At 43.3% G+C, this 121,896-nt stretch overlaps 5 protein-coding genes and 3 pseudogenes across 11 annotated transcripts; 2 read left to right on the forward strand and 6 right to left on the reverse strand.

Moving 5' to 3' along the window:
* Positions 1–11,128: 11,128 nt before the first annotated feature.
* Positions 11,129–16,631, reverse strand: LOC115175031 (potassium voltage-gated channel subfamily S member 3). Its single transcript, XM_029734159.1, has 2 exons — positions 16,416–16,631; positions 11,129–13,420 (listed from the first exon to the last, which is right to left on the reverse strand). Exon 2 carries the CDS (start codon positions 13,300–13,302, stop codon positions 11,785–11,787), a length of 1,518 nt encoding a protein of 505 aa, XP_029590019.1. The 5' UTR covers positions 13,303–13,420; positions 16,416–16,631; the 3' UTR covers positions 11,129–11,784.
* Positions 16,632–22,040: 5,409 nt separating this feature from the next.
* On the forward strand, positions 22,041–23,149 carry LOC115174419 (zona pellucida sperm-binding protein 2-like; annotated as a pseudogene).
* A 10,987-nt stretch (positions 23,150–34,136) lies between these two features.
* Positions 34,137–40,175, reverse strand: zpax1 (zona pellucida protein AX 1). Its single transcript, XM_029734160.1, has 21 exons — positions 40,053–40,175; positions 39,910–39,980; positions 39,736–39,831; positions 39,531–39,655; positions 39,147–39,287; positions 38,948–39,037; positions 38,698–38,862; positions 38,500–38,590; positions 38,202–38,419; positions 37,904–38,060; positions 37,473–37,681; positions 37,137–37,254; positions 36,657–36,868; positions 36,259–36,373; positions 35,947–36,116; positions 35,425–35,519; positions 35,217–35,347; positions 34,891–35,080; positions 34,567–34,708; positions 34,362–34,482; positions 34,137–34,264 (listed from the first exon to the last, which is right to left on the reverse strand). Exons 1-21 carry the CDS (start codon positions 40,070–40,072, stop codon positions 34,182–34,184), a joined length of 2,760 nt encoding a protein of 919 aa, XP_029590020.1. The 5' UTR covers positions 40,073–40,175; the 3' UTR covers positions 34,137–34,181.
* Positions 40,176–46,374: 6,199 nt separating this feature from the next.
* On the forward strand, positions 46,375–52,805 carry LOC115174420 (zona pellucida sperm-binding protein 2-like; annotated as a pseudogene).
* A 16,147-nt stretch (positions 52,806–68,952) lies between these two features.
* Positions 68,953–74,993, reverse strand: LOC115175034 (uncharacterized; annotated as a pseudogene).
* A 5,987-nt stretch (positions 74,994–80,980) lies between these two features.
* ttc32 (tetratricopeptide repeat domain 32) lies at positions 80,981–82,243 on the reverse strand. The gene is made up of 3 exons (XM_029734161.1): positions 82,060–82,243; positions 81,773–81,939; positions 80,981–81,407 (listed from the first exon to the last, which is right to left on the reverse strand). Exons 1-3 carry the CDS (start codon positions 82,173–82,175, stop codon positions 81,280–81,282), a joined length of 411 nt encoding a protein of 136 aa, XP_029590021.1. The 5' UTR covers positions 82,176–82,243; the 3' UTR covers positions 80,981–81,279.
* Positions 82,244–89,607: 7,364 nt separating this feature from the next.
* matn3a (matrilin 3a) lies at positions 89,608–98,858 on the reverse strand. Of its 7 annotated transcripts, none has more exons than XM_029734164.1 (8): positions 98,509–98,858; positions 96,995–97,495; positions 95,251–95,826; positions 93,888–94,019; positions 93,231–93,356; positions 90,794–90,895; positions 90,360–90,430; positions 89,608–90,279 (listed from the first exon to the last, which is right to left on the reverse strand). In XM_029734164.1, the coding sequence occupies exons 1-7, from the start codon at positions 98,672–98,674 to the stop codon at positions 90,375–90,377; spliced, it is 1,659 nt and encodes a 552-aa protein (XP_029590024.1). In that variant the 5' UTR covers positions 98,675–98,858; the 3' UTR covers positions 89,608–90,279; positions 90,360–90,374. The 7 variants fall into 7 exon arrangements, with proteins under 7 accessions (XP_029590024.1, XP_029590022.1, XP_029590027.1 ...); XM_029734162.1 differs by having other exon boundaries at positions 89,608–90,282; positions 98,509–98,857; XM_029734167.1 differs by lacking the exon at positions 95,251–95,826 and having other exon boundaries at positions 89,608–90,282; positions 98,509–98,856.
* An 8,461-nt stretch (positions 98,859–107,319) lies between these two features.
* On the reverse strand, positions 107,320–120,565 carry LOC115175037 (lysosomal-associated transmembrane protein 4A). Its single transcript, XM_029734170.1, has 7 exons — positions 120,259–120,565; positions 115,383–115,521; positions 112,922–112,998; positions 111,823–111,945; positions 110,184–110,279; positions 109,397–109,495; positions 107,320–108,297 (listed from the first exon to the last, which is right to left on the reverse strand). The coding sequence occupies exons 1-7, from the start codon at positions 120,385–120,387 to the stop codon at positions 108,223–108,225; spliced, it is 738 nt and encodes a 245-aa protein (XP_029590030.1). The 5' UTR covers positions 120,388–120,565; the 3' UTR covers positions 107,320–108,222.
* Positions 120,566–121,896: the final 1,331 nt, after the last annotated feature.

The following is a 121,896-nucleotide window of genomic DNA, read 5'->3' on the forward strand; positions in this document are numbered from 1 at the left end:
CAAAAGTATGTAGACACCCTTTCAAATTAGTGGATTTGGCTATTTCAGCCACACCCGTTGCTGACAGGTGTATAACATTGAGCACACAGCCATGCAATCTCCAAAGACAAACATTGGCAGTAGAATGGCCTTACAATAGAGCTCAGTGACTTTCAACATGGCACTGTCAAAGGGTGCCACCTTTCCAACAAGTCAGTTCGTCAAATTTCTGCTCTGCTAGAGCTGCCCCGGTCAACTGTAAGTGCTGTTATTGTGAAGTGGAAACGTCTAGGAGCAACAATGGCTCAGCCGCCCAGTACAACACTGGGGCCAAACTTCCTGCTATCCAGGACCTACAGTTGAAGTCGGAAGTTTACATACACCTTGTCAAATACATTTAAAACGCAGTTTTTCACAATTCCTGACATTTAATCCTAGTAAAAATTCCCTGTTTTAGGTCAGTTAGGATCACCACTTTGTTTTATGAATGTGAAATGTCAGAATAATAGTAGAGATAATTATTTCAGCTTTTAATTCTTTCATCACATTCTCATTGGGTCAGAAGTTTACATACACTCAATTAGTATTTGGTAGCATTGCCTTTAAATTGTTTAACTTGGGTCAAACGTTTCGGCTAGCCTTCCACAAGCTTCCCACAATAAGTTGGGTGAATTTTGGCCCATTCCTCCTGACAGAGCTGGTGTAACTGAGTCAGGTTTGTAGGTCTCCTTGCTCGCACATGCTTTTTCAGTTCTGCCAACAATTTGTCTATGGGATTGAGGTCAGGGCTTTGTGATGGCCACTCCAATACCTTGACTTTGTTGTCCTTAAGCCATTTTGTCACAACTTTGAAAGTATGCTTGGGGTCATTGTCCATTTGAAAGACCCATTTGCGACCAAGCTTTAACTTCCTGACTGATGTCTTGAGATGGTGCTTCAATATATCCACATCATTTTCTTTCCTCATGATGCCATCTATTTTGTGAAGTGCACCAGTCCCTCCTGCAGCAAAGCACCCCCTCAACATGATGCTGCCACCCCTGTGCTTCACGGTTGGGATGGTGTTCTTCGGCTTGCAAGCCTCCCCCTTTTTCCTCCAAACATAATGATGGTCATTATGGCCAAACAGTTCTATTTTTGTTTCATCAGACCAGAGGACATTTCTCCAAAAAGTACGATCTTTGTCCCCATGTGCAGTTGCACAGTCTGGCTTTATTTTTTATTTTTTTGAGCAGCGGCTTCTTCCTTGCTGAGCGGCCTTTCAGGTTATGTCGATATAGGACTTGTTTTACTGTGGATATAGATACTTTGTACCTGTTTCCTCTAGCTTCTTCACAAGGTCCTTTGCTGTTGTTCTGGGATTGATTTGCACTTTTCGCACCAAAGTACGTTCATCTCTAGGAGACAGAACGCATCTCCTTCCTGAGCGGTATGTTGGCTGAGTGGTCCCATGGTGTTTATACTTGCGTACTTTTTTTTGTACAGATGAACGTGGTACCATCAGGCGTTTGGAAATTGCTCCCAAGAATGAACCAGACTTGTGGAGGTCTACCATTTTCTTTCTGAAGTCTTGGCTGATTTCTTTTGATTTTCCCATGATGTCAAGCAAAGAGGCACTGAGTTTGAAGGTAGGCCTTGAAATACATACACAGGTACATCTCCAATTGACTCAAATTATGTCAATTAGCCTATCAGAAGATTCTAAAGCCATGACATCTTTTTCTGGAATTTTCCACGCTGTTTAAAGGCACAGTCAACTTAGTGTATGTACACTTCTGACCCACTGGAATTCTGATACAGTGAATTATAAGTGAAATAATCTGTCTGTAAACAATTGTTGGAAAAATTACTTATGTCATGCACATACTAGATGTCCTAACCGACTTGCCAAAACTATAGTTTGTTAACAAGAAATTTGTGGAGTGGTTGAAAAACGAGTTTTAATGACTCCAACCTAAGTGTATGTGAAGTTCCAACTTCAACTGTATATACACTAGGCCACCGGACTATTTACATTGACACCCCCCTTCCATCTGTTTTATACACTGCTGCTACTCGCTGTTTATTATCTATGCATAGTCACTTCACCCCTACATACATGTACAAATTACCTCTAACCTGTACCCCCGCACACTGAATCGATACCGGTACTCCCTGTATATAGTCTCCTTATTGTTATTTTATTGTGTTACTTTTTATAATTTTTTACTTCAGTTTATTTGGTAAATATTTTCTTAACTCTTCATGAACTGCACTGTTGGTTAAAGGCTTGTAAGTAAGCATTTCACGGTAAGGTCTACACTTGTTGTATTCAGCACATGTGACAAATAAAGTTTGATTTGATTAGAATCGGCCAACATCATTGCCCGACCTCACTCATGCTCTTGTGGCTTAATGGAATCAAGTCCCCGCAGCAATGTTCCAACATCTGGAAAGGCTTTCCACTAGAAGAGTGGTGTCCACTCTCTGTTATAGCAGCAAAGGGGAACAACTCCATATTAATGGCCATGATTTTGGAATGAGATGTTCGAGCAGGTGTCCACATACACTACATGACCAAAGGTATGTTGGATGTCTGACCATATTCACTGTCAGTAGCTAGATGGAATCTGATGATTGGACTTATCCCCCCCCTCCCATCCTTATAACCTTTCTCTTTATTAAAGAGCTACAGATGAGAATGTATAGGCTCTGTTTGAAACGGCACCCTAATCCTTCTTTAGTGCACACTACTTAGGGTGCAAAGGCATAATATAATATGCCTTTCTATGTGAGTTGTGACCCCCACTTCACTTTGCCACCCGCCCTCCTTCCTCCCTCCCTCACAATCATTAGCAAGACTCAGAGAGCTCTCCTTCCCTCTTTTTAGTACCTCCATAAAAGCCTTGATCTCTCCATCTCAGACCACCGTGGAGAGGGAGAGAAAGTGTGTGTGAGACAGAGAGAGAGAGTCACTCTATCATCTGAACACATGGCAGCCTGGCCACTCTCATACACATTTTTCATCCTATTCATTTTAGCCCAGCCCGTCTCGGCTCATTCAGATTGGCTCATCAGGATTGTTGGGACCAGATTAATGAGGTGTACATTTATACCACGCCTGGGCTGCTGATGCATGCCGTGTAAAGGATATGACCCAATCTGTCCCTGACTGACATCTGACAGCGGAGGTAAAGTGTAGATAAATGTGATGTGGATCGGTGAAATATCTCCCGAAGTTCCCCTTCAAAAGTTGCTTTAAACTTTGACTGTTGCATTTATAATTTATTTCAAACCTCTTCATATTCAATATATGCCATTTAGCAGACGCTTTTATCCGAAGCTACTTACAGTAATGCGTGCATACATTTTAAGTATGTGTAGTCCCGGGAATCGAGCCAACTATCCTGGCATTGCAAGATCCATGCTCTACCAACTAAGCTACAGAGGACCACTCTTCAGTTTCACTCTTCTTATTTGACTTAGAAAATAAATACAGTTACATAACAACCCCTGCTGCAACCTCACACAACCTTTACTTATCTGCCAGTACAGTTGAATCAGCAGGCGGTAAGTACCAAAAGTCCCAAGAGATGGGGGGTGTAACTGTAACGGGGCTTGTGGACTCCCCCATGGGAGTGTATAGTAGGGTCCACCTGGGACAAGGCATTCTCCCTCTAATCCCCAGCCTCTTAATTGGTGAGGCTTCCTGGACACGCCTCTGATTGGAGGACAATAGAAATGTCTGTGTACAAAATGGCACCCTTTTCCCTATATACAGTAGTGCACTACTTTTGACCAGAGCCCTATGGATCCTGGTCAAAAGTAGTGCACTAAACAGGGAATAGGGTTTCATTTGGGATGTACCCATGGTCAAAGAGGTTAATTGAAAATTGGCATTACTTGTTTTCTTGTCTGTGATGAAGTGAAATGAGATAAGTCACACTCACGGCTCAAGGAGACGAGGTAGGGAGAAGGTCTAAAAGGACTCGAGGGGGGACCTGAAGTTCAGTTAAAATATTAAGCTAATGCTTTTGGGATATAAACATCAAGGAATACTTCTGTATGAAGGGAAAATATAGTTTATGGTGTTGCACCAATAACAACCGCAACACAAGCTGTGGTCACTGTAGTAAATAATGATTAAGTGGCACAATAAAAAATGTTTCCAAACCCAGTGTGACAAAATGCAGCTGGGAGCTTTCCATCTGCACTGAGAAAGTAGAACTGAGAAAGGGCAAGACAAAAACAATGTAAACAGTTTCTTTCTTGCAACACAAGCCCATAGCTAATAGACAACCATCAGTAATAGCCTTTGATGTTGGACTGAATATAAAGTACACAGATCAATATTCTGTTTATTAGGCTGGAGTCCAGAAATGTAATAATCAAAACCTTACAAAGAGTCATCGGACCAAATCGGAAAATGAATGCACAAATCAAACAGCTTCCTGGCACCAAACCTTGTTGTTTTCTTTCCTCTTAACCCCCAAAAGGAAAAGTAGTACTGTATTTTCTTCCCACTACTCCAGACCTGGGTTCAAATACTATTTGAAATCTTTAAAATACTTCTAGCGTTTGCTTTAGTTTGAGTCAGCCCGAAGTGCCAGATGGGTGGGGATTGCACTTTTATGACTAATCTATTGGTTCCATTGCACTAGGCAAGCTCAATCAAGCCCAGATAAAGTATTTGAAATGATATCAAATAGTATTTGAACCCAGGTCTGCTCTACATCTGAGTTCAGCCAAGCACCACCGAACACTTTCCAGCTCATTACGACTTCAAAAAGACATAAACATATGAGGTTGGCTGAGTGCTTTTTCTCGGCTATAGGGCCATTATCTCGCTGTGGGCTAATACTGTATGCTGCTGAACTACAGGCAGTGTGTTCTTGGAAAAGCCTTTTATATATACACCATGATATAATACATTAATGTTTATATATCCATCTGGGTCGTTGTGTGCTCAAGTGAAGTGAAATCCAATGTTTTTTATGATGATGATTGGCACAGGTCTGTTTGAGTTACCTCAGGGGATGTGCCACCTCTATCCATCACATCTGACGGTTAAATGGTCCTGCTAGCTCTGAGGAATGTGGCCTGGTATTTCTGGTATATTCTGTGGGTGAAATACAAACCCACAAACAGTAGACACATAACATAAGGACAAACACACACACATGTGCATTCCCCTCTGCTCAGGGGTCAGTGACCTTTCCCCATTCCAATCTTAGAGAGCTAAAAAGGTAACAATAGTTTTTGCAAACCCCGGGGCACTTTTTATACATTAAATTACTGTATGAATTCTGGTTCTTACCGCCCTGAAAGGAAATAGCTCTTTAGGAAATGGAGAATAGATTTTTCTGATATACAGTTGCACTCATCGATATAACTTCCATTGAAACTGAGCCAAATACTGAAATATTAATATTCTTGATGGATGACATGAACTCCCATTTTCTTACTCTGTAAATCAACTAGTAAACAAGACAGTGGTTGAAATAAATGTAATTCATGTCATTCCTGCTTTATGATATTGTCACTGTGAAAGGACAGTGTTTTATCCTCCTTCGTAACTATGTCTGAGAAACCAGATTGATTCAAAAGCTTACCCATGCACTATATCCAAGCATAAAAAGGAATGGAACTGAATGGTTATTTGCCACTATAGTGTATGCATTTGGGGGGCCGCCATCACAGAGTCAATGGGTTTGCAATGTTCACATTCATCAATATAAAATAGCCCCATGTGTCAGAAGGTTTCCCCGGTCTCCCAGGCACTTCATTCTCCCATTCATCAACAATACCAGCAGAGGCCAACTTTTTGTTTAACATGTCAAGCCATGAAGCCAATATAGCTCCACGGCCTTTATAAAACAAGGCCGACTACCCTGAACCACACTGACATCTGAGAAACAACAGCCATCTTTCTGTTAGATCCACTAGGACCACTTGGTTAGAAATTGAAGAGTCGCACTGTTGGGCATTGATTAGAAATAAAAATCATAATGGAAATAGCTGTCACAAATTCCTCCTCCATCTTTTTATTCCCTGAAGAACCTTTGGTTTTAATGGCCATCTTGACTGCAGTGTCTTTGACTGAACTTTTTCAAAACTTAATGACACTACACACACTATTAATTGAATGCCATTAAACCACTACCACATCCAAACAGTAATGGCTGTAAAAATCCGACTTCCTGTGAAAGAGAACTGGGTATGAACAGTATAAACAAAAACCAAGACTCTATCTATATATAAATATAAGAGAGAGATGACTCTGCATAAACCCATGTACTGAAGATTTACCTGAAACCAAGAAAACACACAACCACCACACAATATTGTCTCAAAGTTAGGGTTGCAAAATTCCAGGAACTTTCAATAAATTACCTGGTTTTTCCTAAATCCCGGTTAGAGGATTCCCAGAAGTAATAAGCCTGAAATCCGGAATCCTTCAACCAGGATTTCTGAAAAAAAACTGTGAATTAATTGAAAGTTCCCAGAATTTTGCAACCCTACTCAAAGTTGACTTAAAGTTATTGACCTCAACGTGAAGGTGCATACAATCATTTAAAGACCCTTCCAGTCTATGCCTACTAGCCGTGGGTCGTGTTCATTAGGGCGTGCAATGGAAAACGCATTGAATTGTTTTTAAAATGGTAGTTTCTCCATGTCAGTTTTCCTACATTTGGCACCTAATGAACACAACCAATCTCTCCCATAACCATTAGACCGAAGAGTAATTTCTTTGATTCATCGTGACAGTATGTTGATCCGTCCTTGGTGCTGAAACCCATCAGAAATCCATACAGACCCACGTCTCCACTGACCCATATCCCATAACAGAGGAGGGGTCTGTCTGCATGGTTGAGTAGCCTGGGAGAGACAACAAAGACAGGGGCCACCTCTGATCTGATCACTGCCCCCTGGCATAAAGCTTAGCCTACTCCTCCCTTGCCACACTCCCTGGCAAAAATCTAATAGCCAAATATATTGCATTGGCAATAAATACATAACTGAATATTGAATATTTCCAGGGAGGTTACTGGCTGCACTTCCATCAAAGTATCTCTTGCTCAAAGATACAGTATTGGGGAGTAATGATGTATAACGCATAAATGTATGCACTATGTTGCAGTGGTTTGGATTCATTGCCATCTGAAACTCCAGGGATGGTTTCTATCAGAACCAGACTGATCTCACTGTCAACTAAAACACAGACTCAAGGAGTTTACTTGATAACGTACTGTGATTCAAACTCATTGAAGCCGAGGGAAAAACTATGAATGGTTGTACCAACTGTTAAGTCATGTGTTGGGAGTTTGGCATTTGACATCAGCAGAAAATAAGTAGATTAAGTGATTAATATATCTTAAAAGGGATAGTTTGCCCAAATTACAAAATGACATATTGGTTACCCTGTTAGCAGTCCTTGGACAAGGACAGACAGCAATCAATGCTTTGGTTTTGTTTATCTGGCTGCTGTCACCAAAAGAATGCTAGTTTTAGCATTTTTTGTCCAAAAACCAATGCAAGTCAATATCCCCGAAGTTAGCATACACTATATATACAAAAGTATGTCAACACCCCTTCAAATTAATGGATTTGGCTATTTCAGCCACACCCGTTGCTGACAGGTGTATAAAATCGAGCACACAGCCATGCAATCTCCATCAACAAACATTAGCGGTAGAATGGCCTTACTGAAGAGCTCAGTGACTTTCAACATGGCACTGTCATAGGATGCCATCTTTCCAGCAAGTCAGTTCGTCAAATTTCTGCCCTGCTACAGCTGCCCCGGTCAACTGTAAGTGCAGTTATTGAAGTGGAAACATCTATGAGTAACAACGGCTCAGCCGCGAAGTGGCTCACAGAACAGGACCGTCGAGTGCTGAAGTGCGTAGCACGTAAAAATCATCTGTCCTCGGTTGCAACACTCACTACCAAGTTCCAAACTGCTTCTGGAAGCAATGTCAGCACAAGAACAGTTTGTCGGGAGCTTCATGAAATGGGTTTCCATGGGAGAGCCTAAGTTCACCATACACAAAGCCAAGCGTCGGCTAGAGTGGTGTAAAGCTTGCTGCCATTGGACTCTGGTGCAGTGGAAACGCATTCTGATGAACCACGCTTCACTAACTGGCAGTCCGACGGACACATCTGGGTTTGGCGGATGCCAGGAGAATGCTACCTGCACGAATGCATAGTGCCAACTGTAAAGTTTGGTGGAGGAGGAATAATTATCTGGGGCTGTTTTTCATTGTTCGGGCTAGGCCCTTCCTATCGCTTCAGCATACAATGACATCCTAGACGATTCTGTGCTTCCAACTTTGTGGCAACAGTTTGGGGAAGGCCCTTTCCTGTTTCAGCATGACAATGCCCCTGTGCACAAAGCGAGGTCCATACAGAAATGGTTTATCGAGATTGGCATGGAAGAACTTGGCTGGCTTGCACAGAGCACTGCCCTCAACCCCATCGAACCCAACCCCCCACAGCAACTGGCCCATGCCCCCCCCCCCGCTTCTCCTTCACCCAAATCCAGATAGCTGATGTTCTGAAAGCTACAAAATCTGGATCCCTACAAATCAGCTGGGCTAGACAATCTGGACCCTCTCTTCCTAAAATTATCTACCGCCATTGTTGCAACCTCTATTACTAGTCTGTTCAACCTCTCTCTCATATCGTCTGAGATTCCTAAAGATTGGAAAGCGGCCGCGGTCATCCCCGTCTTCAAAGGGGGAGACACTCTAGACCCAAATTGTTACAGACCTATATGCATCCTGCCCTGCCTTTCTAAAGTCTTCGTAAGCCAACTGAACAAACAGATCACGGCCTTTTCAAATCCCACCGTACCTTCTCCGCTATACAATCTGGTTTCCGAGCTGGTCACAGGTGTGCCTCAGCCACGCTCAAGGTCCTAAACGATATCATGACCGCCATCGATAAGACACAGTACTGTGCAGCCGTCTTCATCGACCTATACAAAGCCTTCGACTCTGTCAATCACTGTATTCTTATCGGCAGACTCAACATCCTCGGTTTCTCAAATGACTGCCTCGCCTGGTTCACTAACTACTTCTCAGATAGAGTTCAGTGTGTCAAATTGGAGGGCCTGTTGTCCGGACCTCTGTCAGTCTATGGGTGTGCCACAGGGTTCAATTCTCGGGCCGACTCTTTTCTCTGTATATATCAATGATGTCGCTCTTGCTGCGGGTGATTCTTTGATCCAGCTCTACGCAGACCACACCATTCTGTATACATCTGGCCCTTCTTTGGACACTGTGTTAACAAACCTCCAAACGAGCTTCAACGCCATGGCCTCCAACTGCTCTTAAATGCTAGTAAAACGAAATGCATGCTCTTCAACCAATCGCTGCCCGCACCCGACAGCCCGACTAGCATCACTACTTTGGACGCTTCTGACTTAGAATGTGGACAACTATAAATACCTAGGTGTCTGGCTAGACTGAAAACTCTCCTTCCAGACTCACATTAAGCATCTCCAATCCAAAGTTAAATCTAGAATTGGCTTCCTATTTCACAACAAAGCCTCCTTCACTCATACTGACAAACTTACCCTCGTAAAACTGACTATCCTACCGATCCTCGACTTCAGCGATGTCATTTACAAATTAGCCTCTAACACTCTACTCAGCAAATTGGATGCAGTCTGTCACAGTGCCATCCATTTTGTGACCTGTATGCTCTCGTTGGCTGGTCCTCGCTACATATTCGTTGCCAAACCCACTGGCTCCAGGTCATCTATAAGTCTTTGCTAGGTAAAGCTCTGCCTTATCTCAGCTCACTGGTCACCAGTCACCAGCAGGTATATTTCACATCCCCAAAGCCAAAACTTGCTTTGGCCGCCTTTCCTTCCAGTTCCCTGCTGCCAATGACTTGAACGAATTGCAAAAATCACTGAAGTTGGAGACTATCTCCCTCACTAACTTTAAGCGTAAGCTGCCAGAGCAACTTACCGATCGCTGCAGCTGTACACAGCCCATCTGTAAATAGCCCATCCATCCAACCAACTACCTACCTCATCCCCATATTTGTTTTTCTGCTCTTCTGCACACCAGTATTTCTACTTGAACATCCTCATCTGCACATATATCACTCCAGTGTAAATTGCTAAATTGTAATTACTTCGCCACTATTGGCCTATTTATTGCCTTACCTCCTTACTTAATTTGTACACACTGTATACAGATTTTTCTATTGTGTTATTGACTGTACGTTTGTTTATCCCATGTGTAACTCTATGTTGTTGTTTTTGTCGCACTGCTTTGCTTTATCTTGGCCAGGTCGCAGTTGTAAATGGTTAAATAAAGGTGAAATAAAAAAATTTATAATAACAATCGAACACCTTTAGGATTAATTGGAACACCGACTGCAAGCCAGGCCTAATCGCCCAACATCTGCTCCCGCAGCAATGTTCCAACACCTAGCGGAATGCCTTCCCAGAAGAGTGAAGGCTGTTATAGCAGCAAAGGGGGACCAACTCCATATTAATGCCCATGATTTTGGAATGAGATGTTCGACAAGCAGGTGTCCACATACTTTAACATCACCCCAAAAAGTCTGAAATTGATTATGTCGCTAAAACATGCTAATCACATAAATACATGTAGCCTAATTATTATTTTCAGCAAAGCTATGTCTACTGAGGGAGAGGAGCTTCTTAACATCTTGACAGAATCCTTTGTTTCTGGAATCCAGTTACCTTGCTCATTGCACCATACCATTGTTCCTATGGACGGGAGAACACCACAATGGTTACTACGTAAATGTGCCCAAACCTACAGTGGTTTGGGCTCATTTCCCACATTTCTGTTCTGCTGGGACAGCAGCTCATCCATCCAGAGAAGATGAGGCATGACAGGAAACCAGTGAGAAGAAGCCAGATAAACATATAAGGAGTCAAGAACACCAATGTACTGCCTAGGAGTTGAACGGGTATTGTTTTTTTTACGACTTTTATTCTGATGTAACCCCAAACTTGATTTGTTTGAGATTGTTTGATTTACTGTACTGCTAAGTGTAACCACTAATTTAAAGGGAATAAGTATTTCGCAACTAATTCATGTACATTCCTAGTCCATCAATGAATTAAAACGCATGAAGCAAAGGCTCAAATCGATGTCAAAATAAAGAGACATAATTCATCAGCTTTCGCAGGACTGACTTTATTTGATTAGCACGTCCATACGGCCTAACCCAGGGAGCTAGCATGCCAACATATATTTCTAAGACAATGTCTCAATGACTTTCTAATCAAATGACCTGTACATCAGTGCTTATAGCATGAGAGGTTTTGGAGAGAGGTCATTTCTGTCTCTTTATCTACAGTAACTGTGGTCTCAAAGTAATGATCCACTACCCATGATTGATGACTTGTCTTATGTGTTTTTGTTCATGCAGAGGTTGAAACATCAATCGAACCCGGAATCTGAAGTCACTCTTTTCTTTTTTATCAAATCAATTACATTTTTCTTTGCATATGCAAACCTTTACTGAACTTCTGAGCGGATAAATCTGTACGATATAATGCAAATTCCTTCACATACGCATGCAACGTTGCAATATCTGGCCTAATAGATGAATTACATTCAAACCTTTATAAGGGGGATCCAAGTCAGTCATCTGTGCCCTCTCATTTCAGTGATATATTTATCAGAATATAAAAAATCCCATGGCCACGGTGTTGTGAAAGTCCAGAGTCAGCCATGAAAGGAAGACATATTAAGAGTTAACGATGGAGAGCTTGACCCTGAGAACCATATAGGGCTCCTTTGAGGTGTATTGAGCTTTCTAAAGCCTCAAGCTTTATTTTGCTGCTCCATTGTCCAGAGTGTCTGTGTCACACACCTCCTCTATGTCCTGTAGGCTGGAGGCGTCCGTATCATCACCGCCGCTACTCTCACTGTTCTTGAAGGCGAGGCCGCCCATGAAGGGGTACACGCCCAGACTCTGGGCGTAGAGGTCTCTGATGTTATGGTAAGGGAGCTCCAGGTCGTGTCTCTCGGACGCCTTTTGACTCAGACACAGGCCCTCCTCAATGGCTTTGTTCCTCTGGTAGTACTTGGAAAACTTGTTAAAGATTATGGTGATAGGCAAGGCAACCACCAGCAAGCCGCAGAGGATGCACAGGGTGGCCACCAACTTCCCCAGCAACGTCACCGGGCAGGTGTCACCATAGCCCACGGTGGTCATGGTGATGGTGGCCCACCACCAGCCCATGGGTATGGTGCCCAGCTCAGTGTCCTCCTCCTCTTTCTCTGCTGAGTAGATGAGCACGGAGAAGATGGAGATGCCCACAGATAGGAAGAGGAGCAGCAGGCCCACCTCGTGGTAGCTATGGCGGACAGTAGCACCGAGCGCACGCAGACCCACCGAATGGCGGGCCAATTTTAGGATCCTGAAGACGCGCATCAGCCGGAGGACCTGCACCACCTTGCCCACGTTCTCCAGGTTCTCGTTCTCCTCGCTGTTCTCATCATCCACCGTCTCAAAGGCCAGCGTGATGTAGAAGGGCAGGATGGAGGCCACGTCGATGATGTTCAGGGTGTTGCTGAGGAACTTCCTTGGGGAGGGGGCTACGATCAATCGGATGATGAACTCGGCCGAGAAGCAGACGATGCAGACCACCTCCAGGATGGCCAGTACGGGGTCCTCGATGTGCCTCTCGTTCTCGTCCAAGATCTGAAACTCAGGCATGCTATGGACGCACATGGCCACGATGGAGGTGAGCACCACGCTCAGCGAGGCCACAGCGATGATCTTGGACGAGAGCGAATGACCGGGGTCCTCTAGCCTAATCCACACGTAGCTCCGCACCTCTGCGCACCACGCCCCCTTGAACTTCTCCAGGTCCTTGTCCATGGCTGAGAGCTCTTCGAAGGACGAGTCCAAGCTGGGCGGCTGCACGTCGTCGCTTTGGACGTCCCAGTCGCGGTCCTCGATGTACTCCTTGCGCTCCTGGAACCAGTTGCTGCAGCAATCCCCTAAGTGGAGCTCCTGGATGCCCCAGTACTCAATCTCCTGGCTGAAGGAGAAGACGCATACCTCTTCCATGATGTGGATGCGGCCTGTGCGGTAGAAGTTGATCACACTGATGAAGATGTGGGGATTGCGGTCAAAGTAGTACTCGCGCTCGGTGGCACTGTAGTCGTCGCATAGCTCCAGGATGGCGTCCTCGCTCCGGCAGTGCAGCAGGCGGCCCAGGCGTGTGTGGGGGAAGCGGAGCAGCGTCTCCTCTGCCACCTCGTGCCGGACACCTCCCACGTTGAGGTATACCTGGTCTTCCTCATTTCCGCATCGGTGGAGGACTTGCCCATATCCCATGTTGTTGATGATGAGCCATAGGCCACATGGGCAAGGAGGGGGAAGTGCTGGTGGGAAATGTAGTTTGGGATGATCAGCCTCCGGTGGCTAGCAATGAGGTTAAGGCTCAAGGGTCCATCTATGAGGAGGAGAAACATTCCAATTATCAATAGTCATTCTACCACCCATTTTAAGTTTAAGGAATAGGGTTGTTCCATGTGATATCAATGACTTTCTGACTGCACCCCTTTTGATTTGAACAAAACCTTCCATACATGTTTTCCCATGGTAGAAGTGGTCAGAAAGTGACTTTTAGGGCCTGAATGCCATAACCTTTAGGAGATAAAGGTGCTCATATTTCACTCATTTTTCACACTGCACCCTACCATTAGACATCCATGTCTTCATCACTGAAAATGATAAACGGATGAGTTTGATATAATTTGAAAGCTTACAAACAGGGTTGCCAAACAATTAGATTATTTCTTGAATTAAAAAAAAATCATTTTTATAATAATGTCTTTAACCTTTAACATGAATTATCAAAAAGTGTCATCAGAGGTGTTTGTACCCACCATCGGTTGAGACACAGCTTGTTCTTGAATAGGTGTCATGTTTTGGCTGTACTACAGTGCCAATAAAATGTAAATTTCTACTTTAAAATGGTACCACAAAGATGGTTGGAGGTCCACACATCAGATAATGTTGACTTGAGTGGGAATATCCATGGTCTTCAATGAAACTGTCACTTTTGAAACATTCCCATTCAAGATGACATTCGACAGTGGGTGGATATCTTTCTGGTAGTAATTGGAAGTTCAAATTTCAATTCAATTTCAATGGTGTACCATCTAAATTGCATTGGTCTGAAGGGATAAGTCCATTCTATGAATTCTGTTTCTATGATTGAAATGACACCCACCATGTATTCAAGAGTATGCTGTCTCAGCCATGAAATGCACAACACAAACACCTCAGATGATGTAAAATAGGGTCTAAGATACAGTACATGACCAAAAGTATGTTGACACCTGCTCATCGAACATCTCACTCCAAAATCATGGGAATTAATATGGAGTTGGTTCCCCCTTTGCTGCTACAACAGCCTCCACTCTTCTGGGAAGGCTTTTCACTAGATGTTGGAACATTGCTGTGGGGACTTGCTTCCATTCAGCCACAAGAGCATTAGTGAGGTTGGGCACTGATCTTGGGCGATTAGGCCTTGTTCGGAGTCGACGTTCAAATTCATCCCAAAGGTGTTCCATGGAGTTGAGGTCTGGGCTTTGTGCAGGCCAGTCAAGATCTTCCACAACCGATCTCGACAAACCATTTCTGTATGGACCTTGCTTTGTGCACGGGGGCATTATCATGCTGAAACAGGAAAGGGCCTTCCCCAAACTGTTGCCACAATGTTGGAAGCACAGAATCGTCTAGAATGTCATGTATGCTGTAGCGATAGGAAGGGGTATGTGAAAATGTGAAAACTCCGATTTTCCACCTTTTTTTGCATAATTCTTTATTACAAAACTTTTTCAGAAAAATATAAAATAGTTTGATAACCCCGTTGGTAAGCTTTCAAATTATATCAAACTAAACCGTTTATAATTTTCAGTAATGAAAACATGGATGTCTCATGGCAACTTTGAGCACCTCATCTTGTTTTGGTATTCAAGTCCAAAAAGTAACTTTATGACCACTTCTCCCATGGGCAAACATGTTTGGAAGGATTTGTTCAAATCAAAAAGGGTACAGTCAGAAAGTGACTGAATTCATATAGAATGAGTCAATTGGTGTATAAACTTATCTGTCCTCTTGAATCAGCCTGGTGTCATAGACTAGACATAGCAAATGTATATCCAGGACACTGAAATAGTATGATATGTTACGTTTGGTATGGTTACATAAGACAGAAGGTTACTTAAGATAAAAATGAAAGTAAAGTGGTTGGTCAGGGTGGATGGGTAGACGGATAACAGGAACATCTAGTAACCCAAAGGTTGCAAGTTTGAATCTCATCACAGACAACTTTAGCTGTTAAATAGATAATTAGCAACTTTTAAACTATTTACTACATTTTAACTACTTAACATGTTAGCTAACCCATTTCCCTAACCTTAACTCTTTTAGCTAACCCATCCCCTAACCTTAATCCCTTTAACCTAACTCCTAAACTTAACCCTAACCACTAACCCTTACCCCTGCCTAGCTAACGTTAGCCACCTAGCTAGAATTCGTAACATATTATACGTTTTTGAAACTTCGTCACATATTGTATGTTTTGCTAATTCATAACATATAATATTAATTGTAATTTTTAACATATACGAAATGAGTGATGGACAGCTACAAATGAATACATACCATACCATTCGTGACGTAACATATCATACTAAATTGTATGTTTCGGATTGACGTACTGAATAATACGCAATGCTGAGACCAGGTTGCTTGAATAGCATTCCTAGGACACATTTGACTGCTTTTAAAACCAATAATATATTACACCATGAAAAGTTTCTTCCCTGTGCCCACCAATGTTTATATCAACATGCAATGGCTAGCTTAAATGGGAAGAATATAAGAATAGGGTGGGTGTGTGGTGTGTTGATAGTACTGAATCACCGTTCAATGCCTATCACTTCCTCAAGCAGGCAAAAGTACTAGATTATCACCAAGGGAATCGAATTACAGGCCCTCAGCACCAGAGAAATAGGATTTGACAACAGGATGAAATGAGACTTTACATCGAGCAATTATTTAAAAAATATATCTTAATTTTTGCGGACAGCAAACTATTTCGACAAGTGTTATTATGGACCCCTTCATCCGACACCGGACAGCTAAAGAACGAGACTACCTTTAAAATGTTATTTTGGTTAGTCTTGAATGGCGACTGTAACTTTTATGTCAAATTAAACGTGATAGGCTACAATTGTTTTAGTTAGGCAAAATGTAAAAGAGAAAAACAAGTATAGCCTATATACAGTCTCAAATACCAATTAGACTGAAGTCAATTTCCGTTTCTCACAACAATGTAGGCAATATTATATTCTATATTAGGCAAGCATGTTTAAACAAATCGACATGATGGGCTCCTCGATAAGTTCAACATGATAATAATACATAAAGCATACCTGTTCCTGTGCCCTTTCTTTCCATTAAAATAACTTTCCGGGTACTGATTATCCGATTATTCTCATCCCCAAATAAATAGTAGTCCCATGCTTCATAAGGAATTATCCCTAAACCGAAACGTTGTTGGTGCTCGGAGCCTGCCCGCACTAATGATCGGACGAGGACTGTAGCAGGTTGAATCACGCAGTCCACTACTCCGACAAAAACGCACCAATAAAAACGGCGCGAGGATTTTGTGGTCCAAAGCCAAGCAATGGTTTCCTTCAATCTCCGAGAGGGGAGGTGCATCGGATTTGGTGAAGATTTTAGTCTTATGATTAAATGTGGCAAATTGGATCTGGGTTAGTAGCGGGCCTAGAAGAGTCCTATGCGACCTAAACATTTGACTTGTCTTCATTCTCGTTTTAACCATTTTTCAAATGCCTTACCGGTGGTTTTGCCTATTGATGGTAGCATACAAGCACAGACACCTACAAGTAAGATTACTGTATTCAGGCACTAAATGTTTGACAACATTTTGACTCCCCTTTCCCATTTCCATTTGACCTCAACTCTGAATGCCTGGGGAACATTATTCGTTTGATTGTGGATCCCCTTTACAGGAGGTTTGAAGTTGACGTCATTGTCGGTGAGTTTGACTCTTGAATCTCTTCTTTCATAATTCATGCATTGTAATTGTACATGTATTTGCCAACTTATGCTTACACCCTCTCCAACCCTTCCAGATGACCTGAAAGTCATAAACTTGACACCCAGCCTGGCTACTCGGTGTGGAATGAGCGTGAAAATGGACCCGATGGGCAATGTCATGTTTGCTTCTGTTCTAAGCTGCTTTGCCCAGAACGTGGTAAAACTAAACGGCTGTTTTTGCTTCAGCTTCAAATGGGCAATTTGCCATTTAGTGTCTGCAATTGCTATCTGTATTGTGTCATGGGGGTCATGTTTTAAATTGCATAATCAGTCAACTTTTTGGGGGATTTTTTTTTTTTTTAGGATAAGACCTTCAGCTTGGTCAGACAGCTAAGGCTGCAAGGAAACCACATGAGTGCCAATTTAGAGTATTCAGACCCCTCTAGCAACACATTTTTTTAAAAATCGCCAAGCGACAATTTTTTTTGGGAGACTGACGTGAAAGCACATAGTTCTTACTCTTCTCAACGTGCTGCCGTGGGCCCCACCCCGTCCCAAAGCACCCCAGTCCTCATGCAGCAGTCCCTCCCAGCTGCAGTCAGAGCAAGAGATGTTCACCCCTCTGTGTCCAGACTGCAAATGAATCGCACATAAGGGGAGCCGCCGCTGGCTGATCCCGCCCTGGCTTACATTCAGGGCGGGATGTAAAATGTTCTTTGTCTAAAATAAATCACTACAGAAAAATACATCTCTGCATTTGATTCACACAGCCTCAGTCACTTACTCACCTTGTCCACTGTGTGCCTCTCTGTGACATAAGCTAAAAACATCTAGCTGGCTAGCTCATGTCTCAGTCTAAACTGTACACTCCAAAAATACAGAAAGGAGAGGGAATCAAACCCTGAATTCAAAGGCAGGTTGAAGCCGTTTATTGGAGATGATACACGGACATACTGCCTCTATTGTATGGCTGATTTCTACGCCAAACTTAATGATGTAAAACAAAACACATGACAACTCAAAAACATATCCAAAAGGCAAAGCCTTACAACCGTTCCACCGAAAATAAGCTGCCATTTATGGTTAAAAAAATTGACTCTGCAAAGAAGGCTGAGGCCACCATGGCATTAGCTATCGCTAAACACTGTTCCATGCTGGCATGTGATCACATTGGAGAAGCATGTAGATCTGCTTTCTCAGACTCCACTACTAATACCCACTTAAAAATGCACAGGACAAAGTGCACAGAAATGATTAATGGTGTTCTAGCACCATACTTTCTGAAAAAGTTGGTCGCAGATGTGGGTGACCAGCGTTTCAGCCTCCTCCTCGATGAGTCCACAGATGTAGGTGTTTCTAAGTACCTGGGGCTTGTGATAAGGTACTTTAGTGACACCAAGCAGACAATTGTATCAACATTTCTGGGGCTTGTTGAGTTGGAGGGAGGAGATGCCAAATCTATAGCCCGTGCTGTTGTGGCTTTCCTCGAGAAGTGTTGTCTTAAAAAAGAGAAACTCCTGGGGATAGGGACTGGTAATGCCTCTGTTATGACGGGGATTAACATAGGGGGACCAATAAAGTACTGAAGGAGGAGTATGGCTTCAAATATCTGGTTCTTTTTCGCTGTGTGTGCCACTCTGCAGCTTGCTGTAAGTCATGCTTCCAATGACACCATCCCCCGTAGTGTGGAGTACTTGGTACGAGAGACTTATAACTGGTTTTCAGTGTCTCCAAAGCGTAGGGAGGCCTACAAGGCCATATATGAGTCCATCAACTGTGGGGAGTAACCTTTACAGATAACCAAGGTGTGTGCCACACATTGGCTCTCCATTGAACCTGCGGTTTCATGCATTTTGGACCAGTGGGAGGGGCTTAGTCTGCCATTCGCAGTCACCAAGTCCAGTGAACACTGCTATATGGCTGAGGTTTTATACTCCAAGTACAGTGATCCTCAAAACATGTTGTATCTGAATTTTTTGAAGTCAGTGCTGGGTGAGGTACAGTTGGCCATCAAGGCTTTTGAGGGAGAGCAAGTACTCCCAAGCTACTTGACAGCTTGGCTAGCCTGATCAAGTATGTGAGCAGCAGGGTGCTGAATCCACTGGCAAATGTTGATGTACTCAAAGGGCCAATAGATGGATACATCAGTCCCAAACCGTACCTTGGTTACCTTTTTGAGTCAAATGCAGCTGAGCTCCACCTTGCGCCTGAGGATGAAAACAATGTCCGAAAGCGGTGTGTAGCCTTCACCATCTCCCTCACTAATGAGTTGAGGGTGAGACTGCCGGACAACATCGAAGCATTGCAGTACATGCCAGTTTTCAATGTGGAGGAAACTAAAGCACAATGAGAGCCCTGGAGAAATAGAAAAAATAGCCAAGCTCCTTGGCTACTCCCCTGTAGAGATAAACAAGATTGTCCAGCAATGGCGTGCCATCCATCTTAGTAAATGGAATGAGACAAAAAACACACTGGGCTTCTGGAGTGAGATTTGGAAGTTCAGGGATGCAGCTGATATCAACCCGTTTCAAGAACTTGCCATGGCTGCTGTGTCTGTGTTGTCCTTGCCACACTCGAATGCTGAAGTCAAGAGAGTATTCAGCCAAATGAGTGTGGTAAAAAGCAAACTTAGAAATCGGATGTCCTTGCAGACCTTAACTGCATCCTGTACATTGGATATGGACTGAAGCTGTCTGGTGAGGCTTGCTATGAGCACCAGCTGCCTGATAATGTTTTGCAGATTTTGGGCACATCAGCTGCTTACTCATTTAAGTCAGCTCCCTCAGTTGCTGAACCTGCCATAGAGAGCCCTGACCAAAATGACGATGACCCACTCTTTCTGTGAGCCAGCCCAGCCTGTGTGTGGAGGGGGGTCTGGGAAAAAAAACAATTAACCTGAATTATGGCCAGACTAGTTACCATCATTTTCTCACATTGCCATTGACAGTTTTGTCTATTGTTTCTTTTTGGTCCATTTAGATTGTTAATGTAGATTGTATACAAAAACATTTTATGGTTAAAAATTTTCATGTTTTACTGTGACTTGTTGTTGGCTCCTAAGTGGACCATAAGGTTAAAAACCAAACCAAATTAAGAAAACTAAACTAAAAAACAAAAATAAAATAAAAAACTAAGTAACTCCGCCAGAGTGTCTCTTTTGGGTCACTTCTGCCGTTCCCAAGCCCGGATAAAGGAGGAGGGTTGGAATTGTGACATAAAAAAAAAAAGAATCGACAGAAGAAAGTTCATTTGTAGTTCTAAACATATTTTGGGTGTTTTTTACTCACTTTTTGTCTCTCCCACGATGTTATTCCTCTCTCCTACAGCGTCCATCACAATTACATGCACATGGCCAATTATGCAAATTAGGTGATGACGTCGTTTAGCGACTTTTAGGACAGCCAATAGCTACTTTCCTTACTGAGGAGTTGGCAACACTGCTCCGTGTACAGAGTAGGCAAAACCTGTAGCTACACCCTATGGGCCTCCCGAGAGATTCTGTGTGACCGTACCTACATGGAGGTAAGTGAGCAGAGCATGCCCCAATGGACTAATGGAGGCCAACGTTACGCCAAAGGCCTTACATGTTCTGTTTTAAAGGCAAATATGCGCTGGAAGCCAAATCCTCCATCTACATGTGACTCGGTTTTTACTGCAGTCCAGTTCTAGAGACATACATCCCTCTACTTTCATATCACATCAATAAATTCCCATGCGAAATACACACTTGCTGTACACTTAACAGTTGCAGCGGACAGTATTTTTCAGTAACATGCTTGTGGCGTCAGTGTTGTGTACACAGATGTTAGGAGACGCAGATGGCTAATTAGCACAGATTGTCTGTTTTCTGTAACAAGGCAGTGTGTGAACCTTAACCCTACAATGGTATGTAGTAATCAAACCATGTTTTTTGATATGAGATATTCCTTATGTTTCTGAAACTGTACTGCAGCGACTAGTGTTAACCTTTTTTAGAGCAATGTTAAAACACTAGTCGCTAAACAAAACTCACCTGGCTAGAAGATGTTATCGTCAATAGGTAGTTAAGATACAGTGGGGGAAAAAGGTATTTGATCCCCTGCTGATTTTGTATGTTTGCCCACTGACAAAGAAATGATCAGTCTATAATTTTAATGTTAGGTTTATTTGAACAGTGAGAGACAGAATAACAACAAAAATATAGAGAAAAACGCATGTCAAAAATGTTATAAATTGATTTGCATTTTAATGAGGGAAATAAGTATTTGACCCCCTCTCAATCAGAAAGATTTCTGGCTCCCAGGTGTCTTTTATACAGGTAACGAGCTGAGATTAGGAGCACACTCTTAAAACCTGTTAGGGACAGACGTTCCGCTAGCGGAACGCCTCACCAATATCCAATGGTAGAGCGTGGCGCGAAATACAAATACCTTAAAAATGCTATAACTTCAATTTCTCAAACATATGACTATTTTACACCATTTTAAAGACAAGACTCTCTTTAATCTAACCACATTGTCCGATTTCAAAAAGGCTTTACAGCGAAAGCAAAACATTAGATTATGTCAGGAGAGTACCCTGCCAAAAATAATCACACAGCCATTTTCAAAGCAAGCATATATGTCACAAAAACCAAAACCACAGCTAAATGCATCATCAGATGACACTCCTAGGACATTATGTGATAATACTCCAACCGGGCGACGTTATATTCATTCATAGACTGAAAGAAAAACATGGAGTCGTCTCGTGCACGCGCACTTCAGTGTCATTGTTCCCTGCCTGACCACTCACAAAAACTCCTGCTGTTTTTCGCCCAGAGACTGCAGAGACGTCATTCCACTTTCTGGCACTTTCTGACAATGCTACCAGTGTAGGCATGTTTCCCTTAACCTAATGAGGGATGGTAGAATACTTGACTGTCCTGCTGCTACGTGGTCAATGTCACCGACACGCTTTCCTTCCTCACCTGGCCGCGCAACAATGAGACTGGGAACGGTCAGCTTATATTCAGAATGAGACTCACTCATGGTAAGAGTGCACTAATTTCAATTTGACGCCTGGCCTCTACATTTTAGTCAGTCCTGATCTGAGGATTGAATATTCCATCATTGGCATAAACCTAGCAGGTCTCCTTCACTGCATTTATAATCTTGATAAATTGCCTGATTGCCTGATTGCCTGGGTGGAAATATTTCCACCCTGTAATACTTCCACTTATCCAACCAGCTCCGGTCTGCAGGAGTAGTTATGGAGTAGGTGGTTGGTGAATTCAGCAGAGGCCTCTAGTTGATGTAGCATTTGCTATAGATCTGTCATGTTTATTGGGGCACAGCAGGATATGAAAATGAGCATTTCTTATTGGATAAGTTCAGGTACCTCCCTGTTTCATGGCCGCTGAACACTTCCCCCGGTTTTCTCTTTCTATGTTCCAGATGCCTCATATAACTCGTTCCACCAGGAGGAGGACAACCCCGTGGTGACATACCTAAGACAGCCTCTGTACTTTGAGGTGGAGCTTACCAGGTCCACTGACCCCAAGGTGGCGCTATTGCTTGACCACTGCTGGGCCACACTCAACAAGGACTGTCTCCCAACCCAGATGGAATCTCATTAATGGGTAACTTGCTCTACTTTTGACCCAGACAAGTGTTTTGGGTAGTGGGTTACTTTGGATTTAATGCTGACTTAGCGTTCCAACCCTGATAACTTTTTTGAGTGCATTATTTCAATCTAAATGAACATGGTTGTATTCAGTAGATCTTTCTAAAAAGTGATCAGAATATGTAGGTATGTTAACTCCTTGAACCTGCTTTGTAGTATACCCCCTCAGGTAGGGACAGCCTAATCAGGCTATTTCTAAAGAATTCAGACCAAACCACCGTAGGACTTCATTCACAAGGTGGTTGCGGTTACAGATTTTTTTATTTGTCTGCTTAACTTGGTTCCTGTCTCCACTGGCAGCTGTGAGAAACCGGAGGCTCTGTACCATGTGGTCTTCCACCCAGTGGTGGATGACTCCAGGGTCCACTTCCCCTCTCACATCATACACTTTGAGGTCCAGATGTTCTCCTTCGCCAAGGATGTGAATTACCTTAGTGGCCAGGTAAAGTTCACAAAATAGTTTCTGTTTAGGTACATTTTGTTTGAGTGGTAATCATCCCTTTGTCTATTTGGTTCGTAGCTCTTTGTCCATTGCGTTGAGCTCATCTGTGACGCCAGTAGTCCCTCTGGCCTCTGTAGTGGACGGTGTGTGAACCAGGACAACAATGAGAAAGGTATGGAATGATTTTCAGACTCTGTCAAACACACCTGAACTAACAGGTTTTTCTCTCAACAGGGCAAAGACATCTGAGGAGCATCGCATATGTTTCATCTGGACAGGTTCTTCGTGTGTAAATGTCCGATGTGAGGAAAGTTCAAATAAAGTGTTCTACATTATTTGGTTTGATTCACTTGCACCTCAATCTATCAATTTCTCTAATTTGGCTTTTCATCAGGCATGGCAGTGTGAGTGGGTCAGAAAAAGTAACTTAAAATTAAGGTATCTTTAATGCTCATCTGGTTATTTGCATTCAACATCAAGGCATATACTTTAGTCATCTGACATGTATAAATCAACCACCTTTTGTAATTCTGCAACTCGGCACCAGTTTTAAGCTGCAAACCAATTTTCCATCTGAGGGAAAAGTAACTTTTAAAATAAACAATTGGTATAAAAGCAGAACAGACTTCCAGTGTAGTAGGAAGAACTGACTCAGTGTTCCAGCATATTCCCCCAAAGTGATGCCAGTAGGGCTCCAAGGCTGTGGATGGATGCGAGCTCTGACTGCAGCGGTGTTGGTCTTTCAATTTTGGTAGTAAACAGATTCCAATTTCTCTCTTCTGAGGCATGTAGAATTGGCATTTTGGTTTACTTCCTGAATTAACTTTACCTAATTCAACGGTCCATGCATTGAGTTTACTGATGTTTAGGCTGTTAGTGCCGCTGAGTCCCAGGGTGAGATGGCGTGGAGTACTGGTATCTAGCCTGAGGCAGCATGTGATGAGTCGGGTCAGTCATTACACCAGTCAGTGCTGCAGCAAGACTGGACTCTGTTGGGATCCTCCCTGTGAGGTGTACTGTGTGTAACTGTGGTACTGAGAGATAAGGTGATCCTCTGTGCACATGCTGTGACACTATCCACTAACAGTGTTGCTTTTTCACTCCCGACAGTTGTGCAAACTCCTGTTGAGTCTTTCAAGGTGAATACTACTCATCAGAGGACAGGACCTGGAAATGTAAACGAGTGGCTACTTTTCCCAATCTAGACGCACACGCTACAGCTTCTCACTAGTGTAACACATGATCATTGTTCCTGGCAGATGCCCTCATCCCATGCTATTGTGCGTAAGACTAGTTCATCAACGACTCAAAGTTGGCCTTTGTGGGAGTGACTATAGGTGTGACCTTACTGAGTAAAGTGTTTCATTTCATTTTTAATCACAACTGTGGCTCTGTGCTTGTGGGGTTGTCCACAAGTCATATTGTATTTTTTTTTTAAGTGTGGTTAGATTAAATCACATTTTAAGAGTAGAAATGGGCAGTGTATGACTTTGGCTGTGTTAACAGAGTACCACAGGTTTACGGGGAAGGTGTGAGGTTGGTAGATTAAACCTATGCGCTGGTAGTTTCTGTTGGCTAATACAAATACAAAGTTTGAAGGTCCACCAGACTACTCTTCACATCTGGGCGGAGCATCAACTGAAAATTCATGAATATAAACTTCACTGATTGGTAGCTGTTCAATAGACAACTTTCCAAGTCAAATTTGCACTCAATACTGTATGGTACTGCCTGACAAATGCACAATTACACTTTTTTGTGACTATTGTAATAGCCTCAAAGGAAAACAAGTGCGTGCCGTCAATTACACTTAGCGTCGACGGTTCCAGGATCGTACCCTTTCAATTTTCACCTAAAATAACATACCCAACTCTAACTGCCTGTAGTTCAGGACCTGAAGCAAGGATCTGCATATTCTTGATAACTTTTGAAAGTACACTTTGCGGTTTGTGGAAATAGGAAATTAGTAGGGTGACCAGACGTCCCCGTTTTTGGTGGCCTATCTCCAGCTGTAGCTGTCCCCGGAAATGTCCTCGTTTTTAACTGTGCGTTAAAAACAGACCGCAAAGGGAAATAATATTTTACATGGCAAGAAAGACCAGGCAGAAGAGTCTACCAGTTGACATCTCAGTGGCGTTGTGCTTGTTTTTGCCAACATAGCGGGCTGCTCGCTATAGCAACTTCATTCACTCTTCTTCTACTAACTACTTGCTCACGATAGTTTTAGAGAAAACTGATGTGGGAAAACTCGGCCAGAAGCTAGCAAGTGTCAAAGTGAATACACATCACCACCACAAGCGTCTTTTCAAGCCAGCTAAGTTACAATCGTTTCTGATAGTAGCTAGTGATGTTATGTCATAATTTATTATATAGATAGATTATCTGCTCTATAAGGTTTTACATATGTTATGCTATCTAACATTAGCTATGTAGACTAAGTTAGTTATCTAGTTAGCTAGCTACTGTCATGGTAGCTAGGTTAAAAAACAAACATTCACATGCGTTGGACTGGCTCTTTTGAAAATATATTACATGAATGCACAATTAATTGAGAATATTTATTTGTAGATTACAATTTTAATGGTTTGGCATTATAATAAGTGTAGTGTGAAAATATAATTAGACATTTTCATGGATAACATTAGCATAATGTTTTCTGTTAGAGTGGAGAGGAAGGAGAGGAGGAAGACTGGATGAATGCATGAGAGAGGAAAGGTAAAGATATGATTACAGAGCCCGTCAATTTATTATTCCAAACAATGTTTTTGAGATAAATTACAAAAATGAGGCAAGCAATGGGAATCTGTTAACCAAAGTATTTTATCTAATAGTGTATTATTTATTATTAAAGATTGGATAGGAAGGAAAAGAGAGTGAGGAGGAAAAATGAAGGGAGTAAAAAAAGTGAAGTGAGGAGAGTGTAGAAGAGTGAGGTGGAAAGGTGAAGAGAAGGAAAGGAAGAGAAGGAAGATGAGTGAAGAAAAGAGGAGAGAGAGATTGGAGAGAATAAAAAGTTAAGAGTAAGAAGAGTGACACAAGGAGAGTGAAGAAGAGCAGACAGAGGATGGTTCTTTCCAAGAAACGGAAAATGCCATTTTAATGGCAACATGATGAGAGATTTTCCGTTTATACGCTCAGGTCAAGACGATAGAATGGTTCACAGCAACCTTTGTAATTCCTCTTTTTCCAATTGGCAGTGGGGGAAGAACGGCAGTGGTAGAACATCAGCAGACGAAAAAGCATAAAGCCTCTGATTGCCCGTGTTGGTGTGCACTCAGTCACCACATTCTTCAAGAAGGTAGAGCCATCCCAAGAAGAATATGGTTTAGCTGTGCAGGAGGGTGTCTTTGCATACCACACTATGCGACACAATCATAGTTACAGATCTATGGACTGCACAGCACAACTAACACAGAAGCTTAATGAGCCAAAGTTTACATGTGCTAGGACAAAATGTGAAGCCATAGTGAGTAAGATATGATGGCAGCACAGCTGTGGAAACAAAACTGCTTGATTTTGTTGAATTGAACGGAGACACAGCAGAGGAAATTGCAGCTGAGGTCCTGGTGGTCATCCAAAAATGTAACCTGGATAACATTCTCTGCCGACAACACAAATACCAACGTCGGAGGACTGAATAGGCCAAGGAGGGTCAATGTCCATATCAAAGTTAAAAAGGCTCTGCAGCGGGAGGTGATTGGCTTAGGTTGTCCTGCCCACATCATTCATAACACGGCCAGAACAGCTTTGGATATGATTCCCCTTGATGTTGAGTACCTGCTCACAAAGATATTTTCATATTTTCACCGTCAGAGTAGAAAGATTGAAGAGCTTTTGTGAGTTTGTTGGCCAGGAGTGCCATAACATTTTAGGACACCGCAAGTCCATGCTCCCTGCTCTAGAAAGGGTGCTGAAAATGTATGTGCCATTTGAAATCCTTTTTTCTTTCTGAAAACAAATGTCCTGTTGTCCTGCGAACAATGTTCGATGATCCACTGGCTGGCCTTTGTCCATGGAAACCTGACCGTATTCAGTGACGTGAACATGATGCTTGAAGGCCAGGACCACTGTGCTGTGGAGTCAGCTGCAATTCTGAGAAACGTTGAGGCAAAATTGACTGCAAGGTGTGATGACAACTTCATTCCAGTTTTGGTCAGAGGACTTCTGAGAGAGCTAGAGGAAAATGGAGCAATGTCTAAAGAGAGCTTTCTCAAAACATCCCAATCCTTCTTCACTACGGCTGTGAATTATTTGCAAGCATGGGGAAAGCACACAAATAATGTAAAAGATTTACATTGTCTCCTTTTAAAAGGCAACCTCAGCGTGAAGAGATCCAGAAGGCAGCAGGTACGCTGCAGGAAAAATGCCCCAATGTGACCATCATTGAGGATGCATTGTGTGACGAGGTTACTGGCCTGCAAGAGTTCCTAAAGGGGGGAATCACTTGAAGAATGGAAAACATCTGAGACAACACTTAGTCAGAGATGGAGCACGGTGGCTACACACTTCAAAGAGAACGACATCCCACACACTAACCTGGCTAAATTAGCGTCTGTTGTCATGTGCTTACCTGGAAGTAATGCACCAGTCGAGAGAGTGTTCTCCCAAATGAATGATATATGGACAGCAAGAAATAGGTTCACTGTTCTGACCATCAAGGCCATGCTTATTGTGAAGACAAACTTCATCCTCCCCTGCCAGGAGTTCATGGAGAAGCTGGCCAAAGACAGAGCAATCCTGAAGAAGATACATTCTTCTGAAAAATATACAGATTAGGTTGGTATAAGTATTTTATGTAGTTACCAATCTCATCTTATTTCTTTATTATGTTAAGTATTTCACATATACTATTGTCTCTTTTTTCTTCAATTTTGCTCATGTTCTCTTCTGCTCTTATTCTACCCAGACTACCAGGACCACTGAATGGCTGTTCAGATCAGACAGATCTGTCTTGTCTGTAGTGTTTCTATAATATAGTTGTTTTCTCTTTCTATCACAGTGTGCCTGTTAGATTAAATATATGAAAGCGGAATTGTCCCCCGCCCCCTTTTTTTTTTTTCATCAATAACAACATTGGATATTTTAATGGAATATTGACTGCCAAACTGGAAATGTCCTGGTTTCTTTTCAGAAATCTGGTCACTTTACTCTAGCAATGCTAACATTTCCCCACTAAAACGACATGTGCAAGGTTGATTCAGTCTGAGGTGACAGGTCATGACTGTGTCCTATCAAGGTGAGAAGACAAAGTAGCCAGTAGCGGCTGTAGTTCTGGAGCCTGACCAGGTTGCACAGCTAACAGTAGCGGCTGTAGTTCTGGAGCCTGACCAGGTTGCACAGCTAACAGTAGCGGCTGTAGTTCTGGAGCCTGACCAGGTTGCACAGCTAACAGTAGCGGCTGTAGTTCTGGAGCCTGACCAGGTTACACAGCTAACAGTAGCGGTTGTAGTTCTGGAGCCTGACCAGGTTGCACAGCGAACTGGTCATTCTGGGCAAGCTGCAGCAACAAGGGCAGTATCATTCCTGTATGTTTGGGAGGGTATTCAGGGCTGTGGGGTGATCAGTTTCAATTTCTACAACAGTTGGGTGCAGGCACTCAACAGATGCAGCTTGCATGCCAACGAGACCCATTGACTAACCAGAATGTTATCTCAGCCTGAATGATGCTGAGGATACTCCAGTAGTGGAATGGCTGGTTGTCTGGTTGTGAAGGAGTCTGTGAAAGGGCTGTCACAAACATACTTGCCTTTCGATGCCTATGTTTTTTTAATGTTGAATATGGCCAAGTCCTGCTGGTCATGCCCTACATATTTCTTTATATTCCTTTGGATGTCGAGATGAAAATGTAGCCGATATTAACTGTGGGTGGTTGGCATTGATTACTTACTGGGGCACGGCCAGCAGGAAATGTGGAGAGTGACAACCTGTGAGAGTGACCTCCAGTTACTTGGAGGTTAGTGTAGCTTGGTTGTGAGGGACATAGCACAGCTCCATATACATTTGAAGATGATCCCTGGGCTTTGATGGACAGTTAAAGGGTTGCAGAGGAGGTGGAGCTGATCAGGCATGGTGTACAAAGACCACTATATCCCAGTCAATCCCCAGCCTCCATAAATAATCACATACAGGAAGTTTTACCATCCTAAGGTGCCTCGTTTGTCATAAAATGGCATGTCCTTATAGGGACGTTGGAAATACTGCCGATTCCCAGACCAATGCATGAGTCACCACAGCATGAGCTCATTCTTCACATGCTCGTCCAGTTCAGGTGTCACATGGGCTGGTCAGCAATGGTTGGTAGCAAAAGAGTATGAGGGCCATGCACACAAGCAATTTGCGTCTGTTGAATGGCCTGACATGGCAGTCCAGTCTCTCTAGTAACTGCCTGATGGGAGGAGTGGGCCTATGGAGGATAGATCTAGGAGATTCACAATAGTATTGACATTGGAGTGGTGCAATTCCAATGACATTAAGTTGATGGCATTTCTTGTCAATGAGTGTCATTCTGGTTGCATTCTCCTAATACACATTAATGTCAACATCTACAGCAACTCCAGGTCCAGACAGCCAGGATGATGGACATGACTGTCTGGAAGAAGCAATGTACCAGCACAACCGGAACAGGATAAGAGTGCACCAGAACATCCCAATGCAGTGAGCCAGCGGAAGGATTCAGGCAGACGTTTTAGGCTAGCAATGAATCAAAGCTCACTTCTAAATGAGGTGACTTAAGAGCCCAATCTTGGAGGAACAAGTTATACCACAGTGGGGGCAAGTTGTAGAGCTAGAGAGAGGGTGTGTCTGAGTCCAGGGTTGGATTCTCTTTCCTTGGAGCCTCCCAGTTACCTCATTGATCCTCAGAGACTCCTGACTTGGAATGCCTGGTGTTGCCATGCCAAGCAGTCTGCTACCTTTTACAAATCCAGACAAAGGTGTTTGAGTGTAAGTGTTGGATTACTAACAGTTGAATTACACAGAAATAGTCTTAAGTAGTGGTCATAAGTGTGCATATACAGGTGATTAAACCACCATTTAATGTTATTGTGGAAGCCATTTTGGGCACCATAATGGATTTGGAGTAAAGTCTAGGGGGGGGGGCTAACGTAATTGGAAGAAGCTGAACATATAAAATCCACAGAGGAAACCTTTGACTTAAAATACGTTTTCGGTGTCTGAGCTTGCCTTAGTGCCGATTACAATAGCCGCAACATCCAAACACTAAAGTATATGCATTTGTCAGGCAGGACCATACAGCACTGAATGAGAGCAAATTTGACTTGACAGATCTATATTTACAGGTCTATATTTCCAAGATACATTAAGATATGTTTGTATGTAGGGAAGACAACTGACTACTTGTATTGCAAATTGCAGCAATATCAGAGCTTGTCATTTTGAGTTACATCAGCTTGTGGCTCACCCCACTTCCAGCCATGCGTCATTCTGCAAAGTTTGACTTTAGGTGGTGTGTGACTATTTGTCAATTTAACCCCTTTCAGTAAAACATTTTTACACAACCATCCATTTCATATATGGGAGACTTGAGATATGAAAAAACATGGTTGTGCTTTGTTGTACCTGGGGTAGGGATACCGCAAACGAAAGCCTTTGAGTATTGGGCACTAGCGTACTAATGATAACTATGAAACTGAAAGACTCAATACTGAAAATTAAGACAGTAGTTGATGGGAAAAGGTTAGTACAATGTATATAAAACATTCAACCGTCACAGAATAAGGCAGCAAGAAGCAGACTAGCCTCTGCTTGCGCTAGTCTGTTGTACAGTGCCTTCAGAAAGTATTCACATCACTACTTTTCCCACATTGTTGTTACAGCCTGAAACTTCAATTAGAGATTTGTCACTGATCTACACAACACCCATTAATGTCAAAATTGAATTTTGTTTGTAGAAATGTTTCAAATAAATGAAAAGCTGAAACGTCTTGAGTCAAGTATTCAACCCCTTTGTTATGGCAAGCCTAAGTTCAGGTATATAAAATGCGCTTAACAAATCAGAGTTGCACGGAATCAGTGTTCAAGTGGTTAACCTGATTTGAATGACTAATCTGTACACCACAAAATTCTGTAAGGTCCATCAATCGAGTAGTGAACTTCAAGCAGAGTCAACCATAAAGACCAGGGAGGTTTTCCAATGCCTCATAAAGAAGGGCACTGATAGGTAGATATGTAAAATTAAGATGAATATATCCCTTTAAGCATAGTGAAATTCTTCAGTTATGGGTGGTGTATCAATACACCCAGTTACTACAAAGAGACAGGTGCCCTTAAGGCATTTGCCAGAGGGAAAGGAAACTGCTCAGATTGAGGCCAGAGGTGATTTTAAAACAGTAATAGTTGTGATTAGAGAAATGATGGATCAACGTTGTTACTCCACAATACTAACCGAAATGTCGCAGCCAATGTGAATGAGTTTCCCCACAAAAGGGCTTTATTACACACATACTCAGCACCCTCAGACAATCCTGCAAGTGAAGAAGCCCGATGTAGGTCCTGGGCTGGCGTGGTTACACATGGTCTGCGGTTGAAGCTGGTTGTATGTACTGCTAAATTCTCTAAACCGATGTTGGAGGCAGCTTATGGCAGAGAAATTCATGTTAAGTTTGGCGGACATTACTGCAATCAACATGACATGTGAAGGAAGCGTGCAATTGAGGCATCTGTTCATTTTAGGGGTTCTTTTGTCCCCAGCACAAGGTGCACCTGTGTAATGATCATGCTCTTTAATCAGCTTCTTGATATGCCACACCTGTCAGGTTAATCTTGGCAAAGGAGAAATGCTCACTAACAGGGATTAAGTGCAAAAAAAAAAATGAGAAAAGCTTTTTGTGCATATGGAACATGTGCTCTTTTATTTCAGCTCATGAAACTTTGTTGCATTTGTCCAGTATTTTTAATTCGGGCAGTAAAGAGTATTAAAATCAAGGGGTATGACTACTTTGAAGGCACTGCCTATGAGAGGTAGCTGGATACTTTACATGGACCTATTTTCAAGAATAGCAGGCTAAGGCCTAGTTCTGTGACTGACATGGCCTCACTTCACACTTGATGTTCACTCACATGGGGTACAGAGAATGAACACTGAAAATGTACATTGATTAGAGAAATAAAGTGGGACTGGAATTTGAGGTTTAATATAAATGTTAAAGGTTGAATAGATTGGGGACTATACATTAGGAAATAAATGCATTCAACTGATTAAGAACGTTATCGTTAAGGTATGAAGCATAGACTTACGCTTCAAGGACAGGGCCTTATAACCCACATGGCTCAACTGCTGTTTTTTTCTGGCCATACATCAGGTCTGGGGTCAATGGAACAATAACTAATTGGTGATGCAAAATGTTGAGGCAAGGTGGGAGTGCTTGACTTGGGTGGGAGCTCAGAACCTTTACTTCCTAATGTCTGAGCGCCTGTTCCTCAGAACGCATAAGGTGTAACGCCGGCGCCTAAATCAGTACTGCCATTTAGGCCAAGTCAAGCACTGGTGACTGGGAATGTCCATTGACAAGTGATGGAACAGTAATAGGGTCCTTCTAGCTAATGAGTTATCCCTAGGGTCTGAGTTGCTACAGCCGATGTCAAACGATAGCCAGGGTTCAGAGGAACCGGTAATACGCCGCAAATGTTTATTCAAGTAGCCTGACATCCAAAATGAAAGAGCGGGTTAGATTTAGTAACAAGGCAGTAGACAAAACGGCTTGGCCTATTGAAGTGCTTCTCTGCCACAATACAACTTCCCTTCCATTGAGGGGAACCAAAAATTGGCAATTGAGCAGGCATCCCATTACTCAGCACAATAACGCCGGTACACACGGAACTTTAATGTCAAGGAAAACTGGCCATGTCAGACATATTGGAAGTAACGCAAATCCTACCTATAGGGCAACAGAAGCAAACATTGGTCCTGCCAGTCAAATACATTGGCACCCTTGCCTCCCTCATTTTAGTTGAGAATTATTCATACATTGGGTTGTCACAATTACAAAACCCCTTTTCCATGTTTAGGAAACTAATTGCATGGGCGAAGTTGGCACCCAGGAGATTGTAACTTTTAACCATCATGAGCTTGCGTCCAATTTGACCCACTTCAGCAGCAACTTCAAAATTGAGTGGTGACTTGCAACTGTTTGATGGGATTCAGATGACTTATCACAGGAAGTCAAGTGTGTAGCAACCATTGCTAGGAGCTTGTGTTTAGGTTAGCCTGCTGGAAGACCAACCATCAGACCCTGTTTAGACAGTTGGAGGAATATTATCAAGTGGTTTGTGTACAATCTGCCAGTTTCATGTCTTGCACTTTTAAGGCCCCTAGTACCAGAGGCAAAGTAACCCAGCAGTGTCAAACTGCCATGCGATTGGAGAGAGTGTTTTGACTGCTTCATTGTGGTGAACAGGAAGACCAGAATTATGTCTTGAACTTCCAAAACTACCCAACACCTTAATTCTGGGGGAATTAAGGTTGCAATACAGTCACCAATACCAAATGAATTAAAGCTTGTCCCTACAAACGGTGCAATAATGCTGTGGGGTTGGTAGTCAGCTGCTATGGTCAATGTCCAAAAACTGGGTCTCCATTGGTCATGAGCAGTCCAGTAGGATGACCCAAACCACCCATTATAAACCTACAGTAACATCTGTACAGCAGGCACCCCTCAACTTGAGCAGTTTGAAGCAAGCCAAATTGCAAGTAGAAAGGTACAGCAAGCTCAGAACTACATGCATTTTGTGCCGTAATTGTCAAAGGTTATTTAACCAAGTATTGCACCTGGGTGTCAATAACTGTCCATGCCTTGGTGATTTTCTTAACATTGAAAAATGTATTTAGTCTGCAATGTTAACAAACCAAGCTGCAAATTTAGAGTTCTTAACTACAGTGCCAATATTGTCTGGCACTACATGCTGTAGAAGAGGCTTAGTAAATAGCTATTGAGTAATTACATGGAACAACTTCTGCAAAAGGACTTCATGGAACACAAGTCCAATGTGTGGAGACTTAAAATCAGTTAACCAAAACTGAAGCTTTATTATATTAGAACAAGTGTGAGTCAGAGAGAAGAACAGGTCCAGAAGAGATCTGCTTCTTATACTGGCTGGCATCTGTAGCTCTAGGACCTAGAACAAGAGCAGACACCAACTTCAGGGTCTGGAGGACATACTGATACCACAGAGCCATCAGCGGCCAGAAATCACTAGATAAACGGAGCCATACCTCTTTTTGAGCCAGTTGGTCTGAGAGAGTTTGCATACCTCAGGGCATTTGCACACTGGCCTGAACAGATGCCATCAGGTTTGGTGGTGTCACAGAGGACTGCATCACAATGCACAAAGATCTATGGAGAGAACAGAGTATTTAAAATACAACTCAGGCTAGCATCTAAGAGATTAGACTTTCTAGAGGAAACAGTCTACATCACCTGTTCTTTCAGAACTGCATCATCCTTGGTGAAGGTGAACATGTTGATGGAGAAGCGTTTGATGTGAGCTGGGACCTGAACCCTTGTGTCCGCAACGACGGGATGGAAGACCGTGAGGTACAGGTCATCAAGATTCTCACAGCTGAGAGTAGGAGTGGGCAAGAGATTAGATACAAATCATGAAGAATCCTGGCTGTATTCATTAATGCATACCAAACGGTTTGGGGCAGGAAGTCCATTTGTTTCAGCCAGTTCACTAGTGAATGAGACCCTGGCCACTGTTATTCTGCCTAAAATGACCCCAGAAAAAAACATGCTAGCTACCTGTCAACAATGAGGTCCCAGCTAGGAAGAGAAGTTCTGTCCTTGTGCAGCGTGGCCCAGCAGTTCTCCAACACCACCTCTATTTGAGGGTCAGTGGACTGCATCAGCTCCACCTCAAAATACAGAGGCTGTCTCAAGTACTTTTCCACTGGGTAGTCCTCATTTTGGTAGAATAAGGCATAAGAGCTATCTGAAAGACAGAGCCAGTGAGCAGAGTTCACCTGAAGGTTTACATTAACATGATTGCTTAATTTTAGAACTAGTAACCCAAGCAGTCTGACTAGAACAAGGCTGATTTGTGACACTGTCACTTAAACTCATCTTACCCTGGGACAGTCTGATTTGGACCACCAGATGTCCCACCCCAGGATCTGCCACAGGGTCAGTTCTCCTTGGGCTAGCACGGAATGCCATGGTCTTTGTGTGGTTGAGCAGGTAGTAGCAAGAGACGGTGTGCCTGAAACACGAGGGCCAACCAGTGACAATATGCACAGGACGGAAAATCATTCACAACATAGTGGCATGCATTCTTACCGATACTCTGGAGCGGATGGACCTTTCCTACTTTGTTTGCCTGTGTTGTATGGCAGGGCAATTTCATTCTTATACACCATGACATCGTCAAAGAACTAGAAAGGTAAGAACAATTAGAAATGCAATATGTCATTCACGATACCGAGGTAGAATCTTAACACATGGGTCCATATGCATAAAGTGTCAGTAGGGGTGCCGATCGAATCCTAGACCGCACATCTGCATTGTGTCCCACCCACCCCTCTTTTACACTGCTCTGTTCATCATATATGCATAGTCACTTTAACCATATCTACCTCAATCAGCCTGACCAACCAGTGTCTGCATGTAGCATCGCTACTTCTATAAGTGTTCTTTACCTACTGTTCACGTAAAACCTTTTTTGCACTATTGGTTACAGCCTGCAAGTAAGCATTTCATTGTAAGGGCACACGTGACAAATTTTGAAATCCCTTGTAATCTGATTTTAAAAGTTAGAGATCCACATTACTGATGAGTTATCAGGCCTAGAAGCAGCCTTACCGTTCTTGTGGTGCCACAGGAGTTGAGTTTGAAGGAGAAGAAAGCAAAGCGGTCATTGCTGAAGGCTGGTTTACATGACTGGTCCCTCAAGGTCAGGTATTCAGGGTTCAAGTTGCTAACAGATTCCACCTTAACCGCCAGTGCAGTCGCTGTGCCGTTGGAGTAGCACTCTGAAATGTGTTCAAAGCAAGTGCAGATAAGTCAGTCTCTTGCCCTAATGCGAGACTGCATTCCAGTAATATTTTAAGCAATTGCGTTAGCTATTTTTACAGTAACATTAAAATACAAAGCCATTTTAAACAGAACACAAACCAGTTGTAGTCAGGGGGAAATAGCAGGCAAGTGAAAGGTCATCGAGTTGCCACATGTTAGGCATCTCCAACAGCAGCAAGTCCACTCTGGCTCTGATAGATTTGAAGTGAACCAACTGGAAAGCAACAGTTACTTTTAGTTCAGGGGGGGGTAATTACATTTAAACAGTTTGAGCTAATGGTCAGAACGTAATTTAACACCACAAATAAATCCCAAGAGCGAAGTTGACCATCACAACCATTTGAAATTCCCTAAAAGAACAAACTTTGTGGGGCAAATAAAAGCACCATGTTGCCAACCCCTGATGTATTAGGCAGTTCAATAGTCGTCCGAGGCATTTTGCGCAGCGAGAGAGTCATGCGGCATTAGCGTTAGTAATCATGGATCAGAACTCATACCTCAAATGCTGCAGCAGGTGCAGTGAAGGGCACCACGATACTGAAGTGTGTGCCGTTGCCAGTGAGACTGTACAGCTTTGCCAGCTCAGTATCCAGCTCCCTCCATGAACCAGCATGAAGCATCATGGTCTGGAAGTTATCCTGTTTGCTCCCGTATTTTACAGAGAAGTAGAAGTTCTCCTGGTCGCAGCTGCCGGTGATTGTGGGAAGAACTGAGACAGAAAATGTAGCTAAGGAAAAAGTTGATCTGAAGCACTGGATGGGTGCTCACCCAGGGCCCAGTTTGCCTATTGGATAGGATTAAGTGCATTGAAGTAGAAACTAAATTGTTTCCTATGCATTTCACTTGATTAAATGCATAGGAATAGAATCTGCATCTCCATGGAAGTCAACAATTGAGTGTTGCTTTCAATCAGATGCCTTACTGGGTCCTGCAGTCAATCTACTGAAGCGATTGATATTTAACCTAGGTGGCCTTACCAACATCTTCCCGGGAGGCCTCCAGCTCAGCAGGGTGGGGGAAGGGTGTTTGTTCAGGCAGGACGAGCAGACCGAAGACCAGAGGGAGGAAGTACACAGTTGTAAGGGGATCAGGGTTCTGCATATATTAAATAGAAAAAAAGCATTACATGTTGGTCATGTTCAGCATGAGGCACGTTTCAAATGGATGCAGCATCTACTCAGATTTACTATGTGAGCCAAAACACCAAGTTGCCCTTTATGAAATCCTGTTCGTATATACACACACACATTAGCAATGTTCTTTTACAGACCGAGTCTGTCATTGCAGCAGTACATTTAACTGAAGGAACACACTTGTTTCAGGACTAATTCATCTGAGAAGGGCACTCTTAGTGAGAAGGTCTTGGAGCCGTTAGCAAAGTGGTGCTCCTGGACATCAAAGCCTCTGGCATTGCACTCTGCAACAGTTAGCACCCTGGTGGTAAAGGTGATGTTCATCAGCTCCACATCATGGAGGAAGGTACCCAGGAGGATGTCAAACACTCTCTGCTCAGGAACAGTGCCTGGAAGAGAGGCCATAACATGGGTTAAAGGTAAAGAGAACTTAACAGGTGTTCCAGAAATAGTTTAAAGTATGCAACTTTTATACCAGGGAGTTATGTTTCCTCCTTGGAGACTGGGACAGCATCTGCTAGAGTCAAGGTTACCGCCACACTAAATGTTTGTGAACTGTACACCATCCTGAACAGACCCGCCTGCATTCAGTACAAGTGAAGCAGACTTACTGTCAATAACATGTGGAGGCCTGGGCATCAGAGGAGTTGTGATGGGGAAGAGGACTTTGTATCTTGTGTCAGCCTGTGTGTTTTCTGCCCTCCACAGCAACTCAAGCATCGGTTCAACAGTGTAGGTTATGTGGTAAGCATAATCTTGGGCATGACTCTGCAATCAATACAAATAGAAGTTGTATAAATCAAGCAACTGTCAAGACATGTTCTGCTCATTAGGCAGATGAAGACACTGAAAGAATTACATTAAGAAACGCATCTTGTGGCCTAATGAACAATATGAAAGTAGTCTGACCTTGTAGTAGCCATCAGGTGACCCCACTGGAATCTCAATGATGATGTGAGACTCCATGACAGACATCTTGTAGTGTCTGGTGGCCATCTTGGTTTTGTCCAGCCTCTGGCCATAGATACCCATGTGTGTCTCCAGAATCTTAACAGCACTAGAAATCAGCGGGGTGATGCGGCGAGGCACATGCCAGGTGATGACCTTGTCAGTGAAGACTACACCACCTGACCAATTGGGCAAGACACAATCAGAAATGTGCTGCTTTTGTAAAAAGCCAGAGATGCCCTTTAGAAAGCATATGTACCAGTAGGACAGGCAGCAGCTGAATCCACAATCAAATTGCCAGTCTTGTAGTAAGTGGACACACTGAAGACCTCCATAGGAACTCCAGCCACCTGGTGAGAAAGTAATGTATTAGTCACATGGCATGTTCTAACCAATATGTCATTATGATGACAGGGAAGTGACAACCAAGAAAATTGCTTAGGCCAGTGATGATCACCTCTACAGAATAAGTCTCTGCCATGTTGTAGGGGCTTCGGATCACCAGTCTTGTTTGGGTCATCATGGCACCATAACCAGCCCGCTGAGCATCAGTCAGTAACATGACCTTGGGGTCAGGGGTGTGGAATGTCATCTTCCAGATGCCATTTGGAGCAACGGCAGCCTGTGGTGGAAAGGAAAATAGTAACTACAGAGAATGTAGCCAGTCTACGTGTATATAAAAAAGTGAATCATCTTAAATGACATACATCAGGGATGGCATCTTCCCAGGAATCATGAACCTGCTGGCCAGCGACCATTTTGACAGGGGTCTCTGGAGTGACCATGAGGCTTGACACCTGAACAGAGCAAATCACCAAGGCTAGATCAATAAATTCTACACCAAAGTATTGCACCCACCTTAAAAAGCAGTAAAACTAAATCTAGGGATACTCAGAATGGCCTCACCTCCATGTAGTTCCTGTCACAAAGAATTTCCCGGGAGGCCCAGGGGGAGTAGCTGCACGTCTCGGTCACATGCTTGACCTGCTCTGAATGGCCATCTCTATACATTCGCAGTCGCAGGCCAAGGGTGAACACCACATCCACCTATGGAACAAATCACTTAGTTCTGGGTCATGTTCATTAGGCACAAAGCATAAGACTAGCCAAAACAGGAAGGGACTACCTGGAATGCCAAGTTTTCCATTTAAGGGTAACTTTTGGCATTGTTTGCACTAAATGCATACTGTTCAAGTTGAAATGTATACGTCAGCTGATAAGACTAACAGCAAGATTGATTAAGGACAAGGTAGTTGTCATTTAACTGCATTGTCCCTTTTGGAAATGTACCTGGTTGTCAACATAACAGCCCAACAAGGACGCAAAGACTTTGGTGTTGCCCCAAGGGTCAGACTCAACGCTGTATCCACACTGGGCAGCCAAGGTGTGCGACAACGGTATAATGTCAGTGCCATCTGAAAGAACCGTTGCGGATTAGACTTTGAAATAGAATGTTCACACCAACTTGTCATGACGCTTCAGTACTTAGACTCACCGATGGCATCAATTTCTAGCTGGCTACCGACAGCCAAAGTTTTGTCCAATGTTAGCCTCAAGACGTTGCCAAGACACGCAGACCGCAAGCCATTATCTGGAGAGAAGATACCAGTAAGTCCTACTGAGCAGTATTAGTCAGGTACACAACGTCATACAATTAGGGAGCCCTTACTTGAACTAGGCTTGGAACTTGGCCTCTGGAACTGACCAGAGACAGCAACACTCAGCAAAACCCATGTCACACTAAAATGAGAGTACAACATATAAATCACACATTTATCAAACATTAAAAATAAAAATTTAAAAAATACTTACAGACATCTAAAAACACACATCACACCAAATGGGCACTTTGGCTTGTACACAGCCACAAAAACCCCACTGTCATAAGAGGAAGCGCAGCACAGAAGGAGACTGTACCACTGGAATACTGTGCTTGAGCCCTTTCCCAGGTGTTTTATCTGGTAGCCAATCACACTGGCCACAGGTCATTATCAATCAACGGTCCACATTCACAGCTCGTTAGCTGTAATCAGAGGACAGAACAGTCAGATTGAAATGCATTTTATATGCTTCTCTTTCATGTAGAGAAAATAAGTTGTATTTATATCTGAAATGTTATCAGGGAGGTGATCAGCGAACAATGAAAAGTAGGGCAAAGGGGGTGCTGCTGGATTAGGTCTAGATGGGATACAGGTTTTTTCAAATTGACTTCAAAAGTATTTTTTTTTACATTTTAGCTAACCCTTTTCCTAACCTTAACCTACTTCTCCTAACCTGCTACATTAATTATTCTAACCTGCTGCATAAGTTCTCCTTAAGCTGCTACAAAAAGTCAATTTTGACAAAAGCTGTATCCCTTCGAGACAAAATCGGTTTTACTGGCCTATTTCAATAATAGCATTAATAGTTTACACAGGCAGACTAATTCCGATCTTTGTCCAATAATAAGTATTTTGACCAATCAGATCAGCTCTTTTGCCAATCATTGGGCAAAAGATCAGAATTGGGCTGCCTGTGTAGACACAGCTAAGACACACTATTCAGTGATGTTGTCAAGTCACTAAACCTCAAGTCTGAGTCTGGCCCTAAGTCCCTATTGTTTGAGTCTGAGTCCTTTATACTTGAGTCAAGAGTCCCTTGGTAGTGCTAAATTCTGCGGTCCAACCAGTGCTTGACTTGGGCAGGAGCTCACCGAAGCTGAGTATCGGCACCTCAAATATTCTACTGATTGAGGTCCTGTTCCTCTTATAGAATATTAGCTAACAAGTATTGTGGAGCGCCTGCACCGAAATATGAACAGTACCTGCACCCAAAATGAGTTACGGAACCTATTTCAGTCCAAGTCAAGCACTGGATCCAACCATTTTTTAAATCTAAATTCTGTCCATTGTAAGGATGGTAGCGTACGAGTCGAGTCACGAGTCATGAAAAATGTGATTTGAGTCTGAGTCAAGTCCGAGACGTGGACTTGAGTACAACACTGATACTATTACTCATTAATTCAGAAAAATCACATTTCGTCATGTTGTATATTGCACACCAAAAGTGCATTGATACTAGGTTACCGATTAACAATTGAAATAACGGAACTGGAGCTTGTTATTGAATACTGTACACACTGTTCACCTAGCATGTGGGAGCCAGAAGCGGTATGGATTAATACTTATATTCACAAGTTTAGGTTCATGATTGTACTTGTAAGACTAGCATCAAACTATCACAAAGAAACCTATTGTGGTTTGCATCAAATTATATCACATAATTATTTATTTGTATTTAACCCTTGTGTGGTGTTCGGGTCTGTGGGACTCATTTTGAATGTTAACTAAAAGATAAATGATACAATTAATTCTTTTTTCAACCTGAGACTCATTGGCCTTGGCTCATTTTCTGTGAAGAACATGTAGTAAAATAACACATTTTCATTGAGTGCACACTGTGCACCCCCCTACACATTTATATTACATATGTGGTGTTCGGGTCCACTGGACCCGAGGGTAATAAAAATGTGGAAAAGTATGTGTGTAGGTGAAAACAAGTAAAAATGAAACAAAAAGGTTTGCTGTGTGCCTTCACTCTGTCCTCCTCCTCCTACCTGGGCCTGCTGTTTCAACATAGCACCAAGAGCCTGTCTGTCTCCCCGCCTGTCTGCCTGTCTGCCACTTTTCTCACACTCTTTACCCTTTGTAGTGTGTGAAACTACACAGTGTCTTGCGGGAACCTGCACAATGTTATTACAATACATTATTTTGATACATTATTTCCGATACATTGTAAAAAATACTGTTTTTTTCCCACACTCTACCCCAGCCAGGTGCAAATTGGGGGGAGGGACACAACAAATAAATAGCTTTGCATGTGTGGCTCCTTACCACAATCGATCAGTGGCAAAACTCATCTCTGCTCAGAGGGCCTTAGAAATCATTTTTGCAGAGAGAGAAGCTAGTGTGGAAGGAACATCTTCCACTTTGGAAGATGAAAAACTTTCCGAATATGATGATCATGTCTCTGTCAATTCGGAGTCTGACAGTAAGTTGGAAGAAGGGGATGAGATTGACCCTCAGCCAGCCCCAGGACCAACCCGTCAGCAACCAGCTCATCAGCAGCCTGCAGGAGGATGTCAAAAAAGGGTGAAATTGAATGGTCTTCTTGCCCAAAGAATGAGCCACCCCGCATGGCTGCCAATGTGATAAGGATGCAACCAGGGCCGACGCGGACGGCGCTTACTCATGAGCAGGACATAAAGTCTTCTTTTGAACTGTTCATCCAAGGCACAATACAGAAAATTGTTCTGGACTGCACTAATTTGGAGGGATGGCATGTGGACCAAAGTTATTTACATACATACTTTGGGGTTGTTATCCTTGCTGGTATTTTCAGATCCAATGGGGAATCCACAGAATCCCCGTAGGATGCAGAAACTGGCAACATCTGTGCAACATCTCTGGAAAACTTTCACATTATTTCCAGATTATCCGCTTCGATAACCGAGACACCAGACCAGCTCGGTGGCAAAGACAACCTAGCTGCAATCAGATCAGTGTGGGACAAGTGGGTGGACACCTTCCCCTGTTTTACAACCCTGGGCCCAACGTTACTGTTGATGAGCAGCTTATGTCATTTAGGGGCCGCTGCCCCTTCAGGCAGTACATACCGTCTAAACCCGCAAAATATGGAATCAAGATGTGGGCTGCCTGTGATGCTGCTTCATCATATGCGTGGATCTGTATTCGGGGAAAGCAGATGGAGGAGCCTCTGAGAAGAACCAAGGGATGTGGGTTGTGCTGACCAACTGGCAGGTGTCTTCACCGACATTTTCAACATGTCCCTGATTGAGTCTGTAATACCAACATGTTTCAAGCAGACCACCATAGTCCCTGTGCCCAAGAACATGAAGGCAACCTGCCTAAATGACTACAGACCCATAGCACTCACGTCCATAGCCATGAAGTGTTTTGAAAGGCTGGTAAGGGCTCACATCAACACCATTATCCCAGAAATCCTAGACCCACTCCAATTTGCATACTGCCCAAACAGATCCACAGATGATGCAATCTCTATTGCACTCCACACTGCCCTTTCCCACCTGGACAAAAGGAACACCTATGTGAGAATGATATTCATTGACTACAGCTCAGTGTTCAACACCATAGTACCCTCAAAGCTCATCACTAAGCTAAGGATCCTGGGACTAAACACCTCCCTCTGCAACTGGATCCTGGACTTCCTGACGGGCCGCCTCCAGGTGGTTAGGGTAGGCAACAACATGTCTGCCAGGCTGATCCTCAACACTGGAGCTCCCACTGGTGCGTGCTCAGTCCCCTCCTGTACTCCCTGTTCACCCACGACTGCATGGCCAGGCACGACTCCAACACCATCATTAAGTTCGCAGACGACACAACAGTTGTAGGCCTGATCACCGACAATGACAAGACAGCCTACAGGGAGGAGATCAGAGACCTGGCCGGGTGGTGCCAGAATAACAACCTATCGCTCAACGTAACCAAGACTAAGGAGATGATTGTGGACTACAGGAAAAGGAGGACCGAGCACGCCCCCATTCTCATAGACGGGGCTGTCGTGGAGCAGGTTGAGAGCTTCAAGTTCCTTAGTGTCCACATCACCAACAAATTAGAATGGTCCAAACACACCAAGACAATCGTGAAGAGGGCACAACAAAGCCTATTCCCCCTCAAAAAACTAAAAAGATTTGGCATGGGTCCTGAGATGCTCAAAAGGTTCTACAGCTGCAACATCGAGAGCATCCTGACTGGTTGCATCACTGCCTGGTACGGCAATTGCTCGGCCTCCGACCGCAAGGCACTACAGAGGGTAGCGCGTTGTCACAAGCGTCGAAGAGATGAGACCAAGGCGCAGCGGGTACCAGAATACTAGAAACACCTGCCTCCAATTGAGAGTCCAACACCCAATCCTAAACATAGAAAAGTAAACTAGACAGAACATAGAAATGCATACACAACACAATCCCTCTGCCACACCCTGACCAAAACTAATACAATTACTCCCTCTGCTGGTCAGGACGTGACAGTACCCCCCCTAAAGGTGCAGACTCTGAATGCACCTGAAAAGAAAAACACAGAAAACCCCAAAACAAACAGAAAAATCCCCCTAAACTACAGGAAGGGAAGGGAGGGTGGCTGCCGTCAACGACGGCACTGTGCTACACCCCCCCTCCCCAACCCACCTATATTGGAGGCGGCTCAGGTGCGGGACGTGGACTCCGCTCCACCCTTGACGTCGCCCACTTCGGTGGTGCCCCTGGCCGCGCCGGAGGACTGGTGGGCGACCCTGACTTCGCCCGGCTGGCGGACGACCCTGGCTGCACCCGGCTGGCGGGCGGCGATGGCTGCGCCCAGCTGGCGGGCGGCGATGGCTGATCCGGGCAGGCGGGCCACTCTGGCTGATCCGGGCAGGCGGGCCACTCTGGTTGATCCGGGCAGACGGGCCACTCTGGCAGCTCCGGGCAGACGGGCCACTCTGGCAGCTCCGGGCAGACGGGCCACTCTGGCAGCTCCGGGCAGACGGGCCACTCTGGCAGCTCCGGGCAGACGGGCCACTCTGGCAGCTCCGGGCAGACGGGCCCCTCTGGCAGCTCCGGGCAGACGGGCCGCTCTGGCGACTCCTGACTGGCGGGCGGCTCTGTCGACTCCTGACTGGCGGGCGGCTCTGGCGACTCCTGACTGGCGGGCGGCTCTGGCAACTCCTGACTGGCGGGCGGCTCTGGCGGCACCAGACTGGCGAGGCTGGGCTGACGCACTAGATGCCTGATGCGTGGGGCTGGTACAGGATGTGCCAGTCTGGGCACACGCACCTTAGGGCTAGTGCGGGGAGCGGGAACAGGCCGAGTCAGACTGGGCTGACGCACCTCAGGGCTAGTGCGGGGAGCTGGCCTGGGGCTCCATCCTCGCCCCGCAAAACTGCCCTTGTGCCCCCCCCCAAAAAAAATTATTGGGGCTGCCTCTCGGGTTTACTTAACTCCTCCATAGCCCTGGAAATGCTCATCCTCATCTCCTCCCACGTCCATCCTTCTTCCTCGTTCCTCCGCTGCTTGGTCCGAGTTTGGTGGGTAGTTCTGTCACAAGCGTCGAAGAGATGAGACCAAGGCGCAGCGGGTACCAGAATACTCATACTTTAATTTATTATTTAAAGTGAGTAACGGGAAAAACAAGAAACAAAACGACAGCTAACAGATTTGCAGGCTTGACAACAGCAGTGCAAATACAACTACCCACAACCCAACCAAACCAAACACACACCTCTATATAGGACTCTCAATCAGAGGCAACTAGAAACACATGCCTCCAATTGAGAGTCCAACACCCAATCCTAAACATAGAAAACTAAACTAGACAGAACGTAGAAATGCATACACAACAGAAACCCTCTGCCACGCCCTGACCAAAACTAATACAATTACTCCCTCTGCTGGTCAGGACGTGACACGCGTACGGCCCAGTACATCACTGGGGCTAAGTTGCCTGCCATCCAGGACCTCTACACCAGGCGGTGTCAGAGGAAGGCCCTAAACATTGTCAAAGACCCCAGCCACAGACTGTTCTCTCTACTACCGCATGGCAAGCGGTACCGGAGTGCCAAGTCTAGGACAAAAAGGCGTCTCAACAGTTTTTACCCCCAAGCCATGAGACTCCTGAACAGGTAATCAAATGGCTACCCGGACTATTTGCATTGTGTGCCTCCCCCAACCCCTCTTTTACGCTGCTGCTACTCTCTGTTTATCAAATATGCATATGAGGGAATCAAACCCTGAATTCAAAGGCAGGTTGAAGCCGTTTATTGGAGATGATACATGGACATACTGCCTCTATTGTCTGGCTGATTTCTACGCCAAACTTAATGATGTAAAAAAAAACACATGACAACTCAAAAACATACCCAAAAGGCAAAGCCTTACAACCGTTCCACCGAAAATAAGCTGCCATTTATGGTTAAAAAAATTGACTCTGCAAAGAAGGCTGAGGCCACCATGGCATTAGCTATCGCTAAACACTGTTCCATGCTGGCATGTGATCACATTGGAGAAGTATGTAAAGCTGCTTTCTCAGACTCCACTGCTGCTACCCACTTCAAAATGCACAGGATAAAGTGCACAGAAATGATTAATGGTGTTCTAGCACCATACTTTCTGAAAAAGTTTGTTGCAGATGTGGGTGACCAGCGTTTCAGCCTCCTCCTCAATGAGTCCACAGATGTAAGTGTTTCTAAGTACCTGGAGGTTGTGATAAGGTACTTTAGTGACACCAAGCAGACAATTGTATCAACATTTCTGGGGCTTGTTGAGTTGGAGGGAGGAGATGCCAAATCTATAGCCCGTGCTGTTGTGGCCTTCCTCGAGAAGTGTTGTCTTAAAAAAGAGAAACTCCTGGGGATAGGGACTGGTAATGCCTCTGTAATGACGGGGATTAACAATGGGGTCCATAAAGTGCTGAAGGAGGAGTATGGCCTCAAATATCTGGTTCTCATTCGCTGTGTGCCACTCTGCAGCTTGCTGTAAGTCATGCTTCCAATGACACCATCCCCCGTAGTGTGGAGTACTTGGTACGAGAGACTTATAACTGGTTTTCAGTGTCTCCAAAGCGTAGGGAGGCCTACAAGGCCATATATGAGACCATCAACTGTGGGGAGAAACCTTTACAGATAACCAAGGTGTGTGCCACACGTTGGCTCTCCATTGAACCTGCGGTTTCATGCATTTTGGACCAGTGGGAGGGGCTTAGGTTGCATTTCGCAGTCACCAAGTCCAGTGAACACTGCTACATGGCTGAGGTTTTATACTCCATGTACAGTGATCCTCAAAACATATTGTATCAGAATTTTTTGAAGTCAGTGCTGGGTGAGGTACAGTTGGCCATCAAGGCTTTTGAGGGAGAGCAAGTACTCCCAAGCTACTTGACAGCTTGGCTAGCCTGATCAAGTCTGTGAGCAGCAGGGTGCTGAATCCACTGGCAAATGTTGATGTACTCAAAGGGCCAATAGATGGATACATCAGTCCCAAACCGTACCTTGGTTACCTTTTTGAGTCAAATGCAGCTGAGCTCCACCTTGCGCCTGAGGATGAAAACAATGTCCGAAAGCGGTGTGTAGCCTTCACCATCTCCCTCACTAATGAGTTGAGGGTGAGACTGCCGGACAACATCGAAGCATTGCAGTACATGCCAGTTTTCAATGTGGAGGAAACTCTAAAGCACAATGAGAGCCCTGGAGAAATAGAAAAAATAGCCAAGCTCCTTGGCTACTCCCCTTTAGAGATAAACAAGATTGTCCAGCAATGGCGTGCCATCCATCTTAGTAAATGGAATGAGACAAAAAAACACACTGGGCTTCTGGAGTGAGATTTGGAAGTTCAGGGATGCAGCTGATATCAACCCGTTTCAAGAACATGCCATGGCTGCTGTGTCTGTGTTGTCCTTGCCACACTCGAATGCTGAAGTCAAGAGAGTATTCAGCCAAATGAGTGTGGTAAAAAGCTAATTTAGAAATCGGATGTCCTTGCAGACCCTTAACTTTTTTGGGCACATCAGCTGCTTACTCATTTAAGTCAGCTCCCTCAGTTGCTGAACCTGCCATAGAGAGCCTTGACCAAAATGACGATGACCCACTCTTTCTGTGAGCCAGCCCAGCCTGTGTGTGGAGGGGGGTCTGGGAAAAAAAACAATTAACCTGAATTATGGCCAGACTAGTTACCATCATTTTCTCACATTGCCATTGACAGTTTTTTCTATTGTTTCTTTTTGGTCCATTTAGATTGTTAATGTAGATTGTATACAAAAAATGTAAAAAATGTTATGGTTAAAAATGTTAATGTTTTACTGTGACTTGTTGTTGGCTCCTAAGTGGACCTTAAGGTTAAAAACCAAACCAAATTAAGAAAACTAAACTAAAAAAACAAAATAAAATAATAAACTAAGTAACTCCGCCAGAGTGTCTCTTTTGGGTCACTTCTGCCGGCCCCAAGCCCAGATAAAGGAGGAGGGTTGGAAATGTGACATTAAAAAAATAAGAATCGACAGAAGAAAGTTCATTTGTAGTTCTAAACATATTTTGGGTGTTTTTTACTCACTTTTTGTCTCTCCCACGATGTTATTCCTCTCTCCTACAGCGTCCATCACAATTACATGCACATGGCCAATTATGCAAATTAGGCGATGATGTCATTTAGCGACTTTTAGGACAGCCAATAGCTACTTTCCTTACTGAGGAGTTGGCAACACTGCTCCGTGTACAGAGTAGGCTAAACCTGTAGCTACACCCTATGGGCCTCCCGAGAGATTCTGTTTGACCGCACCTACATGGAGGTAAGTGAGCAGAGCATGCCCCAATGGACTAATGGAGGCCAACGTTACGCCAAAGGCCTTACATGTTCTGTTTTAAAGGCAAATATGCGCTGGAAGCCAAATACTCCATCTACATGTGACTCGGTTTTTATTGCAGTACAGTTCTAGAGACATACATCCCTCTACTTTCATATCACATCAATAAATTCCCATGCGAAATACACACTTGCTGTACACTTAACAGTTGCAGCGGACAGTATTTTTCAGTAACATGTTTGTGGCGTCAGTGTTGTGTACACAGATGTTCGGAGACGCAGATGGCTAATTAGCACAGATTGTCTGTTTTCTGTAACAAGGCAGTGTGTGAACCTTAACCCTACAATAGTATGTAGTAATCAAACCATGTTTTTTGATATGAGATATTCCTTATGTTTCTGAAACTGTACTGCAGCGACTAGTGTTAACCTTTTTTAGAGCAATGTTAACACTAGTCGCTAAACAAAACTCACCTGGCTAGAAGATGTTATCGTCAATAGGTAGTTAAGATACAGTGGGGGAAAAAAGTATTTGATCCCCTGCTGATTTTGTATGTTTGCCCACTGACAAAGAAATGATCAGTCTATAATTTTAATGTTAGGTTTATTTGAACAGTGAGAGACAGAATAACAACAAAAATATAGAGAAAAACGCATGTCAAAAATGTTATAAATTGATTTGCATTTTAATGAGGGAAATAAGTATTTGACCCCCTCTCAATCAGAAAGATTTCTGGCTCCCAGGTGTCTTTTATACAGGTAACGAGCTGAGATTAGGAGCACACTCTTAAAGGGAGTGCTCCTCACCGCAGCTTGTTACCTGTATAAAAGACACCTGTCCACAGAAGTAATCAATCAATCAGATTCCAAACTCTCCACCATGGCCAAGACCAAAGAGCTCTCCAAGGATGTCAGGGACAACATTGTAGACCTACACAAGGCTGGAATGGGCTACAAGACCATCGCCAAGCAGCTTGGTGAGAAGGTGACAACAGTCGGTGCGATTATTCGCAAATGGCAAGGTCTCCCTGCTGAAGAATACATATACATGCCCGTCTGAAGTTTGCCAATGAACATCTGAATGTTTCGGAGGACAACTGGTGAAAGTGTTGTGGTCAGATGAGACCAAAATGGAGCTCTTTGGCATCAATTCAACTCGCCGTGTTTGGAGGAGGAGGAATGCTTCCTATGACCCCAAGAACACCATCTCCACCGTCAAACATGGAGGTGTAAATATTATGCTTTGGGGGTGTTTTTCTGCTAAGGGGACAGGACAACTTCACCGCATCAAAGGGACGATGGACGGGGCCATGTACCGTCAAATCTTGGGTGAGAACCTCCTTCCCTCAGCCAGGGCATTGAAAATGGGTCGTGGATGGGTATTCCAGCATGACAATGACCCAAAACACACAGCCAAGGCAACAAAGGAGTGGCTCAAAAAGAAGTACGTTAAGGTCCTGGAGTGGCCTAGCCAGTCTCCAGACCTTAATCCCATAGAAAATCTGTGGAGGGAGCTGAAGGTTCGAGTTGCCAAACGTCAGCCTCAAAACCTTAATGACTTGGAGAAGATCTGCAAAGAGGAGTGGGACAAAATCATCCCTGAGATGTGTGCAAACCTGGTGGCCAACTACAAGAAACGTCTGACCTCTGTGATTGCCAACAAGGGTTTTGCCACCAAGTACTAAGTCATGTTTTGCAGAGGGGTCAAATACTTATTTCCCTCATTAAAACGCAAATCAATTTATAACATTTTTGACATGCGTTTTTTTCTGGATTTTTTGTTGTTGTTATTCTGTCTCTCACTGTTCAAATAAACCTACCATTAAAATTATAGACTGATCATTTCTTTGTCAGTGGGAAAACGTACAAAATCAGCAGGGGATCAAATACTTTTTTCCCTCACTGTATCAGGAGCAGACTGGATGTGATTGAATCCCTACAACATTACCATCAAATACTTCACCCTGGCATGCAGCTTCAAAACTCTAACTGGTTGGTTCTAAAACTAATACTGCAGAAAAATGGCCATGACATGACTACCAAACCTGGGTTCAGATAGTAATTGTTTTCTTTAAAATGAGCCTAATTGTAGTGCCAGATGGGCATAGACTTCACTTCTGGACTGTTGCCCTGTGGTAGGCAAGCTCAAATGAAGCAAGTATTGGAACATACTATTTGTTTGATACCTGATGGCTACCTGTCCTTTGCCCCAGAGTGTTTCTCTAACGGGACGATGGCTGCACTGGCGGTGAAGGTGGAGACAGCTGAGCCTGAGTGACCCTGCCTGTGGCCCCACCTACCACGATGCCTACTTTCACTTCACTGTCAACTCGTGTGGCACCACCCGGAAGGTACAATTACCCTGAGGTGATGGGGATTGTTCCCTTCTACAGGCCCTAAAGTAAATGTTCCTCTTATAGTTCATCAACAATGTCACGCTGTATGAGAATGAAATCTCATTGCCAGACGAACTTGAGGGGAAGACTAACGCAGAAACAACTTAAGACTCGGAAGAAAATCACTTAGTGATTACACAAATCATAACATTTATAATGAATATTTCTATGATTTTATCGCCAGTTGTTCAATACTCTAACCTCCATCTGCTACCAGTCATAGGCTCTGGAAGTAGGGGTGCTGCAGCACCCCCACCCCAAACATCTTCCTGTGGCAATGCTACCAGTGTAGGCATGTTTCCCTTAACCTAATGAGGGATGGTAGAATACTTGACTGTCCTGCTGCTACGTGGTCAATGTCACCGACACGCTTTCCTTCCTCATCTGGCCGCGCAACAATGAGACTGGGAACGGTCAGCTTATATTCAGAATGAGACTCACTCATGGTAAGAGTGCACTAATTTCAATTTGACCCCTGGCCTCTACATTTTAGTCAGTCCTGATCTGAGGATTGAATATTCCATCATTGGCATAAACTTAGCAGGTCTCCTTCACTGCATTTATAATCTTGATAAATTGCCTGATTGCCTGATTGCCTGGGTGGAAATATTTCCACCCTGTAATACTTCCACTTATCCAACCAGCTCCGGTCTGCAGGAGTAGTTATGGAGTAGGTGGTTGGTGAATTCAGCAGAGGCCTCTAGTTGATGTAGCATTTGCTATAGATCTGTCATGTTTATTGGGGCACAACAGGATATGAAAATGAGCATTTCTTATTGGATAAGTTCAGGTACCTCCCTGTTTCATGGCCGCTGAACACTTCCCCCGGTTTTCTCTTTCTATGTTCCAGATGCCTCATATAACTCGTTCCACCAGGAGGAGGACAACCCCGTGGTGACATACCTAAGACAGCCTCTGTACTTTGAGGTGGAGCTTACCAGGTCCACTGACCCCAAGGTGGCGCTATTGCTTGACCACTGCTGGGCTACACTCAACAAGGACTGTCTCCCAACCCAGATGGAATCTCATTAATGGGTAACTTGCTCTACTTTTGACCCAGACAAGTGTTTTGGGTAGTGGGTTACTTTGGATTTAATGCTGACTTAGCGTTCCAACCCTGATAACTTTTTTGAGTGCATTATTTCAATCTAAATGAACATGGTTGTATTCAGTAGATCTTTCTAAAAAGTGATCAGAATATGTAGGTATGTTAACTCCTTGAACCTGCTTTGTAGTATACCCCCTCAGGTAGGGCCAGCCTAATCAGGCTATTTCTAAAGAATTCAGACCAAACCACCGTAGGACTTCATTCACAAGGTGGTTGCGGTTACAGCTTTTTTTATTTGTCTGCTTAACTTGGTTCCTGTCTCCACTGGCAGCTGTGAGAAACCGGAGGCTCTGTACCATGTGGTCTTCCACCCAGTGGTGGATGACTCCAGGGTCCACTTCCCCTCTCACATCATACACTTTGAGGTCCAGATGTTCTCCTTCGCCAAGGATGTGAATTACCTTAGTGGCCAGGTAAAGTTCACAAAATAGTTTCTGTTTAGGTACATTTTGTTTGAGTGGTAATCATCCCTTTGTCTATTTGGTTCGTAGCTCTTTGTCCATTGCGTTGAGCTCATCTGTGACGCCAGTAGTCCCTCTGGCCTCTGTAGTGGACGGTGTGTGAACCAGGACAACAATGAGAAAGGTATGGAATGATTTTCAGACTCTGTCAAACACACCTGAACTAACAGGTTTTTCTCTCAACAGGGCAAAGACATCTGAGGAGCATCGCATATGTTTCATCTGGACAGGTTCTTCGTGTGTAAATGTCCGATGTGAGGAAAGTTCAAATAAAGTGTTCTACATTATTTGGTTTGATTCACTTGCACCTCAATCTATCAATTTCTCTAATTTGGCTTTTCATCAGGCATGGCAGTGTGAGTGGGTCAGAAAAAGTAACTTAAAATTAAGGTATCTTTAATGCTCATCTGGTTATTTGCATTCAACATCAAGGCATATACTTTAGTCATCTGACATGTATAAATCAACCCCCTTTTGTAATTCTGCAACTCGGCACCAGTTTTCCATCTGAGGGAAAAGTAACTTTTAAAATAAACAATTGGTATAAAAGCAGAACAGACTTCCAGTGTAGTAGGAAGAACTGACTCAGTGTTCCAGCATATTCCCCCAAAGTGATGCCAGTAGGGCTCCAAGGCTGTGGATGGATGCGAGCTCTGACTGCAGCGGTGTTGGTCTTTCAATTTTGGTAGTAAACAGATTCCAATTTCTCTCTTCTGAGGCATGTAGAATTGGCATTTTGGTTTACTTCCTGAATGAACTTTACCTAATTCAACGGTCCATGCATTGAGTTTACTGATGTTTAGGCTGTTAGTGCCGCTGAGTCCCAGGGTGAGATGGCGTGGAGTACTGGTATCTAGCCTGAGGCAGCATGTGATGAGTCGGGTCAGTCATTACACCAGTCAGTGCTGCAGCAAGACTGGACTCTGTTGGGATCCTCCCTGTGAGGTGTACTGTGTGTAACTGTGGTACTGAGAGATAAGGTGATCCTCTGTGCACATGCTGTGACACTATCCACTAACAGTGTTGCTTTTTCACTCCCGACAGTTGTGCAAACTCCTGTTGAGTCTTTCAAGGTGAATACTACTCATCAGAGGACAGGACCTGGAAATGTAAACGAGTGGCTACTTTTCCCAATCTAGACGCACACGCTACAGCTTCTCACTAGTGTAACACATGATCATTGTTCCTGGCAGATGCCCTCATCCCATGCTATTGTGCGTAAGACTAGTTCATCAACGACTCAAAGTTGGCCTTTGTGGGAGTGACTATAGGTGTGACCTTACTGAGTAAAGTGTTTCATTTCATTTTTAATCACAACTGTGGCTCTGTGCTTGTGGGGTTGTCCACAAGTCATATTGTATTTTTTTTTAAGTGTGGTTAGATTAAATCACATTTTAAGAGTAGAAATGGGCAGTGTATGACTTTGGCTGTGTTAACAGAGTACCACAGGTTTACGGGGAAGGTGTGAGGTTGGTAGATTAAACCTATGCGCTGGTAGTTTCTGTTGGCTAATACAAATACAAAGTTTGAAGGTCCACCAGACTACTCTTCACATCTGGGCGGAGCATCAACTGAAAATTCATGAATATAAACTTCACTGATTGGTAGCTGTTCAATAGACAACTTTCCAAGTCAAATTTGCACTCAATACTGTATGGTACTGCCTGACAAATGCACAATTACACTTTTTTGTGACTATTGTAATAGCCTCAAAGGAAAACAAGTGCGTGCCGTCAATTACACTTAGCGTCGACGGTTCCAGGATCGTACCCTTTCAATTTTCACCTAAAATAACATACCCAACTCTAACTGCCTGTAGTTCAGGACCTGAAGCAAGGATCTGCATATTCTTGATACCTTTTGAAAGTACACTTTGCGGTTTGTGGAAATAGGAAATTAGTAGGGTGACCAGACGTCCCCGTTTTTGGTGGCCTATCTCCAGCTGTAGCTGTCCCCGGAAATGTCCTCGTTTTTAACTGTGCGTTAAAAACAGACCGCAAAGGGAAATAATATTTTACATGGCAAGAAAGACCAGGCAGAAGAGTCTACCAGTTGACATCTCAGTCGCGTTGTGCTTGTTTTTGCCAACAGAGCGGGCTGCTCGCTATAGCAGCTTCATTCACTCTTCTTCTACTAACTACTTGCTCACGATAGTTTTAGAGAAAACTGATGTGGGAAAACTCAGCCAGAAGCTAGCAAGTGTCAAAGTGAATACACAACATCACCACAAGCGTCTTTTCAAGCCAGCTAAGTTACAATCGTTTCTGATAGTAGCTAGTGATGTTATGTCATAATTTATTATATAGATAGATTATCTGCTCTATAAGGTTTTACATATGTTATGCTATCTAACATTAGCTATGTAGACTAAGTTAGTTATCTAGTTAGCTAGCTACTGTCATGGTAGCTAGGTTAAAAAACAAACATTCACATGCGTTGGACTGGCTCTTTTGAAAATATATTACATGAATGCACAATTAATTGAGAATATTTATTTGTAGATTACAATTTTAATGGTTTGGCATTATAATAAGTGTAGTGTGAAAATATAATTAGACATTTTCATGGATAACATTAGCATAATGTTTTCTGTTAGAGTGGAGAGGAAGGAGAGGAGGAAGACTGGATGAATGCATGAGAGAGGAAAAGTAAAGATATGATTACAGAGCCCGTCAATTTATTATTCCAAACAATGTTTTTGGGATAAAATACAAAAATGAGGCAAGCAATGGGAATCTGTTAACCAAAGTATTTTATCTAATAGTGTATTATTTATTATTAAAGATTGGATAGGAAGGAAAAGAGAGTGAGGAGGAAAACTGAAGGGAGTAAAAAAAGTGAAGTGAGGAGAGTGTAGAAGAGTGAGGTGGAAAGGTGAAGAGAAGGAAAGGAAGAGAAGGAAGATGAGTGAAGAAAAGAGGAGAGAGATTGGAGAGAATAAAAAGTTAAGAGTAAGAAGAGTGACACAAGGAGAGTGAAGAAGAGCAGACAGAGGATGGTTCTTTCCAAGAAACGGAAAATGCCATTTTAATGGCAACATGATGAGAGATTTTCCGTTTATACGCTCAGGTCAAGACGATAGAATGGTTCACAGCAACCTTTGTAATTCCTCTTTTTCCAATTGGCAGTGGGGGAAGAACGGCAGTGGTAGAACATCAGCAGACGAAAAAGCATAAAGCCTCTCTGATTGCCCGTGTTGGTGTGCACTCAGTCACCACATTCTTCAAGAAGGTAGAGCCTTCCCAAGAAGAATATGGTTTAGCTGTGCAGGAGGGTGTCTTTGCATACCACACTATGCGACACAATCATAGTTACAGATCTATGGACTGCACAGCACAACTAACATGGAAGCTTAATGAGCCAAAGTTTACATGTGCTAGGACAAAATGTGAAGCCATAGTGAGTAAGATATGATGGCAGCACAGCTGTGGAAACAAAACTGCTTGATTTTGTTGAATTGAACGGAGACACAGCAGAGGAAATTGCAGCTGAGGTCCTGGTGGTCATCCAAAAATGTAACCTGGAAAACATTCTCTGCCGACAACACAAATACCAACGTCGGAGGACTGAATAGGCCAAGGAGGGTCAATGTCCATATCAAAGTTAAAAAGGCTCTGCAGCGGGAGGTGATTGGCTTAGGTTGTCCTGCCCACATCATTCATAACACGGCCAGAACAGCTTTGGATATAATTCTCCTTGATGTTGAGTACCTGCTCACAAAGATATTTTCATATTTTCATCGTCAGAGTAGAAAGATTGAAGAGCTTTTGTGAGTTTGTTGGCCAGGAGTGCCATAACATTTTAGGACACCGCAAGTCCATGCTCCCTGCTCTAGAAAGGGTGCTGAAAATGTATGTGCCATTTGAAATCCTTTTTTCTTTCTGAAGACAAATGCCTTGTTGTCCTGCGAACAATGTTCGATGATCCACTGGCTGGCCTTTGTCCATGGAAACCTGACCGTATTCAGTGACGTGAACATGATGCTTGAAGGCCAGGACCACTGTGCTGTGGAGTCAGCTGCAATTCTGAGAAACGTTGAGGCAAAATTGACTGCAAGGTGTGATGACAACTTCATTCCAGTTTTGGTCAGAGGACTTCTGAGAGAGCTAGAGGAAAATGGAGCAATGTCTAAAGAGAGCTTTCTCAAAACATCCCAATCCTTCTTCACTACGGCTGTGAATTATTTGCAAGCATGGGGAAAGCACACAAATAATGTAAAAGATTTACATTGTCTCCTTTTAAAAGGCAACCTCAGCGTGAAGAGATCCAGAAGGCAGCAGGTACACTGCAGGAAAAATGCCCCAATGTGACCATCATTGAGGATGCATTGTGTGACGAGGTTACTGGCCTGCAAGAGTTCCTAAAGGGGGGGGATCACTTGAAGAATGGAAAACATCTGAGACAACACTTAGTCAGAGATGGAGCACGGTGGCTACACACTTCAAAGAGAACGACATCCCACACACTAACCTGGCTAAATTAGCGTCTGTTGTCATGTGCTTACCTGGAAGTAATGCACCAGTCGAGAGAGTGTTCTCCCAAATGAATGATATATGGACAGCAGCAAGAAATAGGTTCACTGTTCTGACCATCAAGGCCATGCTTATTGTGAAGACAAACTTCATCCTCCCCTGCCAGGAGTTCATGGAGAAGCTGGCCAAAGACAGAGCAATCCTGAAGAAGATACATTCTTCTGAAAAATATACAGATTAGGTTGGTATAAGTATTTTATGTAGTTACCAATCTCATCTTATTTCTTTATTATGTTAAGTATTTCACATATACTATTGTCTCTTTTTTCTTCAATTTTGCTCATGTTCTCTTCTGCTCTTATTCTACCCAGACTACCAGGACCACTGAATGGCTGTTCAGATCAGACAGATCTGTCTTGTCTGTAGTGTTTCTATAATATAGTTGTTTTCTCTTTCTATCACAGTGTGCCTGTTAGATTAAATATATGAAAGCGGAATTGTCCCCCCCCCCTTTTTTTTTCATCAATAATAACATTGGATATTTTAATGGAATATTGACTGCCAAACTGGAAATGTCCTGGTTTCTTTTCAGAAATCTGGTCACTTTACTCTAGCAATGCTAACATTTCCCCACTAAAACGACATGTGCAAGGTTGATTCAGTCTGAGGTGACAGGTCATGACTGTGTCCTATCAAGGTGAGAAGACAAAGTAGCCAGTAGTGGTTGTAGTTCTGGAGCCTGACGAGGTTGCACAGCTAACAGTAGTGGTTGTAGTTCTGGAGCCTGACCAGGTTACACAGCTAACAGTAGTGGTTGTAGTTCTGGAGCCTGACCAGGTTGTACAGCTAACAGTAGTGGTTGTAGTTCTGGAGCCTGTCCAGGTTGCACAGCTAACAGTAGTGGTTGTAGTTCTGGAGCCTGACCAGGTTGCACAGCTAACAGTAGTGGTTGTAGTTCTGGAGCCTGACCAGGTTGCACAGCTAACAGTAGTGGTTGTAGTTCTGGAGCCTGACCAGGTTGTACAGCTAACAGTAGTGGTTGTAGTTCTGGAGCCTGACCAGGTTGTACAGCTAACAGTAGTGGTTGTAGTTCTGGAGCCTGACCAGGTTGTACAGCTAACAGTAGTGGTTGTAGTTCTGGAGCCTGACCAGGTTACACAGCTAACAGTAGTGGTTGTAGTTCTGGAGCCTGACCAGGTTGCACAGCTAACAGTAGTGGTTGTAGTTCTGGAGCCTGACCAGGTTACACAGCTAACAGTAGTGGTTGTAGTTCTGGAGCCTGACCAGGTTACACAGCTAACAGTAGTGGTTGTAGTTCTGGAGCCTGACCAGGTTGTACAGCTAACAGTAGCGGTTGTAGTTCAAATCAAATCAAATCAAATTTATTTATATAGCCCTTCGTATATCAGCTGAAATCTCAAAGTGCTGTACAGAAACCCAGCCTAAAACCCCAAACAGCAAGCAATGCATGTGAAAGAGGCACGGTGGCTAGGAAAAACTCCCTAGGAAAAACTCCCTAGAAAGGCCAAAAACCTAGGAAGAAACCTAGAGAGGAACCAGGCTATGAGGGGTGGCCAGTCCTCTTCTGGCTGTGCCGGGTGGATATTATAACAGAACATGGTCAAGATGTTAAAATGTTCATAAATGACCAGCATGGTCAAATAATAATAATCATTGTAGTTGTCGAGGGTGCAACAAGCACGTCCGGTGAACAGGTCAGGGTTCCGTAGCCGCAGGCAGAACAGTTGAAACTGGAGCAGCAGCATGGCCAGGTGGACTGGGGACAGCAAGGAGTCATCATGCCAGGTAGTCCCGAGGCATGGTCCTAGGGCTCAGGTCCTCCGAGAGAAAGAAAGAAAGAGAGAAAGAGAGAATTAGAGAGAGCATATTTAAATTCACACAGGACACCGGATAAGACAAGAGAATACTCCAGATGAAACAGACTGACCCTAGCCCCCCAGCACATAAACTACTGCAGCATAAATACTGGAGGCTGAGACAGGAGGGATCAGAAGACACTGTGGCCCCATCCACTGATACCCCCGGACAGGGCCAAACAGGCAGGATATAACCCCACCCACTTTGCCAAAGCACAGCCCCCACACCACTAGAGGGATGTCTACAACCACCAACTTACCGTCCGAAGACAAGGCCGAGTATAGCCCACAAAATCTCCGCCATGGCACAACCCAAGGGGGGGGCGCCAACCCAGACAGGAAGACCACGTCAGTGACTCAACACACTCAAGTGACGCACCCCTCCCATGGACGGCATGGAAGAACACCAGTAAGTCAGTGACTCAGCCCCTGTAATAGGGTTAGAGGCAGAGAATCCCAGTGGAAAGAGGGGAACCGGCAAGGCAGAGACAGCAAGGGCGGTTCGTTGCTCCAGCCTTTCCGTTCACCTTCAAACTCCTGGGCCAGACTACACTTAATCATAGGACCTACTGAAGAGATAAGTCTTCAGTAAAGACTTAAAGGTTGAGACTGAGTCTGCGTCTCTCACATGGGTAGGCAGACTATTCCATAAAAATGGAGCTCTATAGGAGAAAGCCCTACCTCCAGCCGTTTGCTTTGAAATTCTATGGACAATTAGGAGGCCTGCGTCTTGTGACCGTAGCGTACGTGTAGGTATGTACGGCAGGACCAAATCGGAAAGATAGGTAGGAGCAAGCCCATGTAATGCTTTGTAGGTTAGCAGTAAAACCTTGAAATCAGCCCTTGCCTTAACAGGAAGCCAGTGTAGGGAGGCTAGCACTGGAGTAATATGATCAAATTTTTTGGTTCTAGTCAGGATTCTAGCAGCCGTATTTAGCACTAACTGAAGTTTGTTTAGTGCTTTATCCGGGTAGCCGGAGAGTAGAGCATTGCAGTAGTCCAGCCTAGAAGTAACAAAAGCATAGATTAATTTTTCTGCGTCATTTTTGGACAGAAAGTTTCTGATTTTTGCAATGTTACGTAGATGGAAAAAAGCTGTCCTTGAAACAGTCTTGATATGTTCTTCAAAAGAGAGATCAGGGTCCAGAGTAACACCGAGGTCCTTCATAGTTTTATTTGAGACGACTGTACAACCATCCAGATTAATTGTCAGATTGAACAGAAGATCTCTTTGTTTCTTGGGACCTAGAACAAGCATCTCTGTTTTGTCCGAGTTTAAAAGTAGAAAGTTTGCAGCCATCCACTTCCTTATGTCTGAAACACAGGCTTCTAGCGAGGGCAATTTTGGAGCTTCACCATGTTTCATTGAAATGTACAGCTGTGTGTCATCCGCATAGCAGTGAAATTCAACATTACGTTTTCGAATGACATCCCCAAGAGGTAAAATATATAGTGAAAACAAGTGGTCCTAAAACGGAACCTTGAGGAACACCGAAATTTACAATTGATTTGTCAGAGGACAAACCATTCACAGAGACAAACTGATATCTTTCCGACAGATAAGATCTAAACCAGGCCAGAACTTGTCCATGTAGACCAATTTGGGTTTCCAATCTCTCCAAAAGAATGTGGTGATCAATGGTATCAAAAGCGGCACTAAGATCTAGGAGCACGAGGACAGATGCAGAGCCTCGGTCTGACGTCATTAAAAGGTCATTTACCACCTTCACAAGTGCAGTCTCAGTGCTATGATGGGGTCTAAAACCAGACTGAAGCGTTTTGTATACATTGTTTGTCTTCAGGAAGGCAGTGAGTTGCCGTGCAACAACTTTTTCTAAAATTTTTGAGAGGAATGGAAGATTCGATATAGGCCGATAGTTTTTTATAATTTCTGGGTCAAGATTCGGCTTTTTCAAGAGAGGCTTTATTACTGCCACTTTTAGTGAGCTTGGTACACATCCGGTGGATAGAGAGCCGTTTATTATGTTCAACATAGGAGGGCCAAGCACAGGAAGCAGCTCTTTCAGTAGTTTAGTTGGAATAGGGTCCAGTATGCAGCTTGAGGGTTTGGAGGCCATGATTATTTTCATCATTGTGTCAAGAGATATAGTACTAAAACACTTTAGTATCTCCCTTGAGCCAAGGTCCTGGCAGAGTTGTGCAGACTCAGGACAATGGAGCTTTGGAGGAATACCCAGATTTAAAGAGGAGTCCGTAATTTGCTTTCTAATGATCATTATCTTTTCCTCAAAGAAGTTCATAAATGTTTTACTGCTGAAGTGAAAGCCATCCTCCATTTGCGAATGCTGCTTTTTAGTTAGCTTTGCGACAGTATCAAAAAGAAATTTCGGATTATTCTTATTTTCCTCAATTAAGTTGGAAAAATAGGATGATCGAGCAGCAGTGAGGGCTCTTCGATACTGCACGGTACTGTCTTTCCAAGCTAGTCGGAAGACTTCCAGTTTGGTGTGGCGCCATTTCCGTTCCAATTTTCTGGAAGCTTGCTTCAGAGCTCGTGTATTTTCTGTATACCAGGGAGCTAGTTTCTTATGACAGATGTTTTTAATTTTTAGGGGTGCAACTGCATCTAGGGTATTGCGCAAGGTTAAATTGAGTTCCTCGGTTAGGTGGTTAACTGATTTTTGTCCTCCGACGTCCTTGGGTAGGCAGAGGGAGTCTGGAAGGGCATCAAGGAATCTTTGGGTTGTCTGAGAATTTATAGCACGACTTTTAATGCTCCTTGGTTGGGGTCTGAGCAGATTAGTTGTTGCAATTGTAAACGCAATAAAATGGTGGTCCGATAATCCAGGATTATGAGGAAAAACATTAAGATCCACAACATTTATTCCATGGGACAAAACTAGGTCCAGAGTATGACTGTGGCAGTGAGTAGGTCCAGAGACATGTTGGACAAAACCCACTGAGTCGATGATGGCTCCGAAAGCCTTTTGGAGTGGGTCTGTGGACTTTTCCATGTGAATGTTAAAGTCACCAAAAATTAGAATATTATCTGCTATGACTACAAGATCCGATAGGAATTCAGGGAACTCAGTAAGGAACACTGCATATGGCCCAGGAGGCCTGTAAACAGTAGCTATAAAAAGTGAGTGAGTAGGCTGCATAGATTTCACGACTATAAGCTCAAAAGACGAAAACGTCGGGTTTTTTTTGTAAATTGAAATTTGCTATCGTAGATGTTAGCAACACCTCCGCCTTTGCCGGATGCACGGGGGGTATGGTCACTAGTGTAACCAGTAGGTGAGGCCTCATTTAACACAGTAAATTCATCAGGCTTAAGCCATGTTTCAGTCAGGCCAATCACATCACGATTATGATCAGTGATTAGTTCATTGACTATAACTGCCTTGGAAGTGAGGGATCTAACATTAAGTAACCCAATTTTGAGATGTGAAGTATCACAATCTCTTTCAATAATGGCAGGAATGGAGGAGGTCTTTATACTAGTGAGATTACTAAAGCGAACACCGCCATTTTTTATTTTGCCCAACCTAGATCGAGGCACAGACACGGTCTCAATGGGGAAAGCTGAGCTGACTACGCTAACTGTGCTAATGGCAGACTCCACTAAACTGGCAGGCTGGCTAACAGCCTGCTGCCTGGCCTGCACCCTATTTCATTCTGGAGTTAGAGGAGTTAGAGCCCTGTCTATGTTCGTAGATAAGATGAGAGCACCCCTCCAGCTAGGATGGAGTCCGTCACTCCTCAACAGGCCAGGCTCGGTCCTGTTTGTGGGTGAGTCCCAGAAAGAGGGCCAATTATCTACAAATTCTATCTTTTGGGAGGGGCAGAACACAGTTTTCATCCAGCGATTGAGTTGTGAGACTCTGCTGTAGAGCTCATCACTCCCCCTAACTGGGAGGGGGCCAGAGACAATTACTCGATGCCGACACATCTTTCTAGCTGATTTACACGCTGAAGCTATGTTGCGCTTGGTGACCTCTGTTTCATCCTAACATCGTTGGTGCCGACGTGGATAACAATATCTCTATACTCGCCAGTTTTAGCTTTAGCCAGCACCGTCTTTAGATTAGCCTTAACGTCGGTAGCCCTGCCCCCTGGTAAACAGTGTATGATCGCTGGCTGTAGTTCTGGAGCCTGACCAGGTTGTACAGCTAACAGTAGCGGTTGTAGTTCTGGAGCCTGACCAGGTTGTACAGCTAACAGTAGCGGTTGTAGTTCTGGAGCCTGACCAGGTTGTACAGCTAACAGTAGCGGTTGTAGTTCTGGAGCCTGACCAGGTTACACAGCTAACAGTAGTGGTTGTAGTTCTGGAGCCTGACCAGGTTGCACAGCTAACAGTAGCGGTTGTAGTTCTGGAGCCTGACCAGGTTGCACAGCTAACAGTAGCGGTTGTAGTTCTGGAGCCTGACCAGGTTGCACAGCGAACTGGTCATTCTGGGCAAGCTGCAGCAACAAGGGCAGTATCATTCCTGTATGTTTGGGAGGGTATTCAGGGCTGTGGGGTGATCAGTTTCAATTTCTACAACAGTTGGGTGCAGGCACTCAACAGATGCAGCTTGCATGCCAACGAGACCCATTGACTAACCAGAATGTTATCTCAGCCTGAATGATGCTGAGGATACTCCAGTAGTGGAATGGCTGGTTGTCTGGTTGTGAAGGAGTCTGTGAAAGGGCTGTCACAAACATACTTGCCTTTCGATGCCTATGTTTTTTTTATGTTGAATATGGCCAAGTCCTGCTGGTCATGCCCTACATATTTCTTTATATTCCTTTGGAAGTCGAGATGAAAATGTAGCCGATATTAACTGTGGGTGGTTGGCATTGATTACTTACTGGGGCACAGCCAGCAGGAAATGTGGAGAGTGACAACCTGTGAGAGTGACCTCCAGTTACTTGGAGGTTAGTGTAGCTTGGTTGTGAGGGACATAGCACAGCTCCATATACATTTGAAGATGATCCCTGGGCTTTGATGGACAGTTAAAGGGTTGCAGAGGAGGTGGAGCTGATCAGGCATGGTGTACAAAGACCACTATATCCCAGTCAATCCCCAGCCTCCATAAATAATCACATACAGGAAGTTCTACCATCCTAAGGTGCCTCTTGTTTGTCATAAAATGGCATGTCCTTATAGGGACGTTGGAAATACTGCCGATTCCCAGACCAATGCATGAGTCACCACAGCATGAGCTCATTCTTCACATGCTCGTCCAGTTCAGGTGTCACATGGGCTGGTCAGCAATGGTTGGTAGCAAAAGAGTATGAGGGCAATGCACACAAGCAATTTGTGTCTGTTGAATGGCCTGACATGGCAGTCCAGTCTCTCTAGTAACTGCCTGATGGGAGGAGTGGGCCTATGGCGGATAGATCTAGGAGATTCACAATAGTATTGACATTGGAGTGGTGCAATTCCAATGACATTAAGTTGATGGCATTTCTTGTCAATGAGTGTCATTCTGGTTGCATTCTCCTAATACACATTAATGTCAACATCTACAGCAACTCCAGGTCCAGACAGCCAGGATGATGGACATGACTGTCTGGAAGAAGCAATGTACCAGCACAACCGGAACAGGATAAGAGTGCACCAGAACATCCCAATGCAGTGAGCCAGCGGAAGGATTCAGGCAGACGTTTTAGGCTAGCAATGAATCAAAGCTCACTTCTAAATGAGGTGACTTAAGAGCCCAATCTTGGAGGAACAAGTTATACTACAGTGGGGGCAAGTTGTAGAGCTAGAGAGAGGGTGTGTCTGAGTCCAGGGTTGGATTCTCTTTCCTTGGAGCCTCCCCGTTACCTCATTGATCCTCAGAGACTCCTGACTTGGAATGCCTGGTGTTGCCATGCCAAGCAGTCTGCTACCTTTTACAAATCCAGACAAAGGTGTTTGAGTGTAAGTGTTGGATTACTAACAGTTGAATTACACAGAAATAGTCTTAAGTAGTGGTCATAAGTGTACATATACAGGTGATTAAACCACCATTTAATGTTATTGTGGAAGCCATTTTGGGCACCATAATGGATTTGGAGTAAAGTCTAGGGGGGGGGGGGCTAACGTAATTGGAAGAAGCTGAACATGTAAAATCCAGAGGAAACCTTTGACTTAAAATACGTTTTCGGTGTCTGAGCTTGCCTTAGCGCCGATTACAATAACCACAGCATACAAACGCTTAAGTATATGCATTTGTCAGGCAGGACCGTACAGCACTGAATGAGAGCAAATTTGACTTGACAGTTGTCTGTTTTAAAACAGTTACCAAAAGGCTTACATTCATCATATTCATAGTTATTTCCTCCTATTGCATCTGTGTTTACAGGTCTATATTTCCAAGATGCATTAAGATATGTTTGTATGTAGGGAAGACAACTGACTACTTGTATTGCAAATTGTAGCAATATAAGAGCTTGTCATTTTGAGTTACATCAGCTTGTGGCTCACCCCACTTCCAGCCATGCATCATTCTGCACAGTTTGACTTTAGGTGGGGTGTCACTATTTGTCAATTTAACCCCTTTCAGTAAAACATTTTTACACAACCATCCATTTCATATATGGGAGACTTGAGATATGAAAAAACATGGTTGTGCTTTGTTGTACCTGGGGTAGGGATACCGCAAACGAAAGCCTTTGAGTATTGGGCACTAGCGTACTAATGATAACTATGAAACTGAAAGACTCAATACTGAAAATTAAGACAGTAGTTGATGGGAAAAGGTTAGTACAATGTATATAAAACATTCAACCGTCACAGAATAAGGCAGCAAGAAGCAGACAAGCCTCTGCTTGCGCTAGTCTGTTGTACAGTGCCTTCAGGAAGTATTCACATCACTACTTTTCCCACATTGTTGTTACAGCCTGAAACTTCAATTATAGAGATTTGTCACTGATCTACACAACAACCATTAATGTCATAATGGAATTTTGTTTGTAGAAATGTTTTAAATAAATGAAAAGCTGAAACGTCTTGAGTCAAGTATTCAACCCCTTTGTTATGGCAAGCCTAAGTTCAGGTATATAAAATGCGCTTAACAAATCAGAGTTGCACGGAATCAGTGTTCAAGTGGTTAACCTGATTTGAATGACTAATCATATCTGTACACCACAAAATTCTGTAAGGTCCATCAATCGAGTAGTGAACTTCAAGCAGAGTCAACCATAAAGACCAGGGAGGTTTTCCAATGCCTCATAAAGAAGGGCACTGATCGGTAGATAAGTAAAATTAAGATGAATATATCCCTTTAAGCATAGTGAAATTCTTCAGTTATGGGTGGTGTATCAATACACCCAGTTACTACAAAGAGACAGGTGCCCTTAAGGCATTTGCCAGAGGGAAAGGAAACTGCTCAGATTGAGGCCAGAGGTGATTTTAAAACAGTAATAGTTGTGATTAGAGAACTGATGGATCAACGTTGTTACTCCACAATACTAACCGAAATGTCGCAGCCAATCTGAATGAGTTTCCCCACAAAAGGGCTTTATTACAGACATACTCAGCACCCTCAGACAATCCTGCAGGTGAAGCAGCCCGATGTAGGTCCTGGGCTGGCGTGGTTACACATGGTCTGCGGTTGAAGCTGGTTGTATGTACTGCTAAATTCTCTAAACCGATGTTGGAGGCAGCTTATGGCAGAGAAATTAATGTTAAGTTTGGCGGACATTACTGCAATCAACATGACATGTGAAGGAAGCGTGCAATTGAGGCATCTGTTCATTTTAGGGGTTCTTTTGTCAACCAGCACAAGGTGCACCTGTGTAATGATCATGCTCTTTAATCAGCTTCTTGATATGCCACACCTGTCAGGTTAATCTTGGCAAAGGAGAAATGCTCACTAACAGGGATTAAGTGCAAAAAAATGAGAAAAGCTTTTTGTGCATATGGAACATGTGCTCTTTTATTTCAGCTCATGAAACTTTGTTGCATTTGTCCAGTATTTTTAATTCGGGCAGTAAAGAGTATTAAAATCAAGGGGTATGACTACTTTGAAGGCACTGCCTATGAGAGGTAGCTGGATACTTTACATGGACCTATTTTCAAGAATAGCAGGCTAAGGCCTAGTTCTGTGACTGACATGGCCTCACTTCACACTTGATGTTCACTCACATGGGGTACAGAGAATGAACACTGAAAATGTACATTGATTAGAGAAATAAAGTGGGACTGGAATTTGAGGTTTAATATAAATGTTAAAGGTTGAAAAGATTGGGGACTATACATTAGGAAATAAATGCATTCAACTGATTAAGAACGTTATCGTTAAGGTATGAAGCATAGACTTATGCTTCAAGGACAGGGCCTTATAACCCACATGGCTCAACTGCTGTTTTTTTTCTGGCCATACATCAGGTCTGGGGTCAATGGAACAATAACTAATTGGTGATGCAAAATGTTGAGGCAAGGTGGGAGTGGCAGTGCTTGACTTGGGTGGGAGCTCAGAACCTTTACTTCCTAATGTCTGAGCGCCTGTTCCTCAGAACATAACGCAAAAGTTGTAACGCCTGCGCCTACATCAGTACTGCCATTTTTTAGGCCAAGTCAAGCAGTGGTGAGTGGGAATGTCCATTGACAAGTGATGGAACAGTAATAGGGTCCTTCTAGCTAATGAGTTATCCCTAGGGTCTGAGTTGCTACAGCCGATGTCAAACGATAGCCAGGGTTCAGAGGAACCGGTAAGACGCCGCAAATGTTTATTCAAGTAGCCTGACATCCAAAATGAAAGAGCGGGTTAGATTTAGTAACAAGGCAGTAGACAAAACGGCTTGGCCTATTGAAGTGCTTCTCTGCCATATTACAGCTTCCCTTCCATTTTGAGGGGAACCAAAAATTGGCAATTGAGCAGGCATCCCATTACTCAGCACAATAACGCCGGTACACACGGAACTTTAATGTCAAGGAAAACTGGCCATGTCAGACATATTGGAAGTAACTCAAATCCTACCTATAGGGCAACAGAAGCAAACATTGGTCCTGCCAGTCAAATACATTGGCACCCTTGCCTCCCTCATTTTAGTTGAGAATTATTCATACATTGGGTTGTCACAATTACAAAACCCCTTTTCAATGTTTAGGAAACTAATTGCATGGGTGAAGTTCGCACCCAGGAGATTGTTGTAACTTTTTACCATCACGAGCTTGCAGCTAATTTGACCCACTTCAGCAGCAACTTCCAAATTGAGTGGTGACTTGCAACTGTTTGATGGGATTCAGATGACTTATCACAGGAAGTCAAGTGTGTAGCAACCATTGCTAGGAGCTTGTGTTTAGGTTAGCCTGCTGGAAGACCAACCATCAGACCCTGTTTAGACAGTTGGAGGAATATTATCAAGTGGTTTGTGTACAATCTGCCAGTTTCATGTCTTGCACTTTTAAGGCCCCTAGTACCAGAGGCAAAGTAACCCAGCAGTGTCAAACTGCCATGCGATTGGAGAGAGTGTTTTGACTGCTTCATTGTGGTGAACAGGAAGACCAGAATTATGTCTTGAACTTCCAAAACTACCCAACACCTTAATTCTGGGGGAATTAAGGTTGCAATACAGTCACCAATACCAAATGAATTAAAGCTTGTCCCTACAAACGGTGCAATAATGCTGTGGGGTTGGTAGTCAGCTGCTATGGTCAATGTCCAAAAACTGGGTCTCCATTGGTCATGAGCAGTCCAGTAGGATGACCCAAACCACCCATTATGGGAGAAAAAAAAACCCCATTAAAAACCTCCAGTAACATCTGTACAGCAGGCACCCCTCAACTTGAGCAGTTTGAAGCAAGCCAAATTGCAAGTAGAAAGGTACAGCAAGCTCAGAACTACATGCATTTTGTGCCGTAATTGTCAAAGGTTATTTAACCAAGTATTGCACCTGGGTGTCAATAACTGTCCATGCCTTGGTGATTTTCTTAACATTGAAAAATGTATTTAGTCTGCAATGTTAACAAACCAAGCTGCAAATTTAGAGTTCTTAACTACAGTGCCAATATTGTCTGGCACTACATGCTGTAGAAGAGGCTTAGTAAATAGCTATTGAGTAATTACATGGAACAACTTCTGCAAAAGGACTTCATGGAACACAAGTCCAATGTGTGGAGACTTAAAATCAGTTAACCAAAACTGAAGCTTTATTATATTAGAACAAGTGTGAGTCAGAGAGAAGAACAGGTCCAGAAGAGATCTGCTTCTTATACTGGCTGGCATCTGTAGCTCTAGGACCTAGAACAAGAGCAGACACCAACTTCAGGGTCTGGAGGACATACTGATACCACAGAGCCATCAGCGGCCAGAAATCACTAGATAAACGGAGCCATACCTCTTTTTGAGCCAGTTGGTCTGAGAGAGTTTGCATACCTCAGGGCATTTGCACACTGGCCTGAACAGATGCCATCAGGTTTGGTGGTGTCACAGAGGACTGCATCACAATGCACAAAGATCTATGGAGAGAACAGAGTATTTAAAATACAACTCAGGCTAGCATCTAAGAGATTAGACTTTCTAGAGGAAACAGTCTACATCACCTGTTCTTTCAGAACTGCATCATCCTTGGTGAAGGTGAACATGTTGATGGAGAAGCGTTTGATGTGAGCTGGGACCTGAACCCTTGTGTCCGCAACGACGGGATGGAAGACCGTGAGGTACAGGTCATCAAGATTCTCACAGCTGAGAGTAGGAGTGGGCAAGAGATTAGATACAAATCATGAAGAATCCTGGCTGTATTCATTAATGCATACCAAACGGTTTGGGGCAGGAAGTCCATTTGTTTCAGCCAGTTCACTAGTGAATGAGACCCTGGCCACTGTTATTCTGCCTAAAATGACCCCAGAAAAAAACATGCTAGCTACCTGTCAACAATGAGGTCCCAGCTAGGAAGAGAAGTTCTGTCCTTGTGCAGCGTGGCCCAGCAGTTCTCCAACACCACCTCTATTTGAGGGTCAGTGGACTGCATCAGCTCCACCTCAAAATACAGAGGCTGTCTCAAGTACTTTTCCACTGGGTAGTCCTCATTTTGGTAGAATAAGGCATAAGAGCTATCTGAAAGACAGAGCCAGTGAGCAGAGTTCACCTGAAGGTTTACATTAACATGATTGCTTAATTTTAGAACTAGTAACCCAAGCAGTCTGACTAGAACAAGGCTGATTTGTGACACTGTCACTTAAACTCATCTTACCCTGGGACAGTCTGATTTGGACCACCAGATGTCCCACCCCAGGATCTGCCACAGGGTCAGTTCTCCTTGGGCTAGCACGGAATGCCATGGTCTTTGTGTGGTTGAGCAGGTAGTAGCAAGAGACGGTGTGCCTGAAACACGAGGGCCAACCAGTGACAATACGCACAGGACGGAAAATCATTCACAACATAGTGGCATGCATTCTTACCGATACTCTGGAGCGGATGGACCTTTCCTACTTTGTTTGCCTGTGTTGTATGGCAGGGCAATTTCATTCTTATACACCATGACATCGTCAAAGAACTAGAAAGGTAAGAACAATTAGAAATGCAATATGTCATTCACGATACCGAGGTAGAATCTTAACACATGGGTCCATATGCATAAAGTGTCAGTAGGGGTGCCGATCGAATCCTAGACCGCACATCTGCATTGTGTCCCACCCACCCCTCTTTTACACTGCTCTGTTCATCATATATGCATAGTCACTTTAACCATATCTACCTCAATCAGCCTGACCAACCAGTGTCTGCATGTAGCATCGCTACTTCTATAAGTGTTCTTTACCTACTGTTCACGTAAAACCTTTTTTGCACTATTGGTTACAGCCTGCAAGTAAGCATTTCATTGTAAGGGCACACGTGACAAATTTTGAAATCCCTTGTAATCTGATTTTAAAAGTTAGAGATCCACATTACTGATGAGTTATCAGGCCTAGAAGCAGCCTTACCGTTCTTGTGGTGCCACAGGAGTTGAGTTTGAAGGAGAAGAAAGCAAAGCGGTCATTGCTGAAGGCTGGTTTACATGACTGGTCCCTCAAGGTCAGGTATTCAGGGTTCAAGTTGCTAACAGATTCCACCTTAACCGCCAGTGCAGTCGCTGTGCCGTTGGAGTAGCACTCTGAAATGTGTTCAAAGCAAGTGCAGATAAGTCAGTCTCTTGCCCTAATGCGAGACTGCATTCCAGTAATATTTTAAGCAATTGCGTTAGCTATTTTTACAGTAACATTAAAATACAAAGCCATTTTAAACAGAACACAAACCAGTTGTAGTCAGGGGGAAATAGCAGGCAAGTGAAAGGTCATCGAGTTGCCACATGTTAGGCATCTCCAACAGCAGCAAGTCCACTCTGGCTCTGATAGATTTGAAGTGAACCAACTGGAAAGCAACAGTTACTTTTAGTTCAGGGGGGGGTAATTACATTTAAACAGTTTGAGCTAATGGTCAGAACGTAATTTAACACCACAAATAAATCCCAAGAGCGAAGTTGACCATCACAACCATTTGAAATTCCCTAAAAGAACAAACTTTGTGGGGCAAATAAAAGCACCATGTTGCCAACCCCTGATGTATTAGGCAGTTCAATAGTCGTCCGAGGCATTTTGCGCAGCGAGAGAGTCATGCGGCATTAGCGTTAGTAATCATGGATCAGAACTCATACCTCAAATGCTGCAGCAGGTGCAGTGAAGGGCACCACGATACTGAAGTGTGTGCCGTTGCCAGTGAGACTGTACAGCTTTGCCAGCTCAGTATCCAGCTCCCTCCATGAACCAGCATGAAGCATCATGGTCTGGAAGTTATCCTGTTTGCTCCCGTATTTTACAGAGAAGTAGAAGTTCTCCTGGTCGCAGCTGCCGGTGATTGTGGGAAGAACTGAGACAGAAAATGTAGCTAAGGAAAAAGTTGATCTGAAGCACTGGATGGGTGCTCACCCAGGGCCCAGTTTGCCTATTGGATAGGATTAAGTGCATTGAAGTAGAAACTAAATTGTTTCCTATGCATTTCACTTGATTAAATGCATAGGAATAGAATCTGCATCTCCATGGAAGTCAACAATTGAGTGTTGCTTTCAATCAGATGCCTTACTGGGTCCTGCAGTCAATCTACTGAAGCGATTGATATTTAACCTAGGTGGCCTTACCAACATCTTCCCGGGAGGCCTCCAGCTCAGCAGGGTGGGGGAAGGGTGTTTGTTCAGGCAGGACGAGCAGACCGAAGACCAGAGGGAGGAAGTACACAGTTGTAAGGGGATCAGGGTTCTGCATATATTAAATAGAAAAAAAGCATTACATGTTGGTCATGTTCAGCATGAGGCACGTTTCAAATGGATGCAGCATCTACTCAGATTTACTATGTGAGCCAAAACACCAAGTTGCCCTTTATGAAATCCTGTTCGTATATACACACACACACATTAGCAATGTTCTTTTACAGACCGAGTCTGTCATTGCAGCAGTACATTTAACTGAAGGAACACACTTGTTTCAGGACTAATTCATCTGAGAAGGGCACTCTTAGTGAGAAGGTCTTGGAGCCGTTAGCAAAGTGGTGCTCCTGGACATCAAAGCCTCTGGCATTGCACTCTGCAACAGTTAGCACCCTGGTGGTAAAGGTGATGTTCATCAGCTCCACATCATGGAGGAAGGTACCCAGGAGGATGTCAAACACTCTCTGCTCAGGAACAGTGCCTGGAAGAGAGGCCATAACATGGGTTAAAGGTAAAGAGAACTTAACAGGTGTTCCAGAAATAGTTTAAAGTATGCAACTTTTATACCAGGGAGTTATGTTTCCTCCTTGGAGACTGGGACAGCATCTGCTAGAGTCAAGGTTACCGCCACACTAAATGTTTGTGAACTGTACACCATCCTGAACAGACCCGCCTGCATTCAGTACAAGTGAAGCAGACTTACTGTCAATAACATGTGGAGGCCTGGGCATCAGAGGAGTTGTGATGGGGAAGAGGACTTTGTATCTTGTGTCAGCCTGTGTGTTTTCTGCCCTCCACAGCAACTCAAGCATCGGTTCAACAGTGTAGGTTATGTGGTAAGCATAATCTTGGGCATGACTCTGCAATCAATACAAATAGAAGTTGTATAAATCAAGCAACTGTCAAGACATGTTCTGCTCATTAGGCAGATGAAGACACTGAAAGAATTACATTAAGAAACGCATCTTGTGGCCTAATGAACAATATGAAAGTAGTCTGACCTTGTAGTAGCCATCAGGTGACCCCACTGGAATCTCAATGATGATGTGAGACTCCATGACAGACATCTTGTAGTGTCTGGTGGCCATCTTGGTTTTGTCCAGCCTCTGGCCATAGATACCCATGTGTGTCTCCAGAATCTTAACAGCACTAGAAATCAGCGGGGTGATGCGGCGAGGCACATGCCAGGTGATGACCTTGTCAGTGAAGACTACACCACCTGACCAATTGGGCAAGACACAATCAGAAATGTGCTGCTTTTGTAAAAAGCCAGAGATGCCCTTTAGAAAGCATATGTACCAGTAGGACAGGCAGCAGCTGAATCCACAATCAAATTGCCAGTCTTGTAGTAAGTGGACACACTGAAGACCTCCATAGGAACTCCAGCCACCTGGTGAGAAAGTAATGTATTAGTCACATGGCATGTTCTAACCAATATGTCATTATGATGACAGGGAAGTGACAACCAAGAAAATTGCTTAGGCCAGTGATGATCACCTCTACAGAATAAGTCTCTGCCATGTTGTAGGGGCTTCAGATCACCAGTCTTGTTTGGGTCATCATGGCACCATAACCAGCCCGCTGAGCATCAGTCAGTAACATGACCTTGGGGTCAGGGGTGTGGAATGTCATCTTCCAGATGCCATTTGGAGCAACGGCAGCCTGTGGTGGAAAGGAAAATAGTAACTACAGAGAATGTAGCCAGTCTACGTGTATATAAAAAAGTGAATCATCTTAAATGACATACATCAGGGATGGCATCTTCCCAGGAATCATGAACCTGCTGGCCAGCGACCATTTTGACAGGGGTCTCTGGAGTGACCATGAGGCTTGACACCTGAACAGAGCAAATCACCAAGGCTAGATCAATAAATTCTACACCAAAGTATTGCACCCACCTTAAAAAGCAGTAAAACTAAATCTAGGGATACTCAGAATGGCCTCACCTCCATGTAGTTCCTGTCACAAAGAATTTCCCGGGAGGCCCAGGGGGAGTAGCTGCACGTCTCGGTCACATGCTTGACCTGCTCTGAATGGCCATCTCTATACATTCGCAGTCGCAGGCCAAGGGTGAACACCACATCCACCTATGGAACAAATCACTTAGTTCTGGGTCATGTTCATTAGGCACAAAGCATAAGACTAGCCAAAACAGGGAGGGACTACCTGGAATGCCAAGTTATCCATTTAAGGGTAACTTTTGGCATCGTTTGCACTAAATGCATACTGTTCAAGTTGAAATGTATACGTCAGCTGATAAGACTAACAGCAAGATTGATTAAGGACAAGGTAGTTGTCATTTAACTGCATTGTCCCTTTTGGAAATGTACCTGGTTGTCAACATAACAGCCCAACAAGGACGCAAAGACTTTGGTGTTGCCCCAAGGGTCAGACTCAACGCTGTATCCACACTGGGCAGCCAAGGTGTGCGACAACGGTATAATGTCAGTGCCATCTGAAAGAACCGTTGCGGATTAGACTTTGAAATAGAATGTTCACACCAACTTGTCATGACGCTTCAGTACTTAGACTCACCGATGGCATCAATTTCTAGCTGGCTACCGACAGCCAAAGTTTTGTCCAATGTTAGCCTCAAGACGTTGCCAAGACACGCAGACCGCAAGCCATTATCTGGAGAGAAGATACCAGTAAGTCCTACTGAGCAGTATTAGTCAGGTACACAACTTCATACAATTAGGGAGCCCTTACTTGAACTAGGCTTGGAACTTGGCCTCTGGAACTGACCAGAGACAGCAACACTCAGCAAAACCCATGTCACACTAAAATGAGAGTACAACATATAAATCACACATTTATCAAACATTAAAAATAAAAATTTAAAAAATACTTACAGACATCTAAAAACACACATCACACCAAATGGGCACTTTGGCTTGTACACAGCCACAAAAACCCCACTGTCATAAGAGGAAGCGCAGCACAGAAGGAGACTGTACCACTGGAATACTGTGCTTGAGCCCTTTCCCAGGTGTTTTATCTGGTAGCCAATCACACTGGCCACAGGTCATTATCAATCAACGGTCCACATTCACAGCTCGTTAGCTGTAAGCAGAGGACAGAACAGTCAGATTGAAATGCATTTTATATGCTTCTCTTTCATGTAGAGAAAATAAGTTGTATTTATATCTGAAATGTTATCAGGGAGGTGATCAGCGAACAATGAAAAGTAGGGCAAAGGGGGTGCTGCTGGATTAGGTCTAGATGGGATACAGGTTTTTTCAAATTGACTTCAAAAGTATTTTTTTTTACATTTTAGCTAACCCTTTTCCTAACCTTAACCTACTTCTCCTAACCTGCTACATTAATTATTCTAACCTGCTGCATAAGTTCTCCTTAAGCTGCTACAAAAAGTCAATTTTGACAAAAGCTGTATCCCTTCGAGACAAAATCGGTTTTACTGGCCTATTTCAATAATAGCATTAATAGTTTACACAGGCAGACTAATTCCGATCTTTGTCCAATAATAAGTATTTTGACCAATCAGATCAGCTCTTTTGCCAATCATTGGGCAAAAGATCAGAATTGGGCTGCCTGTGTAGACACAGCTAAGACACACTATTCAGTGATGTTGTCAAGTCACTAAACCTCAAGTCTGAGTCTGGCCCTAAGTCCCTATTGTTTGAGTCTGAGTCCTTTATACTTGAGTCAAGAGTCCCTTGGTAGTGCTAAATTCTGCGGTCCAACCAGTGCTTGACTTGGGCAGGAGCTCACCGAAGCTGAGTATCGGCACCTCAAATATTCTACTGATTGAGGTCCTGTTCCTCTTATAGAATATTAGCTAACAAGTATTGTGGAGCGCCTGCACCGAAATATGAACAGTACCTGCACCCAAAATGAGTTACGGAACCTATTTCAGTCCAAGTCAAGCACTGGATCCAACCATTTTTTAAATCTAAATTCTGTCCATTGTAAGGATGGTAGCGTACGAGTCGAGTCACGAGTCATGAAAAATGTGATTTGAGTCTGAGTCAAGTCCGAGACGTGGACTTGAGTACAACACTGATACTATTACTCATTAATTCAGAAAAATCACATTTCGTCATGTTGTATATTGCACACCAAAAGTGCATTGATACTAGGTTACCGATTAACAATTGAAATAACGGAACTGGAGCTTGTTATTGAATACTGTACACACTGTTCACCTAGCATGTGGGAGCCAGAAGCGGTATGGATTAATACTTATATTCACAAGTTTAGGTTCATGATTGTACTTGTAAGACTAGCATCAAACTATCACAAAGAAACCTATTGTGGTTTGCATCAAATTATATCACATAATTATTTATTTGTATTTAACCCTTGTGTGGTGTTCGGGTCTGTGGGACTCATTTTGAATGTTAACTAAAAGATAAATGATACAATTAATTCTTTTTTCAACCTGAGACTCATTGGCCTTGGCTCATTTTCTGTGAAGAACATGTAGTAAAATAACACATTTTCATTGAGTGCACACTGTGCACCCCCCTACACATTTATATTACATATGTGGTGTTCGGGTCCACTGGACCCGAGGGTAATAAAAATGTGGAAAAGTGTGTGTGTGTAGGTGAAAACAAGTAAAAATGAAACAAAAAGGTTTGCTGTGTGCCTTCACTCTGTCCTCCTCCTCCTACCTGGGCCTGCTGTTTCAACATAGCACCAAGAGCCTGTCTGTCTCCCCGCCTGTCTGCCTGTCTGCCACTTTTCTCACACTCTTTACCCTTTGTAGTGTGTGAAACTACACAGTGTCTTGCGGGAACCTGCACAATGTTATTACAATACATTATTTTGATACATTATTTCCGATACATTGTAAAAAATACTGTTTTTTTCCCACACTCTACCCCAGCCAGGTGCAAATTGGGGGGAGGGACACAACAAATAAATAGCTTTGCATGTGTGGCTCCTTACCACAATCGATCAGTGTGGCAAAACTCATCTCTGCTCAGAGGGCCTTAGAAATAATTTTTGCAGAGAGAGAAGCTAGTGTGGAAGGAACATCTTCCACTTTGGAAGATGAAAAACTTTCCGAATATGATGATCATGTCTCTGTCAATTCGGAGTCTGACAGTAAGTTGGAAGAAGGGGATGAGATTGACCCTCAGCCAGCCCCAGGACCAACCCGTCAGCAACCAGCTCATCAGCAGCCTGCAGGAGGATGTCAAAAAAGGGTGAAATTGAATGGTCTTCTTGCCCAAAGAATGAGCCACCCCGCATGGCTGCCAATGTGATAAGGATGCAACCAGGGCCGACGCGGACGGCGCTTACTCATGAGCAGGACATAAAGTCTTCTTTTGAACTGTTCATCCAAGGCACAATACAGAAAATTGTTCTGGACTGCACTAATTTGGAGGGATGGCATGTGGACCAAACTTATTTACATACATACTTTGGGGTTGTTATCCTTGCTGGTGTTTTCAGATCCAATGGGGAATCCACAGAATCCCCGTAGGATGCAGAAACTGGCAACATCTGTGCAACATCTCTGGAAAACTTTCACATTATTTCCAGATTATCCGCTTCGATAACCGAGACACCAGACCAGCTCGGTGGCAAAGACAACCTAGCTGCAATCAGATCAGTGTGGGACAAGTGGGTGGACACCTTCCCCTGTTTTACAACCCTGGGCCCAACGTTACTGTTGATGAGCAGCTTATGTCATTTAGGGGCCGCTGCCCCTTCAGGCAGTACATACCGTCTAAACCCGCAAAATATGGAATCAAGATGTGGGCTGCCTGTGATGCTGCTTCATCATATGCGTGGATCTGTATTCGGGGAAAGCAGATGGAGGAGCCTCTGAGAAGAACCAAGGGATGTGGGTTGTGCTGACCAACTGGCAGGTGTCTTCACCGACATTTTCAACATGTCCCTGATTGAGTCTGTAATACCAACATGTTTCAAGCAGACCACCATAGTCCCTGTGCCCAAGAACATGAAGGCAACCTGCCTAAATGACTACAGACCCATAGCACTCACGTCCATAGCCATGAAGTGTTTTGAAAGGCTGGTAAGGGCTCACATCAACACCATTATCCCAGAAATCCTAGACCCACTCCAAGTTGCATACTGCCCAAACAGATCCACAGATGATGCAATCTCTATTGCACTCCACACTGCCCTTTCCCACCTGGACAAAAGGAACACCTATGTGAGAATGATATTCATTGACTACAGCTCAGTGTTCAACACCATAGTACCCTCAAAGCTCATCACTAAGCTAAGGATCCTGGGACTAAACACCTCCCTCTGCAACTGGATCCTGGACTTCCTGACGGGCCGCCTCCAGGTGGTTAGGGTAGGCAACAACATGTCTGCCAGGCTGATCCTCAACACTGGAGCTCCCACTGGTGCGTGCTCAGTCCCCTCCTGTACTCCCTGTTCACCCACGACTGCATGGCCAGGCACGACTCCAACACCATCATTAAGTTCGCAGACGACACAACAGTTGTAGGCCTGATCACCGACAATGACAAGACAGCCTACAGGGAGGAGATCAGAGACCTGGCCGGGTGGTGCCAGAATAACAACCTATCGCTCAACGTAACCAAGACTAAGGAGATGATTGTGGACTACAGGAAAAGGAGGACCGAGCACGCCCCCATTCTCATAGACGGGGCTGTCGTGGAGCAGGTTGAGAGCTTCAAGTTCCTTAGTGTCCACATCACCAACAAATTAGAATGGTCCAAACACACCAAGGCAGTCGTGAAGAGGGCACAACTAAGCCTATTCCCCCTCAGGAAACTAAAAAGATTTGGCATGTGTCCTCAGATCCTCAAAAGGTTCTACAGCTGCAACATTGAGAGCATCCTGACCGGTTGCATCACTGCCTGGTACGGAAATTGCTCGTCCTCTGACCGCAAGGCACTACAGAGGGTAGTGCGTACGGCCCAGTACATCACTGGGGCTAAGCTGCCTGCCATCCAGGACTTCTACACAAGGCGGTGTCAGAGGAAGGCCCTAAAAATTGTCATAGACCCCAGCTACCCTAGTCATAGACTGTTCTCTCTACTACCGCATGGCAAGCGGTACCGGAGTGCCAAGTCTAGGACAAAAAGGCTTCTCAACAGTTTTTACCCCCAAGCCATAAGACTCCTGAACAGGTAATCAAATGGCTACCTGGACTATTTGCATTGTGCCCCCCCCCCCAACCCCTCTTTTACGCTGCTGCTACTCTCTGTTTATCATATATGCATAGTCACTTTAACCATATCTACATGTACATACTACCTCAATCAGCCTGACTAACCGGTGTCTGTATGTAGCCTCGTTACTTTTATAGCCTCACTACTGTATATAGCCTGTTTTTTTTACTGTTGTTTTATTTTTTTATTTACCTATTGTTCACCTAATACCTTTTTGCACTATTGGTTAGAGCCTGTTCGTAAGCATTTCACTGTAAGGTTGTATTTGGCGCACATGACAAATAAACTTTGATTTGATACACGGAACAGGCCTATCAATTCCTCTAAGTTTGTGTTCACGGCCGACACGCACCTAGTGTCCTACGAGTCAAAGAAAGGCAAAAATGTGGTACTCATGAGTATGCTGCATAGGGATGGGAGAATCTGTGGCCTGGAATATCAAAAAACAGAAATCATAATGGATTACAATGCCACAAAAGGAGGGGTGGACAATTTAGACAAGCTGGTGACTGGCTACAGCTGCAAAAGAAGAACCCTACGCTGGACACTTGTGATATTCAACTTCTTGGACATCTCGGCGTACATCACATTTGTCATCTGGATGGCGTTGAACCCAGATTGGAACAGAGGGAAGGTCCAGAGGAGACCGCTCTTTCTCGAGGAGCTGGGCAAGGCATCGGTAAGAACCTGAAATCCAGAGGCGGCAACATATCCCAAGGACCCCAGCTTCTGCAGCCACCATGAAGAGTATTCAGGAGGATGCTGGTGCCCCATCTGCCCGACCCACAACTCCAATGCTGGAAGTAAGTGTGAGTGATGTTCTTGCATGTGTTCTTGCATGTCTGACTCTCCTACCTTGGCCTGCTGTAACTATATATGTGAGTGCGATGTTAGTAAAATTCCTGAACTAAGTGTTTTCATCATTCTAGATTGCAGCCGGTAGCAACAAAAAGTGCTGTGATGTGGGTGGACCCAATGAGGACAGGAAGACAATACACATACAAGTACAAGAAATACATTTGCAACACACACAGTAAAACTGTCCCTCATGTGGTGTCTAGACCGGCCTTAATGTGTGTTCAATTGGACTCATATCATTTCCATAAAATACTATATGTAAAATGTGTCCTGCCAATTTGTTCAGTTCAAAGATCAAGATAAACATGATTTATTCCACCCATGTCCTGATTATGAATGATTTACAAAAATCACATTTGATATATTTTTTTTAAATAGTGTTTTTATTGGTAAATGTGATCTAGCAGTGGTAAATGGCAAATATTAACCATATATGCAGTCTATATTGCTTGCAATTGATATGTCAACATCTACAGTATGTATTTTTACATATATTGTTATGCTGTATCATTTTAAAAACCCAGTAATGTTGTGGGTCCCAGGAACATTGGGTGAATAACAAAAACATGTACACCACCCAAGGGTTAAAAAAAAACATGTGGAGCGGTAGAGCATACTCTCAATGATCGGCTATGAAAAGCCAACTGACATTTACTCTTGAGGTGCTGACTTGTTACACCCTCGACAACTGTGATTATTATTTGACCATGCTGGTCATTTATGAGCATTTGAACATCTTGGCCATGTTCTGTTATAATCTCCACTCAGCACAGCCAGAAGAGGACTGGCCACCCCTCAGACTGGTTCCTCTCTAGGTTTCTTCCTAGGTTTTGGCCTTTCTAGGGAGTTTTTCCTAGCCACCGTGCTTCTACACCTGCATTGCTTGCTGTTTGGGGTTTTAGGCTGGGTTTCGGTTTAGCACTGAGATATCAGCTGATGTAAGAAGGGCTATATAAATACATTTTATGTGCTGCATACATTACAGCATTATCATCTTTATTAGTATGAGTGCATCAGAGGTCATTGTTGTCAAACACAGGAGTTAAATTCTTAGATAAGGATGGGTATGTTGTGAATCTATATCTACTTTATATTTACCATAATCTAATAATTAACCTTAATCCCCAAAAACATTAAAACATATCATACATGGACACATTTTTGTACTTATACAAATTGCAGACATACTGGCAATTACTTTGAGATTTGTCATTAGATTGTCATTAGAGTGTAGCTAAGGGGAAAACCTAATACATTCTCAATATCCCCTATTAATCTTGTGCTCTTGGTCCAACAGTGTTTGCTGTAAGCTCACTTTGGCATCTTCAAAGTTAGGGTTGAGTTCTAGGGCCCTCTTGAAGTCCATCTCTGCGTCTTGGAAAAAGCCTGCAACAAAAGGTAAAACAACATTTATCCATTCAATTCACCAGGGATGTATTCATTACTGAAACCAGTTAAGAACCAAATGAGGGAGCACCTGCATTTGTCAAATAGAAACTCTTGTTTGCTTATTCCATTTGAAGTTTCCACAAAACGTTTTGCAACAGAATAGGCGTAATGATTATACCCCAGCTTACGAGAAACATTTCACATAAGGAAAACCAGCAAGACTGCCTTGCCAGTACAAGTTTGTTCAAATGGATGAAATAACCCCACCTAGTGACTAAAATTGGGACTGCAATACCTTTTTTCACCATTGGAATTCACAATCTCGTCTGTTGTAGCCACTTCATTACACGACATTTCATTACCTAATCTATAACGAATTAGTCCTCTGTTGTAGAATGATACTTCGATCTGGCAGTTGGCCTCAATTGCAGAAGTGTAGTCCTCCATTGCTTCACGAAAATCCACCCTGAAGTACTTTATCTGCCCACGGTTGTTGTGAGCAGTAGCAAGGTCACTGGCATCACAATTTCTGAAATAAACCATGGTAAAAGAGAATGTTAACATTTAACGTTAGCTAACTACTGTCTTCCACATAGCTAAATTAGCACGGAATTCACAAGATGTCAATGACAACGTGTTTTTGTGTTACCTTGTTTTCCAGCATGACGCGAGGAACTTTGTATATAGTTCTTCTGCCTGCTTGAAATTGCGTTTTTTAAACTCAACATTGGCGCGTTCAAGAGTTTGACAGCTGTCTTGTTCCATTTAAGGCATAAAATGTTTGGATGGAAGTCTGTTTCCGCTTCTGCAACTCTTACCGGAAATGAGTATATTTGTGGACAAATATACTAACACGCCTGGTGCGTGTTGACGCAAGGGGTACGTAGCATGTATGGTTATTAAAAATATTTATTGATCTAACATTATGTTACTAAATAAAGACCATATTTATTGTACATTACTGCTCAATAGATTAGCTATTTAAATATAATCCAAAATGTTCACCTATTTTCCTTTCTTGTAAAAACAGGTGGCAGAGTTGACCACATTATTAGTTGATTGTGTGTCCATATTATGATTTTCTTGTGATTTGTTTCCCCTTTTCATTTGTGTATTTTTTCTCTTAGATTGTTTTGTACTTTGCTGAGTAATGCACATGTCTTATACATGATCAGTCAGTTAATTAATGTGATATAGAGCTAATACGTTATAGCTTGCAGTCCTAAAACCCGGAAATGAGTTACTTCCGGTTCGCTTAGCCAGCCAGTGTTGCCAACTAATTTTCAGGGGAAGTTGCTAGAGGCAGGTTGATTTGTTGCAAAAGTTGCTAAATGACGTTGTGATGTCATTGCGTGATAACGTCAAACTGCGTCATTACGTAGAATACACAATAACGTTACTCAAATTGACTGGCCAAAAAATATGATTTGACATTTGTTCATGTACAGACTCCCACTATTTTCTGTACTTCTGGCTGTACAATTTTGATTGAGACATGCTGATTGATGTTGTAAGTTCTGTTCAAGATCAAACATTCGTGTCCAACTTGATTAATTGGGTTTGGCTCGTCGAACCCGATCTACTGCTGCTGCAGTCAGCCAACAATGATTTGCAATTTGCTGGAATTGCAATTTGCTGGAATTACTGCTGGCTGTGCACGAGCTGAGCGCCTGCTGCTGACGTCACTCACAATGCACTTTTGCAGCCAGGCACGTGTGTTGTGACTGAGTGTGACAGAGAAAATCGTTTTTGTGTCATTTTAGCATTTGAGTCACTTTTCAAAAGTTGCTAAAAGTTCCAAATACATTTTTAAAAAGTAGCTAAATCTGTTGCTAGGTGCTGTTTGAAAAAAAAGTTGCCAGGGTACTCTGAAAAGTTGCTAAATCTAGCAACAAAATTGCTAAATTGGCATCACTGTAGCCAGCCCTATGGGAAAAATTGAGAAAATCTTCTGTGGTTTTTATGGCGGACTACAACCTCAAAAGCTGGGTTGACGCCACCAACTGGATGGATTTTTTTTTTAAATAGGTAAAAGTAAGTCCATACATGATAGTTTTCCTTAACTTAATCCACCCAAATAAAAATAGTACATTGACAAAAACTCCCACTTCTTCCATCAAACCTCCATATTTCCCTTCTCACCCATACGAAAAAGATTGCAGTATAACTGCGTCCAAAATAACCCTTTTTTTTTTACTGCAGTCATTTTTCAGTGTAACTGAATGCAGTACACTCCACTTATTCTGCAATTACTGTGTACAAAATACCACAGTCGACTGCAGTTACTGCACTTTTACTACAGTTTCAAAACTGCAATCTTTTTTGGTAAGGGCAGGCTCTAGCGCCTGAGGGTGGTACGGCTTGTGACAATACTTCCTGCAACTCCTTTCAGTCCTAGGAACCGCATCTACAATTATATATATTTTCCTGGACTTCCTCTCCACCTTGGTAGTGCCATTAATCTCCATAGCTATAAATGCCACAAAGTCCATCTTCTTAACCTTTAAAATATCTGGGTCCTGCTGGTGAAGGCCTATCCACCACCATGGACTCGACAGTAGTACCATTCGAACCCTCAACCCTTTAAACAGCCGTTGCAAATAAATGCTCTGGATAGTCCTGGCTTTGGCCACCTCATTGTCTTTCACCCTTGTTGGGCATTCCAAAGACGTGGCTTCATGGTTTCCACCACAATTGCAACATGTCACATTTTCATCACTTTTAAACACATTACATGATCTTTTCCACAACTTGGACATTCGGCTTCTCCCTTCTGCAAACACTTGAAACATGTCCAAAAGCTTTACAGTGATCACACTGCATTGGTCTTGGGATACATATCTGATTCTCTATTTTATATACCCCAACTGGACCTGAGTAGGGAGAGACTCCATATCAAACAACAAAACAGACTTCACTTTTTCTGTATTCACCATACGAGTCATCCGATGTGCATCAATCAATGCAGGAATATTTTCCATCTCTGTAACATCGGCTTCCCACAAGATGCCAGATATTACCCCCTTGAGGGGTGCCCTGTCCCAAGAGACACACACAACATGTCAAACTTATCAAATCGGGTAAAACGCAACACACAATCCTTCTGATCAGCAAAAATCTAAACAAGTCCGCCTCTTGTAATCCTCACAGCCTTCACTTTACCCAGCACTCTCTCCATCAGTTTGGATCTCAAATGGATTCTTCAAGGTTGGTAATCCGATCAATTGCTCCTCATTAATAAACCGTACTCCAACAAGGGACATTCTCAGCACTGTACGCTACTTTGCAGAGTTTTCAGTTCTTTTGGACAGTAGTCTAATTCTCCTTGATTCTACCGCCATTAGATTCAAGATCCACACCAGCGTTCGCTTCCGCCATCTTTTCCATGAATGGGGAAAGAATAGGGTTTTGGAATTAACGCTGAAAATATGGTCAAAGGTTAACACAGGTTTAGGAGATTTTGTTCTATGAGATAAAGCAGCAAGTTAACATGACCTTTATGAATTACGAAGCCTTTAAAAGTTTACAAAAAGTAATGTGAGCTGATGAAGATTCTCATAGAACAAAACATATAAGATCTCCTAAGCCTGTGTTTACCACTGACCTTATCTTTGGCATTTATCCAAAACACTACAAAAACACCATTCATTTTCCCCATAGGCTTTGTCCAACAAACCATTGCGGAGTTAGTGCCTACAAAAATTAGCCATTATTATCTCTATAAGCCAGTATTAGTAGGAAGATGGTCATAGAGGTTGCCAGATTTTAGTCCTAAAACCCAAAAATGAGTTACCTCTGGTAATTTCAGCCATTCTTATGGCAAAAATGAATAGGGAAAGAATAGGGTTTGGGGATAAACACAGAAAATAAGGTCTGAGGTTAAGACAAGCTTAATGTTTTATTATTTGCGATAATATCAGTCAGTTAACATTACCTTTATGAATTATGAAGCCTTTGTGCTTTATGTGCTTTTTAAATTTCATAAATTCTTCAAAGTTCACTAAAAAGTGACGTTAGCTGATGATCTCAGAACAAAACGTATAAAATCTCCTAAACCTGTGTTTACCACAGACGTTTATCCAAAAACTGCATTAATTTCCCCATGTGCTATATCCAACGAACCATGGCGGAGTTAGTGTCTACAAAAAGATGCCATTACTATTGCAAAGGAGCAATCAAATCATAATTCGGTAGTATGCATCAGTACAATACAGATGTTTTCCATTTGTAACATGGTCTATTGCTTCCGTCTGGAACTCAGACTAAAACGTTACACTCAGGAAAGGACGCTCGCAGACAAAAATGTGAGCAGACTTTTTCTAGGTGAGAAATTCACAGAATGATCTGAGATAGGTCATGTGTCATCCTTAAAAAAAAAAAAGTATCTTAAGGAACTATGGCCTGTTCAGTAGCCTCTTCTTTTACAGCCCATCTACCTTCAGAGTGTGTGGTCGGGTTCAGGCAGATCAAAGGGACGACACACAGAGGAGGAGAGAAGGGCACTGATGTAGGTACTGGGGTATAGACTGATGACATCCTCTAATAAATATCCTATAGAGAGGCATGTCTATAGGCACACAATGCACTAAACATAAAGGTTGTCCTAGTAGGCAAGGCTAATGCACAGCAGACCACAGAATAAACAGACAACTAATACACTACCTGTAGTGAACAAGATGGGAGACAGAGAGCTTGTTTCAAGCGCAGGTGTTTATTGTTAAAGGACCACAGGAGGCGGCAGGTAGCTGGGTCCAGGGGCAGGCAGAAGGTCATACACAGGGGGTCCAAAAAGGCAACAATACAGGCAGGGAAAAGGCTAGTAACGTCGTCCGGGAGATCAGGCAATAGGTTGATAACAGGAAATCCGATAGGCTAAAGTACTGGCAGGGAATAGGTGTCGTTAGTGAGGCCGGCAAACACTATCACGCGGGAGGATTAAATTACAATGAAAACCAGCACTCCAAATTGAAGTGTGTCACAAAACAAACAATACCTCACAATGACGGGGTTCAAAGAACTGAACTAAATAGTGTGTGATAATGACATACAGGTGTGTGAACAGGTGATTAGAATTCAGGTGTTTGGGATCTGGAGAGTGAACTCTGTTCAGGGGATCTGTGTGTTTGAGAATGTGAGCTGGAAAGTAGGCTGGAAAATGAGCTGCGTTCAGGGGATCTATGTGTTTGAGAGTGTGAGTTGGAAGCAGACGTTACACTACCTTGATAGAAAAGTAGTTCTACTACTACTTTCAAATGCTGTGTCGATGCTCATTCAGCCATCACCTTTTTCATATTTGCTCTTTGCAGGTTGGCCTCAGTCTACACCGTAAGGAAGGATGTGTGTGTGGGGTGGTGCACCCGGCAACTGGTGCATTTTTCCAGTGCCCCAAACATTGTCGTTTGCTGTGAGAATTAACACAGAGTGTCAAAGTCCACTCATGGTCTGGCAGAAACAGGGCAGGCATCAATCAGCCCCCCAACATCAAAGAACTGCGTTATAAATCAATATCACTGACAACTACCATCCAGCCATAGCTGTAAACTGTTTGACGAACTTTTAGGCGTGTTGAATGAGGAGAGGAAGAATCAGCAATACTTACATTATGGTTTTGAAATAAAATTGTTTACCATCAAGGTTGAGGTCAATTGTATTTTAATTCAAGTTGGAAACTCAGTTTACTTCCTGAATTGAAATAGATTTGACCTCAACCCTTCATGACATCGTTGATGACTGGTTGAGGCGTTGCACTTTGTATTGTTTTGAATAGTAGACAGGGGAGAGCAGACTTCCAATTAGGGGTATCAGGGTTTGGCTTAGTTTGGGTATATGTGGGTCAAAGGTTGAAGGTCGTGTCTTTGAGGCACCCCTCAAAGTCAGTGTTTCCCCTAGATTGTAAAGAGATCCGTGCTGCACCACCCATGGTTGTCTTAAAACGTTTCCAAAGTTGGGTGTATGTGTGTGTGTCCGTGCATGTGGGTGTATGCACGTGCGTTCCCTCCCACCTAAGTATAAGGAAAACAGTTTTACGGTTGCCACTGTTTGACAAAGACTGTGTTGTAGATCGTGTAGCCACTGAAATAGCAAGCAAACAGAAAACAGCTGGCTAGTAAAAGGATCCAAACTAGACCTGAGGTAAATGTTTGACTGAGTACCTCACACAGACATAGCAGACAGATCAACTGTATTTCTCAGGTGATTCAGACAAATGAACAAATACTCATTCCAGAGGGAAAATCTTCAGCGCCTTCTTCAGCTCTTTTAGCGATGAGCGAGGTGTCAAAAGAACATGCGGTGACCCAGTTCCATTGAGGAGGAGCCGCAGTTCAAATATAGAGGTCACATGTGGTTGAAATAAGTTATTTGGGTGGCACTTGTGTTAAATTAGTCCATTAGAACAAGGTAATTATAAATTCCATTGTACAACCACATTTCAACCGCATGTGATCTCTATTTGAACTGGGTCCTCTTCAATCGAACTGGTACACGGCATGTTTGCACCTTGACCATTGCCAAAAACATCTGAAGGCACTCCTTAGGAATGAATGTTTGTTTATATCTCTGAATCACCTGAGAAATATGGTTATTTTTATCGTAGGTTATAGTAAAGTTGCATCTCACTGAGATTCAGCAGGAACAAAATATTGTAAACTCTTTCATAACTCCTACATTGTTGGATCCATAAATTACATAGTTTTAGAAATGGAAGGATCGTTCCCCTTCTTCCAATGCTATACGTTTCTGAAAGGTCTCACTGCTACCATACAGCCAGAGTACATTTTAGCACAGTGTTAACATAAATGTCGTTGCTGGACCTAAATATTTGCCTTCCTATACTGACACCTAAGTGTAGGGAGTTCAGGTTTATATAACAAATACCACATAGAGCTTCTTTTGTATCTACATGTACTGCACAGAATTATAGCAGTACGTATCGAAAATGTGAATACCGGTATGTACCGCTAAAAACACATGACTCTTTGTTTTGAATCTGAGATGTTGGTCTTTTTTTATATATATATATATATATATATATATACACATACATACATACATACATACATACATACACAGTCAGTTGCCAGTTTATTAGGTACACCCATCTAGTACGGGGTCGGAAACCCCTTTGCCTCCAGAACAGCCTGAATTCTTTGGGCATGGATTCTGCAAGGTGTGGCATTCAAACTTTGTTCAATTGTGATTAAGGGAGCTAACGTGCCAGGAAAACATTCCCCACACCATTACAACCAGCCTATACCGTTGACACCAGGCAGGAGGGGCCATGGACTCCTGCTGCATACACCAAATCCCAACTCAACGTGAGGCAACAGGAACCGGGATTCGTCAGACCAGGCAGTATTTTTCCACCCCTCAATTGTCCAGTGTTGGTGATCGCGTGGCCACTGAAGCCGCTTTTTCTTGTTTTTAGCTGATATGAGTGGAACCTCGTGTGGTCGTCTGCTGCATTAGCCCATCTGTGACAAGGTCCGACGAGTTGTGCGTTCCGAGATGCCGTTCTGCACACCACTGTTGTACTGTGCTGTTATGTCTGTTTGTGTCCCGCCTGTTAACTTGCACAATTCTTGCCATTTTCCTTCAACCTCTCATCAATAAGCTGTTTTCGCCGACAGGACTGCCACTGACTGGATGTTTTTTGTTTGTCGCACCATTCTCTGTAAACCTTAGACACTGTTATGCGTGAAAAGCCCAGGAGGCCGGACGTTTCTGAGATACTGGCACCGACGATCATTCCATACTCAGTTGCTTAGGTCACCCGTTTTGCCCATTCTAACGTTCAATCAAACACTAACTGAATGCATCGATGCCTGTTTTATATAGCAAGCAAAGCAAGCAAATGGAGCAAACCATTTTCCTGAACAGGGTGGTGTACCTGGCCACTGAGTGCATATTCTTCTTAACTACTAACTTAACCCATGTTCCGTATTCATGTGTTAAAGTTCACGGTTGCTCCTATTACCCCCATTGAATTTTAGCTAGTGGTGGCTAAAGTAAGATTAGGTTTTTAGAGGCTGTTAAGGAAACTGAACCATGGAGTACTGTTTCTTCTGGTCTAGACTACTTTCAGAGGGAGAAACAATCTAACAACAACTTGTAAAATACTGAACTTCCCCTTTAATATTCATCAAGTAGTTCAATGGATAAAGGTACTGTGCAAAATAACTTCCTCTCCTGGTCTTGATTGTCACATTCAGTACATTCGTTTTTTTATTCTGACGTACACAGCACACATGGGGGTGTACATTTTCCTTACATTATAGCGTTCAACATTTTGCACTGACACAACCTAACAGAAATACCTTATATGGCGGGCACAAAAAATACATTTCTACCAGATTGGAAATGATCATATAGTATAACATTTCTAAAATCTGTTAAAATAAAAATAAATCTTAAAAGCAATGACCCTCATTGACTGGTCCCTACTGAACATGATTTCAATTTTTTTCAATATACTTCAAAGAAACTTCCAAAAACACATTTCAAATGTGTTAGCTGAAGCAGAGACTTGATGAAAATGTATTAATACAATAAATGTATTTAGCACATTTCTAAAGGTGTATACCGTTATATTCTGTAACGTTTCGTGGGAACCTGATGCTCATATATGGACAGACTGACACCGTTAGCCCCCATAATTCCCTGATACAGCCCTGACCTAAGTCCAATAGCTTGTTTAAAGAACAATGGACTGACATTATTTCCTTCTAGCTGTGTTGTTTATCCAAAGTTCCACTGTCTTGTTGTCGATATCCGCCGATGTGATGGAGTACAGCAGTCGTAGTACATGCCCGTGTTGCAGTGGTCCGTGACTGTGACGGCTGGCTGCGGGGCCATCGGATGTTGGCTGACCCTGCTGAGGGTAAACAAATACACAGAGGTCAGAGGTGGAAGGTTTCAACCTAGTCTTCCTTATAGGGAATTGTTACTTACCGTTTCCTCCTCCTCTTAGACAGGTCCCAAAATGTTCTCAATCTGTTCCACTCTTCCTGTCATGTCAGTTAGTGAGAAGAGTAAAGGCAATTCTTTTTCATGGTAAAACATTAGGAATAAGCCACAACTAGAATAAAAGGTTAATAAACACAGTTACATCTGAAAAACTAATTTATAACATTTTCTTTTCATACACATATATTTTTTTTACAATTGATCTACAACATCATATTATCCAGTTGACAAAGTAGCATTTGCTTCCACAAATCTAAACCGCATAATGTCATGGTAGGTCATGCAACCCAGCCCATCAATCATACAGGCATTGAAGATAACCCATGAATTGCTTTGAAGGAGGCATACCACTGAGTCTTCAGCCTATAATGAGTGTTGCGGTCAGTTATTTTCCTACTGTGAACTAACAGAAAGGATATGTCTGGCAGTGATCTCCTGGAGGGCGGCCTGTGTCTGCATCTGGAAAGCCAGTCTGGCTTCACACTTACAAGGGTCCTCCACCACCACCACCACCTTCATCTCTTCATGTTGGGACAGAGCAATATGTCACGTTAGTGTTAAAGATTACATAATGTATGTACATACAGTTGAAGTCGGAAGTTGACATACACAGGTTGGAGTCATTAAAGCTAGTTTTTCAACCCCTCCACAAATTTCTTGTTAACAAACTATTGTTTTGGCAAGTCGGTTAGGACATCACTTTGTGCACGTAATTTTTCCAACAATTGTTTACAGACAGATTATTTCACTGTATCACAATTCCAGTGGGTCAAACGTTTACATACACTAAGTTGACTGTGCCTTTAAACAGCTTGGAAAATTCCAGAAAATTATGTCATGGCTTTAGAAGCTTCTGATTGACTCAAATGATGTCAATTAGCCTATTGGAGGTGTACCTGTGGATGTATTTCAAGGCCTACCTTCAAACTCAGTGCCTCTTTGCTTGACATCATGGGAAAAAGCAAAAGAAATCAGCCAAGCCAAAAATTGTAGACCTCCACAAGTCTGGTTCATTGTTGGGAGCAATTTCCAAACGCCTGAAGATAACACAATCTGTACAAACAATAGTCTGCAAGTATAAACACCATGGGACCACGCAGCTGTCATACCGCTCAGGAAGGAGACGCGTTCTGTCTCCTAGAGATGAACGTACTTTGGTGCGAAAAGTGCAAATCAATCCCAGAACAACTGCAAAGGACCTTGTGAAGATGCTGCAGGAAACCGGTACAATAGTATCTATATCCACAGTAAAACAAGTCCTATATCGACATAACCTGAAAGGCCGCTCAGTAAGGAAGAAGCCACTGCTCCAAAACCGACATAAAAAGCCAGACTACGGTTTGCAACTGCACATGGGGACAAAGATCGTACTTTTTGGAGAAATGTCCTCTGGTCTGATGAAAAAAAAAGAACTGTTTGGCCATAATGGCCATCGTTATGTTTGGAGGAAAAAGGGGGAGGCTTGCAAGCCGAAGAACACCATCCCAACCGTGAAGCACAGGGGTGGCAGCATCATGTTGTGGTGGTGCTTTGCTGCAGGAAGGACTGGTGCACTTCACAAAATAGATGGCATCATGAGGTAGGAAAATTATATTGAAGCAACATCTCAAGACATCAGTCAGGAAGTTAAAGCTTGGTCGCAAATGGGTCTTCCAAATGGACAATGACCCCAAGCATACTTCCAAAGTTGTGGCAAAATGGTTCAAGGACAACAAAGTCAAGGTATTGGAGTTGCCATCACAAAGCCCTGACCTCAATCCTATAGAAAATTTGTGGGCAGAACTGAAAAAAACGTGTGCGAGCAAGGACCACAAACCTGACTCAGTTACACCAGCTCAGTCAGGAGGAATGGGCCAAAATTCACCCAACTTACTGTGGGAAGCTTGTGGAAGGCTAGCTGAAACAATTGACCCAAGTTAAACAATTTAAAGGCAATGCTACCAAATACTAATTGAGCGTATGTAAACTTCTGACCCACTGGGAATGTGATGAAAGAAATAAAAGCTGAAAATTCATTTTCTATACTATTATTCTGACATCTCAAATTCTTAAAATAAAGTGGTGATCCTAACTGACCTAAAACAAGGAATTTTTACTAGGATTAAATGTCAGGAATTGTGAAAAACTGAGTATAAATGTATTTGGCTAAGGTGTATGTAAACTTCTGACTTCAACTGTACAGTAGATAACAGCACACAGGAGGAGCCTCTCACTCAATACCTCCCAACTAATGTTGTTATACTGTTGAGTTCCATGTACTAATAGGGCTTGCAGTTGTTCTTCTACAGACCAGGGTTGTGTTCAGTCGAGTACATCGTAGCAAAAGGTGTTTTACACTGGAAAATAAATGTGTTCTTATTGAACTAGATCAGGTAGAGTCTAGAACATTTTCTCCCTACTAAACATGACCATGTGTAAGTACTTTACCTAGGTTCAACTAATCCTCTTTGATAGCAGTAGACTTTTCCAAAAACTAATCCCTTACCTATCCTGGTTTTGCTCTCATGTTCTCTAGTATGCAAGACGGACAGCACAGAGTTGGTTCCATTTGCATGGCCATGACAGGAACACAATGCTATGACAACGTTGAAGCAACCTAGCGAGTGTTACAAAGTGTTCGGCAAATGGAACACCAACGGTGAATCAAGTAGTAATATTGATTTGGCACCAGTTGGATTTTAAAAGCTGAATGAAGACTTATCATTCATGTGCTGCTTAAAAGAAAACAAACAAATTAGAGATCTTCTGTGATCACTATCCATAACGGGTCGAGCATCTGAGCAGACTCAACATAAAGTTCAAATTATATAAAGGAGGCATATTTATAACACAACCAGTTAGCCCACTGACTCTTACGTTTCAGAGTACACGTTTTCTGGTCCAGGTTCAAGATATATCCCTTCCGACACTTGCAGTGATGGGACACGTTGCTGCTGACACATATGTGCTCACAGTCGTGTCCAATGGCACAGGGGTCCACACCTGGAATAAGCCGGGGTTAAGGGAAGGAGCTGACAAGCTAGCAGCATGGATACAATTTCATAGGCTGGCATCATATTTGGAACTGTTATAGTTTGTATGCATAAGGATTCGGTCTAAGTAAAGGTGATCTGGGGTAGTATTCTGAAGAAGCCATACTATCAAACATACTTACCTCACTGTATGTGATGGTCATTTATAACTCACTTATTCAATTTCATTCCTGGATGGCAATTTGATAGAAACACTCATTTCAAAGTGAAGATGCCATAACAAACTGAAGTAGGATCACAGTTTTAAGTATATATACACATATAGTGACACGTTTGCCATAGCCTGTTTGATGAAATTGTGGATGCAAAGGACACTTGTATTATCTGAGTTCCAGTGGCAATATTTGCAAGCTTCAAAAAGCTGTATGGAAGTATATATTGACATAGTGCCAGCTATACACTGTGGCTGGAAAGCTGTTGGACCATACACCTTCCATGCAACTCAGCCAAGGTCCTTTGCAAACATAGTGGGGAGGTTTACGTGTCTGATTCTTGGAACATGTTTTCTTGTCCGTGTTCAAGAGATACCCCTCCCGACACGCGCAGTGATAGGAGTTGTTGCTGCTAACACACATGTCCTCACAGTCGTGTCCCATGTCACAGGGGTCCCAACCTGGAATAAGTCGGGGTTAAGTGAAGCTACATAAAGCAGCATGGGTACAATTTCATAGGCTGGTAAGTTTGGAACGGTTATAGCTTGTATGCATTCAAAAGTGATCTGAAGAAGCCATATTATCAAACATACTTACCATATATAAACGCTGGTCGTTTATAACCCCTTTATAATCTAATTTCTCTAAGAAAATGTAATTTCTGTATATAGTATAAATAGCATAACAAGTATAGATACCATAGCAAACTGAACTAAGACATGTTTTTGAGCATATGCATGTAAGTGCAGAAGGTATACGCATTTTTACATAGCCTGTTTGATGAAATTGTGGACGCAAAAGACTGTTTGTTGTATTGTCTGAGTTCCAAGCTTCAAAACAGTGTATGGAAGTATATCAATAGACTATTGAAATAAAGCCAGCTATACACTGAAGGCCACCTAATGTGACTGGAAAGCTGGTGGACCATACACCAACTCAGTCAAGGTCCATTGCAAACATAGAAGGGGGAATGTTAACATAAAAAAATAAATACATTTTAAAAACAATACTAAAATGTACACAACATTCAAGTTTAAATAAATACTAGAATGTTATGAAAAAAAGTCAATTTACTATTCAAAATTACTTTGAAGAAGATTTTAGAATAGTATTCTGATCATTTCAAACAAAGTAGTACGATTGACAGATTCAAAGCGATCTCTGTGTGGCATGATGCTTTGATTTCTCATTGGTCAATCGTTAATGAGCAGTTACCTCTTCGATCACCTTGCACTTGTTGAAGGACCATCCTGTCTGTTACTGAGAGTGAGGAACCATACCTGACTGTTCACTGTTTCCCAGACCCAGATTAAGCCTAGTCCTGGACTAAGAGACACTTTCAATAGAGATCCTCCATTAAAATAGAATTTTAATCCGGGACTAGGTTTAATGTAAATGTGGGAAACCAGCCCAGAGTAGACCAAATGGCCGAACTACTTTCCAATGGGCTAAAATCTAGTGCCAGGGTATATAAACCTTTAATCCATGTGAGGTCTGTTTTTTCTCTTTACCATTTGGTCAATGTATAATTTACACTTGAATAGCAAACCTAAGGATTCAACATGAAGTGCTAAAGAGAAAACAGATTAAACCACCCCTGTAGACGGTACACGGTCCCTACACATTCTCGGACTAAAACCAAAGTTTAAGGTTAAGACTAGTCTCCTCCTCCTCCACCCTGCTCAGTCATACCACACAGGGTCTCCCTGAATTTGGAGGTGAGCTTCTCGATGACGCCGTAGGTCTCCACGTAGAACACGTGGTCTTCCAGAGGGTTGCTGGCCATCAGCCGCAAAGAGGTCATGTCGGCTCGGTCCACCCCCACCGCGTAGATCTCGATGCCGGACCCCCGGGCAGCCGCTGACACCTCCTCCACCTGGTCCTGAGGACGCCCGTCTGTCACGATGATGGCCACCTTGGCGATGTTCTTCGACTTCGGCCGTGCGCCCGACTCTTCGGTGAAGGCCTCGGTCATGGCCGACTTGATGGCCAGGCCAGTCATGGTGCCGGCTGCGAGGGGCTCGATGCGGGTGATAGCCTGCTTCATGTTGGGCTTGTTCAGGTGAGCCTTGAGCAGGAACTCGATCTTGACCGTGCTGGCATAGTTGACCACGGCCACACGGGTGGCTTCTGGTCCGACGTCCAAGGTGTCGACCATGTCGGCCAGGAAGATCTTGACCTTCTCAAACTCGCCGGGTCGCACGCTGCGGGAGCTGTCGATGATGAAGACCAGGTCCAGGGGACGGCTCCTGCACGAATTGTCTGTCACTGGTGGCAAACCAGAAGCATTGCAGCTCTTAACAAGCTGGCCATATGTTCACACTGAAAAGCCCAGTTTATTTCATACAAAGTAATTCCATTGACACACACACATGTAGCCCTAGTTTGTGGATTGAAAAGCGACATACATTCATTCATATTAGTGTCCGTGAAGAAAGGTGAAACAATTCAGCTACACAAAAAAATGACATTTTTCATGGTTGTTTGGGGGATGCACAACTCTGGTTTCTTGAGAGTTGTAGGTTGAAAGAGGGGTTCGTAAGGCCATGAGTTGTGCATCATTTCAGTTAGACGGTTTAGAGGTTAGTTATTACAGTATATCATGCCTTTCATGGAGACATACTGTATCCTTTCACCTCTCTTAACTGTTCTTCTATGTCAATAGTTCAGGATTGGACTGTGAAAGGCCAAATTGAATGGCAAGGCTTAATTAAGCTTTGACATCCCAACTGGCGCAGAATTGTAATTGTTACCAGTATCCTTCTTTAATCATACTGTTGTCAAAACGGATGTTTTTTTCCAGAATAAGTAATAAAAAAAATCCTTCTAATGCAGTGAAGAGTATTTAAATGTATATCCAGTCATTCATAGTTTTTCTGTTCCAAATTATAAACTGCGGAGAACAAGAAAGTAATTTTTTACTTGTCCCGGAATGCTTCACCCCGGTATTGTATGGTGTTTTGTCATTATTAGACTGCAAATAACCTACATTCTGGCTGGTTAGTTATGTGATGAAATTATCAATGAGAATGGTTGGTTATGTGATGAAATTATCAATGAGAATGGTTGATTATGTGATGAAATTATCAATGAGAATGGTTGGTTATGTGATGAAATTATCAATGAGAATGGTTGGTTATGTGATGAAATTATCAATGAGAATGGTTGATTATGTGATGAAATTATCAATGAGAATGGTTGGTTATGTGATGAAATTATCAATGAGAATGGTTGGTTATGTGATGAAATTATCAATGAGAAAGGTTGATTATGTGATGAAATTATCAATGAGAAAGGTTGATTATGTGATGAAATTATCAATGAGAAAGGTTGATTATGTGACAGTAGTCCTGTGCGATTATAACATATAAGACAGAGCTGACCTGGACATCTATGGATTGAATTGGTTGGGTTGGAAGGGAAACCTAGCTTCTACCTGTCTCCACACTGGTGGTGGTGATGACGACGCTGCTGCTTTGGGTACTGACAGGTAGTGTTGGCGGCACGGGGGTGGCGGTCACCTCCAGTGGCAAGGTGGTCATCACCGGTTGCAAGGTAGTCACTGATGGTAGAGTTGGAACTCTGGTGGGTAGGTACACCACAGGGGTCGTTGGCACTGTAGTAGGTTTAGGCTGTACTAGAGGTAAAATGTGTGGACATTTACCTTTGAATTTATGGTGGTGGCTCACTGGTGGAAAAAAAACTTTAAACGGGTGGTGGTGAACTACTGGAGGTGAAAGGTCTTGGTATAGGTTGTACACCACCGGTGGCGCTCGCCCTTTGAATCTGTGTTGGTAAGGTGGTAAGGGGACAGAGGGTCTGGGGTAAGCCACGGGTGGAGATAGAGGGCCAGGTTGTTGGTAAACCACGGGCAGGTGGATCCCTGGTGGCTGGTGGTGGTAGTGATAGTCTCTATGCCTGTATGCACTGGCGTGAACTAGGGGCCACCAGAGGAGGAGAGGAGGAGCGGTAGAGCAAATTAGTTAGTCAGCAAATGGGAAAGATGTGAGTCTTTATGAATTATAGTTATGGTTTCGATGCGAGTTTGTATGAATGATAGTTATGGTTTCGATGTGAGTTTGTATAAATTATTGTTATGGGTGTGTTGATGTGAGAATGAACTCCGCTTGCTTTAAGAGTTAGCATGAGAATACTGATTAGTTGTTGAATCATGAGTAACATTTAAGCTGGTAGCCGCTTGGCTCGTTTCGAACAAGCATAGAGGAATATCAGTAATATCAGTAATATTATAAAATATTGTAAGTTGTAAATTACTTACACATGCATTTAGTCTTGTAGCACATATAGATTTGACAAATATGGTGTCTGTCTTATAAACTTGGATGTCATTGTTTAGCCAATAAAGCAAAATCAATGTATAATTTGTCAATTTTGAAATTGTATGTAAAAAAAAAGTATATGTAAATCTATAATGAGTTATTGCCACGTTGAACTGCATGTACATGGAATGCATATGTCCAAGTACCTTAGTACACGTATTAGCATTTCCATATAGCAGACTAGGGTAGCAAAATTCTGGTAACTTTCCCAAAAGGATTCTCCAACCAGGATTTCTGGAAAACCAGGGAAAAAGTTACTGGAATTTTGCAAACCTATAGCAGACCCAATTATCTACAATACAAGGATTGGCTATAATAAAACCAATTGTTCCGTGCACATTTTACGCGATTTTACGCACGGACACTTGGTTGGTTCTCAATTAGGAGAAGTATGAAATTATCGGATTAATCTCTCGTGGACAGACTACGAGTAGTTGGCACGATATTTTGATCAGATTAGACAAATAATAGAATTCAATAAGCGCTTTTCAATTTTGCCTGAAAATGTACTTGGCTAAACAATCAAATGATATACAGTGTGTATGTATCATGACACAAAACACAAATAGAAAGGTGTACGGGGGACCGACACCTTTCTCTGAAAACCTACCTGAAAGATCAAGCGTCCGCAGCGGTGGCCGGGCAATATTTCTACGTTGTGCATAACTTTGAGCAGCAACCTGCTGTGGATCGAATCCATTCAAACGGTACGTTCCGTATACATCAGACACAAAGAGGAAAAGGCAGTAGACGAGACTCCCGAATAAAGACTTCATTGTACCAATGTTTTCTTCTCACGTCCGTTCAAATTCTTGCCGGTTTACCCTGTCCGCACAAATGTCTGAAACTCAAACGTTTAGGAGAGGGTCTTGGAGGACCAATTTGAAGACCACTGACCAAAGCACGTGTGTAATTATTGTCCAATCCAAATGCAAGACGGAAAAGAGTGCATTTTTCCCCTCCCCAAACCAAACACCATTTTGGAAGGGTCAGTGATGTGCAGGACCCTTGAATGTCCCTACCCCATGTCAATTGGATTGTTTTAAGAAGGTCAAACCAAGAATCATTAAGCTATTTGATTTTGAATTTTAAGACTCCTTGAAGTATCAAAAAAATATACAGTACCAGTCAAAATTTTGGACACACCTACTCATTCAAGGGTTTTTCTTTATTTTACTATTTTCTACATTGTAGAATAATAGTGAAGACATCAAATCTATTAAATAACACATATGGAATCGTGTAGTAACCAAAAAAGTGTTAAACAAATCAAAATATATTTTATATTCTTCAAAGTAGCCACCCTTTGCCTTGACATCTTTGCACACACTTGGCCATCTCTCAACCAGCTTAACCTAGAATGCTTTTCCAATAGTCTTGAAGGAGTTCCCACATATGCTGAGCACTTGTTGGCTGCTTTTCCTTCACTCTGCGGTTCAACTCATCCCAAACCATCTCAGTTGGGTTGAAGTCCGGTAATTGTGGAGGCAAGGTCATCTGATGCAGCACTCCATCACTCTCCTTCTTGGTCAAATAGCCCTTACATAGCCTGGCGGTGTGTTGGATCATTGTCCTGTTGAAAAACAAATGATGGGATGGCGTATCGCTGCAGAATGCTGTGGTAGGCATGCTGCTTAAGTGTGCCTTGAATTCTAAATAAATCACTAACTGTGTCACCAGCAAAGCACCCCGACACCATCACACCTCCTCCTCCATGCTTCATGGTGGGAATCACAGTTGCGGAGATCATCCGTTCACCTACTCTGCGTTACAAAGACACAGCGGTTTGAACCAAAAATCTCAAATTTGGACTCATCAGACCAAAGGACAGATTTCCACTGGTCTAATGTCCATTGCTCATGTTTCTTGGCCCAAGCAAGTCTCTTCTTCTTATTGGTGTCCTTTAGTAGTGGTTTCTTTGCAGCAATTCGACCACGGAGGCCTTATTCACAGTCTCCTCTAAACAGTTAATGTTGAGATGTGTCTAGCACCCCTACCTTGTCACAACACAACTGATTGGCTCAAATGCATCAAAATGGAAAGAAATTCCACAAATTAACAAGGCACACCTGTTAATTGAAATGCATTCCAGGTGACTACCTCATGAAGCTAGTTGAGAGAATGCCAAGAGTGTGCAAAGCTGTCATCAAGGCAAAGGGTGGCCACTTTGAAGAATCTCATATATTTTGATTTGTTTAACACTTTTTTGGTTACTAAAGGATTCCATATGTGTTATTTCATAGTTTATTTTTACTACATTGTAGTGAAGACAAAGAGAAACACTAGAATGAGTAGGTGTGTCCAAACTTTTGACTGGTACTGTATGAAAAAATGTTTTGATGAAAAATAATGTTTGGTCTTACCGCTATTAGCCATTACAAACACATTGAATAACATATTCACTACATGGACAACTCCCCCCCAAAAAATCAACAGGAACTTTGGCCTTTAGTGTCTGTCCTAGATCTGATCGATATAAGATCAGGACACATTTTATACTTAAAAAACAAAAATGTATTTAACCCCTTATTTTTGGCACTAAATAGTGGCCATGCATACAGTGCATTCGGAAAGTATTCAGACCCCTTGACCTTTTCCACATTTTGTTACATTGCAGCATTATTCTAGGTAGCCTAGTGGTTAGAGCATTGGGCTAGTAACTGAAAGGGCAAAAGGTAAAGGTGAATGGTAAAAATCTGTCCCTGAGCAAGGCAGTTCACCCACTGTTCCCCGGGCGCCGAAGACGTGGATGTCCATTATCACAGCCCCCCGCACCTCTCGGATTCAGAGGGGTTGGGTTAAATGCGGAAGACACATTTCAGTTGAATACATTCAGTTGTACAACTGACTAGGTATCCCCCTTTCCCCTAAAATTTATTAAATTGTTATCAATCTACACACAATACCCAATAATGACAAAGCAAAAACTGTTTGACATTTTTACTATATATATATACACATATATATATATACACACATACATAATTATTCAAACCCTTTACTCAGTACTTTGTTGAAGCACCTTTGGCAGCTATTACAGCCTTGAGTCTTCTTGGGTAGCTTGGCACACCTGTATTTGGAGAGTTTCTCCCATTCTTCTCTGCAGATCCTCTCAAGCTCTGTCAGGTTGGATGGGGAGTGTTGCTGCACAGCTATTTTCAGTTCTCTCCAGAGATGTTCGATCCGGTTCAAGTCTGGGCCACTCAAGGACATTCAGAGGCTTGTCCCAAAGCCACTCCTGCAATTTCTTGGTTGTGTGCTTAGGGCATTGTCCTGTTGGAAGGTGAACCTTCGCCCCAGTCTGAGGTCCTGGGCGCTCAGGAGTAGGTTTTCATCAATGATCTCTCTGTACTTCGCTCCGTTCATCTTTGCCTCGATCCTGACTAGTCTCCCAGTCCCTGCCACTGAAAGACATCCCCACAGCATAATGCTGCCACCACCATGCCTCACTGTCGGGATAGTGCCAGGTTTCCTCCAGACGTGACACTTAGCACACATGCCAAAGAGTTCAATCTTGGTTTCATCAGACCAGATAATCTTGTTTTGCATGGTCTGAGAGTCTTTATGGTGCCTTTTGGCAAACTCGAAGCAAGCTGTCATGTGCCTTTTACTGAGGAGTGGCTTCTGTCTAGCCACTCTACCATAAAGGCCTGATTGGTGGAGTGCTGCAGAGATGGTTGTCCTTCTGGAAGGTTCCCCCATCTCCCCAGAGGAACTCTGGAGCTCTGTCAGAGTGACCATCGGGTTCCTGGTCACCTCCCTGACCTCCTCCTCCTCCCACCTCCTCCCCCGATTGCTCAGCTTGGCCGGGTGGCCAGCTCTAGGAAGGGTCTTGGTTGTTACAAACTTCTTCCATTTAAGAATGATGGAGGCCACTGTTCTTGGGGACCTTCAATGCCGCCAAAAGTTTTTGGTACTCTACGGACAATTCCTTCAACCTCATGGCTTGGTTTTTGATCAGACATGCACTGTGGGACCTTCAGACGAGTCTTGTGAGGCCTGTGGGTGTCCTAGAGCAAAGCAACTGACCTATAGGTGTTCGTGAGTCTCACCTTTCCACAGAGTTCATATTGTGTAGCAAACTGTTCAGACACTACAGACAGAAGTTGGCAGATTGGTTGTATGGACTTCAGATGAGTCTCAAGACGCCATCATACTCGTGAGTCTCATCAATCCATAACAGTTTGTAGGCCAAACCGTTTGGACGCTACAGACGATTGTGTGAGAAGACTGATTTCATGGTCTGACAAACACCACTCCAGCTCTGTCACCTTTCACCACAGATGCAGAAGTTTTACATAGGCAGATGCTGTGGATTGAGACGCATCCAATTTGCATGGGGATTTTGTTATTATGCTAATTTGATTTCCGTGGAGGCACGGACATCGACCTCAGGGGTTAAACGGGTCAGGTAATGGTAAGGGTTAAGGTTAGGGTAGGGACGTCCCAAGGATCCAGATATAACAATGAACATTTTGGAAGCTGTCTAGAGAGTAGCCTCTTGCTTTTGAGTTTGCACTGTTTATTTCTTTCAAAGAAAGTGTTATAAGCCTGAGTAAATGTGAAATTAAAAAAGAATAGCATAACCAACTTCTTTAACATTGATTTAAACAAATTATACAATGGCAAAATATGAAATAGCCCTATGGGGAAAAACATAACATCTGGCGCTGTAGATTAGTGTGAAATAATTGTGGCGCATTATTAAATTAACTATTTACATCTAATAAACTGAATACATTCATTGCCCTACAAAGCGCGGAGTTTGCGATTCAAATTCAAATTTTATTTTTGTCATTTACTGACAAGAGATGGCGCCAAAATCCATTCTTTAGGCTAGAGAAGCTGCTTCTAAATCGATTTCAACAAATGCAAAAAGTAATTAATACTGTAGGCCAAATAGGCATTGGTTAACAATGACATCACATTGAGCTTTTGCAGCTTAATAGCTGCATTGCCTACACTTTAAATTGTATATATATTTTTGCAAACGTTCCATTTCCTAAAAATGCCACGTTCATCCACTTATCAGTACATTTGTAAACAGCCTAAACATTACGAAATTTCTATTCGATCAAACAATCCTCATAATTCCACACCCTCTCACAGACCTCGATTAAAAAAAAATCCCCACTTGGTCTGTTTCTCACATGGACAGATTTTGGGTGGAGTAAATCTTCTCGCTTTCTCCCTTCCAATCTGGTCAGATTAAAGTGCAGGAAATTGTTATACCTCTGAATTGAGAGGACTCAAGAGATAGAGGGTTTTGTTTTAGTCATTCAGCCAAGTGCTGCCCTGAAACAATATGGAAATTGCCATTTAAAATAAGAGTGAAGTATCACACAGTAGGCCTAGTCCTAGCATGGTGACAAAACTGCTAGATGAATGTGCTGTGAAATATACAGTAATAGCCAGTGGTGATTTTAGCATGTAAATCTTGGTGGGGCAAAAAATAAAAAAATTCACGCAAAGCAGCCACAACTGTCAGTAAGTGTCCATGGTGGATTCTTTGAATGAAGAGATTGAGATAAAATTGTCGAGTTTGAGTGTTTGTTGCAGTTTGTTCCAGTTGCTAGCTGTAGCAAACTGAAAAGGGGAGCGACCCAGGGATGTGTTTTCTTTGGGGACCTTTAACAGAATGTGACTGGTGTTGTATGTGGAGGATGAGGGCTGCAGTAGATATCTCAGATGGGGGAGAGTGAGGCCTAAGAGGGTTTTATAAATAACCATCAGCCAGTGGGTCTTGCGACAGGTATACAGGAAGGACCAGTTTACAGAGGAGTATAGAGTACAGTGATGTGTCCTATAAGGAGCATTGGTGGCAAATCTGATGGCTGAATGGTAAAGGACATCTAGCCACTAGAGAGCACCCTTACCTGCCAATCTATAAACGCCGTCTCTGGAATCTAGCATGGGTAGGATGGTCATCTAAATCAGGGTTAGTTTGGCAGCTGAGGTATGTGGTATTGTGATAAATGTTTGTATTTCTGCCTGTCAGAGAGAGCGGGCACTCCACCATGCACAAATAAGGACAAGAGCGGTGACTTGTTTTGCTCTCAAGAAAAGGGCGCCACTGAAAGGAATGATTACTGGGGTAGCGGTAAATGTAAGTGGCCAACTGAAGGGGAAGATTCCTAGTGTTTGTGATGCTAGTTGTTTGGTGCGATGCAGACAGGGTGGCGTGAATGTTGAAACGGAAGAGTCATTGTTTGTTCTTTTGAGTTTTGTTGTTGACTCCCTGCCCGACAAAGCAGGCTTTTGTGCCAAATCCATTACAGGTGTACCAACACCTAGGAACCTCCCTCCTACACACTGCTGCCACATGCCCATAAGCTTAACACCTGTAACATAATGGATTTGGCACAAAAGCCTGCTTTGTTGGGCAGGGAGTCAACAAAACTCAAAAGAACAATGACTCTTCCGTTTCAACACTCACGCCACCCTGTCTGCGTCGCACCAAACGACGAGCCGAAGGGCATGACAACAGAATGTGTAGTATTGGAGAAAGAAGTGGTATCTTAATTGTAGGGGTGCACATGGGACTGGGCATCAGAAGTGTCCAGAGGCAAGAGACGCAGGTTGTGGTTACCTGGGTTAAAGTAGTGCAGAGGTTGTCATATGCAGAGGCATTGAAGAAAGTAGAGGAAGATGGGTCAAGGATCCTGAGAATGTGTGTCAGTAGTAAATCTGTGCCAGCACAGAGAGAGAGGCCAACGAGTAATATATGGTTCAGTAAGATTGGCTTTTTAGCGTTCATAGCAATGGTTCTCTTTTTATTTAACTAGGCAAGTCAGTTAAGAACAAATTCTTATATAGAAGGGACGGCCTACCCCGGACGACGCTGGGTCAATTGTTCACCGCCCTATGGGACTTCCAATCACGGCCGGATGTGATGCAGCCTGGAATTGAACCAGGGACTGCAGTGACGCCTCTTGCACTGAGATTCAGTGCCTTAGACCACTGCGCCACTCAGGAGCCCAGTTATCAACTGTATCGCAGGGATGGAATGTAAGTCCCAGAAAATAGAGGTTATGGTGGCAGCTGCAGATAAGTATTCGGGTGTACGAGATTTGGCGTCAGAAGAGTTACAGGGTGAGCTGAGTCTCGTCCTCCCAGGCCATTGGTTGGACCAGATAGGTTTAAATAGTGGAGCAGGATGGTGAGTTTTTAATGAGTTTAGGGTTAAGATGGCAGGGTATTTTTTTTTTTTTATATATATATTTAAAAAAAAAAATAACTTTCCCCTTTTTCAATACAAAGTATAAGGGATTCATACACCAGTCTAGTTGGTGGCGGTAATGCAACATTTAATGAAAGTCAACAGCCCTTTAAACCTCATCGAAGAAGTCTGGAGCTGGATTTGTCATAAGCATTGAGGGAAAAGAACTAGAGATCATGAAAAGAAGATGGCGTACCAGGAAGAAAGTGGAACATTATTAATAAATATGGAGTGGAGGACTGCAGAATCCTTCTGGAAGGAGAAGATGACGGATAAGGAATATGGAGTGGAGGATTGCACAGAACTTTTGGAAGAGCTAGAGAAGGATAGTAAATGTGACAAGAGTGAGGGGGAATTAATTGTGGTGGCAGGTGCAGTGATGACCGGTGAAAGGGAGCTGAGTGTAGAGGGAAGCGGTGCGGTGAGGACGATTGGCGTCGAGCAAAAAGAGGAATACGTGCTCTAGTAGCTCAGAGATGGAACCTGACGGGAGTATGGATGCAGTACCTGCACTGAGGACTGCTGAGTTTGGGCCTCATCCCCAGGATGGAAAGGATAATTCTGGCCCAGTGGGAGTGAGGTTTGTGGAGAGAATGGATCCTTGCATTTTGGCTGATCCATACGTGGTGTCAGGTTGGGTGGAGAAGGGGACTGTTGAGTTGGTGAGAGTAACTGAGTGGATTAGTGATTATTTACTGTGTTTCTTCAGTCTAGAGGGAGCGGGCGCTCCAGATCATGAGATTAGGGACAATAAATGTGACTTTCTTTACTCTCCGGAGCAGGGTGCCATTGAAATGAGTGCTAACGGGGTGGCATTAAGTGTTGAGGATCAGTTGAAATGGAAGATTCCTGGTGTCTGGTGATGCCCGCTGTTTGGTGCGACACAGATCCGGTGGAGAGCGTGGGGAAAATACTACGGACATTGTGCCGAAATTCAACAGTGTTTTAGGTGTCAAGTTTATTGGCATGTTGCAACAGTGTGTAAGACAGAGATTCCTAGATGTGAGTAGTGTGCAGGAGGGCATGAGACGCAGGAATGTGTAGTTGGTGGAGAAAGTTGTGTCAGCTGTGGGGGTGTCCGTGGGGCTGGAGATCAGAGGTGTCCGGTGAAAGGCAGGTTGAGGTTGCCGGAGTTAGAGTAGTACAGAAAGTGATGTATGCCAAAGCAGTGAAGGGAGTGGTAGAGGAAGATGGGAACAGGGTGAGGGATACTGAGAAAATTCCTGTGAATAGGCAGAGACCAAGAGAGAGTGATGGGAAGAATATCTGCTTCAGTAAGGTGGGCTTTTTAGCATTCATAGCCATGGTTGTCAATTGTACTGCAGAAATGAATGGCCTCACTAGTACAGCAGGTGGCGGTGCATGCACCTAAAAGTTGGATGTGATCCGCCAACGAAATCCAGAAGACATTACGCCACAGATGGAAACCACAAGCCTATCTTTGATCTCCAAAGTTTGGGATTTCCCATAAATTGCGGCTGTGAATCCGCCATATAAATAGTTGAAGCTCCGGTAATATAGATAACTATTCAAAAGATAGCTGATATGCATTTTTCTACATTGTAAAGACACAATGGGGCGACAGGAGGAGCAGCTTTGCAAAATGCTATCGCGCAATTATACCATTTATAAAATGGCAAGATATTTTTTTAAACAGACAAGCTCAAAAATAAGTGAGTTTACAAATGATCCAATCATGATCATTTTCACATCGCCCCCCAAAAAATGGAGGTGCAAAAGCACAAGTTTCCACCCTATTTTAATTAGCTCCAATGTCTCAGGTGGCTAAGTAGACAAGTCTGTTTGGCTTATCTGTCACGAAGAGGAATAACTTTGCAGCTTTTTCTGTTGATAAAACAATGCTATGCTGGCAGACGGTAACATTTAAATAAAACCCAGCCCCAAAATAATTTTATATCATAGGAAAAGACACCGCATTCACATGAATTTTAACACAGAGGGCAGTTTGGATTTGTCACTTTAAACCCAAATATATAATAATTTGACTAAGTCAAGTTTGACTTAAATCATTGTGCAACATCACAGATAAACGCTGGCTGTCATCTTTCAGGGGGAAAAGGGGGGGGGGGAATTTAGACTGGTATGAGCGTTTAACCCGAGTACAAAACCAAATAGGTTCTCAACAAAAAGTAAGGACGTTTCTTTGCTCACATCAGGTAAAAATGAATGGACTCAGTCGGGTAATGGATACAAAATGTTTTTGAATGGTTTATTGAAGCTATTTGTTTCCCACAAGGATCAAAACACAATGTAAAGAAAAAGGCAGAAAGAGTAGCATGGATCCACTACTGTTCACACTAGACGTTCGTTCCCTCCAGGTGAGCCTTACTCTCTCAAAGGGACAGTCCACTTGAAAACCAAAGTTTGTCTGATGTTTTCAGTCCTCCAAAGTGGACTTTTGTTAAGCAGTCTTATTATTTCATCTTGACATTGGACAAATTTTGAGGTCTGAAAACATCTGCCAAATGTTGGTGTACTATCCCTTTAACCAGCAGTGTCTGGACGCTTGGGACTGCAACACAATACACTAGCTTGACTAAGCTTACAACGCAAGGTCACAAAGGCAGCGGCTGAGAATGAACATGGCACAGGTGGCGGATGGATGTACAAGGCTAAATAAATAAAGGGATAAAGGTGCTTCAAACGTCCCCATCAAACTCTTAGAATAAAATCTAGATATTTTAAGCAAAAAACAATTCAAGGATAAAGATGAGTTATCATAAGTGGATTGTCTTAAGAGTATTCCTTTTTACATTCACGCATTATAATATCAATCTATAAGGAAAGGATGGTGTTTTTCTAAAGATGGACTGGTGAAAGGCATTGAAGCGATGGTACTTTCTCAATATCCCTTTTTTTATTAAGGCATCAAAAGATGGGGCGAGACAAAGAAAAGTCGTAAAGCTTTCATCCCTTTATACACTACACGGCATCTGCCACTCTCACTTGTCTACAATATTACGGGGGTTTGAATGTTAGCAGGATTTGAAAAAGAGTATCCCTCCTCTAGAAATGCATGGTGGGGTCAACATGACGAGCTCTGGGTGGCCCACACATACATATAGATGATGGGGGGGTGGGTCTTCAGGCAGGCATGTACGGGGGAGGGGGCTCTTTCTCTGGCATCTTCATTGCCATCTCGTAGGTAGGCAGGATGTACTGAGGAGAGGGAGAATTATTTTAATCAATCAATTTCTAAATATACTGCACACAGCGAGAGGACCAAAGCCATGGACATAATCATATTTGAGACATTTGATATTGTGCTAGATATTTCATCCGTCTAAAACTGGGAAGGAGGGCAGACAGTACATTCGGGAAATATTCAGATCCCTTGACTTTTTCCACATTTTGTTACATTACAGCCTTATTCTAAAATGGATTAAATACATTTTTCCCCCTCATCAATCTACACACAATACGCCATAATGACAAAAAACAGGTTTAGACATTTTTGCAAATGTATTAAAACTAAAAAACAGATACCTTATTTACGTAAGTATTCAGACCCTTTGCTATGAGACTTGAAATTGAGCACTGGTGCATCCTGTTTCCATTGATCATCTTTGATGTTTCAACAACTTGATTGGCGATCCTTGATACTTCAGAGCACTCAGGACCTCAGACTGGGGTGAAGGTTCACCTTCCAACAGGACAATGACCCTAAGCACACAGCCAAGACAACGCAGGAGTGGCTTCGGGACAAGTATCTGAATGTCCTTGAGCCCAATCGAACATCTCTGGAGAGACCTGAAAATAGCTGTGCAGCAACGCTCCCCATCCAACCTGACAGAGCTTGAGAGGATCTGCAGAGAAGAATGGGAGAACCTCCCCAAATACAGGTGTGTCAAGCTTGTAGCGACATACCCAAGAAAACGCGAGGCTGTAATCGCTGCCAAAAGGTTCTTCAACAAAGTAACAAAATGTAATTTCAGTTTTTTTATTCTTAATAAATTTGCAAAAATGTCTAAACTTGTTTTTGCTTTGTCATTATGGGGTATTGTGTGTAGATTGATGAGGGGGAAAAAACAATTGAATCAATTTTAGAATAAGGCTGTAATGTAACAAAATGTGGAGAAAGTCAAGTGGTCTGCATACTTTCCGAACCCAATTGAAACCACTGTGCATCCTTGAACTGACTAAGGATGTGAAAGTTATGCCCTCTACTGGTTATGCCACAGTATGCTTCAGAGGTTTGATTACGTGTGCCATTGACAATTAGTTTGGGACCCGGAGAGGGGGCTTTTCAGACACAAACCTGGGGAGGGGCCATGAAGGTAGGGTAAACAGCACTCTCCTGCACATTCCTGTTGTTGATGTACTTGTAGCAGTTCCACACACTCTTGATCAGGTAAGCCTGGGGGGGACAGCCAAAATGTTAAGTCTTTCTACCTGAGCCAGTGACGCTCAATCCTGGTCCTAGAGAGCTACAGTGTGCAGGCTTGTGTTCTAGCCCAGCTCCAACACCACTGATTCATCTCCAGAAGCTCTACCATCCGTCTACTAAAGACCTGTCAGTCAAGGTCTATCATCCATCTACCTAAGACCTGTCAGTCAAGGTCTATCATCCATCTACCTAAGACCTGTCAGTCAAGGTCTATCATCCATCTACTAAAGACCTGTCAGTCAAGGTCTATCATCCATCTACCTAAGACCTGTCAGTCAAGGTCTATCATCCATCTACTAAAGACCTGTCAGTCAAGGTCTATCATCCATCTACTAAAGACCTGTCAGTCAAGGTCTATCATCCGTCTACTAAAGACCTGTCAGTCAAGGTCTATCATCCGTCTACCGAAGACCTGTCAGTCAAGGTCTATCATCTGTCTACTAAAGACCTGTCAGTCAAGGTCTATCATCCGTCTACCAAAGACCTGTCAGTCAAGGTCTATCATCCGTCTACTAAAGTTCAGCCAACGGATTGGGTAAATCAGATCAAGATCTCAGTTAACACTAACAAGTGCAGTAAATCTAAATATTCTTGGGAATCTGGATGAGGGAAAAATAAGTTTAGTATTCAAATCAGTCCATTTTCCAGAAAGACACACCTTCGTGATGATGAGGAAGGCGAAGAACACGAGGACGAAGAGCAGCAGGCAGCTGGAGTCCATGTAGAGTAGGTTGTCCTTGTAGGGGAAGTCCGGCTGAGACAAGGAGACACATTCAGCACGTACAGAAACTAAACACCCCATAAAACCAGGGATTGTACTGAAATATGGGCCTACAGAGCATCTTTAGCTTCAGTTCCATTGAACATCCCAGTGCTTTTTAATTTCTCATTCAGATGTCAAATCCATCTGATATAATGGTAGAAGGTCTAATGTAAAGACAGTGGAGATGGTAGTGAGAACACATTGTTAAGCCTCCAGGGGGTATGACAGAGTAGGGCCAATGAGTTAGCCAGCTAAGTTACCTAAGCATTCTGCAATTACTTTGTTTATTCTGAATATAAAACTATATTGAACAAAAATATAAAAGGCAACCATTTCAAAGATTTTACAGAGTTACAGTTCATAAGGAAACCAGTGAATTGAAATCAATTCACGAGGCCCTAATCTATGGATTTCACGACTGGGCAAGGGCTTACCCATGGGTGGCATGGGAGGGCATAGGCCCACCCACTGGGGTGCCCACAAAAGGGCTTTATTACAGGCAGAAATTCTTATCAGCATTCCCCCCCCATATGATCTCGCAGGTGAAGAAGCCAGATGTGGAGGTCCTGTGCTGGCATGTTACACATGGTCTGCGTTTGAGGCCAGTTGGACGTACTGCCAAATTCTCTAAAACAACGTTGGAGGCAGCTTATGGTAGAGAAATTAATATTAAGTTCTCTGGCAACTGCTCTGGTGGACATTCCTGCAGTCAGCTGGCCAATTGCATGCTCCCTGAAAACTTGAGACGTCTGTGGTCGTTTTGTGTGACAAAACTGCACATTTTAGAGTGGCCTTTTAATGTCCCCAGCACAAGGTGTACCTGTGTAATGATAATCAGCTTCTTGACATGCCACACCTGTCAAGTGGATAGATTCTCTTGGCAAATGAGAATTGCTCACTAACAGGGATGTAAATAAATGTGCACAATATTTGAGAGAAATTAGCTTTGTGCATATGGAAAATTTCTGGGATTTTTAATTCAGCTCTTGAAACATGGGACCAACACTTTACATGTTCTGTTTATATTTTTGTTCAGTATAGAAATTGTAAAGATAATTCATTCAACAACCAGCCACCCATATTGTTTTGGATTAATTCATTGCTTTCATTGTTGTTTAACCAGAAAATTAAGAGCTATATCTGGATGTTTATTTAAATAAGCCTAGCCGACAGGTACGGGCGGGGCGGTGGACTAGCCGACAGGCACGGGCGGGGCGGTGGACTAGCCGACAGGCACGGGCGGGGCGGTGGACTAGCCGACAGGCACGGGCGGGGCGGTGGACTAGCCGACAGGCACGGGCGGGGCGGTGGACTAGCCGACAGGCACGGGCGGGGCGGTGGACTAGCCGACAGGCACGGGCGGGGCGGTGGACTAGCCGACAGGCACGGGCAGGGCGGTGGACTAGCCGACAGGCACGGGCGGGGCGGTGGACTAGCCGACAGGCACGGGTGGGGCGGTGGACTAGCCGACAGGCACGGGCGGGGCGGTGGACTAGCCGACAGGCACGGGGGGCGGTGGACTGGACTGACTCACCAGCTCTGTCATGTAGTCCTTGATCCGGGGTAGGTAGGTGAGGGAGCTGATGGCCACCAGACAACTCAGAGCAAAGTCAAAGAGCTGGTAGCAGAAGAACGGGATGAGCCAGCCGTCACGATGCTACGTGGGGAGGAAGAGTAAACACACATCATTGACCATACATGTAAAAGGATGGCCATTTCACAAGAGTTTGTCAGGGGGTTTGTCAAGCAAGAAGCATATCTAGCCCTAGCAAAAACCTGATCTAAATCTTGGGTTCTAAGCAAAGTTGAGGATGTCACAAAATTCACAGGCATTGAATCAATCTATGTACATCTGTTCTTAGGTCATCAGGACTGGGTATTTAGCAAGGCAGGCTACAGCCAGCAATGGAAATACTCTGACACACACTGAATACAGGGCATCTACAAGGGTAACCTAAGAGCCTGTATTCACAGCTAAGGCATAACGCTTGTTGCTCACACAAAGATCAACCAAAACCTAGACAATGCGTCATGCTTTAGCGGTGCGTCGCCATTTAAAGTAGCAGCTCTATTCAGGTCCACGTCACATATCCATCAAACCTGTCAGTGTGGATGCCCATCAGGTAGGCCTGGTGAGGTAAAGATGATAACATTAGAACAACATTGTGTAGCAAACTTTTGGCTCACCCTGGTGGGGCTAGTTGAATGCACAAGCAAGGAGTTTGCATGCAGTGAATCTATTACTGGTCAATGTGAATTGCTTAAAAATCATTAAGACATTAAAAAAATATATTGTCCTTTCAGACACCAGGAAGGGACAAAGCATTGCCATCAGAGTTGTGTTCATTGGGGCACATAGATGTTAAAACATTTTGCAAAGAAAAACTCAAAATGAGTGTTTATCATTGGACAACTCCAGGTAGTTCTTCCCCGTTTCAGTCCGCTTTCTTCCATAATGAACATGACCATGGTTGAAGTTCAGTGAGAACTCTCTTTTTAACTTCCTATTTCTCCCACTCCTCCAGGGGTAATTGTCATCCCCGCTGTCACACAACTTACATTTGTATGCTGGGTTTAGAATATCTAAGACAACATTTGATTGACACATACAAAACAGATGGCTAGAAACTTACGGTAATGGCTCCATAGACCATCATGGTGCTGATAGTGAGCATCAACAGAGATATGGCGAATCCCACACAGGCATTCTCTATAAGCACAGAGAGAGAGAGAGTCTAACAGAGTTCATTCATTAAGGTCAAATACTTGTGTATTCAACTACAAATTCAACGTGTTGTAAGTCTTGAAATTAACGTCAGTCAAAGGCGTTGGGAGAATCATTTCCTAAATCTAAAAAAATATTAACCCAAATGTTGAATTATCTATAACTAACAATTGAATATAGTGGTATTGTGCACCTATCCTTGTGAGCCATCATGGCTGCCTGTTCTGGGCCAGTTGCATCCCACGATGGGGCCCCACAGAGTGCATTCATGCAACCGTCAGTGAGAGCGTTACTACTGAGGCCCAATTGATTTCTGTGTAACTGAAGCGTCTCCAGGGATGCATTGCCTACTAACTCGCTCTCTTTTAGCGTTAGCGTGCTCTGGGGAGCCCTTAGCTTCTCCCACTCAGGCACTCAGTAGCATCAGTGAAGACAACGCACAATAACACAGGCTACGCTAGGCTAATTAATAGGCCTGCCATCTGCTGCACTCTGGTGCGTCGGTCAAGTGCTTCTGACAGCTCACAGCCTTGTGCTGGGCACTATGTGAGTGAGGAGAGGCATGTGTGTTTCACTCCAGACTATCAGCAAGACAGTCATTCTAAAGCTGTGCAGGAAGCTGTTTCTCTTCAGAGTGTAACACATCCGATTGTCGTAACGGTAACTTATGCAATCTGCAAGCCATTCCTTCCGAGTAGGGCATTTATGAGTGTGACTGTGTGAGTGAATGAGAAGAGGCGTGTGTAGTCCATGCGGAGCTCCCAAATTCAGTTCTGAAGCTGTGCATAGTGTGTGTATCAGAAGGGTCGTCACTGATGCAATCTGTAGCCCAATCCATTACAGTAGATCGTTTAGCATTACGTCCCGTGTGTCTGAGGCCAGGCTATACATTCATCATCTGGCAGGCATTCTGGACTGGGGCATCTGCCAACACCAACAGTATAACTGTGTACCTTTCTATGCATGTGTGAAATATCTGATATTACAGTGAAAGATATCAGTGGAAAAGAACAGATGGAAATGGTAGTCAAATAAAGAACTTTTTCAATTTTTTTGAGGTAATCGTAGGAGAGTCTTCAGATGGAAAAACATCTCCTATTTGGGGCTTCTCCATTTGTTTTCAGCTCTGTTAGAATACTTCAGAAAGGTATCCTGCCTTCCTACCTACGTGGAGGTAATCACAGATCTGAAATGGTTGGATTGGTGACAGTAATAGGGCGATAACATTGTTTAATACCGACCCAATCGCTTATAGATCTGTGCTTACCTCAAGGAACCAAGAAAGGAAGAATGCATTTTCAAGTACTCAAACAGGGCCCTCTTCTCCCAGGGCCCTCTTCTCCCAGGGCCCTCTTCTCCCAGGGCCCTCTTCTCCCAGGGCCCTCTTCTCCCAGGGCCCTCTTCTCCCAGGGCCCTCTTCTCCCAGGGCCCTCTTCCACACCTTGTACTTTGAGATCACAAAAATATCAGACTGCAGGTCAAGGCGGTTCAGTCCCTCATGTTTTGTCTGTAAACAATATCCTTTATTTAGACCGTAGGTGGGAGTCCTAGAAAAGGATAGACAGCATTGAAAGTGTCCTACCGGGGATTCGTACCTCTAACGCGGGGCGATGTCATACCATTTCATACCCTAACCCATACCATTTCTTGTCCGAAGTCGGCTGTGTAGACTCCAAACTGGCTTGCAACCTTCTTAAAATCACGTTAACGGAAGAGGCTTTCTATAAATGGCACCCATGAAGCCACAGCAGTGCCAGGCTTTGGATTTACATAGCGCGTGCGCACACCCCCCCCCCCCCCCTTTCTTTTGGCACAGTCCTGCTCTGTGTGTGCATGTGTTGTGGGGGTGGTTCAGTCGCTGCCCACAAGAGCCAAGCCCCTCAGCTCTTACTGAGTCACTTTCTGGGAAATGAGGAGTCCTTGTGCAACCAAGCCAAATAAACAACCTAAACACCACAACAGCCAACCACAGACAGCACAGCTCAGCGCTGCCCAGCTCCAGGTTATGTATTCAAATCCTGATTTTACAGGCTTTGGACCTGCGACAAAATAAGAGTTCTAGCCAAATCAGTCCATATAGGGCTGAAAGGTTAAAGAAGCAGGCATTCGGCGAAAGTTATCCATGCTGGATGAGAAGGGGATTGGTGTGTGTGAGAGCTATGAGGTACCAGTCCAGAAAAAGTAGTGCAGCTTTGCTAATAAATCGGGGGGGGGGGGGGGGGTTAACAAATACCATATTGGGAGACTATGCTAAATCATGCCAGCTACTGCCTTTTGGGAAGATAAACACAGATTATCGTGGATGCTGTCACTACTGGCCTACGTAGACAACTCAAGTTGAACCAAACATGATGACATGACGAACTAACCCTTTAAGACATTCCCCTCCACTTGGAGGGTGTGGCTAAAGTAGTGCTCGATAACCTCATACTGCAGGTCCACAGTGGGCTCGTTCTCTGGGTGGGTCACGGCCACGGTCAGCAGGATGCCCATCAACAGGTTCACCACCTGGAGAGACAGAAAGGCATTGTTACACTATGTCCTTCAACACATAGCCTGGTCTAGATCGGTTTGTGCTGGTTTGCCAACTCCTATAATGTGGCATAAGTGACAATGACCATAGGAGTTGTCAAGACATTACAAACAGATCTGAAACCAGGCTAGGATACAGTCTGTTGTAGATTAGAACATTGATATTTTGTGACATACTAGGTTTCTGTTTCCACAGATAAGCAACAAATTACACTTCATTTTATTTGAACAAGCCAAGGCGCTCTCATTAGGATTAGCCTAAATAATAGTTATGATTACCAGGTGTTTTGCATGGTGGCTAGGAGTCCATTTCCCCTAATCTGTTTAATGGACTTTCCCTGTCAAAGTGTATGTTACATTTAAAATATGAAATCCCTCTCACACATTGCATAATATACTGCTCAAAAAAATAAAGGGAACACTTAAACAACACATCCTAGATCTGAATGAAAGAAATAAATCTTATTAAATACTTTTTTCTTTACATAGTTGAATGTGCTGACAACAAAATCACACAAAAATAATCAATGGAAATCAAATGTATCAACCCATGGAGGTCTGGATTTGGAGTCACGCTCAAAATTAAAGTGGAAAACCACACTACAGGCTGATCCAACTTTGATGTAATGTCCTTAAAACAAGTCAAAATGAGGCTCAGTAGTGTGTGTGGTCTCCACGTGCCTGTATGACCTCCCTACAACGCCTGGGCATGCTCCTGATGAGGTGGCGGATGGTCTCCTGAGGGATCTCCTCCCAGACCTGGACTAAAGCATCCGCCAACTCCTGGACAGTCTGTGGTGCAACGTGGCATTGGTGGATGGAGCGAGACATGATGTCCCAGATGTGCTCAATTGGATTCAGGTCTGGGGAACGGGCGGGCCAGTCCATAGCATCAATGCCTTCCTCTTGCAGGAACTGCTGACACACTCCAGCCACATGAGGTCTAGCATTGTCTTGCATTAGGAGGAATCCAGGGCCAACCGCACCAGCATATGGTCTCAAGGGGTCTGAGGATCTCATCTCGGTACCTAATGGCAGTCAGGCTACCTCTGGCAAGCACATGGAGGGCTGTGTGGCCCCCCAAAGAAATGCCACCCCACACCATGACTGACCCACCGCCAAACCGGTCATGCTGGAGGATGTTGCAGGCAGCAGAACGTTCTCCACGGCATCTCCAGACTCTGTCACATCTGTCACGTGCTCAGTGTGAACCTGCTTTCATCTGTGAAGAGCACAGGACGCCAGTGGCGAATTTGCCAATCTTAGTGTTCTCTGGCAAATGCCAAACGTCCTGCAAGGTGTTGGGCTGTAAGCACAACCCCCACCTGTGGACGTCGGGCCCTCATACTACCCTCATGGAGTCTGTTTCTGACCATTTGCACATGCACATTTGTGGCCTGCTGGAGGTCATTTTGCAGGGCTCTGGCAGTGCTCCTCCTTGCACAAAGGCGGAGGTAGCGGTCCTGCTGCTGGGTTGTTGCCCTCCTACGGCCTCCTCCACGTCTCCTGATGTACTGGCCTGTCTCCTGGTAGCGCCTCCATGCTCTGGACACTACGCTGACAGACACAGCAAACCTTCTTGCCACAGCTCGCATTGATGTGCCATCCTGGATGAGCTGCACTACCCGAGCCACTTGTGTGGGTTGTAGAATCCGTCTCATGCTACCACTAGAGTGAAAGCACCGCCAGCATTCAAAAGTGACCAAAACATCAGCCAGGAAGCATAGGAACTGAGAAGTGGCCTGTGGTCCCCACCTGCAGAACCACTCCTTTATTGGGGGTGTCTTGCTAATTGCCTATAATTTCCACCTGCTGTCTATTCCATTTGCACAACAGCATGTGAAATGTATTGTCAATCAGTGTTGCTTCCTAAGTGGACAGTTTGATTTCACAGAAGTGTGATTGACTTGGAGTTACATTGTGTTGTTTAAGTGTTCCCTTTATTTTTTGAGCAGTGTATATTAAATTGTTGCGATTATATTTTTGTTCAGTGTATACAGCTAACTAGGTACTGGTAGCTAGCTAACTAGGTACTGGTAGCTAGCTAAAACTAGCACAAGCTACAGCACTGGCACCAGATGTGCATGGGAGGGAGCTGAAAGGAGAAGGGTGCATTTGCAGACCGAAATTCAAGGTGTTCCTGCATATGCAGGAATGCCTACATCAGAGCTGCCAACTCACACATTGGCGTTGAGTCACGCACATTTGACCCTCTTCAGGCCACACCTCATATCTCACACATTGAAAACTACTGCATTTATTTTCCTAATTTGTACATCAGCGCGTTAACTGTGTTCCAAATCTTTTGGAAATCAAAGCATCTGCTCCTTCAATTTAACATCATGAGCGGAACCACTATCATCCGGTCTTGCCACAGCACTGTGAACCACAGCACATTGAAGCAAATGATTGGTCTAGTTATGTGAAGGATCAAGGGGATTGGATGCACGTTTTAGAGAAACGCCCCTCAAGATTAGAGGAGCTGAATGGAGAAGGAACATGTTCTCCGCTAAGTTTATTAAACTGTAAAAGGAGCAGCATGGTAGCTGTGTCTTATGTAAAATGTTAACAGAATTAAGTTGCTGTTCCTCCCGTCTATAAATCTATTGCAGAATGAAGCCTTTTGACAGCATGTACTAAAGTCAATTTAACCCGCACTTGCATTAGTTCCCTCGTTTGTTTATTGGCATTTAGGCTGAGATAACAAAAAGGGAGCAAACACACCTATAGTATGTTTTAGCAGGGAAGTTTGGTAGGGTGACCTGATTTGGAACTATGACAATAATTGTGTCAGATTGTGAACCCAAAAGTGTACATTTGATTCTAAAGGGGACGGTTAATAATTTGGTTAGGGTGTAGTGGTAGATGTCATATTTTTATTATCCATTTATTTAGTCTGATCAGTGGAACAATTCTAATTCAGTTTTGAATAAGTCATACAAATAAGCAAACGGATGTTAAATGCTCCAGGAATCAAATATCGTTTTTTACAGTTTAGTATTGTGCACATGCTAGGCAGAGATGGTAGGGGGACTCACCTCATAAAGACATCATATTTTGTCTATGTAGAGTAAGATGATGTCATGGATCTTCAGCTAGTAGGCATAAACCACATGAATATTGATATTCATTCAAATGTTCTTGAAAGTTGGGTGATTGAGAAATTAATTGTTATAACAAGAACATTTTCAAACACCCAGCACTTGGAAAACATAAATCAGAGGTGGACAACCCTCCTGGAGAGCAAGCAGGGTTTTCTTCCAGACCTATTTTAAAGAGATAGCTAGTTCACCCAAATTACTAAATGTTTGTGTCCTTACCTTCAAAGCAGTCTATGGACAAGGAGAATGCAATCTATGATTTGGTTACCCTTTGCCATCAACCTTTACAGGATCGGTGGGTCCCCCACAGGACGGTTGAGCTAACGTAGGCTAATGCGATTAGCATGAGGTTGTAAGTAACATGAACCTTTCCCAGAACATAAACATATCTTATATTGTCAGAAAGCTTAAATTCTTGTTAATCTAACTGCCCTGTCCAATTTGCAGTGGCTATTACAGTGAAAGAAAACCATGCTATTGTTTGAGGAGTGCACAGTTATGTACTTGAAAAGTTATTAATAAACCAATTAGGCACATTTGGGCAGTCTTGATACAACATTTTTAACAGAAATGCAATGTTCATTGGATCAGTATAAAAAAACTGCACATACACTGCTGGCATCTAGTGGCCAAAAAAAACGCATGTTTTTTCTTTGTATTATATTTTACCAGATCTAATGTGTTATATTCGCCTACACTCATTTCACACTTCCACAAACTTCAAAGTGTTTCCTTTCAAATGGTATCAACAATATGCATATTCTTGCTTCAGGTCCTGAGCTACAGGCAGTTAGATTTGTCATGTCATTCTAGGCGAATGTTTTTTAGTGCGATCCTTAAGAGGTTTAAAAAAAAATGTTTTAAGTCCTGTGCAGAGCACTACACACAACGTTCTACCTGAGAACAGGGATCAATCCCGGCTTCCAATCTTCACACATTTTCTACCGTCTCCCTAGCTCATTTCATTTCAGTCTGAATGCTTCTCAAACCACGTAAACAAAATGTTTGAAAAAATATTAGGTCGAATATTGAGTGTTCATTTAATGTTCAAAGCATCCTGAATACACCTGACCTCTTGTTTTCCCACCCTGGTCATGGGCCTAAAACAAGACGCAGAATTGCAGTAAATTAGCTTAAAAACAGTAACATACTCCCAGTCCCCCTTCTAGGGACTGTGTCAAGGGGCAATGAAATCCATTTAGCATATCTCACTCCAGTTTTCTTCGAAAGTTGGCAGCCCTGACCGAATTGCGTGCCACAATCACACTATTGGCTGAAAGTCCCTAACGGGTAACGTTGACACTTTGCTAATTAACTAATTTAGCTAACGTTAGTTAACTATCCGATTACATTAGCTAGCTAATATAGGACAATTTACATAATCTAGTTAGCAGTATGTTCCAAAGTAAGGCACGTAATTCAGATATCAAAGTGACTTTCTCGACAAATACTTGCTTCGGTTTAACTTACTGGTAACAAGCTAGCGAGTTAGTTAGGTACAACGGCCTACTATCGACAGTGCAATGGCAACGAGGGGGTGCTGCAACATGACTGCAACGAAGCTAACGTTAGCGCAATCTAAAAGCAAGGCGACCATTTGTATAGTACGTACCATGTACCAAGTGCCGAGAATGATGGTTCCCGTCCTGACATGGCAACACCCACAGCATCTCGTTGTGTAGAGCTTGTGTCGATTCGGTTTAAAATGGTGCATGTCTTCCTCTAAAGTAGGGATAAACATCGCTGAAGCTGCGCGATGAAGAAAGCCTGCACCATCAACAACCGACGGTGATATGAAGCGCCCACCTATATGCAGTGTTGCCAACTATTTTTCAGGGGAAGTTGCTAGAGGCAGGGTCGATTTGTTGCTAAAAGTTGCTAAATGACGTTGTGATGTCATTGCTTGATGACGTCATTACGCATAACGTAAAACTGTGTCATTACGTAGGATACGCAATAACGTTACTCATAATTGACTGGCCATCTCGGCGAAAAATATGATTTGACATTTATTAGTTTAGATTTGTTTGTTTATTATCATATATTTTTATTTGTAAAAGTAATATAAACACATTTTATATGATCACATTTGTATTGTTGTGCTGCTTGGCTGGCTAGCTGCTCAATGGTTTCCTCCAGATATTGCCACTGTTTTCACACACACTGCAGTACACACTGCCACCACCAGCTGTGTGGAAATCCTCTTCATCTTCACTGTCCAACTGAATTGTCACAGAGCTGGAACCAGCAGTAGAGGATGGAGTGGCCTTAAAGCTGTATGCTGCTGTGGTGCCAAACTGCTGCAGAACTTCACTTGGTAGTTTATGCTGGTAACAGGTATCACAGAATCTGAAAAGGCAGCTTTGCAAGCCATACCTTAATGGTCACATGCTTGCAGCGAACAATGCTCTGCAGTGGCCATTGCCATAGTAGCTTCTGCGCTTTTGCAGTTATCCACTTTCTTAACCAACTGTGGTAATGTAGACTGCGTTGTGGGGTTGTACGGTTTTGATTTATTGATATGCTTTGCTGTAGCACAATGTTTTTTGATGTCATACATTTTTGCAAGCATATCTGATTTGCAGTACGCACAGTATGCCAGACAATCATCCCCAATTACTGGCTTCAGCCACCCTTTAAATTCAGGTACAGACTCCCACTCTTTTCTGTACTTCTGGCTGTACAATTTTGATTGAGACATGTTGATTGATGTTGTAAGTTCTGTTCAAGATCAAACATTTGTGACCATCTATATTCATTGGGTTTGTCTTGTCGAACGCATACTACTGCTGCTGCAGTCAGCCAACAATGATTTGCAATTTGCTGAAATTGCTGCTGGCTGTGCACGAGCTGAGCGCCTGCTGGTGACGTCACTCACAATGCACTTTTGCAGCCAGGTACGTGTATTGTGACTGAGTGTGTGACAGAGAAAATCATTTTTGTGTCATTTAGAGGGAAAATGTGTGCATTTTAGCGTTTGAGTTACTTTTCAAAAGTTTCTAAAAGTTCCAAATACATTTTTAAAAGTAGCTAAATTTGTTGCTAGGTGCCGTTTAAAAAAAAAGTTGCCAGGGTACTCTGAAAAGTTGCTAAATCTAGCAACAAAATTTCTACGTTGGCATCACTGCCTATATGACTGGCGTGGTGAAAGAAAACACAAACTGTACCCTGTTTGGATTGACAGACAATTTGGCCATTAGTAGAGCTAAGATGGTGAACGTCAACAAATCAGCTGCCACAGCTCACACTG

Source organism: Salmo trutta, chromosome 35 (genome assembly GCF_901001165.1).
Source record: "Salmo trutta chromosome 35, fSalTru1.1, whole genome shotgun sequence".
NCBI lineage: Eukaryota > Metazoa > Chordata > Actinopteri > Salmoniformes > Salmonidae > Salmo > Salmo trutta.

Bases quoted from the DNA above. Each gene is read 5' to 3' on its own strand.
- LOC115175031 (XM_029734159.1), bottom strand. From the start codon at position 13,302: ATGGGATATGGGCAAGTCCTCCACCGATGCGGAAATGAGGAAGACCAG.
- zpax1 (XM_029734160.1), bottom strand. From the start codon at position 40,072: ATGTGTGTTTTTAGATGTCT. The intron at 38,863-38,947 runs GTATGTCATTTA...TTTCCACCACAG, and splicing joins GGGAAGATGCCATCCCTGAT to GCTGCCGTTGCTCCAAATGG. The intron at 35,348-35,424 runs GTAAGAATGCAT...CTCGTGTTTCAG, and splicing joins CCATCCGCTCCAGAGTATCG to GCACACCGTCTCTTGCTACT.
- ttc32 (XM_029734161.1), bottom strand. From the start codon at position 82,175: ATGGAACAAGACAGCTGTCAAACTCTTGAACGCGCCAATGTTGAGTTT. The intron at 81,940-82,059 runs GTAACACAAAAA...GGTTTATTTCAG, and splicing joins GCGTCATGCTGGAAAACAAG to AAATTGTGATGCCAGTGACC. The intron at 81,408-81,772 runs GTAATGAAATGT...CTTTTGTTGCAG, and splicing joins ACTAATTCGTTATAGATTAG to GCTTTTTCCAAGACGCAGAG.
- matn3a (XM_029734164.1), bottom strand. From the start codon at position 98,674: ATGAAGTCTTTATTCGGGAGTCTCGTCTACTGCCTTTTCCTCTTTGTG. The intron at 90,896-93,230 runs GTAAGAGTCAGT...CCCAACATGAAG, and splicing joins GAAAACGTGTACTCTGAAAC to AGATGAAGGTGGTGGTGGTG. The intron at 90,431-90,793 runs ATATCCTTTCTG...TACTCTTCTCAC, and splicing joins CCAGGAGATCACTGCCAGAC to TAACTGACATGACAGGAAGA.
- LOC115175037 (XM_029734170.1), bottom strand. From the start codon at position 120,387: ATGTTTATCCCTACTTTAGAGGAAGACATGCACCATTTTAAACCGAAT. The intron at 111,946-112,921 runs GTAAGTTTCTAG...CTCCCCACGTAG, and splicing joins TGGTCTATGGAGCCATTACC to CATCGTGACGGCTGGCTCAT. The intron at 108,298-109,396 runs GTTTGTGTCTGA...CCCTCTCCTCAG, and splicing joins CCTTCATGGCCCCTCCCCAG to TACATCCTGCCTACCTACGA.